At 40.2% G+C, this 141,234-nt stretch overlaps 10 protein-coding genes and 1 non-coding gene across 23 annotated transcripts in view; 7 read left to right on the top strand and 4 right to left on the bottom strand.

The window, feature by feature from the left end:
• The window catches only part of LOC147323686 (uncharacterized), a 9,516-nt gene extending 2,953 nt beyond the window's left edge, over positions 1–6,563 (top strand). For 3 of the 4 annotated variants that reach the window (XM_086304216.1, XM_086304215.1, XM_086304214.1), the window contains one exon: positions 1,478–6,563. In XM_086304216.1, coding sequence (XP_086160342.1) covers positions 1,478–2,299 — 822 coding nt within the window. In that variant the 3' untranslated portion in view covers positions 2,300–6,563. The remainder of the gene's footprint in view (positions 1–1,477) is intronic. The other variant, XM_086304217.1, reaches the window with a different exon arrangement.
• On the bottom strand, positions 4,197–9,521 carry tmem101 (transmembrane protein 101). Its single transcript, XM_086304222.1, has 4 exons — positions 9,330–9,521; positions 8,579–8,759; positions 7,526–7,672; positions 4,197–6,588 (listed from the first exon to the last, which is right to left on the bottom strand). Exons 1-4 carry the CDS (start codon positions 9,458–9,460, stop codon positions 6,280–6,282), a joined length of 768 nt encoding a protein of 255 aa, XP_086160348.1. The 5' UTR covers positions 9,461–9,521; the 3' UTR covers positions 4,197–6,279.
• A 2,592-nt stretch (positions 9,522–12,113) lies between these two features.
• On the top strand, positions 12,114–13,002 carry gngt2b (guanine nucleotide binding protein (G protein), gamma transducing activity polypeptide 2b). Its single transcript, XM_086304199.1, has 3 exons — positions 12,114–12,272; positions 12,437–12,525; positions 12,666–13,002. The coding sequence occupies exons 2-3, from the start codon at positions 12,442–12,444 to the stop codon at positions 12,792–12,794; spliced, it is 213 nt and encodes a 70-aa protein (XP_086160325.1). The 5' UTR covers positions 12,114–12,272; positions 12,437–12,441; the 3' UTR covers positions 12,795–13,002.
• A 148-nt stretch (positions 13,003–13,150) lies between these two features.
• On the top strand, positions 13,151–30,827 carry LOC147323682 (inactive all-trans-retinol 13,14-reductase). The gene is made up of 11 exons (XM_086304198.1): positions 13,151–16,768; positions 17,950–18,132; positions 18,440–18,681; positions 18,782–18,977; positions 20,316–20,513; positions 20,598–20,717; positions 20,829–20,967; positions 21,563–21,672; positions 22,164–22,330; positions 22,523–22,682; positions 30,428–30,827. Exons 1-11 carry the CDS (start codon positions 16,612–16,614, stop codon positions 30,595–30,597), a joined length of 1,842 nt encoding a protein of 613 aa, XP_086160324.1. The 5' UTR covers positions 13,151–16,611; the 3' UTR covers positions 30,598–30,827.
• LOC147323683 (uncharacterized) lies at positions 23,463–29,843 on the bottom strand. Of its 2 annotated transcripts, none has more exons than XR_015130771.1 (2): positions 23,877–29,843; positions 23,463–23,674 (listed from the first exon to the last, which is right to left on the bottom strand). XR_015130771.1 is itself a non-coding variant. In XM_086304197.1 (2 exons), exon 2 carries the CDS (start codon positions 28,548–28,550, stop codon positions 24,336–24,338), a length of 4,215 nt encoding a protein of 1,404 aa, XP_086160323.1. In that variant the 5' UTR covers positions 28,551–29,308; positions 29,511–29,843; the 3' UTR covers positions 23,463–24,335. The 2 variants fall into 2 exon arrangements, 1 of the variants encoding a protein (XP_086160323.1); XM_086304197.1 differs by having other exon boundaries at positions 23,463–29,308; positions 29,511–29,843.
• Positions 30,828–59,847: 29,020 nt separating the features above from the next.
• col1a1b (collagen, type I, alpha 1b) lies at positions 59,848–78,212 on the top strand. The gene is made up of 51 exons (XM_086304196.1): positions 59,848–60,062; positions 61,443–61,631; positions 62,204–62,220; positions 62,327–62,365; positions 63,137–63,220; positions 63,776–63,838; positions 63,932–63,976; positions 64,156–64,209; positions 64,504–64,557; positions 64,788–64,841; positions 65,065–65,118; positions 65,213–65,266; positions 65,376–65,420; positions 65,595–65,648; positions 65,811–65,855; positions 66,043–66,096; positions 67,238–67,336; positions 67,441–67,485; positions 67,571–67,669; positions 67,773–67,826; positions 67,925–68,032; positions 68,292–68,345; positions 68,494–68,592; positions 68,677–68,730; positions 68,817–68,915; positions 69,068–69,121; positions 69,250–69,303; positions 69,474–69,527; positions 69,634–69,687; positions 69,801–69,845; positions 69,952–70,050; positions 71,463–71,570; positions 71,832–71,939; positions 72,318–72,371; positions 72,490–72,543; positions 72,672–72,779; positions 73,002–73,055; positions 73,188–73,241; positions 73,339–73,500; positions 73,594–73,701; positions 74,376–74,483; positions 74,622–74,675; positions 74,755–74,862; positions 74,961–75,014; positions 75,135–75,242; positions 75,550–75,603; positions 75,710–75,817; positions 75,899–76,181; positions 76,282–76,472; positions 76,570–76,812; positions 76,919–78,212. The coding sequence occupies exons 1-51, from the start codon at positions 59,981–59,983 to the stop codon at positions 77,063–77,065; spliced, it is 4,326 nt and encodes a 1,441-aa protein (XP_086160322.1). The 5' UTR covers positions 59,848–59,980; the 3' UTR covers positions 77,066–78,212.
• Positions 78,213–80,672: 2,460 nt separating this feature from the next.
• On the bottom strand, positions 80,673–85,014 carry sgca (sarcoglycan, alpha). 3 transcript variants are annotated; one of them, XM_086304812.1, is made up of 11 exons: positions 84,962–85,014; positions 84,582–84,710; positions 84,339–84,487; positions 83,427–83,493; positions 83,128–83,326; positions 82,792–82,960; positions 82,405–82,613; positions 82,174–82,200; positions 81,799–81,972; positions 81,028–81,054; positions 80,673–80,939 (listed from the first exon to the last, which is right to left on the bottom strand). In XM_086304812.1, the coding sequence occupies exons 1-11, from the start codon at positions 84,996–84,998 to the stop codon at positions 80,933–80,935; spliced, it is 1,194 nt and encodes a 397-aa protein (XP_086160938.1). In that variant the 5' UTR covers positions 84,999–85,014; the 3' UTR covers positions 80,673–80,932. The 3 variants fall into 3 exon arrangements, with proteins under 3 accessions (XP_086160938.1, XP_086160939.1, XP_086160937.1); XM_086304813.1 differs by lacking the exon at positions 80,673–80,939 and having other exon boundaries at positions 81,024–81,054; XM_086304811.1 differs by lacking the exons at positions 80,673–80,939; positions 84,962–85,014 and having other exon boundaries at positions 81,024–81,054; positions 84,582–84,804.
• A 1,913-nt stretch (positions 85,015–86,927) lies between these two features.
• LOC147323679 (neurabin-2-like) lies at positions 86,928–110,300 on the top strand. Of its 4 annotated transcripts, none has more exons than XM_086304194.1 (11): positions 86,928–87,238; positions 88,031–89,577; positions 99,392–99,524; positions 101,370–101,490; positions 101,707–101,811; positions 103,960–104,092; positions 105,610–105,762; positions 105,878–105,931; positions 106,079–106,308; positions 106,393–106,489; positions 107,327–107,589. In XM_086304194.1, exons 2-11 carry the CDS (start codon positions 88,144–88,146, stop codon positions 107,438–107,440), a joined length of 2,574 nt encoding a protein of 857 aa, XP_086160320.1. In that variant the 5' UTR covers positions 86,928–87,238; positions 88,031–88,143; the 3' UTR covers positions 107,441–107,589. The 4 variants fall into 4 exon arrangements, with proteins under 4 accessions (XP_086160320.1, XP_086160318.1, XP_086160321.1 ...); XM_086304192.1 differs by lacking the exon at positions 86,928–87,238 and adding an exon at positions 87,572–87,783; XM_086304195.1 differs by lacking the exons at positions 86,928–87,238; positions 107,327–107,589 and adding exons at positions 87,581–87,783; positions 107,608–110,300.
• On the bottom strand, positions 109,090–113,985 carry LOC147323678 (histone-lysine N-methyltransferase PRDM9-like). 3 transcript variants are annotated; one of them, XM_086304191.1, is made up of 7 exons: positions 113,646–113,985; positions 113,235–113,403; positions 113,061–113,144; positions 111,980–112,257; positions 111,807–111,874; positions 111,482–111,672; positions 109,090–111,327 (listed from the first exon to the last, which is right to left on the bottom strand). In XM_086304191.1, exons 2-7 carry the CDS (start codon positions 113,329–113,331, stop codon positions 109,340–109,342), a joined length of 2,706 nt encoding a protein of 901 aa, XP_086160317.1. In that variant the 5' UTR covers positions 113,332–113,403; positions 113,646–113,985; the 3' UTR covers positions 109,090–109,339. The 3 variants fall into 3 exon arrangements, with proteins under 3 accessions (XP_086160317.1, XP_086160314.1, XP_086160315.1); XM_086304188.1 differs by having other exon boundaries at positions 113,235–113,350; positions 113,646–113,984; XM_086304189.1 differs by lacking the exon at positions 113,646–113,985 and having other exon boundaries at positions 113,235–113,632.
• A 29-nt stretch (positions 113,986–114,014) lies between these two features.
• Positions 114,015–114,085, top strand: trnag-ccc (transfer RNA glycine (anticodon CCC)). The gene has a single exon. It is a non-coding gene; the product is annotated as a tRNA-Gly (tRNA).
• A 1,132-nt stretch (positions 114,086–115,217) lies between these two features.
• Positions 115,218–121,269, top strand: fbxw10 (F-box and WD repeat domain containing 10). 2 transcript variants are annotated; one of them, XM_086304187.1, is made up of 12 exons: positions 115,218–115,845; positions 116,764–116,916; positions 117,076–117,206; positions 117,347–117,454; positions 117,555–117,661; positions 117,800–118,003; positions 118,148–118,269; positions 119,019–119,173; positions 119,284–119,426; positions 119,513–119,671; positions 119,780–120,021; positions 120,160–121,269. In XM_086304187.1, the coding sequence occupies exons 1-12, from the start codon at positions 115,290–115,292 to the stop codon at positions 120,564–120,566; spliced, it is 2,487 nt and encodes an 828-aa protein (XP_086160313.1). In that variant the 5' UTR covers positions 115,218–115,289; the 3' UTR covers positions 120,567–121,269. The 2 variants fall into 2 exon arrangements, with proteins under 2 accessions (XP_086160313.1, XP_086160312.1); XM_086304186.1 differs by having other exon boundaries at positions 119,780–120,078.
• Positions 121,270–141,234: the final 19,965 nt, after the last annotated feature.

The raw sequence follows: 141,234 nt of genomic DNA, 5'->3' as shown, positions 1-141,234 counted from the left end.
TGCCAGGTCATTGCTGGACTTTTTTACTGGTTGTTTTTTTTTTAAAGGAGATGACTGTCACACCATCTACTTATTATTTTTGCCTCCACTTGTCCATTTTCCTCATTTTGCACACCATGCCAAGTTTTAAAGAACTAATTGGTCTTTGGAAATCACCATGTTGGTGCAAAATACAATTTCATGTCTTTCAAACTGTGTAAATTTTAACATTTTTCATAGTCTCAACAAAAGAAAGGGGAGCAAATGTGTTTTTGTCACCAGGCTGCAAATACCAAAGTGCCAAAAGATATTGTTTAAAAAATGGTTCTTTGCTAAATTGTCGATGTGTAGACACAACACTCTTTCAACTTGAACTCCCTTGATGCATTTTTTTTAATGTTTAATAATTAATAAGTCAGTGTTAAGTGTCTTAACAAACAAACATACTTCCAAAAATGATAAAAGGACACGGATGCGTGAAAAAGCAGCCAATGCCCAAAGATAACCTTGACTTTAGCACATCCATCCATTTTTGCTGCTCATCTGGTTTCGGGGGCAGCAGTCTAAGCAGAGAAACTCAGACTTCCCTTACCTCACTTACCGCCTCCAGCTCTTCTGGTAGGACAACAAGACGTTCCCAAGCTAGCCAAGAGACAGCAAGTCCCAGCAAGACTAGGACTTGCTGGGACTCTCTCCAGCAAGTCCTAGTCTGCCCCAAGGCCTCCTCCCAGTAGGACGTTCCCAGAATACCTCACCTAGGAGGTGTCCAAGAGGCATCCTAGTCAGACCACCTCATCTGGCTATTTTCGATGTGGAGGAAAAGCAGCTCTGCTACGAAGCCCTCTCAAATAACAGAGCTCCTCACCCTATATCTAAGGGAGAGCCCAGCTACTCTTTGGAGGAAGCTCATTTCTGCCGCTTGTATCCAAAACCAGAGCTCACGACCATAGGTGAGGGTTGACCAGTAAGTCAACAGCTTCACTACTATATAATATTTAACTCTTCCCCCCCCTCATAAAGACAACATTTGACCTCTCGTGTTCCCTTCATGACGAGTTTTGATACATCAGTTCATATCAGTAAAGATGTGGTTTGATGACCTCACTAACTTTTCATATCCACACCCGGTTATTTTCTTATACAAGGATGCATGAAATATAAAACAAACCACCAGTTCAGAAACATGGGTTAACTCTAGAAGATTATTTAAAGGGAAGAGTTAAAATTTCTATTTCTCCAATCAATTCAAAAATAAAATATTTCAATTAAACAGAGACAAAAAAAAAAAAGTCTGCACAGCTTTGTTTGGGATTTTAGCTTGGCGGAAAAAAACCCTTAAATTTCCCTCTGGAACCGGTTTCCTGAGATGAGATGCAATATATATTTAAAAGTTGCTGTGAAAACACACCCGATAACTGACCACGTTTTAAGTTAAACCACAATTCAAACTCAGCTGATTTGAGTAACGTGTTGTTTCTAATTTCTTTTTCCATTTTAGTCTCTGTCATCCCTGCAGTTTCTGGAGAAGTTGGATTTGAGTTTTAACCGGCTGCGGTGGCTCCCTCAGGACTTCTCTCAGGGCCTATACTCCCTCCAGGAGCTCCGGCTGAGCAACAACCTGCTGCAGCACTTAGACTCCAAATCACTGGAAGACTGTGGCAGCTTGAGGAAACTGGACCTCAGTTACAACCACATCCGAGGACTGGACATCAAGGCTTTGAGCAGCCTGTCTCGACTGAGCTTCCTCAACATGGAGGGAAACAGGCTGAATGTTCTTAAAGATGGCCAGCTGAACAGGCAGCAAACCTTGGAGGTCCTGCTGCTCAACTACAACAACATCTCAAAGATTGAGGCCGAATCTCTGGCTCCCTTGCGAAGGCTCTCTCTGCTAGGTCTCAAGGGAAACCAGCTAGAGCACATAAGGTTCAAGACCTTCCTGAAGCTCCAGACAACCAGCACCTACCTTCAGATGTCCCTCAACCCCTGGATCTGTGACTGCGAGCTGCAGCGCATCTTCGGCAAGATCAACCATGTGCGACATCTGCACGTAGAGGACTACAAGGACATCATCTGTCACGCTCCCGCTCAGCTAGCCGGAAGTCTCCTGGCTTCGATGGACAGCCAGCTGTGTATAGCTGAGACTGCCTCAGTGCTCGTCATCACCATCACCGTGATGCTCGCTGTGATTGGTGCTCTGGTAAAAGCGGAGCGCAACCGTAAGAACAAACAAGCCTCAAGTAGAGCTGGGCGATATGAGATTTTTTCATATCACGATATGTTTTTTTCATTTCAGGCGATAACGATATCTATCACGATATAAGCCAAATAACTTGTAAGAATTTGTAAGATTTAAATGTGCTGTTGCTCACAAGTAAAATGTGAAATAATCAGCAGCTTGTTTTTATTTAAATATTTATTTCCCATAATAAGTTCAACAGGGTAGATGTACTTAAGGAACATGAGACTTTTTCAGATAAATAAAGGCAAATATTGCAAACTACACAAAAGGCAGCCGCTAAAGCGTTTAAGTTTCAAAATAGAACAAACGAAACAGACTAAATTGTCAATTCCACTTAGAAACAAAATATTAATTCTAAAAATAAATCTTAGTTTGTTTTACAGAAGAACAGACAAAACTGACTAACTTTTGTCAATATCAAATAAACTGAGAACTAAAAGGAAATTCTCAATCTCTCCTTGTTGTATAGCTGAGCTTTTCAAACAGTTTTAACAGTTACTTTAGTCTGACAAAAGCCGAATGACGAATTAGCGCTTCCAGTCAGAGACTGAGGCTACGTCCACACGTACACGGGTATTTTTGAAAACTGAGATTTTCCGTTTTCGTTTTAAAAAATAATCTCGTCCACACATAAAGGCAGAAATGAAGAAAAACGCTGCTATGAACATGCCAAAGCAGCAGGTGGCGCTAGATTCCTAACCGTGCAGAAATGTTGGCCAATCAGAAGTCTAGAAGCCTCTGTGGGAAAAAGTAAACAAAGCTGGGGCATAGAAGCAGAACCGAGTCCTATGTGTGGACGGACAGTAACTGTGTGTATATGTAAGCATTTAAACACTGCAGAGAGTAGAATTAACAGTAACAGTATTGTAGAAATTCATTTCACCGAAACAATAACGTGGCGCACAGTGTGACGCATGCACCAGTTTATTGTATTTCCAGACTTGCTTTCGGCACATTTACAGTGCACGCTACTCTGTTTTTTGTCAGACTTGAAATAGCCGAAATACCTTCACACTACGGAACTTCTATGGCTCTTCCGTTCGACAATCTCTCCGGCATTGGAACCATCATCTGTTTTCTCTTCGGTCACGCTCGGTTGATTTTTCTAGTCGGCACACTCATTTCCTCCATTACCCGCTGGCTCCATTACCCGCTGGCTGCTTCCCAAACAAACACACGTGCGGCTTGGCACTTGTGCTGTACTAACAAGTCACGCGACGTGACGCTGCGGCTGTGATTGGTTCAGCTCTGCGCTACTTAATTTGGATTGGCTGACCTTTTTTTTTTTAAGAGGACAAGAGCGGCGAGGTCTATCGCGATAGCTTAATTTCTCTATCGAGTAAAAGTTATATCGCGATACATATCGTTATCGTTCTATCGCCCAGCTCTAGCCTCAAGTGAAGCAGAGTCCCAGGGACAAGAAAAGTGATACTTTTTACTCATTTACAGGAACTCTAGGACTAATATGTGACCTGATTCTGGATGCTGAGCAGCAGACAAGTACAAATTATCACATTCTATTCTGTTTCAATGCTCTTTAAAGCTTTTTATACTTATGAAGCAGGCACTGTAGGAAAAAGGAGAGAAATCAAAGTGGAAATGGCTCATGTAGTAGCATAGTAAACAATCCAAATTTACCCATATGTTCTGGGTAACATGAACATTAAGTGTCATCTTGTATACTTGCCTAAATAACTTTTTAATGAGATGCAAACTTTGTCTTAATCTACAGATTACAGCAAAAGAGCGCGAGTAGGGCCTAGAGAAAAGCCTGAGCACTATTCCAGTGCGTGTAGGACTCATTCAACATCAGGCTACCTCCGAACATTTTTGAAATTCCCTTTACTGGTCTTACGACACAGCCACATCTCAACCCCTTTGAAAACTGGTTGGTCTCCAGTACCTGATCTATCCTTTTTGTCATTGACCTTTTTTAAATGAGCTAAAACATGTAACATGTTCCATATGGGATGTGACACTATGGTCATATTACACTGATTTTATTGTTGATGGAATATGAAATATTGTATGAAGAAATCTTTATTTTAGCAATGGTGGCCAAACCTATTGCAAAAGTTCATAGCAAACCACAAAACAAAACAAAACAGACTGACCAGTCTGGCAGGTTGGAAGTGATTCAGTGAGATTAGTAAAAACATAAAACCAACATATGACTAAAAAAAATTATTGAAGTCATTAATGGAATAAATGGAAGCTCAAAGGTGAATCTTCTTTAGCTAAGTATAAAAACACATTCAGGTGTTTTCTTTGTGTTGAACTACATGTTGGTTTAGACACTGACACAAGCCACACATTAAATATAAATCCTCCAAAAAGGCTTTATGCATATTTAATCACTCATCCTGGTAATTATGCCTCCTAAACACACTGCACAGTCTTGGACATGAAGGATCTGTTACATTCAGCCTTTCTTCCTTGTTAACTGAATGTTGAGCCAAATTGGGCACATCATAGAAAACAAACTGCAACTTTCAGTAAAATGAAGTGACTTGAATACCCATGTAACGAAACAGTTATTTCATATAAAATGTAAGCAGTTAAAAAGTATTACAGCTGTAGACATATAAAAGACGGACTGGGTCTAAAAAGTGAAGCCAATTGAGTTTGTAAATTTCGGAAGGAGAATAATGAGTACACTTATTTGTTAAGGCTTATGATTGACAACCCATTAAACAATGAGAGTGCTGTTTCATAGTCAGACCTGCTGCTTCTAATAACACAATGGTGAAGGTAAAAACGCGTATCTGGAAGCTTTAAAGCCAGCGGGAGACATCACATTGCCAAGCCCACCTTTTACACCATCTATGATGTCAGACAGGACTACCCATTGAAAGACTGCTTTAAACATGGTGTTTATTCCCAATAGGCCAGCATAGTCATTCCACTTCAAAAGCAATATCACATAAGACGTGCAACAAATTAAAGGAAAAACCTGAACCTTTGACCCTTCCCCTACAGTGAGGGGTGGGAGTTAATTAAACTTTTTATAGGAGTTCTAAATTGGCTGCAGGTGTGAGTGGCATACCCCGCCCCTCGCTCTCACCCAAAGTCAGCTATGACAGGATCCAGTTCCAACCTCTGGTTGGTGGTTAAGAAAGACAGCTGTATGTATGTACGTACAGGAGAGCTGATGTTTTAAGTTGGCGCTCTGCAAAAACCAAATCACAAAATTAGTGAATAATCTCTTAGGTTAAAGCTGTTTATTACAGAGACAGCTGGACTGAAGCTGTTCTGGCTCAGCATGTTGCTAAGCACAGATTGGCAATTAATCAAATTATACTTTCAGTTATCATTTTGGCCTTTTCTCGGATTGGTCTCACTGCTGTGTGGTATTTTGCACAGTACTGCTGGTTGTGGAAGAATTTATCTAAAATGATGCTTTTGTTGACAACTAAGATAAGAACCACCTAGGATAATGCATCTCAACTTTTCTTCAGGTCAAGAAGGACTTTGGAATTAAGTCAAATTTAAATTCTGTTACAAACATGGCTTCTAACAATTACAAAAACAAGGTAATGGACATAAAACTATTTGTTTGTGTTGTTCCTTTGCAGCCGTGCACTTTCATCCCTCTCTAAAACCCCAATCAAGCTGTTGCTTCATGATGGCTTTTTCCTTTAATTTGTCACCCAGCAATTTTTCCCTTTTTGAAAATCACGTATTTAAACCATCCACTGTAAATAGTGATTGAAATCATTAAGACCTCTTTTAAAAGTTCCCAGTAGGCTTGTTGTAATAACACTCCCTGTCAAGCTTCAGAGCATATCAGAAACAAAAATGTAAACATAAATCCAAATAAATTATTAACATTTAAAAAGCAAGGTTGTGTTTTTTCTTTTTCCTTGCAAAAGCAAAGTTACAAACTGGATAATCGACGCCGCTTACATCCAACCGTCTCAGCAGTGACTGTTTTTAATCCTGAGGCGTCATCGAGTGACGGCAGCTTTGAGTACAGAGTTGGGCCATGATGAAAAGGCCAACGACATCTTCCTCTGGTGCACACACCTTGGTCTGTAAAAGCTGTCTGAGTGTGTGACTGTTCAGCCATCAGTGGCTAGGATCAGTACAGCGGCGAAGATGCCCACATTATGACCTATCAGCTTCATCTGGTTCCAGAACTCCACCTTCCGAGTGTGGTGCCAGTAACCAATGTTACCATCGATGAGCAAGATAATAAGAGGAAGGATGGTGGCCAGGATCTGAGCGGCCAGGCGGATGTAGCAGCCGGAGAGGAAGGCCAGAGCCAGGATGCCAAACACCACCTCCAGCAGCATCAGAGTGACCTCTCCCCCAACGATGTGGTTCAGATAGACCTGCCTGTCCTCTTTGCTGTGCTGGAGGGAGTAAACCTAGTGGGGAGAAAATAGCACTGCAGTATTTGAACTAAAAACAAGGTCTGATCAATAAAATGTTACTCAGAAATTTATGGAATATTATTATTATTTCATATAAATGATTATCTGGTTTGTAGAAATTAATTACAAGTAGCTAATTTCATGTTATTTGATCACAGAAAGAATTCTGGTCAGACTCTGAATCTAATTTAATAAAACAGATCAATTCAAAAATGACCAGTACGCACAGTTTTGTATAAGCAGGACTAAAAAGATATACACTTAGTTTATAAAGACACTAGGGAAAATAAGGAACATCTTATATTTAAAACCTATTTAGTTCACAATGGCATTGAGTGAAAATAACAAAACCTCACACTTAACAATCTAGGTCTGGGTCGTTGTGGCAGCTGTCTAAGCCAAGATTCCCACACTTGCTTCTCCCAGCCAACTCCTTCAGCTCTCCTGGGAGGACACCAAGATTTCCCTAACAAGCTAAGAGACATTATCTCTCCAGTGTGTCTTAGGTCTGCCCTGGGGTCTCCTCCTAGTAGGACATGCCCAAAACACCTCACCTAGAAGATATCCTAGTCAAAAACCTGAACGACATCAACTCATCGCCTTAGAGACACTGATGTCTCCTCGTAGTGTCTCATGAACAAGTCAAGACACCTTTCAGAAAGAGCTCATTTCCACTGCTTGTATCCACAATCTTATTTCTTTAGTCACTACCCACAGCTCATGAACAGGTAAGGTAAGGAAAGGAAAGTAGATTGCTAAATAAACTGCTTTGCTTTCACACTCAGCCTCTCCCTCACTGAACACACTCCATGTGTCAATCTCCTGCTACACTCTCCCATACTTGTGAGCAAGACCTGGAGATTCCTAATCTCCCCAAAGTGGACTATAGCCCAACTAGCTCTAAAATCTATAGAAGTGAAATGTGTCTTACCATGCAAATGAGATAGACTCCCAGAAAAACTTGTCCAGTAGACTGCAGGGATCTGCTGCGAGGTTTCTGTCTGTATACTTCCCCTGCGCCGCTGGCCAGAATCAGAAAGCCTCCAATAATGGCCAGCGCTCTGGAGTACATTCGCACCTGTAGTGAAAAAGATTCAAGCTGTCACAATCTGAGGCAAGTTCCTACCACAGTTGCTCTGATAAAGCAATCTACTCTGACTTGTAGTGGTGGCCCAGATCCAATTTCACCGCCATGTGTGACACAGATCCACTTTTGATTAATAGCTCAAAGACTGATCCGGGCCATTGTTTGATTTAGTAGAAGTTTAACCTCCATCAGTGGTCAAAAAATGAAATTTATTACATTCAATGAGTATCAGACATAAACAAATATGTGCTCAAAAGTATTAGAGTTCATGTGTAGTGCAAAAAGACAACCCAAAAATAAACATCTCGAAGAACATATTACTGCATGTTCACACCATGCATGTTATATATTATCACTTCAGACTGGTGTCAGATATTACATTAAATAAAATCTGGCAGGCAATGGTGACGCAGAAGATCTGCTATGGCAAATACTATAGGGAGCAGCCAAAAGATTATTCAGAGGGTCCTCATAGGTTTTATTCATAGACAGGATTCTTCAGAAAGTGGGAGAACCAGCAGAATCCCGTCTCCAGTCTCTCCACAGAAAGAGACAATGATACAGTCATAACAAAAAAGAAAAATTTGGGTTTTCAAGTATTCTCTATCACAGACTAATTTATTCCTTTTCAAACCAAACTGTTCCATTTCACCAATCTTCTGAACTATTTTTATCCACTCAGTGTTTGTTAGAGATTGCTTATTTAAACACTTATTAGTTATTGCTGTTCTACTTTTAGTTAACAATATAAATATAACAAAAAGCTGTCTTTTTTTCTTTTTAGCTCAGGTAGCATATTCACTAAATAACACTAAAATCAAAGTTAATCTGTTTAGCTGACAATTTAACTTATATCTGTGAACAGAACTGACTTTTCTATCAAAGGACGTCACTCACCTTAAGCCATTCCCCATAATACACCTGCTCTCCAACGTATGATGCGTAAGTACTGATGGCAAGCTGTACGGCAGCAGCCAAAGCAAACCACCGTCTCTTCACCCCAAATGACATGAAGCTGGCACAGATCACCGCAGCGCCCATGTCCACATACAGGTACGGTATGTGGATATCTGGCTTCCTGTAGATTGTTGGGAATTAAAAGCGTGTCAGTGGGTCAGTTTTACCCCGCCTCAGAATAAAATTTTGTGTTACGTTATAGATTTACACTTATATTTATACATTTTCCGTGAAGCAGCTGTAATTACAGGATGGTTCAAAGGGGTGTGGTTGTCCACCATAGACTGAAAAATACACACCCAGTATCAACACTGAAACGACGACCAAGAAAGAAAATTACAGCCTACCCTATCTAAAATTACAGACGAGGCCAAATATAACACGGCTTCTTAATTTAAACCACTTCTTCAGCCCATCAACTTTCGGCATGGGAGTAATTTCTGCAATTCAACTCACATTAGCTAGCAAGCACATTCCCACATTTAAGATAAAAGAAAAAAGGTTGCTTCGTGTAACTTTATCCTTTAAACTCAACCTTTTCAGCCATAACAATTTTCAGCTAATACTTCTCCAATAACATGTTTTAATATTTAGACTATTTTTTCCCTCAAAGTTTGACTCTATCTTAAAGTAGCAGGTTGTTAGCGCGTCAGCTAACTTGAGCTAGCTCTCTCGTTCTTTCTTTATTTACCTTTTCGAGTCCGCTCGTTCAGCAAAGAGCATCAGCATGCTGAAGCAGTTCCAAAATCCAAACCGGGTCAAAATAAACGCCCCCACTTGGCTTAGAAACCTCAACATCTGCTTCCTACTGGGACCCGCCATCGTTGCTGCTGCACATCTAATCGCCAGCGATACAGTATCGGATACATCATTAACTTCCGGGTAACAATATGTTCACGTGTCGAACTAAAAGCATATTTTTCAGCTATTATTTTGAAAATATTTTTTTCCTGTCTTCCTATTGGCTGATGTGACAAACAGGTGGGTTGGGCCACCGGTGTGGCCCAATCACTGCACTGCCGGGACAAAAGCTATTCGACAGCTCCATCTGCAGGAAATGATTCGTAATTACAGAAAGGTTTAGAGGTCATGAGAGGAAATGATAGTTGACCTCCATTGCTCTAAATAGAAAAGGCTTGGATATCTTTCTCCAATTAAAAAAGATCGTCTTTTAATATTGATTCATTTTTAGTGAATTCATTAAGGCATTCATTAATTTTTCTTCAATAAAACAAGAAAGATTAGGCGACTTAACGTCAAGTCATCTAGTATCCCTTAACAATAACTATGCAAAAATATTTGTAAATATTTTCTTTTCTTTTCTTTTTATTGAAAACTGAATTTGTATACACCCCCAAAAAGCTTGTATTTAATAGATTAACGCTGTTGCTTAAAAGCATTAAGTTTTATGTTGTATAGTTGTATAGTTTACACATATTAACTTTTTATATTCAAAATATAAAAGCAAATATTTAGTGCGAGTCTTACTAAAATATTTATTTATATATAATACAGTAAATATTCTATATAACCTCTTTGGCTCTGATAAAAGCCTCAGTAATTTATATTGTCAATTTATCAGGCCCTGTTGCATCTTAAAGACTTCATAGTATCATATTATCCTAATAAAGCATTTGCTCTAATACTCTAATACTGCTCTAATACTGTAGGGTCAGTAGCTTACAATATAAAGTGCCAGGAGGTAACTGCTGTTGTAAATTGTGCTACATAAATAAACTGAATTGAATATTTTTTGTTTTTACTCTTGATTGTTTATTGTACTAAGGTAGCCAAAATCAAAAATTAAAATATCTTTAAACTTGATTCTGGTTTCATTCAATTACAATTTTTTTTTTTTAAACTTGATACTTAATTTCCAACTTATAATTCATGTATTTTTTGTGTAACTGTGGAATATAAATTGGCAGTTTGTTAAAACTCTTCCAATCCCATATAAATGCTATGAACACACCAGTGACGGTCCTGCTCATTAACAAGTGTTCATAACAAAAGAAATATTCAAAAAACAATAAAATAAATTGTCAAAGCCACCAGTGACAATAACAAATACCTGTAAATGACATTTAGCACAGCTGTTTTGCAGTAAAAATGAACTCAAGGTGGGGAAAAAGCCTCTTCACAATGAAAAGGAGTGTTTCTGCTCTGCTGCTAATCCACAGTGAGGTTAATCTTGAGTAAATGAGACTAACCCAGATTCTGATAATGGCTTAGTGTGAGTCCTACTGAAGGTTTAGTGGAGGCCAATTAGCTTTCCATGTCTGTCAGATGTCAGTTGGAGGTGATGGGAACAAAGCGGTGAAAATGTTAATGCTTCCAGATTGAGTGACGGCAGCTAAATGCTATCACTTTAAATGAAATGAATGGCTTTCAGTTAATGTTCAATGTGTTGTTTTAATAAATTAATAAAGTACTGCCAATACAAAGCTGAAAATAAACCCACATTTGAACAAAAATGCTTTACTCACCAAAACATATTCTACAGAAACAGCAAGATCAGAAACCCTTCCTTATTGTTTTATGATGATCAGCAATCTCACCCACCTTTGTATTTATTTTCACTTCTGTAACTTATTTCCAAAGTAAAACTATTGTCAGTACTTTAACTGAATTAACACTAATGATAACAGAAATATGCAAATATCCACACATTCTTCACTGAAGCAATGCAGATAAGTGAACAAAAAACATATTACTTTTTTCTTGTACTTTCTCTGAAGGACATTTCTAACAGCTATTTTTGTGCAAAGCTAACAAGTGATGCCACTAACTGTACTTCTGTCAAAAGCATGTCTTTGCTTTGCACTTGTGTGTACTGCGTATGTTTTTTTGCCCTTTTTTCTATACATCTCTCTTCTCTCTACATTTCTCTATGAATCATGCAGATAAGCACAGATGATAGATAAACCAATAAGAAGCCTTTTTATTCCTGCTATTTTGTTTTAAATCACTTTGATGTCAGAAAAGCATGCAGTGATGTAAACATAATCAATAACTTTCCTCAAACGAGTTAAAACTGAACTAATGAGTCTGTCATGAATATGTATTGAATAATGATTCTGTAATAACTTCACAGATTCCACCATGGTCTATTTTGCAAGATCGACCTTAAGTATATCTGCAATGAGTCTGTGGTACCACAACTCTGTGCACTGTATTGTTATTCCCAACTACCTGAAATCACAACTATCAGTTTAAACAAACAATAGTTTTGGGTAAAACCTCTTTGGGGGACAGACCACATGTATCTCAGAGCATATCCTCTGCAAAGGATCTGCTGTTCCCAACTCTATCATTTCTATGTCCATATCTCACTTTCTCCAGCATGGCGTCAACAAATTGAAAGGATCTGTGTTCCCTTGCCTTCCTCCTTCCTGTTTAGGGGTCACAGCTCCTGATTGTTTAATCTCATCATGAGGGATTGGTGACATCAGGCCCAATCCTGTGCCGACCTCATCCAAAAGCCAGCACCGGGGATCAGCTGGGATGAAGAGCAGTGGGGCAGCACAGATCAGTCAGTGAGCAGAAGCGATCGGACTACAGTGAGGCACACAGTTGATGAGCTCTTAGGGGCCAGCACATTTCTCTGACTGTTGGGGACCCCGCCATTCAACAGGTAACGACACTGTTTCTTTTTTTGAAATCTTTTTTTAAAATTGAGGATTTAAACATAACTTTGACCATTAGAAAAATCTAAAGACATTACGATAGTTAGTAAAGTACACTTTTTCAATCTGTTGTGACATTTAACATATTTTGATCTGTAATTTCTTCTCACAGCCAGGATGGCTCGGGATATGTCAGATAAGGAAATCTTGAAAATGGAGCTAGACCAGTTGAAGAAGGAAGTTAGCACACCTAGGACACCAGTAAGTGCCTCTTCTTTTAGTACAATTAGCTTTAACTTTATCCACCAAAGCCTTTTGTAAACATTTAATTAAGATTAATTTTAAATGACTTGTGCGACTTCCCTGATCTTCTTTGTTTTCATCTTTCCGATAATTAACAGGTGAATGCAAACTGTACAGACACAATTGCTTTTGTGGAGGGACTGGCCCCGAATGATCCGCTGATTAAGGGTGTTCCCGATGACAAGAACCCTTACAAGGGAGACAAGGGCGGCTGCATAATAACATAGCACATAGAAATCCAAGGAAAAGTCACACAGTTTTTTATGAGAGTTGGTTGCATTGCTGTGATATTCCTGTAGCCTTTGTGGATAAAATGTACAGTAGAAAGAAAACTGAAATCTGTAATGGATAATTCCATCACTGGATTTCTGTATGCACCTGTGGATATTCTTTGTCAATTTATAATTAAATCCAAATAGCTGTGCAAAGCTTCAACCTGACGTAGCTGTTCTTGTTATTGAAAAGACATAACACATGTGATTTTTTTGAGCTCCTACTGTACTTTAATCTCATTTTATCACACTGGTTAATATTAAATAGTGATAACTACTCACTGATTTGCGTCCAATATCCCTGACTGTAAGTCAACATCTCACCCATGTTACTGTACAGAAGGGGGTCAAAGTCCCAAGAGAGTCAGTACTACTAATCGGATTTCTTTGCTGAGGTAGAGTCAGTCACACGGGTCTGTTGACACGGAGCCGCTTCCTGTATCAAAGTCTTTAAGCTTATTCCACACTTCATCCTGACTTCCATTTTGAGCTCTCCATCCAATTAGTGACGCTTTCAGTGCTGGCATCAGGAAATACAATTAAAGAACTCAACATCTGAGTCATCAAAGAACTCAACATCTACCTGTCAAATAGCTTTTTAAAGAGGTTTAATTTTTTCAATATTGTAAGAATATTATAATAACACAAAAGATAGATGATGGGGCTGCTGGGTACAGATTACAAATCAGAGTATAGAGACAGAAACTAAAACAAAATACAAAAAATGAGCAAAAAAGGATTTTTGAAACATAACCTATAAATATATATAATTATCACATAATTTACCAGTAAATAGTAAACAAATTATTGCGTGATGACTTGTTTATATAAGTGTTATTATAAAGAATAAGTAAGATCAAAAGATCAAAAGAAGAATCACTTTTAAATGCACCAATTGTGAGTCTAATAAAGTTTTCGTTGTAATTTTAGTGTAATGTAAAATGGGAGAGTGAAAGCATTTTGAAAAGCCTCAACATTGCTGAACATCAAGTACACAGGTGTGGGGTAACCGGAGTTTTTCTGCCTATTATCAAACCAATCAGTCACTCCCTGCTTGGCTGGGTCTCAACTAATAATCAAAACTGTTTAGTATTTTCAGTCTACAAACAGAGAAATCAACAGGTCAGCACGAGTGGAACCAAATCCAAATAAAACTGATAAACACTTAGATAATGTATAAAATAGGGGCATAGCTTCTCAGTCTAAAATGTGAAACCTATGCAAAAGTGCCATAAACCCGTTTTCTTTCTAATGGCCAGTAGGGGGTAAATCTGGCACTTTAAGACAAGTAGACTTATTTTTTCAAGTCTAGTCAAGTCTGGTTAAACAGCCCTAGACTGCCATGCTCTCTGATCTCAGTTAATACTTTTCTGATGAGTTTATGGTCTGAATCTGTACTTACTAAAGACAATATGATATTTATTTGTAAATTTTTGTCACCTTTAATGTCCAGATGGACACTAAATCAGGGTGTACTCATGACTGTATAAGCGTCAGTTTTACTTTCACTTGCAATGTTCGAATTCAAAAAGCTAAAATCTCAGCAAATCAGCTACATTCATCTTGTATATGCTGCCTAGAAGGAAGAAAGAACAATTTTAAGAGGTGAAGTGTGTACGAATCAACTGCCCGGGGACCCTCAGTAGAGTCTTCATCAGAGTCTGCAGTCAGAAGAGACCAGCAGCCGGGCTTGGGGGCTTGTGGGCTGGAGTGCAAGCTTCTTAAGTACAGCAACCCTAATAGCTGCTGCGGTTTACTTGGACCCACTCTGTCCTATCGATCTTTTTGAGTTAATCAATCATTTCTTCTTCTTAAACAACAATGTGCCTTTAAGTCTCCATTCCTATAGGACTGCTGAAAGATGATTAATTTGAAATATGATTAATTTATTTTTATTAACTGGCTACATACCACAGGCTTTTGAGGTGGTGACAATAAAGCCATTACTTAAAAAGGCCTTACCTGATCCAGCTGTGTAAGCTAACTATAGAACAGTTTCTATCCTTCTTTGCATTTCAAAAATTCTTAAAAGAGTAGTTTTAAAACGGTAAGCGTATCATTTGCAAAGAAATGGTTGAAAAGCTTCAATCAGGATTTTGAGCACACCATAGCACAAAAACAGCACTAATACTTTTTACATTGTGCTTCCCTGAAGTAATATTATTAGAAAACACTGTACATATTTTCATTGGTATTTCAGATGTTAACTAGATTCACCTGCATTTCTAATGCTATAACAACTCTTAATGTCTTAAACCCACAAGAGTTACTCAGCCTGCTGAACTGTAAAGGCATAAAACATGACACATGCATATAAAGTCTAACGCAACTTGTTCATAGTGTATTATCTTAATTGCCTTATCAGATTACAGATATTCAGAATTGCTATAATGTATATGGGCTTCCTGTGAGTTGGTTGCAATAACAAAATAGCATGTTACCTTTAAATTACCACCTTTATGGGAATCTGAAATAAATTGAGACAACCAGATTGGCTTTATGAATTTGTAACCATTGTAAAGGGTTCAAATATGGACATGCTTTTTTTTGACCAAGAAAGGTTGTAAGCCTAGAATGTTCATTACAAGTTATCTGCTGTGGTCACAGGATGCTGTTCGAACACTGTTATAAAAAAAGATCACCATATACTGATGTACAGGTGCATCTGAAAGAATAAGGTAAGCTTGACAGAGCAAAATCTCACAAGTCTCCGTTACACATCTCACAAGTGTTACAGTGTTACACAAAACCATCAACATGTAGCGAATATTTACATCTGCATTTAATATTAAAAAAATCCACTTGAAGTTTAAGGCTACATTTCTGTCTGCCACAATTTCAAATTCCTTTCGACCATCGTAGCAACTTGTTGCTTCATTGTGGTTCACCCTATCTGTGGCTGCAGATTAAATCTGTAGCTCAAAGTCGAATGAACGAATGTGTAACTTGAGTGCAAAGTTCATGAGTGGATTACGTTAATAAAACTAGATCAGCTACAATCCATATATAGCTTCTTTTAAGAGAAATATAACATTGGTGCAGCAGGTCTAATTTCAGTGTTATTAGGCTCATTTTCTTCTATCGTGTAAGAAGTCTGACTCTTATATTCACCAGTAATGATTCTTAAAATGCTAAAATTTACTGAAGCAAGTTCCCTCAGATGCCCTGTTGTAAAAACATAAAATTGGACATGAAGTCCAAGAAGACTTCAATACAATATTATCTAAATTGTCTTATCAGATACAAGCAATTACAACTATCTCTATCTAGATTTGCCGTGAACGCTCTAGATTGACTAAATGCAGTTTATGCAATAAAATGGGTTATTGATTTGAAATTAATATCTTTAGTATTTATTCTTTAAAACAATTGGCATTCAGATTCCCCTACACAGTTTCAGTATCTTTAACATTTTAGGAATTTCTTCAAAAAAACAACAACAACAACAAAACAATTAGACCAGTTCCTAATTTTCCTTTGATGCTTTTGTCTTTGCCCTAAATGAGTGCTCAGCAAAAAATGCATTACACACCATCGTTATTGTAATCTGTTATCACAGGAAAAATGGGCCTTTCGCCACTTTACTGCTTGTCATAACACATATATCACTACATAGCAATCTCTTGCCCCCTTTTCCCCAGACCTTTGGCATTCAGCAGGATAAAAGGTGCCTCCTCAGGGAGGCGAGTGTTTAGATCACACCTGCAATTGCTGCCGTGAACAATCCTGCTGCAGATCGAGATCCAGAATCAGCAAATTGACAGTCTCTGAGATGTGGCTCTTGATTTTCTTAGTCTGCCTGCTCATATGTGCAGGTAGCACATACTGGTACCTGTTTGGGAAACCGAGCCCTTTCTCGCTCAACTCAGTGAGACCGCCTGCACCGCGGGAGTTTGATCAGAAGAAGCGCGACAAAGTCATCAAGCAAGGTAAAATGACTGCAGGTGAAAAGAGCTGCATGCAGCATCAGAATAAAGTTGTTCCTGGATAGTCAGAATTCCTGGATAATTAGCCCAGCCTAGAAAGGGAGGGGAACATAAACAACTTTTTATTTTTATTATATCACTTCAAGATATTATGGCCTAACTTTAAAAAAAAGTCAGTGAGTCATTCATACAGGAAGAACGAATTCAAATCTTTCTTCAAAAAGTTCATCTTAAGGGTGTGATTATTATATTATGCTCCTCTTTTTATAAAATGATTTTTAACAAATAAAGAGTTCTATATTATATCTATTTTGTACGAAAAGTTTTACATTTAGGCCAAATTATAAAAAGCAAAAATATTCAAAAGCTTAACTGTTAAAAATCAGTTAAACAAAAATTAAAACACATTCTGTTATTAATAAACCATATAATTAAAGAAGTACAATTGCCACATGGGGGCAGCACGTTTGTTAACACTGGTGCAAACTGTTGCCTCGCATTAAGAAGATTCCTGGCTTATGCTCTAGCTGGAGTGGGTTTCCTCCTACAGTCCAAAAACAAGCCCGTAAATGTAATTGGTGATTCTAAATTGTACATGGATGCTAGAAGGATATAGAATAAAGCACTGTATGAAAGCACACAGTATTTTAGTGAACTAAAATTCCAGTTTCTATGTTAAGCAAAGTTACTGTTACTTTAAAAACCTTTACTTTGCATTGAACAGAGGTTTCTGTGACACCAGTCTGATGAGGTAAAGATTTTACCTTTTATTTAATGCATTATCTATGCATTAAATAAATACATAGATAATGAATATAGATATCTGAAATGAATTTGCTATAGTCATTATAAGTGCTGATACTGTTATCTTAGTGATCTTAGAGATGAGAAAACTGTCACTAAATAAACCAACAGTTTTTCCATGTGTGTGTTTTATCTTAATTAGATTACAGCTATTGCTAATGGGAAAACACAGATACCAGCACCAGTTCAATGTTTATGACAAGAGAAGTGCACAACCTTCAGCCTGTATTATGTAACACAGGTTGCAAACGATGCATTTTGACGTCCCAGTTTCAGCACTTGGACACGATAAAATTTATAATGGACTTTTATGATAACGATGTGAACTGGAACAAAAATCTTTACTAGGTTAACACCACCATCTGTATGTTTCTGTGCAGGTTTCAGCGTTGACAAAGTGCCCAAGAACCTGGATGTCATCGTCATCGGCAGTGGTATTGGTGGTCTGACGGCTGGAGCCACACTGGCCAAAGCAGGAAAGAAAGTGCTGGTGCTGGAGCAACATGACCAGGCCGGAGGCTGCTGCCACACTTACATAGAGAAAGGCTTTGAGTTTGATGTCGGTGAGAAATCTTCTATGACTGACACATAAGTATCACTCTTTTTAAGGAACTGTTACATTTTCCAGAACAGTCATTTGGAGAATCATTAGAGATTCATGCTAACAGCTTGAATTACATAAAAAATAACTGACACAGAAAGAATAATGATACAACTAAAGCAATAGGCTGATGATAATTTGGTCTGTCTAGGGTGACAGCTGCTTTTTCAGAGAAAGAGCAAATAAAGGCATGCGCTCAGCCATCATAACCCTACAGTCCTAAAAATCATTCTTTTCTATCTAAAAATGTTCACTTCCTTCATCTTCAGGGCTTCACTACATTGGCCAGCTCCATGAGAACAGTCTGCTGCGTATCGCCTTTGACCAGATCTCAGAGGGCCAGCTGGAGTTTCACCAGCTCGATCAACATTTTGACACCATTCAAATCGGCCTGGGCAACGAAAAACGAGAGTACACCATCTACTGTGGGAAAACTGAGATGAAAGCTCACCTGATGAAGCAGTTTCCTGATGACACAGAAGCCATTGACAAGTTCTTTAAAATCATGAAGGTGCTGTTGTTACTTCATCACTTATTACACACATATTTCAGTCTCAACTGTCGGAAGCTTTAAAATAAAATGCTTACAAATTCCCCTGGTTTTTCAACAGATCTCAGCTAAGAAGACGCACTACCTGGCAACTCTCAAGCTTATCCCGCAGTGGGTGTCTTTATTCCTGCTGAAGTCAGGCATTGCAGACCTCATCTCTCCAGTTTTCCGCCTCTCTGGCACATGTGCAACAGATTTTGTGAACACCTTGACCAGCAACAAGGATCTCCATACCATCTTTTCTTACTTTTTCTATGGTATGAACTCAAAAAGTTATCGTCATAACAGAAAACATAAGATATAATATAGTTATTTATTTCTATTTTTGCCACTGAAAATAAAATGCTTTTGGATATCTAGAAGTCAAAATTTAAGGTTGTTATATCAAATCTTGAGTCAGATATCTCAAAATTTCAACTGAACTCCAACCTGAAAAAAAACTTTTGATTTTGAGTGGCACGGTGGTTAGCACTGTTGACGCACAGCAAGAAGGTCCTGAGTTCAATTCCAACATCAGGCCGGGGTCTTTCTGTGTGGAGTTTGCATGTTCTCCCCGTGTTTGCGTGGGTTCCCTCCGGGTACTCCGGCTTCCTCCCACCGTCCAAAGACATGCAGCTTGTGGGGATAGGTTAACTGGATAATCCAAATTGTCACTAGGTGTGAATGTGCGAATGAATGTGAGTGCGACTGGTTGTCTGTCCCTGTGTGTTGACCCTGCGACAGACTGGCGACCTGTCCAGGGTGTACCCTGCCTCTCGCCCTATGACAGCTGGGATAGGCTCCAGCGCCCCCCGCGACCCTGAAAAGGATAAGCGAATGGATGGATGGATGGATTTTGAGTTAAGTTGAAAATTGTTCCATATCATGAGACACACAACAAAAGAAGACAAACAAAAAGAGAGAGAGAGACACACATACATAAGCCTTGCTATGTTAAATCAATACCAACAGTAATGTCTTGCCACATCACAGAAGTGTAGATCCAATGTGTCCCGAAGATGGGTGGGAGCTTGGGTTTCCCATTAGTTTTTAGAAATCATATACTGTATATGTGGTACATATTTGGGGACAAGTTAAAAGAGAAAACCATCATAAGGTGTCTGGAATCAGGTGTTGGGACACCAGTTGTCAGAAGATCTTTTTTTTAATGGTCGAGAGCAGTTAAAAAAAACAAAAAAAATCTCTCATCGAGGCTCTAATGAGTAAAAGCGTCATAGCATATGATTTACATCAGTCCTCGAGGTGGACATGGTTACTCCGAACTTGTATTGATTTGCAGTGAGACTTCTAGGTAAGGGAAATAGAGGCTGTAATATTATCAGGGGCCCACAATAATAAGACTACAAACCCCGAGATAAATATAAAAAGTTACTGTGCGCAATATGTACTGTATAATAGGGGTATGCAATTCATCAACTTTTTAAAAATTCAGTTACAATTTTGTCTTCTAGCAATTAATCAAACAAGAAAATAACAAATATTGTGCCTCATTCTGTTTTGCAGTAATTCCCTTCCTTTCCTGCTGTCACCCCTGTAAAAAAAGGCCAATTTCATCCCTGCGGCAGATTTAGTTCACTTATTCTTTATGTATATAGGTGTGCCACCAAAGGACTCCAGTGTCCTGATGAATGCCCTCATGATTCATCACTACAAACGAGGAGCGTACTACCCTAAAGGCGGGGCCAGTGAGATTCCTTTCCACATCATTCGCACCATTCAGAAATATGGAGGAAACTGCCTGGTGAGAGCTCCCGTCTCCCAGATCCTGGTTAATGAAGAGGGAGCTGCTTATGGTGAGAGCAGAATCCACCTCATTTTTAAAATCAGTGTAAGGTTAAGTTATTGTCAAGTCAATAGTGTGTGTTTGTTTGAGATAGGTGTAAAGGTGAGGAAAGGTCAAGAGGAAGTGGAAATTCATGCGCCTGTGGTGGTTTCAAACTGTGGAATCTTCAATACGTTCCAGAAACTTCTACCCCCTGAGATACAAGCCAAACCAGGTGAGAAACTTTACTGAAACTGAGGTAAAGTTGGCCAGAGCGACAAATGCAGGTGAAGTGAAGACGATACAAGGTGATAAATAATGTCTAAGTAATGCTTCTATATTATAGATATTCAGCAACGACTGAACATGATGAAACATGGCAGAGGATCATTATTAGTCTTCTCTGGCTTTGATGGAACAAAGGAGGAACTGGACCTCGTTTCCACTAATTTCTGGCTGTTCAAAGACAATGATATGGACAAGTCGTGAGTATTGCAGAGCACCGATTGCAAAGAAGAGAAAGGCAGCATTAACCAACCACAAGGGGGCGCTGTTGTATCAGAATAAACAAGAAAATCTCTCCTGCTCAAGTCTCACACATTTTTATAGATACAATCTTATTTCAGAACAAAGAAAAAACACCATAGCTGAACATTATGCTAAATATTTTATTTAAATAAACACAGTATATGGCTTATGATGTTGTTTTTTTTTAAAGTTAAAGGTCCTTTCTTGTTCGCTACATAGGGCAGAAGATCAGTCATGTTCATCTCCTTTCGTCTGTGTTTTGTCCAGTCTCCGTGTGCTCTATTTTCCCTCTTTTTTACCTTTTCCCTTACCCACCCAACTGGCCATGCTTGAGCCTTGTTCTGCTGGAGATTTCTCCCTGTTAAAAGGGAGTTTTTCCTTCCCACTGTTGCCTAGTGCTTGCTCATAGGGAGTCACTTGATTGTTAGGACTTTCTACAGGTGAGGTGACTGTTGATGACCGGTACTTCCTAAATAAACCTTAATTTAATTGAAACGGAGTTAAGATTGCTCTTTATGGGATTTATGATTTGTATTTTTTATTTTATTTTAGGATGGAGGACTACTTTGGATTGAGCAGAGAGGAAGCACCTGATAACATCCCCATGATTTTCATCACAGTGCCATCTTCTAAAGACCCTGAAGCCAAGATAAGACATCCTGGTACATATTAATAACAATTACTCACTATTTCTACAGTTTCCAAAGGATATTTATGAGATCTAACAAAACATATTTTAAATGAGGATTAAAGTGCTCTATACTCTCAAGACTCTTTGCAAGATTTGAATGATTTTGAATAAATAACACTGTCCATCCCTCTGCCTGAAAGAAGCTGTTTTAGCGCCCTTCCCCCTTTCTTTAAGCCATCTTCTTCTGATAGGCTGGCTCGATGACTATATAAGGACATCCTCTCTGTTTGATACTATAGAAAGCCAGGAGAAGAAAAAAACTGTCAAAAACTGGGCATTGAGGGCAGTCTGAGGTCTCAGCTTTTTACATGAACATATGTTGACCTCAAAATTTTAAACGTCGAGCACGTCAAGTATTTAGCTTTAAAATAAAATATATTCTTTGGCATATTTTATACGATCTAACACAGAACTGAAAGTCCACACAAATTAAGAGTGGTGACTTGCTGTTCATTTCTACAGGAAAATCCTGCATGACAATACTCATCATGGTTAACTATGAATGGTTTGAGCAATGGAAAGACACTACTGTACGCAAAAGGGGTGATGAATACTACAATTACAAAATGCGATTTGCTAAGAACCTCTTTGACTGGGCCTGCACTGTGTTCCCTAAAATTAAAGACAAGGTAGGATCCGTCATGTTTAGATGTGATTCTGCTGTTTTTTCTGCTGTATGTTAAATTTAATAAAAAAATATACTTTTAAGGAATAAAGAAACAAATCAAAAGCTATTGGTAATGTATACAAACTATTAATGCTTGTTTGTTGACATCAAGTAGGAAGGGTTTTGTTAAATCTGCATGTGTTGTGTTTTTCAGTTGGTTTTCCAGGATGTGGCGACGCCACTGACAAACATGCACTACCTGGGTGCTCAGCATGGAGCCATGTACTCCGCTGAGCACAACCTGGAGCGTTTCCATGCTGAGGCCGTAGCCAAAAACAGATGCAACACCCCAGTCAAGAACCTGTACATCTCAGGTATGAAAATATGGATTTTATGCTAAAAATCATCTGCAAGAATTTAAATCGTATCAATTAGGTTTTAGGATAGAGTAAAGGAAGGGTATATACTGTAGATATATTCCCAATCATCAAATTATTTTGAATCAGCTAGAAATCAAACCAAGCGTTTTTGGTTTAATAGTTAGCTTTATGAGTATTGACAGGACTTTAATTTAAGACCACTTTTCAGTTTCACAAATAAATAATAAATTTCATAAATGAAAGGTAGAAACAGCAACACTGAGCTGTGAGCAACTGTGAGCAACTTTGTACACAAAAGTGACCCGTGGTCCTCAAGTTCCCCCCAAAAAATGCATACAGATTTACCGTACAGCAAAGTTTAACCAATCTTAAACTGTTGCTGCGATATAACAGAATGCAAGCTGTTTTCTAGATAACTGAATAATAAAACTTGATTTAAGCTGAAGGAAATACTAGTTTTATAGAGAATATAATGCTCTTAAGCTTATCTTTTTTTCAGGCTTAATGATGAGCTGTTCTTTGAAAAAGCATAATAACCGCACTTGGTTCCAAGATTATCTGGTTCTTGAAAACCATCATCTTATTTGAGGGACTGGGAAATTGGCTTTTGAGTATAGCGTTTACAGCTATCTGCAGAAGCTTGTAAAATTAGATAGGCTAATCCCTTTTAATCAATATAAGTCCCTTTTGGTGAACAATGTACAGTTTTCTTGGAACTGACATTTTTCATGCTGATGTCCTTGCCTTCTTGGTATTATGTATATGATAACTTTATGGGCTTTTATTGCTTTATTGTATTTTCATGCACTCAGCGCCTTTTCCTGTTTAAATGAAAGGTTCGAGAGGAAGTGGAAGGATAGTAATTGACTAATGTAACTCCCTCCAAGTTGAAAAACGAACACAAGGCGTTCTTGATTTACTGGCATTTATTGCACACGGGCGCCACCAACGATGCCACCAGAGATGCCGTAACGATGCCGTGAGAACTGTACAACAACATAAAATAATCAATTTCCGCCGTACATTGTTCTCATAGAGAATAAACAATAAGGTACATCATTAAACAACACAAATGCTTACAATTTACCTTCACAAAATGCTAACATATACACGTGGTTACCATAAACTCGCTCGCTCTATCACAAACAAACATCTTATTTTCTATCACAACATATACAAATTGCATACCTCATTGGCCGCATTAACTTGCAGGGGTTAAATGAAACGCTTCTTGTAGTGTCACTCTTTCCCATAGTCGAACGCTCCGTTGCATACGTCTACATGTTTCTACCACCACCAGAGAGAGACGAAAAGCATGCTGCGCTCTACCGAGTGTGGCGTGTAACTGAAAATATTGTCACCCCAAACAACAGACTAAACATTGGTTCCACCCCGGAAACATTCTGTAACCCTTGTAAATGTATTTCCAGCCAACAACATACATTACATCACACACATATATTAACAATAAAGTATTTCACTTATTCATTGTAACTTGAACCATAAAATTGTCTTAAATTGCATAACTGCTGCTGACGGCAGCCACACTCCCACCAAATCATTAATGATTTTTCAACTGAACCTCGTTGTAAAGGCAAGTGTATACAGTCCCTTAGTCACATAGATCACAGAGACAAGAATTCTGAACTATTCAGCTTCAAGTAGGGTAACTGTTTTGTGGATAGGTCTTTCAAGATACACTGGCTTGTTAACTCTTTTTCCTTGGTCATCCAATGTCGCATCACTGATTAGCAGCTCGAGTTTCCTAATGATTCCATCCTCACTAGGGTACACCTTGGTTACCTTGGCCAACTTCCACTCATTTCTGGGTAGACTATTGTCCATCAGCACCACAATGTCGTTGATCTTAGCATTTCTCCGTGCCTTGTACCATTTTCCTCTCTGCTGAAGATTCAGCAAGTATTCCCCTTTCCATCTGGTCCAGAATTCATTAGCCAGGTTCCTTAAATCCAATAGCCAAGACTCCCACCGTGGTTTGAGCTCTTCTGACAGTGGTTCATCCCATCCAACCTTGTCTTGACACATCTGTTGGAGTATTTGCTTTCCAACCAGAACAAATGGTGCCACAAAGCCGAGAGGGTCATAGATGGATGCCACAGTTGATAAGACTCCTCTTCTGGAAAGTGGGCGTTCATCCACAATCACTCTGAAATGGAACTGGTCTGCAACAATGCACCATTTGATTCCCAGAGCTCTCTCAATTTGGGACTCACCAAGAACCAAGTTGCGGTTTCGTACTGAATCTGCACGTTCACTCTCTGGAATGGATGCAAGTACCTCATGATCGTTAGAAATGAATTTGTGAATTCGCAGTTTGCCAGCACTGCAGAGTTGCCTTGCTTCCTTTACTAACTTAATGGCTTCATCCTTGGTTGCGACACTTGTGAGCCCATCGTCCACGTAAAAGTTTCGTTCAATGAACTGAATGGTCGTTTCACTGTAGTGACCATGTCCTTGGGCAGCAACATGTTTCAACCCAAAGTTTGCACAACCAGGGGAAGAGGCAGCTCCAAATAGATGCACTCGCATGCGATAGACTGATGGTTGAGCCTGGAAGTTTCCATCGTCCCACCAGAGAAATCTCAAGTAGTCCTGGTCCTCTGCTTTGACGTGAAACTGATGGAACATACGCTCGATATCGCACATTATGGCAACTTGTCCCTTGCGAAAGCGACAGAGAACACCTATCAGGCTGTTCGTTAATTCTGGTCCGGTAAGAAGGTGATCATTTAGTGACACGCCTTCAAATCTTGCTGAGCAGTCGAATACAACCCGTATTTTTCCTGGCTTGTGTGGGTGATACACCCCGTGATGAGGAATGTACCACACAGGACTGTTGTTAATTTCTCCTCTTGGGACCTTTTCTGCATCCCCATTTGTTATGATTTCACTCATAAAGGTCGTGTAGTCCTTTTGATATTGTTTGTTCCTTTCAAATCTTCCTTTCAAACATCGAAGCCTATGGACTGCACACGTCTTATTGTCTGGGAGATTTGGTCGATCTTTCTTGAAGGGGAGCGGCATTTCACAGTGACCATCCGCCTTGATTTTGATTCCTTCTTCCATGATGGTTAGGAAACGCAAGTCTTCCTGAGATAGATTAGCATCCTCTACTCTTCTCTCACTGAAGTCAGACTCAAGCATCCTCAGCACATCTGGCGGTGAAATGAACTCCTTGACTTGGGTTCGACATATATATTTCACTTCGTTTGTGAGCTTCTTAGATGTCTGGAGGTGAGGTTTCACTGACTTCATGACAATCTTGTGACTGCTTCCTATAGCATCACCATAGTCGACACATGGGCTAACACAACCGACTATGCTCCATCCAAGATCTGTCCTTTGAGCAAATGGCTCATTGTCTTTACCTGGGACGACCTCTCGGGGCAGCAAAGCCTGTGGACAGTTGTATCCTATGAGAAGCCCAACATCGCACTCAATCAATGGAGCGATCTCCTCTGCAAGATGCTCTAGGTGTGTCCAAGCTCTTGCCGTTCTTGGTGTAGGAATGTGACTTAGATTGGCAGGGATGAACTCTCTTGAATAGGTTACAGGGAGAGAAATCTTCTTTGATGAATAGAAACCTCTCACCTGCAGTCCAACTAACCTTTGACTCGGGATGATTGTATTTCTGGATGAAAGTGTGGAGAGTTTTAACTGCACAGCCTCCCCTTTCATTTCCAGAGCTTCTGCCTTATCTTGCATAATGAATGTGGTATCGCTTTGGTTGTCAAGTAGTGCATATACAAGAATTTCATTCTCTGGGTTACTTGATGTAGATAGCCAAACTGGGACAACCGTAGAGGAGTACATGCTGTCCATACCTTGCACTACTCTGTTTGACATGGCTTCATTTGATGGTTCAGGAGTATGTTTGCTCTCTGTTCCTTCCGTTGACTTAGCATATTTCGAGTTTTTTACACTCTCCCCATGCTCATCACTGCCTTTCTCTCTTCTGGTTGCTCTTTCACGGTCTTCATGTAAACATGTTGGGTGTTTTTCCTTACATGTCTCACAAAGACTCCTTCTTTTGCAGGTCCTTGAGAGATGTCCTGGTTGTAAACATCCAAAGCACAACTTCCTTGTCTGAATAAACTTAACGCGTTCCTCAACTGGTCTTTCCCTGAACTTCCAGCATGTCTGTATGCCATGATTGCATCTTTCACAAAAAGTGCATTTCTTACGTTCTGCATTCTCTTCAGAGTTGCTCGCAAGCACCTTTGCACCAATGTTTCGTGCCTTTGTTATCTTTACCTTTTCACCATCATTAAACTTCAGGGCATGAAGAGAAGTCACTGGGTTGCAAGCTATTTTTGCTTCCTTTGTGATGAATTCCACGAACTGACTGAAAGTAGGAAACACATTACAAGTTTCTTCTACCTCGGTCACCTTCCTGTTCCAACTGGCCACCAGCCAATCTGGCAGTTTTGTTAGAAGTTTTTGATTTTCATCACAGTCGTTCAATACTTCCAGACCCTTAATCTGGGACATTGCAGCCTGGCAGCCTCTAAGGAAGTCTGAAAAATCCCTCAGCTCAACACTGTCTTTGGGTCCGATTTTGGGCCATGCGGCAAGCTTATCCTTGAAAGCTTTAGCTATCACAAATGAACTTCCAAACCTTTCTTCCAGGATGTCCCATGCTGAGTTGTAAGCTGTATCCGTTCCTAATAGGAAGTAGCTTTCAATGGCCTTTTTTGCAGGTCCGCCAACATATTTACGAAGGTAATAGACTCTTTCCCCTACTGGAATGTTTTTCCTACCTATCAGGGTTTGAAATGACATCTTCCAATCGCTATACCTTAGTGGATCACCCATGAAGATAGATGGTTCAGGTGTTGGGAGACGGCTTACATTAATAGACTCTGCTATTGCTTCAGCGAGGACTGTGATACTATCTGCTTGGTGTATCACGGGATGCTCACGTGGACTCCTTACAACTCCTGGAGATCTATGTTGTTGAGCTGCGTGGTTATGAAGTAACTCTGTTATTTCCTCATCCGAGCTTATGTCTTGTTCATAAACTTGGAGTCGTGCCTTCGCCGCACTTAGCTCCTTAACAGTCTGTAAGCGCTCTATTTGTCTGCGTTTCTCTTCCAGTGCTTTCTTTCTTGCCACATTTTCTTCCTCTTGTAATGCAATCTTCTTTCGATTTTCTTCTTCAAGACTTTCAAGTTCTTGTTGCTCACATTCTATCTCTTGCAGGACCTTTAGTGCAGCTTGTGTAGCAGCTAGCTCTGCTACGGCCTCTTGTCTCTTAATGGAGGAAAGGCTTGACTTTTGTGACTTTATGCTGGAACTGCTTGCAGAGCTTAGACTTCTTTGAGAGCCCTTACTTGTGCCTTGAGAAGCTGAAGATGAAAACACTGAACTAGACTCAGGCCAGACTAAATCCTCTATCTGAACGTCTTCGTTATCTTTATTCTGAAGGTAAGTGGTTGCATTGTCCAAGATTATTTTGGATACCGCGTCACAGGTGTCTGCCCTACGACGGATCTCACTGTCTGGGGAAGCACATTTGCGCAAATCTTCATATGCGTGTTTCACATCTGCTGATGCACAACTTAACTTACACATCAAATCCTTCACAACCTCAACAGAGGGGGCTCCCTTTATCATTTTCTTAGCTTGCTTGGCGTTTGCTTTCCATTTATCATAAGTTGTAGTGAAACGATGCTGAAGTTTTTTTGACTTATCATCATGCAGTTGCTGAGCCTTTTCAGTAAGCTTTCGAGGTCTTTGACTTCTTCGTGGCTCTTCTTCACATGACTGCTGTACATTTGTGGCACTACTATCCTCAAGTAAGTCGCCGTTCTTAGTTTCATATTCAGTTGTTTGATCCATTCTGCGATGTTTACTTATTACTTGGCACAAAATAAATTCTAGCTATACCTTTAACAGACATGCGGTTTAACAACAGACCAGCTCAATTGCCTGAAATATTAATAGCTACAAGCTTAACCTTGTCTTTAGGTGAACTTGTCCAAAACATCAAGAATGGATAATACCTTCAAGATTTTACAACACCTTAAACCTTAATAAAATATCTGAATGAATACCATCTTGAGTCGTATAAATATGGTGAACTTTGTTCCTAAACCAACAACACATACGACGCAGCACTTAATTCTACAACACTTCTAGCATCCAAATAACACGAATAGGTAAAATGACTTCACCTATAAAAAATCTTATTAGACAGAACCATGAACTTAGGAGATATGCAGAGCACCAGATTACTTTCAGTTCTTACAGTGTTCCGTTAAACAGTCGTCAAAGTTGACCCACTTCTTAACATTTAACTTGTTTTAAATGCATCACTTAAAGGATCGTCCATGTAAACTTCAACTGTTTGCTGCTTAGGTTAACTGGCGTATGCATAGTCTTATCTGTCTGATGCTAGCGTGCGATGAATTTCTTCTTGCTCAGTGGATGACGACACCGCTACTCGTCTCCTCGCCTCATGCCGAGCAGACTGAGTTCTCACTGTAACTCCCTCCAAGTTGAAAAACGAACACAAGGCGTTCTTGATTTACTGGCATTTATTGCACACGGGCGCCACCAACGATGCCACCAGAGATGCCGTAACGATGCCGTGAGAACTGTACAACAACATAAAATAATCAATTTCCGCCGTACATTGTTCTCATAGAGAATAAACAATAAGGTACATCATTAAACAACACAAATGCTTACAATTTACCTTCACAAAATGCTAACATATACACGTGGTTACCATAAACTCGCTCGCTCTATCACAAACAAACATCTTATTTTCTATCACAACATATACAAATTGCATACCTCATTGGCCGCATTAACTTGCAGGGGTTAAATGAAACGCTTCTTGTAGTGTCACTCTTTCCCATAGTCGAACGCTCCGTTGCATACGTCTACATGTTTCTACCACCACCAGAGAGAGACGAAAAGCATGCTGCGCTCTACCGAGTGTGGCGTGTAACTGAAAATATTGTCACCCCAAACAACAGACTAAACATTGGTTCCACCCCGGAAACATTCTGTAACCCTTGTAAATGTATTTCCAGCCAACAACATACATTACATCACACACATATATTAACAATAAAGTATTTCACTTATTCATTGTAACTTGAACCATAAAATTGTCTTAAATTGCATAACTGCTGCTGACGGCAGCCACAACTAAGATAATGCTTTTAAATATGACAGTTTACTTTCGCTGTATCTGTTAGCAGCAAATAAGTCGCCTTTTGCTGGTGACTACAATGGTGCTATGAAAACATGATCATAAAAAAGTCCCAAAGCAGAGACGGATATATTATTGGGGGCGATCGTGGCTCAAGAGTTGGCAGTTCGTCTTGTAATCGGAAGGTTGCCGGTTTGACAGTCTCGGCCGTTGTGTCCTTGGGCAAGACACTTCACCCGTTGCCTACTGGTGGTGGTTAGAGGGCCCGGTGGCGCCAGTGTCCGGCAGCCTCGCCTCTGTCAGTGCGCCCCAGGGTGGCTGTGGCTACAATGTAGCTTGCCATCACCAGTGTGTGAATGTGTGTGTGAATGGGTGGATGACTGAATGTAGTGCGAAGCACTTTGGGGTCCTTACAGACTAAGTAAAGCGCTATACAAATACAGGCCATTTACCATTTATTTAAGAAGCTTCAGAAGAAAGAACACACCGATTTGAATCTGTCTTCCAAGTAACGTCTCATACAGAGGTATGCATGTGTGGCTGTGTCTTCCAGGCCAAGATGTGTTCAGCAATGGGATAGCTGGTGCTCTGCATGGTGGACTCCTCTGTGCCTGTGCTGTGTTGGACCGCATTATCTACATTGACTTGCTCCTCCTCAAGAAGAAGCTGAAGAGAAGGAAAGCCAGAGAACTGGCAAAGCTGGCTCAGAAGAAACTGCAGTGAAATTGCTCTCTTCTTCCCCTGCAGGACAAAAACGGAACTACACAAGTAGGGTATAACAGGACCCTGAAATATTGTGGGAAGCTCACGAGAACACAACACTTGTTTAAATTCTCAAATCCTAATTTTTTACATTAGAATTCACTTATTTGATGGACAGGATGTCTTGTTTTTATTAAGGGAAATAATCCACTTGCAATGAAGACTCAAATTTAAATAAATTTTTATTCTTTTGTTGTTGTTTTTTGTGTTTGAAATGATCATTATGACTGCGGCAGATACTAAAATAAAGTCTGTAGCCTGCTGGTTCACTCATAAAAATCACATTTTGCATCATATTTTGTCACACTAACGCATCCATTTCTCACCTTGTTTGGCTTTAAGGTTTTCATATATGCTAATCACAAATTATCTTAACAATATATTTAATAATCCATCAAGTACTTACAGATGTTTTCAGTTGTGGTTGTTGTGCTGTTAACAAATACTGAAAGCAATTTTAAGTAAACTGCAACGCTGTATTATTTAAATCAATATTTCTTAGGGGTTGGGATGGTTTTATGAGAAATGGGTATATATTCGTACTTTTTTGTGTGCACATAAAAAAAAGATGCAGGATTTTCACAAATTATCGTATCAATCTTTCAACAATAATTATTTTATAGTGTTGTGTCAAATAGGTTATTATTTTTGCTGTTTATTTAAAGATCTTTTACAGGTGAACTGAGATTATAAGGCCCCTGTGGGTTTAGTTCCCACCTATGTTGTTCTGACCTGACTTCCAAACCCTCGTTTTGTTTGTTTAACTGCTGAAATCAAACATATGAGGGGAAACCTCAGACTTCCTGCAGCAAGTGAACATTTCCTTAGTAAACGGTGGGCAGATTGGTTGACAAGCTGTGGTTTGTAGAGGACGACTGGGGGGATCCGAGGAGAAGAATGTCCCCTCTGTCCAGGCAGACGGTGGTATGCCAGCACCTCTTTCCTTCCCTGTCAGCCTCCAGTCCCTCTGCTCTACAAACCCTGGATAAGCTCCTACTGCAGTTAAAGTTACAGTAAAAAAGCTGCAAGCTTTACTATCTTTCATACAATGTTTTAGAATAAAAAGGGCCAAAATTAAATTCAAGGAATGAGGAGCTAATTATACTGACTGTGTGTTGCTGGAACTTCAGTACACCAAAACTTGTAATTACCATGGCATGATAAAGTGCACAACATCACCCGAAATAACTATTACTTTCCTACACTGAGTTCTGACTGACTCACAGACCAACTTGAATTCAGTTTTTCCCTTTTTTCAGTTCGGGAATCAAGTTAACTCATCCTTTTTTTTTAGTGACGTGGCTTCACGGGAGACAGCCTGTCGGATGGCTGGCCTGTCCATTAATTTGGACCAGGCTGAACTACTGGATGCAGCTCAAGGTTCCCAGAGAAAGACTCTTCCAACAGTGTACATTGTTGTTTTGAATGACAAAAACCACTGGACTGAAACATGTTTATGTCCCCTTCATTATTTTGTCCAACATGACCTAATTTACATGAACTTAAACTATACCACATGACCTGCAAAAGTAATTAAATGTCCATCAACCTATGCTATACTTTCTTTTCTTACTATTAATGCTAAACTGGCAGCCTTTGTAACGTTACACCTGCAAAACATAAGCTGTAGATCACAGAGGAAGGTTGTAGGTTCAGAATTTTCTGTGTGAAGTTGCATATTCTCCCTGTGTTAGTGCAGGTTTCTCTCGGGACCTCCAGGTTCTCCTGCAATGAAAATCTCAGTTAGTGCTGCCTACGCATGGTTAGATCTCTAACCCAACCTGAAACTAGAGTTGGTGTTCTCATCTTCTTTAATACCAATAAATGGTAAATGGCCTGTATTTATATAGCGCTTTACTAGTCCCTAAGGACCCCAAAGCGCTTTACATATCCAGTCATCCACCCATTCACACACTGGTGATGGCAAGCTACATTGTAGCCACAGCCACCCTGGGGCACACTGACAGAGGCGAGGCTGCCGGACACTGGCGCCACCGGGCCCTCTGACCACCACCAGTAGGCAACGGGTGAAGTGTCTTGCCCAAGGACACAACGACCGAGACTGTCCAAGCCAGGCTCGAACCGGCAACCTTCCGATTACAAGGCGAACTCCCAACTCTTGAGCCACGATCGCCCCGATACAGATTACTTTATTTGGACGTTTTACAGTTCACGCAATTCTAATAATTTACACCTACTTTCAACTTATCACAAGTAAAAGTTTGTTCGTATGTAAATCCAAAAAGTAAATAACAGAGAACAAAAACTAAAGGGGTTGTTTCCTCTCAGTTTTCACTAAAAATACAACCACATTCTGAAAAGAAAATTATGTGACCTAAAGTGGGCAGATCATAGGAGAAATTTTAGGTTTTCTTGACCAGCACAAGCACTACCTCAACCCCCTTTCTCTTTTTTCCTCTCACAGACGGCTCCCACATGTTTAGACATGCTCTTGCACCAGGAGAGGCCCAGAGGGTCAAATTTTAACAAAAGCAGTCCGTTCTTTCCACTGCTTTGACTACTCTGCAGATCTACACTGTTAAATGAGTGCGTCTGTGATTGACTGGCAGTCCAGCGACACAACCACCTTTAGAAAAAAAAGAAAAAGCATTTGCATAAAGCAGACAGCAAACTTGCAAACACTGTGCAGCAGGCTTGGCTCAGCGAGTAGTCATGTTACCAGGCTCTCGTTTCTGTGCTTCAGCCAGATTTTCTTCTTTTCCAGATGTTGGAGCTCCTCCCTGCTGGCCGGCCACAGCCTCCCACAGCTTGCACTCAGCCAGCAACCACAGCTGCTACCAATATGAGAACTCTGAGAAGAAAGTTTTAGGCGACACAGAGGAGAGGAAGACCCAGTCTGAAGTTTGCACTTAGGATCAGACTGGGTTTAAAGGCAAGAGCAGGTAAAAAAAAGAAAGAGCCAGCCGAGTTAGGGTCACTCCTACTTTACTAACCCATCATAGTTGATGTTCTTTAAAACCTTTGTAAGCTGCATTATATATACACCCTTTTTTTCCACCATCTAATATGTAAAGACAAAACATTTTTTGTCGTGTCTTTTTTCCTTGATTCCTTCAAATCAGTTGTTTTCCTGCTTTGCAAAGATCACAAACTTCTTCTGTGATTTCGATAAAAAGCTGATGTTTGGGGCCATCTCTCTGTTGAGCTAAATGGAAAATCCAAGGAAAATGGCAGCTTCCCAAAACTCTCTTTTGTCTGCATGAAAAGCCTTCCACAATCTGAAACTAGTTGTTATGTCTTTACACTTAGAGCTCACAATATCAGCTTAATCATTTTTAAAGTCTCAGTTTAAGGTACATACTATATCATTGGATAAATATCTGCCTCTTTATTTGATTAAAGCTACACTGGCTTCACTATCTAGCTACCAAGTGCTCTACAAGTAGGGTTCAACAATGGTGTTGAACCAAAGCAGTAAATCTCAGGGTAGCTGCTGAACAATGAGCTTTCCATGTTGGCTAATTACGAAAATGACTCCTTTCACACTCTCAGTTTTCCTTTTACTTGTACTAAAACATTGCCTATGTTTGCATTGAAATCAAGAAACTAACTACCAGACGGCACCAGACATGCATGCTGGCTGATAGGGTTAAAGTGCCAGCAGTTCCTCCAAGGCCACTTGAAGCTAGCTCCAAAAGTGAATCAATCCCTGTGGAATGCCACATTAAAATACCCTATTTTACCCCCATATCTCACTTTGACACAAGTGGATCTCACCAAATTTGGACACTTCTCAGACCAAAAAACAAACATTTAGGCTTTAAAATCTAGACTCCAGAAATGAATATGTGACATCATGATGACACGTCTTCCTTTTACATACAGGTTATGATAATATCAGGTAGGCAGTGCATGCTTCATGCACAATTTAATTCTGTGGATTTAAATTCAGCACAACACCTTTTTTTAAACTCACAAAAATTCTCCTTCCCAGCCTAACAGCAGAAATGAATGTGTCTTGGCAGGCCTATACTTTCCCTTTTCATCTGTTTGATGTATTTGATGTAAGACTGCTGCATGTTTGGAGCTTGGCTGGGAGAGTGAGCAAGAGAGAACAGGGAAGAGAGAGGACCAAGTGCCAGAGGGGCCCAAAGACAGGAGAACACTGGAGGCTAACTTTGTATATTCACATCTCTTTTTTTATGAAAGGGTAATTTTGGGTATTCATCCAGCGCACTTTTTAAAGTCAAGTGTCTATTCCTGTAATTATTACCTCTATATCGGTTAGATAGAAAACATCTGGACCGTCTTTATCCAGTCCTGAGTTTTGTGTCCATTTATTTAAAACTCAAACAGAATGAGTTGGCGCCACGTTGCTTAAAGAAAATTAAAGTAATAATTATCTGGCAGACTAAAAAGTCACCCTCAATTACACCATGTGTTGAGCTGTACTGATGATATGAATCTCTGTCTTGAATCTATTATTAGCAATTTCTAACAGCTGAGCAATGTAACATAGAAAAAAGATGTTATCCTTTTGCTTGAATGAAAGAATTTAACTCTTTGCTCTTTCACACCCATCTGCACTATGTGACTGCAGCTCCACCTTCCAGTGGCTGCTTCGGACACAATCCAGTCTCATATTTCACCGTTTGGTCGTCACTCCAAGCCCGTTCTCCACTAATGCTCATTTCCCTAATGCATCCGCATTCGTCATCTCATGTTTACACCATGAGGGAGCTTCTAAAGTTCAGGGGAGCTTATGCACTAGATGGGGCTCTTCTGTGGGTTTAATCCCAGTCAGCCCTCTTAGGCGATGACTCCTCAACACATGACTATTATAGACAGTCATTTTTTTTAATGTGGCGTTTTTCCCTTTGTGAATCAGGCATCCAAGTACAGAAAGTGTTAAATGCTGCGCAGGCTGAGCAACCCTCTGGTGCACACTGTGATTGCGGGGAAGTATAAATAAACTTAATTTAACTTTTTTTTCACATTTAAAATGAAAAGGAACAAAAATAGATTTGTTCTTGAGCTCACCTCAACAACATACCCTTTCCACATCCCTGCAAACGTGTTACACAGTTTGCTGAGACATGCTTAGCTCGTGATCTGCATGCACACCAAGTGTTTACTTTTGTACTTAACATAGAGGTGGGAAACATTTGGCCAGAAGGTGGCAGACTTAATACCTTCATAAACAGTTTAAACTGAATTTATTATTATATTATTTTTGCATGTGGTACAAAAACTTCTGGACTGTTATAATTAAATATGTCCTCTAATTAATTACATCTCCACTTCAATCTCCAGCTGAGGTGCTTAGTTTTAATCTCCTCTGTGGTGTAGATTTTGTTTTCCTACTGGGAGGGGGTGTTTTCTCTGGCTTCTACTCACTGGTCCCAGATCTAACTAAAAAGCCGTGCAAATTAATGACCCCAGAGGGGTCGTACCTACATGTTTTTACTTTGGCATTCAGGCACTGTGGAAAGGCAGGATTAGTTTAAACATCTAAAGGGGTTAAGGAGCATGTAGACAATTTTGGGGCTTCATAAAGGTTTTCTACCATCACCTTTTCCTCTTTCAGTATGAGATAAAGACTAAGGCAAAGCTGGAGGTTATTATTACAGACGAGATGCTCTGGCTCATGATTCACCCTCATTGAACTCATGTGTTTGGTCTTCCAGCGAGATGAGTGTGATTAAATTTCCCCACTGCAAACGCTGCACCACAGACAAAGACATCACTGGGACCACAATGAGCGACTCCACCTTTAGCCTTCTGGTCTATAGTTTTTCCTGCAAAGTAAATTGCCACTTCAGGACATTTTGTATCCTTCATGCCACTGAGTGCCTGTAGTTGTGCACGTATTTAAGATTTTCTGCATCATATTAGGTCATATTTGTCTTTCTTATCAGTTTTCCCCTGTCTTGGGCCATTCAGCCTACACATAGAATAAAACTATATAACAAAAACAAGATATAACGGGAGAAAAGGACTACAAGTAATGATTATTATGGATAATCTGTTACATCCTTAATTAACAATTCAACTAAACTAAGTGCTAAAACGCTTAGAGGTTTGTTTTTGTTTGGCCAAACCTCTAAAAGATTCACTTTTCTATGACAAAAGATTAAGGAAAATAGATAAAAATAGACTTGTAAACAAGAATAAAAGCTTAAGAAATCATTTGTTGCGCCTCTAGAGTTGGTAACAAAATAGAAAACTAAACAGATGAATAAAAAATTGATTAGCAACACAAGGATAGCTACAAGTGATATAAAGGAGTAGGTAGCCTACTTGTTATGGCTTGTAATGCCCCGAAGGTGCTGGAGACAAGGAGTGCAGGAATCACTTTCCCTCTGTTTGCATAGACACTCACTCACTTAACAGTGAAATATGTTTACCTTTGATCTACATCAGGTTGGACATGGGTTTAAGAATGGTAACATTAACAACAGAGAAACAAAAATGTGGTTAAAACTCCAGAAGAAGCGAGTGCATTATTTTAATGAGACCTGTTTTGTCAAAGTTTTCTTTAGGTTAGCCACACTATAGAGTAAAATTACTTGTTTGTTATGGTTAATTTAATCTTCAAAGGTACTAGTCATAACGTAGACTACTATACTGAAATACAATATGTTCCTATGATCCAGAAAATGTTGCATGCATAAGTAAGTACAGTATCAGCTGATGGCTGAGATGATGCTCCCCACATGTCCCACGGGCAAATTTCAAAGGGTATTCTTTACAAAACCAAGGAGATTATAATTGCCTTGAGGACTAGCTATCAGCAACATGTCCCACTGGCTATCTGGAGCTCTCAGGTGGAGACGGTCCTTGGGAGTTCATCTGACATTCATGCAAACCTCCAGTGATGACAACACAGTCGTCATCATGAAAGCTCAACAACGCCTTCACTCCCTCTGCAGGATGAAGAAGGTGGATCTCCCCATCCTAGTCCTGACCATATTTCACAGAGGCACCATAAATTGGAGAAGAAACAGAGAGCTGCTGAGAAAACTGCTGCCTCACATGCTGCCACATATTCAGGACATCTAGTCTTGAGGGCTGTAGATGCGGAGCAGTCAGGACTTCACTCACCGTTCACATAACTTTGTCACACTCAAGGAGACACAGAAGTTTCAGATCAAGTACCAATAAACTGCTAAATAGCTCTCTTCCTACAGTAACATGACTGCCTAACCAGAGAATGTGAACAGATTTTTTTTTTTTTAGCTTGCAGTAATATTTATAACAATTAAACACTGATTATACTTGTTGTTGTTTAGAACATTTTACCTGACACTGCACTACTGACCGGCTGATATGTGAAACCCTGTCCGTCTCAGGATGCACAGGCGTGCACTTAAATAGAATCACAGAGGTTGTGAATATATGCTAGTATGCTGCTTTTAATTGAGCTTTGAGATAAATTATATTTTAAAATGTGCTTTGCATAGAAGATAATGTAATAACTTCGATGAATGCATCAATACTGGTATATAGAATGTTTTTGTGCGACTAACCAAAAATCCTTGAGCCTGTTTTCATTTTTTTTTCCTTAAAGTTTTGTTTCCGAAGCTGAAGTTGCAGTTCAGAGCATAGTACAGCCAGCCCTGCAGCTGTAAGTGCTTCCAGATGCTTAAAGAATTGAACTCATGTGTGGGACAGAACAAAAAGATGTTTCCCTCATTTATCCAAGTTATCCCCTGTTGCCGTCCCCTTTCTTTTGCTTTTCTCAAATACATTTGTAGAACATAACATTTAGACATTAAAATGTAAAAAGAAGAAGCACTTTTCTAAAGCAATGACATCAGAAGAGATATCAAGAGAAAGGTTTTGAAATAAAAAAGAATCCTGGTTAGAAGTGGGAGGAGTGCTGCAGGGCTATAATCTTTTCTTACACTTTACTGCTGTTAACGACACAATAAAAACCTCTGCACGTGACCAGAACTGCACTGCATAAAAAATGACAGCCCTGCTTCGAAGTGCAAAGACAAACTGTAGGATTTCATGGTGTGGCGAACGTCTGCCTGCAAAAAAGTCCTATTGACAAGTCAAACAGAGTTGGGTGGGATCGAGGCTGGGTTTAATGTGTGGGAGAAGGTGGAGTCCGACACTAGGTCTGCACTGCTACCTCGTGAACTCTGATGATGCCCCAGGGTGGCTACTTTTTTTTTGACTGGGTGCTCCTCTTCCTCTCACTGAGTTCAAAGGGGAAGCGGGAGGGGGAGTGAAGAGAAATCAAGAACTTCAGCAATGCACAAGACAGGTAGAGACAGGACCGAAATGAAAGAGAGAGGGAGCGAGAGAGAGAGACTACAAAATGTGTTTGTCGAAGTCAAGAGTGAGGATATATATGGTGGAAAAAGACAAACAGATCAGGTGTAAATAATAAAGTCTTGAGCTACAATATGTGTTTACTGGTAGTTCATGCCTGTGCTTCTACAACTGCAAGTAGAGCGAAGAAACAGCAGAATATGATATTAAACTACATCAATCTTTCTATTGCAGATGATAGGGAAAGCAGATTGCATTCAGTAATGGTGTCTTGTAAAGCGGCTGAGCTCCAGGAAAACTGTGCAAAGGAGGAATGCAGACTGCTGAGTGTCTCGACATGTTGAGAGGGAGAGCAGCAGTGGACGGAGAGGAGTCCAGCGCTGGAGTTTTACACACTCCAGAATCTTATGTCTATGATCTCTACGGATGAAAAGCTTTTAAAAGTCTTAGCATGATATCTTCCTTGATATCACAGAAGCCAGCTCGTAATCTCAAGATTTTTATTTACATGACCCAGATTGTTATGGTGTCACACATTGTAATATAAAGAGTCCTAAAGGCTCAGCCTAAAACAGTAATTAAAATCTGAAGGCGCAGGAAGCTTTGGATAGATGTGGGTGGCCACCATCGTTATCAGGTTAAGTACAAGCATTAAACTTAATGAAAAGTTTTTCCCCTGATGTAATTCCACCACCTGAAGCTGACGCACCCACTTTTATTCTAACATTTAAGTTTCTTTTACCTTAGCACTAAGTGACATCACATTTTAATAAATGTCATCTGAGTATTATATCCTGTTAAACTACCATCAAATTCTTTCCTGGGTTAGACAATGTGCTTTAACTAAGACCATCTGTTTTAAATGAAGCCAGATCTTCGATGCATTGCAAAGATGATTCATTCTGTTCAGACTCTCCCTCACAAAAGGTTTCCTTTGCTCAGCGATCGTGCGCTAAGGAGCATATTTTAAAGCATAATTTGTTCTTCTCTTCACGCACCTTCTTTTCATATACCTTTTCTTTTTAAATGGTGTAGTACTGCATCAATAACAAAGCAGAACTAACACTAGAAACGCGGGCATCAGGGGGTAAAATAGGCACATAGTTATCCCCCATCACCATAAACTGATCAAATTCAGTTCTGCCCGAACTGCTCCTCCTTCCCTTCTTCACCCCCTCTGGTCGATTTTAAGATTTTAGTTTTTTGTTCCTCCTCTTTGCTCCTAAGCCAAGTATACTCCCTTTGTTGATGTGGCAGGCCTGGGAAATGAAGAGTTGATGCTTCATGTTAGGCAAAGACAAGCACCTCCTCTCCTTTTTTTTTCCACCCCTCTTTTGCTTGCAAACGTGGACAGAAAAGAAAAAAAAAATAGATCATTTGGTAAGCTACCACAATGACACAAAATGTCAGGTTTAGGAGACGGTTCGTGGTGGCCAACATATATGAGCTACGCACCAGCAAAGTCTGTGTCTGGTCTTCTTTATTTGAACATCTTTGGCTTTATCTAAAAGAAAAAAGGACACCAATTTGAGTTTAGCAGACAGAAACAGTCTTACAAATTTAACTCTCTGGGGCTATCAGTAAAAACTGATCCTTAAATGTTATCAGTATATGATCTGATTTCCATCTACAACACAAATCATTAGCCAGGAAAAAATGACAAGACTTTACTTCCAAAGCTGCCAGCATGTGAATTCATCCAGGGGAGCGACAGCTAATAAATGACAGAGCAAGGTGCTTTTCAAAGCCAGTGAACTAGTTTTCAGTGAGTTTCCGTGATGTGGGGAGAGGGAGAAAGAGGGAGAGCACAACCAGACATCTTACATTTCATTCCAAAGCACAGCTGAACACAAACCAGGGAGGGACATGACGCTAATCTAAATATGGGCAACCGACTGGAGCCAATCAGACTGTGTCCATCCGTTTTTTACCCACCCACTCCCGACTCACCCTCATCTCCCTGCACTCATTGTAGTTCAACACATGACGTGGAGACCTCAAACGCTGCTGCTTTTTCTTACCATCCCTAATCTTTTTGGCTCAGAGTCTCTCTTCTTGACTATACAGTAGTTCATGGTATTTCCTCCAAAAAAAGTCAGTGTCTGTATCACAGCTGAGAGGCTCTTCTATTGCACCAGACGCTTCAACCCAAATCTTTATGTAGCTTACCTTTCTGTATTAATTTTCATCATCAGAAATTAAAGCTACTGTTTATAGAATGAAAATAAATTAGAAATCAGTCATGAACTTGCTGCTACAGTAAATAATATGTCGATGTTTACTTTGAGCTGTGACGTGGAACCTTGACTCTCATCGGTCGAACTGGAGCTAAATTTTGCAACGTGTGCTTTTCTTTTGTTTACTCCTGTTAAATTTGAGTAATGCTCCCCTGATAAGATCGAATAGCAGCCAGCATCACGTTAAATTTGTCTTTCTTATTAACCAACAGTTGGTTTTAAAAACGTCATGTGTTTATACCCATTTGGGCACAGTCATTTTGAAAATGGTTAAAGCACATAACATATAGCACCTGGCTGCAAGGATGCAGTCCTGTCAGCATTTCATAAAGCTTAATTGCCCCCTCTCTGTGTTCTCCATGTGGTGTTGCAGCCCCAGCACTCGAAAGGCTTCAGACAGGCAGGGGGTAAGGGTTTACACATTCATGTTTGACTGAGAACACAACAAGCTGCTCCTGTTTAAGTGCATGTAAAACCTGCTGCCCCATCTTTGTTAGTTGTACCCTGCTACCTGCCATATGCTACCCATTAGCTGAGGGGAAGCAGGCTGCTTAATGGAGCCGTGCCACTGGGGAGTCTGATCTTGACCACGTTTAATCAGCTGAATAACCAGAAAAAGGCCCGTGGCAACAATCAGCACTTTAGCTCAGGTACTAAAGACCCCAAACACTATTCCGGGTTTAATCCAAATCAGTTTACATTTAGTCAGACACTCCTTCGAGGGCGATAAGCTTAATTCCATCTTAAATACTGAAATTTTTTTCCCACCAGTATCATTAAAATGTGCTAATCTCCAAGCTGCAGTGAAACTGTGGATCACAGCCCACCTCACCTGCTTCAGCCTTCTTTAGAGCCTGTCTGTTATGGGTCTTTTTATTCTTGTGTGCTTTTTAGAAAACATAATTTGGTGATTTCAATCAAAATGCTCAAGAAAAAAAAAGAATAATGAGCAAAAATTGGCTCCAACTGAGAAACCAAAAGATGCTACACATTTGTACGGTAGCAACCTGTCAGTCACAAGTTAAAGATAAGATAACATAAGATGACCTTTATTAGTCCCACAGGTGGGAAATTTGTTTTGTTACAGCAAAAGTGCAAAGTTATGTAGCAGAAATTAGAAAACACTGGAATGCAATAAAATAAAATAAAATAAAATAAAATAAAATACTATATACAATAGAATAAAATAAAATAGAATAATATATACAATAGAATAAAATAGAAATACAAATGCTATATACAACTAAGTAAGAAAATACAAAAGTACAACTTCGTCAGAAGAAGAATTACAAGAATTGCACATATAGCATATAGAATTGCAGCAGTCTTATTGCATGTGTGAGGGTTTGATCAGCTGCAAAAGTCTTTGTTGTGGAGTCTGACAGCAGTGGGGAGGAAAGACCTGCGAAATCTCTCCGTCCCACACCGTGGGTGCCGCAGTCTCCCACTGAAGGAGCTGCTCAGTGTGTCAGAGTCTCTTGCATGGGGTGGGAGATGTTGTCCAACAGGGATGACAGCTTAGCCGCCATTCTCCTGTCACTCACCACCTCCACTGGGTCCAGAGGGCATCCTAGAACAGAGCTGGCCCTTCGGATCACCCTGTTCAGTCTCTTCCTGTCCCCAGCAGAGATGCTGCCGCCCCAGCAGATCACACCATAGAAGATAGCTGAGGCCACCACAGAGTCATAGAAGGTCTTCAGGAGTGGGCCCTCCACTCCAAACGACCTGAGTCTCCGCAGCAGGTACAGCCTGCTCTGCCCTTTCCTGTAGAGGGCTTCTGAATTATGAGTCCAGTCCAGTTTGTTGTTCAGATGAACACCAAGGTACCTGTAGCTGTCCACAGCCTCAATGTCCATACCTTGGATGTTCAGTGGTTGCAGTGGAGGATGCTTGTGCCTGCGGAAGTCTACCACCAGCTCCTTGGTTTTACTGGCATTGATCTGGAGGTAGTTCTGCTGGCACCAGTCCACAAAGGGCACACCAAAATGGTTCATGTTTGCAAACCACAAGACGTCTGGAACAATGTCCTTTGGACAGACAAGACCAAACTAGAGATGACTGGCCATTATTCACGTCATTACTTTTAGGAAACTGTCAGCACGGTGGTGGAAAGGTAAAATTTTATGCTTGGTTGTCATCCACAGCATGTGGGCACCTTGAAGTCATCGAGTCGACCGTGAACTCCTCTTTATACAAAAGTATTGAAGAGTCAAATGTGAGACCATCTGTCCAACAACTAAATCTTGGCCCAAATTGCAACAGGACAATAATCCCAAGCACAGCAGCAAATCTATGAGAGAGTGGCTGAAATGGCTCACTTAAAGTCTGGCAAACCTCAGTGAACTGAAGCAAAGTAAAGAAGTGTGGGCAAAAATTCCTACACAATGATGTGCCAGACTGATAAAGTCATATAGAAAAGAATTACTTCAAGCTTCTTCTGCTAAAGGCAGTTCTATGCTACAGGGTGTTAACTTTTCAGGGGGACTAAAACAATTGATGATTAAACCTTAATTTACACATGAAACAACTGAATGTGGAACACACTTACCAAAACTTCCCAAGCCACTTTTCTAAGTAGGTGCATAGTAAAAAAATCAATGTAGACATTATATGAGAGCACATCTGCAAGAGCGATGAAAGGGGCCACAGATTTCTATATCAGTTTTCCACTAACAAAAACAAACCCCTACAGTGCAGCCATATTTAGTCTTCAGTAGGGGCCTTTGAGACCTTTAGTCACCTACTACACATTTTGCCAGGGCCTCAAAGTGGTTTAAGGCTCCTAATTAAAAAACAGAAGCACCTGAAGCTACTGTAAAACACGCAGGGGTACTGAAATACCTAAAAAAAAAGCCCTTGATCTTCTGCAGCCTCTCTTAAACACTGGCTTGCTACTGTGAGGGCCCTTGCTTGCTTGCTTTAATAAACACTTTAATAAAAGCTTTTTTCTTTCAAACAAGCCTGCTTTTTGATGTGTTTGAAAGCAGAGGTTCCCAAATTCGTTTTATAATAAAATATATTAAATGTGTATCCAAAAGCGATACAGAGGAAAAGATAACTTTGTCAAACTGTGAGCAGCACAAACTGAATATTTCACATCTGTCTTCAGCTAGGAGGATTTCCAGCTAGACACTTGTTTTAGTCTGCTATCGATCTGACAGTTGGCTTCTACACTGAGAATGTTCGCTCAGGTTGCAGCACCAGCATCCAAAAACATCTGGATTTGTCACTCTTGGACACAGTCGTGGCTCAGCCATTAAAACACATCTTTTATGACTGGAAAAGAAATTAGGCAGACGACACTGTAGAAGAGCAAAAGAACACTGTGTTTGGAAAAGTTTGAGGGGATTTCTGTACCTGTATTTGGACATATCTGCTGTTAGGTGGAACAAATTTGTGTTTAGCTGACGAATTATAGCACTGTGTCTGTTTTTTTTGCCATTTTCAAAGTCTGTCAGGTGGCTTCTAGTGTTGATCAATGAAAATCTCAAACAATAACAAATGTGAGGTATGAACTCACAGATTCAAACTTAAATCTTTGATGCCTTTCTTGCAGGCTAACACTGCTGTAGATAACCATTTTAGACACGTGACCACCAACCATGTGATGTTAACTCATGGTGATGACAATTCAAGTGAATAGAGCCTCAGTGACACAGGCCTAGAGACTGGTTTGCAACCAGAAATGTGTACTCCCAAAATGTCTCGAAAAGACCATTTTGTGATTGCTTTGGTTGCAAGCATATTATTGCATTTGTAGTTTGAATGGAAGACTTGTCTACAAGCACTGGCCAGCTCATCTCCAAGCTGCAGTGAAACTGTGAAAAGTGCATCACCAACTAGAAACATTACTTTGAAGGTGAACCTTTTTAATTTCCAGTTTGGCTTGCACTTGGCACTGCTAGTATTTAGCGAAAATACATGAAAAACTAAAAGTAAAACTGGGACAGTATGGTAGGAACCAAAGCAGGTTTTTGGTGAAGCACCTTCCTTGCAACTGAATCCCACTCATCGAAAAGTGTCCCCAAATGTCTACATTACCCTAACATTTAAGCAAGATGAGACAGAGGAGGAGACGGTAAAGCAAGTCTTTACCATTCCTTCCTTCAGTGCTCTTCATTTTTCTGTCTGCCTCTCCTCTTCCACCCATTTCTTCTTCTTCTCACTCTCTTGACTCATCCAGGCAGCAGACCAAGTATAATAGGAGACAGGAAAGAAAAGTCCACAGCAGCTGAGTGCGTGGGGCCAAGAACCAAGCCCAGTGGCCCTTTTTTTCTCTCCATACTATAACCCTCTAATTTCGCATTTATTTTAGGATGAAAGTTTATTGAGCTCAAGTCTGGCTGCAAAGCCAAAATCCTGGGAGTCACTGTGACACTCACTGCCCTCTCCACTCATCTATGGCTTTTTGATCAGAGGGCAGAATGATTTTGCTGCAACGTCTCTGAGGAAATGGTGTCAAAGTTAAATCTAGTGTGGGATAGAGGAATGTGGAAAATGACAGGTGAACAACTACATTAAAAGACTGGCTTTTTCCTTTTTTCCCCTGTGAAATCACATGATCTCCCACTGCACACTTCTTTGGAATCTGGGGCTCCAAAGAAGACACTTTTTTTGTTTTTATCTGGCATTATAATGGAAGCAGTTAAATGCAGAACTGCAGGGAGAACAGCCGTTTCAGTTAAAATTCCAGTTGGTACATGGGATTGTAAAGAACATAAACAATCAGTAGGAATTTCAGCAAACTCACCTTGTTCCAAAGCGATCCAGGTGTACATGCAACATAACTGTACATTCAGGTGAAGAGAATGAGTGGAAAAATTATAGTTTCGTGTTGTAATGATGGGGCTGACTGGTCCTTACTGTCATTGAACACCAATGATAGGAGGAAGTATTATTGGAGCCGTCGTTCACTGTAATTCACTCATTTTATATACTTCATACTTACAGCTGTTGTTAAAAAATGCATACATTCATGCACACTGTACAATAACACCTGGATGTATTTTACATTCATTCTCACAAATGAGGGATTGCTGTAGCAGCTGGTCAGGCACTTTTTCCTCAGTCACAATTATCTCAGCAGTGCACACCTTTGTAAAGACATTCATGATACCCAAAGGCTAGATGCTAATGACATAATGAGTTTTTTTTAGCACTTCCATTCGGATTCTGGTTTAGAGCCAATGATTTATATTGTAAATATATAGCAGCACTTTTAGGAATCACCCTCATTGGGTCAAAATATTTATTTGTCAAATATTTACTTATAAACCTATAAACCTATATACTGATCTGAATACTATCTGAATACAAATGCTTGCATATTACTATGCTAAAGTAAGATTGTGAACCTTACTAAAACTTAAATGCTGTGTCTGAAACTGAAACCACGTGTGTGGAGTTTACGTGTTGTCCATCTGGCTTTATATGCAGGTTAAACTGTGGCTCTTTCTCTAATTCTTTGCCTTTTGTCCCGTCGTTCTCTCGTCTGTTCTCTTTACCCTCAACTCCAACCAGTCACAGCAGATGGATGCCCCTCCCTCAGCCTGTTTCTACCAGAGACTTCTTCCTGTTAAATGGGAGTTTTTCCTCCCCATTGTCATCAAGTTGTTGCTCATAGGGGGTCATGTGGCTGTTACAGTTTCTTTCTAATATCATAGGCTCTTTACACTACAACATAAAGCACCTTGAGACAACTGTTGTTGTGACTAGGCGTTGTATTAACAAAACTCAACTGAATCTTTCCTCCTGCTCAACGGAGGCTGTTATAGTACGGAAAGTACAGATGGCAGCGATACCAAGTGCTGTCTTAAAGCCTAACAGTTCAATACACAACCAAAGTAGTACTCCTAACCAAAATTAGACTGGAGCTTCCTCTTGAGTGAGAATACATAATACAGACCACAGTGCAATATGTGGCTAGAAGACTCAAGATCAGGCTAATCACTCCAAACACTCCCTCACCCTGCAACCACTCTGCACCATTCAATGAACGCCTAAATGCCTGTTTTGTTATAGATCATTTACAGTGCAACCTTCCTACGCTACCACTTTCATTCTCCATACTTCCTCCGCAGTCAACATCTGAAAGCTGTTAGTCCTTTCAGGGTGACACAGAAGGCAGGCATAAATCTTAACTCCTCCTTCAGCACCAGCGCTGATTTCTGAACATGTGGCTGGCACCACCTTATCAAGCATGAAATTTCTTCTTCTGAGGTCTCTGTGATAAAATTTGAAAGGGGTAAACAATGTCGAGGAGGCAAAACACGAGTTTATAATGCCACAGTAACAGTGAGGATCAGGTTAATTTATAGTAAATCAGGCATTTTAGATGCAAACCGAGCAAGTGGGAACTCATTTGGATTTCCATAATATCCCAAATAGCTCCTCAGCCACTCTCTTGTCTATCTTGTGTGGTCATATTTTTTCTAGCTATATTAAGATATAACAATCTGAGGGAGCAGATTTAATATTTACATTCTATTTGTTTGCTTTTCTGTAAAAAATAAGATAAGACAAGACAGGCAAGCACGAGTTCCACAACTCAAATAATCACACATGCTCAAATAGGTCATGTAGAAAGGAAGAATGGCAAAAAGAAGAGAAACTGTGATTATTAGATGTGATCAGAGCTTGTTTACTTTACTGAAAAAAAACTGAAAGTCAACAAAACTTCACTATGCGTAAGAAAATGCACACTGGAGCAGTCACATCCTTATGTTCAATCGGTTTTTGTTTTTTTTTCTCGTTTTTTTTCTCTATGCACGTCTGCCAGTAACGACTGTGCTCATTTTGTTAAAGATCTCTTTACAGAGTGAGAACAATCACAATGGGAAGGAGAGAAGGCATTTAACGTGGCAACTTTACACATATCCTCTTCATGAAAAGAGGAGGTGAAAATAAGGCAGGGAGAAGCGTAAGGAGGGAGGAGAAGGAGACTGTGGCTATTTAAATGTCTCAAGTCGTATACACTGCCTCTGCTAAACTGCGGGTTAAGAGAAGTAATTTTTACCCGTGCTGAATGTTAGGGGAGGGAGGACAGACCACATTGCATTCTTCTGCATTGAGGTCACCTTCTTCTTCTCAACCATTCTGAAGTACTCAGCAAAGTTTGGGCTGGACTGCAGGCTTGTTACACTAGGGCACTGAGGGAGCTACTGCACATGCTCAAAACTGATATCAAATACTGGTGTTTCCTCTTTCCGAAACAGACAGCATTATCAGTCCCAAATCCTAAATCAGCAGCTCTGAAAAGCAAAGTTAATAGCTCCTGTAACTACACTGGATTCTATAACATACATGTTTATAATGCCCCAAATTGCCCCAAATTCTTAACTCCTAATGAGAAGATAGACTTACACAAATAAGGTTTTGTGGCTATACTGAATATCGAGAGAGCTTAAAGTTGAGCCCAAACCATAGTAGATTTTGGGGGGAAAGGATCCAGGATCAAATTTTAGTGATTAAATATACTTACATCAGTACTGTACATCATTTGATGCACTTTACATACATACATACTACACTAGGAGAAAATTTGCAACAATGTTTCTGATGATACAGAACAAAATAATACAATGTTTTATTGATGCTTGAGGCAGCTGCATTTATAAGTAAATGAAGGGCATCTTTCTTGCATGTCATGTGCCTGCCTGCTTCAAGTCCTCTACCATAATCCCTGTCCCCAAGAAACCTAGGATCACTGGACTAAATGACTACAGACCCGTGGCTCTGACATCTGTGGTCATGAAGTCATTTGAGCGCCTAGTTCTCTCCCATCTCAAGACCCTCACGGCCCCCCTCCTGGACCCCCTGCAGTTTGCATATAGAGCCAACAGGTCTGTAGACGACGCCATCAACATGGCCCTACACTTCATCCTGCAGCATCTGGACTCCCCAGGAACCTACGCCAGGATCCTGTTTGTGGACTTCAGCTCTGCCTTCAACACCATCCTTCCAGACCATCTCCGAGGCAAGCTTTCCCAGATGAATGTGCCTGATCCCATCTGCCGGTGGATCACTGACTTCCTGACGGACAGGAAGCAGCACGTGAGGCTGGGAAAGAATGTCTCGGACTCCCGGACCATCAGCACCGGCTCCCCTCAGGGCTGTGTTCTTTCTCCTCTGCTCTTCTCCCTGTACACCAACTGCTGCACCTCCACCCACCAGTCTGTCAAGCTAATCAAGTTCGCAGACGACACCACCGTCATTGGGCTCATCTCGGACGGGGACGAGTCTGCCTACAGGAGGGAGGTTGAACGTCTGGTGTCTTGGTGCAGCCACAACAACCTGGTGCTGAATGCCCAGAAGACAGTGGAGATTATTGTGGACTTCAGGAAGCACACAGCCCCACTCCCCCCCATCATCCTGACTGACACCCCCATCACCTCTGTGGACTCATTCCGCTTCCTGGGTACCACCATCACCCAGGACCTGAAGTGGGAGCCCACCATCACCTCCGTCATCAAGAAAGCCCAGCAGAGGATGTACTTCCTGAGGCAGCTGAAGAAATTCAACCTGCCAACACGGACGATGATGCAGTTCTACACTGCAATCATCGAGTCCATCCTCACCTCCTCCATCACCGTGTGGTACGCTGGAGCCACTATCAGGGACAAACAGAGACTGCAGCGTGTTGTGCGCTCTGCTGAGAAGGTGATTGGCTGCAGACTCCCATCTCTGCAGGACCTGTACACCTCCAGGACACTGCGGCGTGCAGCCCGGATCTCAGCTGACCCTTCTCACCCTGGACACAGTCTGTTTGACCTGCTCCCCTCAGGCAGGAGGCTCCGGTCCATTCGCACCAGAACCTCTCGCCACAAGAACAGTTTCTTCCCCTCTGCTGTTGGACACATGAACAATAACCACATGATTGTCCCCGCCAATAACACATGACCCTACGCTGTGTCACTGCATCATTTCATGTTTGGCACTGATCACCACCTGCACTCATGTATATATCTTTCTACGTAGCACTCACAATTCTTATTCTCATGTATATATCTCATGTATATCTCATGCACATATCTTTCTTTCTACATAGCACTTTAATTCTTATTGTCCGCACTGAAGCACCGCAGCAATTTCCTAACGTTGTAAACCTCAACATCTGGCAATAAACCCATTCTGATTCTGATTCTGATTCTGATTTATTAATGAGATACTGTGATGACAAACCTTATTTCAAAGAAAGTGGCTCATATTAAATGAAAGGCTTTGTCTTTGGTTGGTGGTTCAATCCCTCCAGTCTGCATGCCAAGTATCCTTGGGCAGGATACTAACTCCAACTTGCTCTCTGATGTGTGTGCATGTTAGATAGAAAACACTTACATATAAAAAAGCGCGGTGTGTATGGGTGAATCGGGGAAGTTGTGTAAAGCGCAATGAGTGCTTAGATAGAGTAGAAAAGGCCTGTATAAGAACCAGTCCATTTACCATTCTTACACCACACTGCATCATCTGTCTTTTTGTCAAGGTGGTGAAGCAAGTAAAGCTTTCAGATACAGACCTTTATGCTGATTCTTAATATTCAGAATTACACACTTCACAGGTTTGACCTCCAGTTCTTGGGGTTTTAGATGCTATTTTACTTCCAACTGATAAACAGTCTTTTCATGTAATGTTAAAGACTTTCACAGGCGCTCTTTATCTTAACTAGACTTTATTTTTGCTCAGTTTTGGTATCAATTATACTATTCAAACCTGCTGGTTTTATTTAAACACAGTATAATTTACTGTTAAAACTTTTACACTCAAGTGAGCTTCTGTTTTAATTGCTGCCTTCTTGGAAACCAAACTAATAACGGTGAAGCTGGATGTGTTTGATTTGAAAACAAAGCTTAACACAAGTTAAGCACAGAGAAATACATCAAGCAGCTCTTTGCAGGTGACTAGTTACATATTATTTGCTATAAAGCTAAATACTGTACTTTTGTGGTTAGGAAGCGATCAGCTAATTTGTCTTCTAGCTTACTTAGAATCCAAAACAATCCATCACAAGCCTTACTACTTAACTTAACAATGAGCTACAGGCACAAACATACCTGCTATCCTTGTAGTGCGGAAGGATTTCAGACATGCTGCTTTCAATCACAGGAAGCGGTGTGATTGGGTAGTAAACAATTGAAATTTGTAAATTTCGTGCTTTTAAATGAGCTTACTACATTGTCAGTTTGCCAATATGTTCAAAGGGGTACACGTTTTTTAGTTTAGTTTAGTTTTGGGTTTTTTTTTGTTACGGCACATCGTGTAAATAGACAGTTAAAAGAGCTATAAACCACGTTTGATGGGACTATACTGCTTCCGATGTTTAAGGTAGGCTATACTCCTTACCTGGTACGAAAGGAGAAAACGTCTTTGTCTTCAGGTTAAAAAATAAAATAAAATGGCAATGAAAAATAAAGAGCTCAATGGAAGTGTCTCAGAGTGGGACACTTAAGTGACTAACTGTACTCAAAGGCATTAGCATGAATATAAATGCAGTCAAGAGACGAGGTCCCCTACCTATAGGCCTACTTGCATTAACGCTGTGGTGGTGGTGGTGGTAAAAGAAAATGTATGAGTCAGCATAAGAAGCATAAGATTAACACTTAATATTGTAAAATACGTATAACAGTAACAAATTATTTTGGAAAATATACAAAAATGTGAGACCTTATGGTGAAGTGCATGGACATCATATATAGGCCTACTTCAGTCTACTGTCTGTGACTTCAAATTAAGGTTTTTGTGAGACAGTGATATGACTGGGATTCAACAATCATGTTTTGCAATGACACCTCAGTTTTTATTTTATGTTATTTACAGAAAGCTTAAGCATAGTATATTGCATGTTCAGTCCAAACTTGTAGCAGGGGATTAAATTGAATTGTGGATTAGATTACTATCAGCCTAAACTGATCCACTGCCAAACAATATCCACTGATGTTAAAACTCAAATCTAAGATTTTACCGGGGTATAACAGAGCAATATTGCAGCATGAGCTCCACAAAAAGAGGTCTAGCAATTCACATGACTCTGTAAGTATCTCTGAATTAATTTCTGAAGTAAAATCTAAGAACTGTCGCCAGGCAAACTAATGCACTTAACTTCTGCTTATCTGCATCAGGATAAATCTACAAATATAAGACTGCCAATGCTGTGATAACATTGCAGCTTGAATTTCACTATCTTGCAATAAAAACCTTTCTAACTAGAACAAGACAGCAAAATGTACTCGTTGGAAAATGATCTGTACACAACTTGACATTGCTCACAACAATACTCCTATAATGTAAACATAATATCAGGAATGTATCCTAATACTTTTATATAAGATGAGACATAATTAATGTGCCTAAAACATTCTTCGAATATCATCGTCTCAGCAGTGTAAAAACTTTAGAGTTGTTAAATTTCGCTTTGGTGGCTGAGGGGAGAGTATGACTCATAGACAGATGGGAATTTTCCCCTGCATAGTTACAGGGCTCCCTGTTTCCATTTCCAGTGTCTCTCAGTTTGAGGTTACCTACTGGGTATTCTACTCATTTTCTCTGCATCTGTTAGTTATATAGATAAAATCGAATCGACTGCTTCATATAACTACTAAACTCCCAATTAATGTCTCCTCCTTCTCCTCAATTTCTTCTCTTGGTTTTCTTTGTTTGTCTCTCCTGCTCGTCTTTTTCGTCTTCCACTCTTATACTCAGCCGTACCTCCTACTTTCCCCTCATTTTTCTCACACGCGAACATCTCTGCAGGCCACAGTATTTATGAGCCTTTGCAGAGGAGTGGAAGGCAGCTGGAGTAACGATGTTTCCAGACGGGATCTCTGAGCTCATTTTTCCCCAGTCATGCCTTTCAAACTCACTTTGCGACAGAGGCTGACTTCAAAACTCAAAGCAAGGTTCAGAGACGCTGTTTAAAAGTTAAATGTTAACACTTGGTGGTGCAGAGGAGAAATTAAAGTGCTCACAATGACTAAGCGACGTGCTGAAGATAGTTAAGAAAGCCAAAACAGCTCAAAATGCTGTAAAAATAAAAATGGAATTTAGCCATAAAGTAAGGCACAGATTGACGTGGAGATAAAGCTAAAAGCAAAAAAAGAAAGAAAACTACAGATAAAAGGGAAGGAATGGACTCTCTTATAACTAACTAACTTTCCCAGATGCTGGAAAAGACCAGTGTCAAACCACCCTGAAGAAATTGCAGGTCAACTGGAAAGACCATTCAGAGAGGAAGAAGACTTTAACTTCACCAGTGAAAGCTAGAATCCCTCAGATTTCAACAGTTTCATGAAGCAGTTTTAGCTGAGTTGTGTGTCACTTTTTCCTGTTTGTGTGTGTTTGTGTATGTGTCTGTCTCATCCAAAGCCCATCCCAACAATACTGAGCCGAGTCTCCTCTGCTTTGCAGCAGGCTCTCTCCCAGTTTGAGCTATTGTGGCTGGGAAATATGACACCCACATGCACAGGGGGACTCTTTAGTTTTTGTCTTGTGGCCTCTGATGTTGTGCTAACATAAAGATAACCAACATAAGCATTGTCAGATAAGGGGGGGGACTTTGAGGGTCTGTGATTTTTCTATGATTAAAAATAAAGACAACACATTTGTTGTGATGTTTGTGTAAATCCTTAAGTTGTTGGAACATGTTTTCAGGTGTAAAGTGACTGAACTTTTACTTGCAAATGACAAACTAACCACAAAAGTTAGTTAATGACATACAAAGAGCTCCCTTTCAGATAAGCTGTTCACTGCTCTTATTCTTCCCTGTTTTTAGAGGTGCCACGCTCGCCAGCAGTCTTGCACATTATCTGAAGTCAGGGAAGGATCCAGTCATATTTTCCATCCACTCGCTGAGTCTGACTGGATGTCTGCACCGGTGGGGGGAGTGGAGGGATGGGAGGAAAAAGGAGGAGGCAGGGCGAGAAGGAGGGAGGGATGGAGAGCTGAAGTTTGGATGGGGGCTGGGACACTGGAGAAAACCAGATGCAGAGATGAAAAGAAAACCAGACCCAGAAAAGGTCTTTACAGAAATGTGTGTTCTGTGAGGGAAACAAAGTCAAGAGATAAATGTTGTTCATGAAATCCTTGAAAACACCTAATGTAGAGGAAAACAACTATCTTTTATCAGAAAATGTTATTTTAAGATAGGCTGATTAAAAATGTAGCTATAGGTTTGTAAGGGTGGGTCCCACATCATTCTGTTCCACACCTCAAGAGGATGTGGCATGCCATGATGGGAGGAGCTCTTGAGATGGTGGATTTGTTAGGCAGCTGAACCTTTGAAAAAAGGAGACTTTGAATTATTTAAATAGTTAGCATCTATTTACTATTTAGTAAGTTGTTTTACTGTGATCACTTTTATATTTAACTATCAAGATAACACCAACTACATTTTAATGAGTGATCTTTGTACCAGTATATAAATGATGCGCGTAATACTGGCACTGGCTTGCTAACTTGGTTAGTAATGTAGTGTGGTATTAAAAGGGATGCTAACTTTGGCTACAAATAAGATTAAAACAACAGTTGCCTGCTTAAAGTGTCATTTTTACAAGCTAATGTTGCACAAGACAAAATGTGACCCACTTGTCATACTGAAGCAACAGTCATACATGCAGAAAGACTATTTGGCGACCCCATTACAACCATTGGTTGGTTGGCCCTTGCAACAGTAGGTCATTAGCGAAAAATACTCCTCGACTTGTTGCTGAAAGTTGCTTGTTATTGAGGTCACATATCAGATCAAATCTAGCAAGCAGACCTTACTAAATAAAGATTTTTTTTTGGCACAGACTTGTGTAGTGCTGAGAGTAGTGCTCAGTAGCAAGCACAAACCATCCTGAGGCTAAAAAGACAGAAAGCAGGCCTTTATGAGATGATTGCATCTCAAATTGGGCTCTGCTTGAAGTAACAGGCAGAAGTGGGATCAGACGCTCACCCTGTAATTGAGCATTTACCCATGATGCTGTGTGGAAATCCTTTTTTTTTTCAACTGATGCTGCTACTTTGAATAAACCTGCAGAGTCTGGGCCAGAGCTGGAAGGTTTATTTTCATGGAGGCGACTGCTGTAGTCACAGTAGTCATTTGCCCGTCTGTACACGTACACGGCAGACTTTAGCTCTCCTGAAACTGAACGCAGCTTACAGTTTAAAGAGTTGACTTGAGTGAGAATCTGCAATAATCCTTTGGCTAAGTTTCTCAGCCTATTTGATGGTCTGTAATGTAAAAGATGAAACCCAAACTGTTCCCCATGTATGCAGTTATTCCCAATGAACTGTAGCCCACTACTGCACATATTCAGTTTGTTGTTTTTTACTGTCATCCAAATGTTAACAGAGAATTATTATACCCTATATAATGGAGTCAATCTTCCAATTTGAAGAGGAATGTATACAATAAATGGCCACTAATTGGAGTAAACTGCCATCATGCAACAAAAAAAGAGGGAAAGTGAAATCTAAATCACTTGCCTAGAGTGGTAATACTCTTGTTAGCCCATAACATAGATTTCACTTCACAGCAAAAACACACATTTTTAGGATTTAAAAAAACCATTGCTTTATATCCAGTGCCATAAGAAATACATATGACCATACTAAAAGTGGTTAATGGGGATCCATATATCCCTATATACTGTATATATAAGAGAATGCAACATGATGCTTTTTGAATATGTTAAACACACTTCCAAAGCTTTCTGTTTTTGGAATATTTCTTTCATCTAATTCGAACCTGTTATATCAGCAGTGCTTTAACATTCTACATTGCAAATGTAAATATACTGCATCATCTTAAAAGTATCAGAAAATATTATTATCATTAATGTTAAGTAAATAAGCACATTTAAAGTTTGAAGATGCTCAAAGACAAACAGCATTACTGCTCGCCTTTGCACTTGACTACAGCCATTCAGAAATTTAAAGATATACTGTGCAGTGACTGATTTTAATTTACATTACTGTACAATTTTCCACATCATACCCTGTAATTTGTCTGAAGCAGGTGGGCCTAGAATGGGCTTCCACCTAAACAAAGCATGAAAATTCTTGTGCTTAAACCTGTAATTGAGAATAATTAACAAACGTCATAATCGCCTGGAACAAAGACTTAACACCAAGTAATAGTGGCCTTATTGCAAATTGGCAGTCAGGCAGCAAGTCAAAGGAGATATTATAGTTTTCAAAAAAACAAAAAAAACAAAGAGGAAAAACTTATAAATACCCCCTGGCACCTTAAAAAAGTCGAAGAAAGACCTTCAGGCACTAAGTGATAGAAAGCAGTGAGAGACAGAGTGAGAGATAGTCGGAGAAGGGGTTTGGCTTTGTTGAGTGTGGAACAGCAAAGGCTCTGAAGACGTACAAGTAGAAACACGTGGACAGCAAAGGCAATGCTACGTGTTGCTGGCTATAGCTCAGAGGCTTGCTGTGGAATGCACAGTTTAGTTGCATCGCAAGCTCTGTGACATCTTAATGCTGAATGGAACAAAAATACATCTCCAAAATACATCTCCTTTTAAATTAATTTTTTAGTCTGAGTTGCCGTGAGGCGTGTGAGTGCTCGGATAGCCCCCCAAAAATAAGTATAGGTCTTATTTCAAATCACAGCTGTTTGACCTAGGCCCTACGGATACGCCGCATAGCTTTTAACAAACACAATCTTTTTTTCCCCAAACACCCTCGGTTTCTGTTCACAAATGCCTGTCCTTGTGAGGCCTGTTAGTTTTCATTAAAGAAAACAGTTGCAGAATTCTAAATATTAAGATGCAAGACATAAAAACTTTGCAGCTGCAACTATGAAGACACCTTTTCCCACAATTTATTACATCTTGGGCTCATGAAGTTCAACAAGCTGCCAGTGACAAACGTGGAATTTCCTCCCTTGAGTCGACAAAGCACGGTGGCTGCAATTCAATTCTTTTTCACTCCCTCTGTTGTGATAAAAAAAGACCGTCTTACATGGGAGGATTTCAAGCTGTTACCTGTGTTGGCAGAAAAGAGAGTTTGTGTTGTTTCAGCTTCTCTTAACAGCAGTGTCATTTAATTATTTTTTTCTCAAACATCTTATCTTACAGTGAGAAAAAACATCTAGCTTCAAGCTGCACTGCTAGAATATTTGAAGGCAGCTAAAATGCCATAAAATCACTCTGAGCGCTTCCACCCAAACCACCAGTCTGGACTCTATATATTATAGATTGCAGCAACTTGAGTCCAAGGCAAACACTACCAGTTACCAGAAAATTACCAGTTCTATTTAAACACTGTCCTGTGAGCTTCAACTTCATTTCACTCATGGAAAGTCTCTTTGAAAGTGCTGCCTTAAAGATTTATCATAAATCTAACCTGATTCACATCACATTTCACATTCAGAAAATTTCAAATGATGACATTTTTCAGTTGTATTTTCTAGGTTAGAATCACAGAGGCAGCACACAGGCACAAAGCTTATCAAATGAATTTCCTCTCAGACTAACAGCAGGACTTCCCTATTTTCATTTACAACCCCTGGAAAGCATTCCCACACTAAAAGTCTTGAAGCTCCTTCAGTGCACATTCAAAATTGTCACTTGGAGCCATTTCTAATTCATGATTTATTTATATGCTGCACAAATTACTCTGTTGTCTCGTACAGTATTCTCATTTATGTCACAAATCAGTATCTTTGACCTCAGAAAGCCAGTGGATGTTGCACAAATGCATAACATAAGCTGTAACTTAGGAGAACAAACAACCTTCTGGGATTAAAAAAGAGAAAACTTTTAGGTTGGCTCTGAAAGTAAAATTGATCGCTGTATGTTTATTAGCAGGTGTTTGAGTGCATAACCTGATTTCAATACACAAGGAACAAATTCTATAAAAGATCTGTTTACTTGATACAAAATCACTAAACAACCCCCCCCCCCTCAATCATCCAGACGGCTGAATAAATATAAAAACAGTGAAGATTTATGCAACCTGACAATTTATCTAATGCTGTCTTCATGTAAATATGCACTTCTTCAGAGTAGCATTAAAAATATTGATTGCTTAAGTAATGCTTCTGTAAATATTCAAGATGATTTTTATTCTGTTTACAGTGTCGTCACTAGCTTGTATGAAACTACAATTTAAGTTTATTTTTGAGGCAGATACTATGAATTAGCCTAACTATGAATAGGAAAACATACAAAAACTTTTAAATTTCAGATGTAATAAATTACCATAGGAACAATTCTTTACAATAGCTGACATGGTGGTTTTGGGCCTTGTTTGTACTATTATGTTGTTTTTATGTTTTTCTTCTGTCTTTATTGCTCCAGGTAGAATGATAAATATTGTATAGTATATAGCCGTGGGACTTACCTTCACTGCAGTATGCATTGTACTTTTTATGTTGGTATGAGGTTTTTTAAAATTAAAAGATTTCCTTTAATTTTGGGGTGACAAAACTGAAAGAAAATTATTTTCCCCCAATGCAGAATCGACTATCTAACATGCTTTTTTCCTTTTTTGATCAGTTCCTGATGGAGTCTCATACATCATCATTGTATCGTCAATATTGTTTCTTATATCTTCACTCTTTCTACTTAATGGAGGACAAGATAGCTTGAATGTAAAAAAACAAAACTCAAAAAAGATGAAGCAGAAAGAGGCAGAGTAAATGAAAGGTCAGATTGGGCCACACTGTAGTTGCAGAAGCTGCAACGTGTCCACAGTTAAAGCAGACTGCTTTGTGGACTTGCCAGATTTTTTTTCGCGCTCTCTCTTTCCCTCCTTCTCCATCTCTAACATCATGGGATGTCCTATGTTTTTGGGGAATGGGAGCTTTTGAAACAGAAACATGGATGTTTTCAAACTGTGTCAATCTTTCTTATTGGTTGTTGCTAATGCCAACAAAACACCAAATCTGTAAGCAATGTTATTGGTGATTGAGGAAGAGTTAAGATAATTAGGGGAAACATAATGGGTTATAATATGTTAATATTTTGTGAAGGCATCAAACTTGCAGTTACTTATACTTGTAACTGGATTTAATAAATCTATGTAAAATACTTTATTTGAATATGAACACATATGTTCTGTACACACAGAACACTGGTGTAATCTGCAATGTCCTGCAGATGCTTGATACTCGAAAGTGTTTAGGCCCCAAGAATAAAGAAATGGACCATAAGACCATAAAATGAATTCTTTTCAGCTTAAGTTTGAATAAATTTACTTGAATTGAATACATTTACATATACATACACAAAATGTTTCTCTACAAACATGTAAGGAGTCCCAAAATATCCTGTTTAATCTTGTTACTCTTCGTGCGTAAATTACGCAAACTTCTCTTCGGCTGAATTCCTCAAACATTGCGTTGAACCCTTTACATATATAAAATAAATAAATAAAATAAAACTCCCGTCATGAAATAAAACTGTGAAAAAGAACTCAACTTCCTGCACATCTGAAAGCAAACAGCTGCTCAGCATATCGATGAACACGGGAAAGACAAAACGCCTCAACACGAGTGTCAATTAAGAAAATCCACGGAGCGTTAAGAAGATAAAACACGTCTGCGCGGTGGAGAGCCTGCGTGTAAATGATGCCTTTCCTCATCATCCACGTTTGAGCTGAAACGTGAACTTGTTTGACATGTTCTAAGACGGCCCATCTCTCTGATGAAGGAGGGCCTCTGACTTGAACATGTACAAGTTATCTGCTGCGCACAGGACCTCCCCAAAAGTTTAGGCATATAAAAGCCAAGTTAACTCATTTGTTTAGGCAGTAGGGAGTTTCTGCTAGGGTCTGGATTGGAGTTACACACAGACCGGACCCTACCGTGTATGAGTGGTGTCTGAGGAGATAGAGGATTCCCCTTTTCCGCAAAGAATCTACATGTCTAATATTTAGACATGTTCAGCTTTGTGGATATTCGGTTAGCGCTTTTGCTCAGCGCAACAGTGCTTTTGGCGAGAGGTCAAGGCGAGGATGATAGTAAGTATCACTTTCAAACATTGATTTGAGTTGTTTTTGGAGCGTTGGCACCCTCAGGATGTGGATAGCCAGCAAAGGATGCTGAGCAGTTTGCTGGTGCTGATCGTCCTCTGCGGGATACCCGACTCCAGTGGGCAGACATGGTGAAAGTTGTTACACAGTGAGGCGCTTTGGTGGTTTCTTTGGAGACTTGGAAGCGAGTAGGAATTTATAGACTGGATTTTTTCCATTATTGACTGCTCCTTTCACTGGCATGCAGATACATGCTCAGTGTGCGTCCTCCTGCTGGAGTGCAAACCTGAAGGGAGCAGCTGCATTGTGTCTGATGCGCAGTGACAGGACAATGGTTCCATGAGATCTGAAGCAAATTTAGATAGGCGAATGAGTCTGATAAAACAAATCGTTTATATCTGTTTTGTCTGGAAAGCAGTCTTCTCTAGTTTTATAAGTTTGCGTTCTAGCTGATAAGCATGCGTCAAAGCCTGTAAGACTTGATCTTTAATCAACAGTTCACCAAAAACGCATCAAGAGAGAGCAGACAGAATTAATTTTGGTAATCAAGTGTGAGAAATTACTGTTTCAGTTGAAAAGGCAAAACTTCATGTCTAATGTCTAAGAAGCACACCGAATTAAACGTTTTTTCAGGCTGTGTAAAACTGGACACGGTTACCTGAAAAAAAGCGAGAATGGAAAAATCGCTTAAGTCTGACGTCGACCGTTAAAAACGCCAGTCTAGACGTCAATTAATCACCAAAGCAGCCTGGGCGCGGAAGGTGGTTTTTTTGCAGGGTAACAGCGCCGCTTTGTGGCAAATACTGGAACTGTGCATTCATCCTCCCATTTCTCTGGCCCAACCTCATATCCACTGCCTGACATCTGCGTAGGCCCCACGAAAGTTTCCGTTCAGCGTTATAATCAAATGTTTCAGGAGGGAACATCTACATAGGACAGTTGGACAAGACCATTACTACCCCTTATCTCTCTGCAGCCAGAATTTCTATATTTGACAGGCTCAAATTATATGTAGTTCCTGTAGATGTGCCTGGATGTTAGACTTTATTACATGCTCCTTTCCTGATCACACATCAGTCACCAAACACACAGTTTTCTAAGGTCAATAACAGCCCACAGTTTTTATATAAAATATGCCAGCTTTGTGTTTGTGTTATTTAGAGTCTGGTCTACGTGGTACTAGCTCCCTTGATCTCTTATATGAATTTGATACAGTCTTTAAGCAAAAGCCCATCCACCATAATGTACACCTGTGCAGGTGTAGCAATTCCAAACTATCCAATCTAAACACAAATTAGTTGTACTAACTTCTAGAACTTATGTTCTCATCACATTATCGCCTAACTCATTGTGATTTTCTTGTCTCAGGAACATTTGGCAGCTGCACATTAGATGGACAGTTGTACAACGACAAGGATGTATGGAAACCAGAACCCTGCCAGATCTGCGTCTGCGACAGCGGAACCGTCATGTGCGACGAGGTGATCTGTGAGGACACATCCGACTGCGCCGATCCCATTATTCCAGACGGAGAGTGCTGCCCTATCTGCCCTGATGGTACTGCTCACCAATTCCGAGCTTTATTTAGCTTTTTGGCACCACCCACTTTCCCTTTTGCTCCATCTTTGACCAGCCATGGCTTTCTGCCCTCAAAAGGACTCAATGCCCTTGGCCTTCCTGCCTGCCTATCTGCCTGCTTGTTTAAGGATTTTTCATTCAGAACCGAATCATTTTGGATTACGTTTTGATCCCTAAATTTTTAAATGTGAATTCTTTTAACAATGGATTATCCCTGCTCTTTGGCAAAGTTTGGCAATGATTATATAATTTCCCATTCAGTCCACATATGCAGTGAAAGTAGAGGGTTCTGCTGAACTTATACCTACTTTCCTATTTTTTCCACTGCAAAACTTACTTAGCAGTAACGTTTTAGATTGGGTTGGAGTTGATAATTATGAGAAATCCAGCATTTCATGGATGATTCAGCCTTCACTCACAAGTAACTACAGACAACTTATTGCTTACAGTTACCCATCACTTTCGCCTTTTCCATTATCTTTAAATATGAATAAATGTGTCTCCTATGAACATTAAAGAGGTGCTGACATTTTTTTTCTGTTTGTTTCCAGGTCAAGATTATCCTGAGGTACCTTTCCCTTTTGATGATGATTATTTTTATTAGTCTTATTATTATTATATCTAATTATGTTGTATATGAATTAGCATAACTCCAGTTTTCTGTCTGTCCATAGCCAACTTCCGAAGGACCCATTGGCCCCAAGGGAGACCCGGTAGGTGCTGCATTATTTAAATTATTAAAAACATTCATACTATTGAAGACATCTTCTGTTTGTCTGTCAGTACAAGTGACAGATAAGTTTTTTACATACATATATATATATATATATATATATATATATATATATATATATATATATATATATATATATATATATATATATATATATATATATATATGGCCATTTGTCTGTTTAAAACTGACAAAGGGTCTGTTATCTCTTTCAGAAATATGGTTTTCTTCTGAAATCTGTTGAAACAAAGATGGTTGTTTTTTGCTGTTCTCACGAGACATAATAATATTTTATTCAGCTTTAGTTCCAAATCTTTTGAATCACCATAATTGGTGCATAACAGGTGGCTGGTTGTGTTTGTTTTTAGAAGGAGGATGTTTTGTTTCCTATATTCTTGTCTAGCTAAAAATGTCAAAATAGACACAATCACTATGCATCAGCTAAGTGAGCCCTCACAAACTGATTTGATGAACTGATTTTCTGATGAAGCTGCTTGTTACTGATGACCTTTGATAATTAGGTCAGAAGGTCAAAAGGTCATTGCAAACTTCACAAGTGATTAAAGACAAATTGGAGGAGGAGGAGAAACATTAGGGCCAACTTTGAAGCTTTTTTAAGTACTTAAAACTACATCTGCATCACTTCTTTATATTGTAAGATCCTTTATATTTGCTATTAAGCTTTGTGAAATTAAGAAAAATAATTGAAATAACTAGCCCTGAATATTGCTAATTAATCTTTTTCCCCCAGGGTCCTCCTGGTTATCCTGGCGGTAATGGAATCCCTGGCGATCCTGGCCCACCTGGCCCCCCTGGCCCCCCTGGCCTTGGCGGAGTAAGTATCATCGCATCAGAACATCCAAGACAGGGACTGAGTTTTGTTGATGACAAATGAGACCCATCTCATTTTCCATGTTACTTCTGCTATCTGGCATGGATTGTCTTCAGTTCTATACTGAACGCCAATTTAATAATCAAGGTGCTGAAGATTTCACTTCAAAGCTGGGACAGTTCCTCCATGTGTATTTCAGCACTGAGAGTACTGACAGCTCCCTTCTCCTCACATTAATGTCTCAAAGTGAAGAGTGCTCGAAGTTTATCTAGTGACCTGAACTGATACATAAAAGGATTCTTACTATTTTAAAATCTCCATGTTTGAATAGATCACATTGATTTCCATACAGAACATCCTATTCCTACCTTAGAAAACGAGTCTTTACACTATAGGGTGTGTGTTAGCAAGTGACTATGTAACATACAACAGTGACCTAACAGTAGGGGGGAAGATGGTGTGCTGTGCAAAGTTTTTCATGCTCTTCTATTGTCTTCCACTACAGTAACTGTACCTTGAGGTGTTTGGTGATTAACTCTTTGTGTGCTCCTCCCACAGAACTTCTCTCCTCAATATTCTGACCCCTCAAAATCTAGTGGCCCACCTGTTCCTGGCCCAATAGTAAGTAGGTTTTATCTCTCTCAAAATACCCTCATTTGATAATTATGTATAGGTGCAAGTATTTATTGGCTTCTTCTCTGCCTTCGTCAATAGGGTCCTATGGGTCCCCGTGGTCCTCCTGGATCTTCCGGCCCCCCTGTAAGTATTTCTCTATTAAATAAATGGTAGTCCAAGTATTCCATGCATTTGTAAAACCATGCAATTACAATAGGCCAGAGATTTCTTCCCTACATGTTTTCTTGCTTTAGATGTAAAACAGGAAAATGAATACTTTAAAGAAGCTATTACACTGAAATGTTTCTCTCGTTGTCCCTCAGGGTCCTCAGGGTTTCACTGGACCTCCTGGAGAGCCTGGTGAGCCCGGAGCTTCTGTGAGTATACATGACGTTCTACTAAACCTCTACCTTCCCTTGTTTTGTCTGTGCCTTTTTCCAGTTCGAGCTAGTGTAAAAGTTGGTTGTGAACCCCAGAAAGTCTTTAGACAGAATACTTCCTGTATTCATTCTACTTCCTGTTTTAATCACTGACCTACTGACACAAATCACTTTTTTCATGCCAACCAATTCCCTGTGCTGTACCTAGAGCAGCACAGAGCATATTCAGACACTTGCTTAAAATAGTCAGCAGTGTGTTTTGCTAATCCAGTAATTTATTGGTGTTTTTAGGGTCCAATGGGTTCTCGTGGTCCTGCTGGTCCCCCTGGAAAGAATGGAGATGATGTAAGTGATCTATTGAGAATTTTATTTCATGTCTATGCTTGTTTGCTGGGACACTTCATACAGAAATGTCATGCCTAGCTAACTGGGACACATAACTAATATTGGTTCACTTAAAATAGTGAATATGCTATTCTTTTAAATGTGTTGAGGTCTGTAATTGCTTTTGTTGATTGTTTGTTTGCACGAGCTTACTTCATATTCCTCATCGCGTCTCTGTGTGTTTACAACAGGGTGAGGCTGGCAAACCTGGACGCCCCGGTGAGCGCGGAGCTGCTGGACCTCAGGTGAGTGGTTCCCACTAGGGCAAAGGTCAGGAGATGGTAGGCCAAAAATGAAACCTAAACTGAGAAAAGCTGTTATTCAGCATGTATGTAGGGGCAAACAAGTTGTTGTGAAATATATTCATTTCCACATATTTATCCATTATGTTTAGTTTTCCAGGCCTCATTGTGCTACCTTCCAAATGCAGTCGAAGTTATTCACATCGTTCTTCTTTTTCTCATCTAGGGTGCTCGTGGATTCCCTGGCACCCCTGGACTTCCAGGCATCAAGGGACACAGAGTGAGTCTGAATAGTAATAAAAAGAAAAAAAAATCACTTTTAAACAGTTATGAGTGGTGATTGAGTTTAAAATGCTCGCTAATTTTCTTTGTAGGGCTTCAGCGGTCTAGATGGAGCCAAGGGAGACTCTGGACCTGCTGGCCCTAAGGTAAGATTTCACAATGATTGCATTTCATTGTGAAATGATATTAATCTGCATCTTTATAAAACCACAATTTAAAGCTGATCTCTTGTCTTTTTCCTGTATTTGTTTACAGGGAGAGCCTGGCGCTTCTGGTGAGAATGGTATCCCCGGTGCCATGGTATGTTTTTGCTCCCATTAATCAAGTTGTTGACATATGAATCATTTTAAGGATTAAACACTGTTTTGTAATAACAGTTCAGATTAGATGCAGCACTGCCATTTTTTCCAACGCATATCTTCAAAAACTAGGCCAAACCTTCTTGTGACCTTGGTTTGTTTTTGTCTTTTCTAGGGTGCTCGTGGTCTTCCCGGAGAGAGAGGCCGCCCTGGAGCTCCCGGCCCTGCTGTAAGCACTTTTCCTCTCCTTAGTCACTTATTAAAAGACCCATAATTACTACTGAAAAACAACACAAAAGCTGGGAGATTGTTGTGTTCTTCTCTCATGTTTCGTGTCTTACTATTGGTTGGATCTGAAAATATTTGATGTAATCTCTTCTCTCCTCTGCAGGGTGCTCGTGGTAATGATGGCAACACCGGTCCTGCTGGTCCTCCTGTAAGTACTGAATTTTGCATTGTTCATTTCAAATTCATTCGAGACTATAATTTAGATCTGTCCACAAAATGCTTTAGTAAGAGATTCATACCATAAACGAAGGGATTCTTCCTCAGCTTTCCAATCAATTTATTACAATGTTTGTGGCTCAGCATTGTGTCTTAATATGCTCTATATTAAATTTCAGGGACCTACTGGATCTGCTGGCCCCTCTGGATTCCCTGGCGGTGCTGGTGCTAAGGTAAGTCACCCAAAAGAGTTCAAGAGTACATATGATATCATAATAGCTTTCCTGATTGACCTTTATATTTATAACCATTAGATAATGTTGACAGTAAAGCTCTCTCAAGTCTAATCTCAAAATTTAGGTAGCCAAGGAAAGCTTTGGAGAACCATGACAATATTTTAGCTTATTATCCCCTTAATCCCTCACTAGGTGTCTCATCAACTCCCCAAGTATTAGTAGCTTATTAGTAGAACATTACAGGGACTCTGTGTGATTATGCCTTGTTTGGACTTAAAATGAGCAAACTTCCTGGTAAGAATTGTGTAGAAGCTACATACATCTAACTCAAGAAACACAGAATTTCCCAAAATGAGAAATTTGTGTCCAATGTCATGCATCTCTCCTTTCCCATGAGAAAGGTCTCGGCTTAACCCACTTCAATCTTTTCTTACACATCTGGTCTGTAAAGCTCTTTGAATGCCTAAAGCTTCTTGGCACTGGTCAGATTTCACCCTCAGGCCATTTGAATTACAATATACTCCAAGGTTAGCATGGATTGTAGCCTATTACCCAAGCAGTAAAATTGCTAATAGCGTATTTAGCCTAATACTGTATACTTCAGGTGAACAGTCTAACCACCAGATGGCATCAGTAGGCTTCTAATGGCGCCTCTCCTTCCTGATGCCATTACCGAAGGAGCTATTTTAAATATCCTGTAACTTTCACCTACTATGATGTCACAAATTCCTGATTTATTTTAGGAATAAAGAGGAGGAGAATAAAAAAACAGTCATGATGACAGAACAATCATGCAGTTTGAAGTTTCTTTCTAGATAAATCACTTTAGGATTATTGTGGGGACAGTTATGTCTCTAAAAACACACATTATTTGTGCTCAAATTCCTTCATAAATAATATTGTTAGGTGCATGTGTTACGCTCAAAATACATTTTATTTTCCACTTGTATAGCTAAGAGCAATACACCATAGCTTTGATAGAAAATTGCCTGTCTTTTGAGTGATATTTAGTGTGTATATAATATTTAATCTTTAAATTATGTTTCTGATGTTCAGTGTGGTCTCCTTCTCCTTTATCAGAGCACAGACATAATATTGGCGGTGCAGATTTATGAAATATTTTTGTCTTTGTGCACAGGGAGAGACTGGTGCTCCAGGAGGCCGTGGATCTGAGGGACCCCAGGGAGCACGTGGTGAGCCTGGTAACCCCGGACCTGCTGGACCCGCTGGACCTGCTGTGAGTAGATGCTCAACTTACACATACCATCATGTCTATCTCAGATGTTATAATAAAAAAACACTGAACAATTTCAACATTTTATATTATTCCTCTTTTAACAGGGTGCTCCTGGATCTGATGGTTCCGCTGGCTCTAAGGGTGCTCCTGTAAGTATCATTTACAATGATTACATTTATTCCATTTCAGTCCTGCACATGAAGTGTGCTTACACCCCACATTTTCCATCTGTAGGGTGCTGCTGGTATTGCTGGTGCTCCTGGCTTCCCCGGTAGTCGTGGTCCTGCTGGAGCTCAGGGAGCTGTTGGTTCTCCTGGCCCTAAGGGTAACAATGTGCGTTGGCAATTGATTTAGTGTTTTTTAATGTTTTTGTCAGTATTTTATAGATCCTAGATTACCTGATAGCTAAATAAAATGTGTATGCTTCTGCCAACAGGGTGACCCTGGTCCCTCTGGTCCTAAGGGAGAGCCTGGTGCCAAGGGAGAGCCTGTAAGTTTCAAAATACAATGATCCTGAACAGTTTCCACTGCATCTTGCCAAGATAATAAATTCATGCTTGGTTTAATGAAATTTCCTTTCTTTTGCAGGGACCCGCTGGAGTTCAGGGACTTGCTGGCCCCTCTGGTGAGGAGGGAAAGAGAGGAGCTCGTGGAGAGCCTGGTGGTGCTGGACCCCGTGGACCCCCTGGAGAGCGTGTATGTTTGTCCCTCTTTATCTTCGACCATGTGAAATTGTGTGCCTTATGGAAAACAGCATTAAAATAGCCAACACTCTCACCATCACTCATTATGTTTTAATTGAAAATGTCCATGTTGAAACCCTTTGATTTCTTTTTCTACAAAGTGTTCTGAAATTGCAGTGTGCTAAATTCCCACGGGGATTCATCTTAGTAGTTGGAGCCCAGCACCTACTTCCCTTTTAATGACTTGGTCGGTGTCTCTGTTCTTCCATTAGGGTGCCCCTGGTGCTCGTGGTTTCCCTGGTGCTGATGGAGGTGCTGGTGGCAAGGTGAGTTAGTCAACTAAAATCACTTAGCCACCTTACTCCAACTTATTCAAACCTATCAGAATAGCTAAACAAGCCATTACTGATCATTTAAGTCATAAATTGTATCCAGTATCACAGCTTCTAGATCTTTTATTAACTTATATTACAGGGTGCCCCAGGTGAGCGTGGTTCCCCTGGCCCAATGGGAGCTCAGGGAGTCACTGGTGAGTCTGGAAGCCCTGGTGCTCCTGGTGCCCCTGGACTGAAGGTTAGCACGACGATGTACTTCTTCAAATGCAACATTTCTGTGATGTTTTGGTCATGAATTTTACACATTAACTGTTCTCCTCAGGGTATGACTGGTAGCCCTGGAAGCCCTGGACCTGATGGCAAAGCTGGACCTGCTGTAAGTATTGAGCATCAAATAAACATATGTTATATGTTACATCACTCTTAGAACTTCGTTTTTTGTTTTGTTTTTTTTATATCTAGGGTTCTCCTGGACAAGATGGTCGCTCTGGACCTCCTGGCCCCGGTGGATCCAGAGGACAGCCTGGAGTTATGGGATTCCCCGGACCCAAGGGAGCTTCTGTGAGTTTACAGAGCTTTTCTGCTCATTGTCTTTCCAGATGTCATGGATGTGATTTTTCTTTTTAGCCCATAGAAATTAGTTTAAATAGAAATAATAGAGCAGAATTTCCCCATGTGGCAGATATAAATATGCACTTATTTCTTTTTACTAGGGTGATGGTGGTAAACCTGGTGAGAGAGGTGCAACTGGACCTGCTGGCGCTGTTGTAAGTAATTATACTTTTCCCACTTAAACAGTCACTTAAAACAAGTTCCACCATTAAAGACTGTATATATTAATATAATAGTGGAAACAGAGTGTAACAGTCGAGCATTTGGCTGTTTTTAATCACAGGGTGCTCCAGGCAAAGACGGTGATGTTGGTGCTCCTGGACCTTCTGGCCCCGGTGTATGTATCTTATCTGCATTATTAAACAGAAATTATGTTTGCATAGCATTTGAGTAGTTTGATGTATCAGAGGACAGAAGCCATAGTTGTATCTTTTATGTGGCTGACATGGATGCTTATGGTGAATCAGAGTTTGCATTGTATCATTTTGTTCTCGTCTTTTTGTTTAGGGACCTGCTGGAGAGAAAGGAGAGCAGGGACCCGCTGGACCTCCTGGATTCCAGGTGGGCTTTAGACATTATTCCAACAGCCACAGCACTCTCATATCTATTGTTGTGTTATAACGTCAGTTGATAACCCTAAAACATTGTACCTTTCATCCCTGTGCAGGGACTTCCTGGACCCCAAGGTTCTACTGGTGAGACTGGCAAGCCTGGTGAGCAGGTATGTAGTCAGTTACAAAGGACACACTAGAACCAGCTTTCCCCCCTTCTGTCTTCATGTTGACACAGTAAGTCAGACGTCATAACCCTCTCCCTTCTCCTTCTTTTATTCAGGGTGCTCCTGGTGAGGCAGGACCTTCTGGCCCATTTGGACCAAGAGTGAGTATCCCCTCTGTTGCAGAAGCAAAACATTTTCAGCTCCTGTGGTAGACATCAACTTACTGGCAAAACATTTTGTGGCTGATGAGTTCCTTCTTTCCTTCAGGGTGACAGAGGATTCCCTGGTGAGCGTGGTGGAATTGGCATTGCTGGCCCAACCGGACCCCGTGGTGCTCCTGGACCCGCTGGTAACGATGGACCTAAGGTAGGTCAGAAAAACGTCTAAACGATGAAGAAACTTTACTGATTTGGCATTTGAGATTCCTTTTTTTTTCTTGCTGTGTGTCAAATCCAGTCCATTTTTTGAAATGGCACAGAAATAAAATTGAAAAATCTACCTGATGTCAAGTTGTAAACCACCAAAAACTAAACACATATTTACTCAGGTATGTTTCTACTCCCAGCTTTTCTCAGAAAACAAGGAGAGCAAACTATTCAGTATTTCTGCCCTTTGTTTTTAAGTTCTTCTTTTATAGTATAAACCAGCCTGCCTGGACATTTAAACGACACATTCATTAAAAATCAGATGTTCAGAGTGGATATGGCACCAAGAATAATCATATTTATATAAAGACTTAAAAGTAGCAAGCAAGTTATTTATGTTGCAAAGGAACTGTCAGGTTTTCAGTTCAGAAATGTTTGTCACAGTCCTATTTATTTGCATTTTAAAGATAGAGGACACATTTTTCAACCCAGACCTCACCTGGATCGCATATAAAAATGATCAAGTGTTTGTAGCTGCTGTGCAACACTATTAAACCATCACAAAACTCATATGTTAAAAACACACTCCTGTATATCGTAGATTAGTTTGCAGGTCTGTTTTTATCACTACATATTTGATTGGTAGATCCTTATGCAGGGTTCCTGTTGCAGCCCCAATCTTCTCCTGGGATTAAACTAGGGATCTTTTGCCTGTTAGGTAAAGGTGTAACCCGCCACACTATAAAGCCAATAGATTTTACCTCCTCTGTACTTGTAAAAAGGTAATTTTAGCATTTTGTATGTATATTCTTTCATTTCAAGAATAAACAATAATATATTTAGAGCATATAGAGCAAGCTTTCTGCTTCAACATGTTGTCATTAGTCTATGGCTTCACATGCTTAAGGTTTAAAGAAACTGCTAAACATAAATGTGTACAAGCAAAACAGTAGCAGTAAAGGTGTTTTTTTCATCCACAGGTGACTTTGTGGACAATTTATATTTGCTTTTATGACAGAAACAACCTGAGCTTCAGATTCAACAGAGAGCAATATCAGAGATCCAGAAAAACACATTAACACCCATCACCTGGTGGTAATCAGCCTGTAATGTCACGCCTGTAAAGATAATTCTTCACTTTAGTTTTGCAGGTTTGAGTGCAAAACTAATTAACCCATGAGTTAGAGAAACTAGAAAATGCTGCAAAACAACAAATGTCTCAAGACTAAAATCACTGGGCATTGGTGCAAATAACTAAAATAAGATTTAGGACCAGCAAAATTCTCCTTTTCTTAAACTCATTGTGCTTATCATAACAGAAACAAATCTACCAACATGGTTCATTTGTTGAGCTCCAGTGACCTGTATTAGCTGGATAACAATGTGAGTCTTCCTGTTTTTGTGTGTACCCAGGGAGAGCCTGGTGCTGCCGGTGCCCCCGGTGGTTTGGGATCCCCCGGTATGCAGGGAATGCCTGGTGAACGTGGAGCCGCTGGTCTCCCCGGTGCCAGAGGAGAGAATGTGAGTATCACACCAATCCCATTTGTATAAAGAAAAAGGCGTGCACAGTTCGATTTTCTCATCATTAAATTTTTTTAAGCTCAGTGAAGATAAAATATCTTATGTATTATACCTGTTATATCATGTGAAATCTTATATCATGTTTTCCCAATATTTAATAAAGATTTAATTACTCTAGAAATGTTGTAATGATTCAAATAACTGTAGCTGTGTAATTTTTATATCAACACAAGTAACTTTTTGTAACCTTTCTCTTTTTAGGGTGAGGCTGGTGGCAAGGGAGCTGATGGTGCCCCTGGCAAAGATGGCCCACGTGGTCTGACCGGTCCTATTGGAGTCCCCGGACCTCCCGGTGCTCAGGGTGAGAAGGTGAGATTGGACAAAAAATTGGTTTTGGCCTTCAAATATTAGCTGTTCGAGTTTAATAATTTTACAGGACCTTTTCTTCATTCAATTTTCATGTCTGGAGTGAAATTTGTTTGTAGTCTTACAACATTTTTACCCACACTTACAGTATGCATAAGTCAATGTCATAATTATATGAAACATGATGAATAGCATGCCACATTAATGCAATATTAAAAGATAATAAGACCAACCATGAGTTAAATAGAAATTCAGTGCTTTACTTAATTTTGGCTTTAATGTGGATTATCTGCAAGTGTCATTGATCATAACAAACGTGATTGGGATTAGCAACCAATGTGCCTACTGACCTCCTTTTTTCTCCTTCACCTCTGGTTTTAGGGTGAGCCTGGTGCTGTTGGAGTTGCTGGACCTAGTGGTCCTCGTGGTTCCCCTGTAAGTTCTTTTCTAAACTCAAAATCAGATTAAAACCTGGGGAAAAACAATCAAAATATTTATAACTCTGATATGCACATTATTATGACTGAATGACCTTTCTTTATTACTTCAACAGGGTGACCGTGGTGAGCACGGACCTCCTGGAGCTGCCGGATTTGCTGGACCTCCTGTAAGCCCCTTTTTTTTCACTAATTTAGATGCTTAAAAAAAAAGTCACATTTGTTGACTTTGGATAACATTTGAGACGCAAAAAAAGCCATGCATTGATGCATTTCTTCTTTTCATCTCCAACCTCAGGGTGCTGATGGTCAGCCTGGTGCTAAGGGCGAGAGTGGTGACAGTGGACCCAAGGGAGATGCTGGTCCTCCTGGACCTACCGGACCTGCTGGAGCTGCTGGTCCTCAGGTAGATTGACCTTCATTGTGATTTGTAGTATACATCTGGTGAATATATAGTAAATGGAATAGAATAAATGGAATAAAATGTTCTGGGGGGTTTTGCACCGTAGATTCATTATTGTGTTCATAAGAAATTGCATATACTGTTTACATAAACATTCATATTTTTCCTATTTTAATTAGCATTGTTGGTATTAGATGCCTCACTTGCAAATATTTCCGTCAACAGGGACCTGCTGGAGCTCCTGGACCCAAAGGTGCTCGTGGTAGTGTTGGTTCCCCTGTAAGTATTCATTCATATTTTTCTTTTGACACTCTGACTTACAAACTCAATGAGATTATTTGTAGTTACAGTTGCTTATGTGTTTTAAAGCTTCATTGATCACGTATTTGGTTTGGTTGTGTGTCTTGCTAGGGTGCTACTGGTTTCCCTGGACCTGCTGGAAGAGTTGGACCCCCTGGCCCTGCTGTGAGTTTCTGATCATTTTTAGTGCGATCTATCTATGTTATATTGGAACAGCAATCAGTGATTTTTATGTTACCATAACATTGTATGTTGTTTCCAGGGAGCTGCTGGAGCCCCTGGACCCGGAGGACCTACTGGCAAAGATGGAGCAAGGGGAGCTCGTGGTGAGACTGGCCCTGCTGGCCGCCCTGGTGAGGCTGGTGCTGCTGGACCCCCAGGACCTAGTGGCGAGAAAGGATCTGCTGGTTCTGATGGAGCCCCTGTAAGTCACTGTTACCCTTTTGGTCCATAATAGATATTCTATGTGTTTTTTGAAAGTCTAAAACATAACTAACCATTATTTCCTTATGTGCAGGGTGCCCCTGGTATCCCTGGACCCCAAGGTATTGCTGGACAGCGTGGTATTGTAGGTCTCCCTGGACAGCGTGGAGAGCGTGGTTTCGGTGGTCTGCCTGGACCATCTGTGAGTTTGTGTCTGAAATCCTTTATGTCTACTTATATAGGGGGTTCTGTGTAGGGGACAATACAGTGAGCTCAACCAGAAGATGAAAAAAAAAACTTAGACTACTTGGTTCATTTTCTTGAGTCTGTTAATTACATCACTTAAAACATGACAGATCAAAGTAACAGCATGCATTTGTTGTGATAAACACACATTATATATAATACACTTATCCAATTCAATTATTAGGTCAAATATATTTTGGAGTCTATATTGTCATGCTCTGCCCTTTTGACCTGTAACCTTCAGCATTTGTTTGGACACAACTTTTTGTAATGCATTGTCGAATACTGAGGCTAAAGGAATAATAACTAGTACTGCAAAGAGCAAACTCACTATGAAATATATAATTAGTAGCAAAGAAATTTGGACACATACAATGTTAAATAAACCATCCTTGTGTAAGGACATGGCAATATTACAATATTCCTTGGGAAATATTCCACAGTTTTCCTTTTGTCCATCTGACATCACACAGACTAAAGGTGAAAGACCAGCTAATATCTGATTTGATCACATTGGACATTTGGGTTCTCATATGCGTCTCTCTCTCTGGGTGGTGCTTAGAAAGGTTCAGCTCTGCAAAGAGCATCCACAGGAATCTAGAGGACTGACTTCTTATGCACTTTCTTTAGGGTGAGCCTGGAAAGCAGGGACCATCTGGACCTGTCGGTGAGCGCGGACCCCCTGGACCTGCTGGACCCCCTGGACTGTCTGGTCCAACTGGAGAGGCTGGCCGTGAGGTAAGAAGTCCCTTTTTTCTGTACTTTAACCATTAATTGGGCTAATCGGGCTACTCAGGTAGTACAATTAAAAATGCACTCACAATTCCCACAAATTCAGTTTCGCTGGCGAACATCTTTACTGCTTTACTTCCACAGGGATCTCCTGGTCATGATGGTGCACCTGGTCGTGATGGTCCTTCTGGCCCTAAGGTAACCCTATTTAACTTGGCTAATTTGATAATATTGACATGCATGAAACTATCTTCTCACTGGAAATGTGCACTCATAGGGAGACCGTGGTGAGACTGGCTTGGGTGGTCCCCCTGGACCTCCTGGTGCTCCTGGAGCTCCTGGAGGAGTTGGCCCCTCTGGCAAAACTGGTGACCGTGGAGAGAGTGTAAGTCCACTTTGTAGCTACCTTGAGCACATTTAAACAAAATGAACACACTTGTGATTTTTTCTGAATTCATATGTTCATATCTTTCTTTCCTTTAGGGTCCCTCTGGTCCTGCTGGTCCCTCTGGCCCTGCTGGTGCTCGTGGTCCTTCTGTACGTTTTTCATTGTATAATATGTATTATTAATATGAAACGTAAATTTTACATATTCAAGAAGACTGATTACTGTCTAATGATGAGATGGCATCTGGATCTTCTTTTTCTTTTATTCAGGGTCCAGCTGGTGCTAAGGGAGACAGAGGAGAGGCTGGTGAAGCTGGAGAGAGAGGCCACAAGGGACACAGAGGATTCACTGGTGCATCTGGTCTGCCCGGACCTTCTGTGAGTAACAGTTACCACATTAGCACTTTGGAAGAAATAAAAACTTTGTGCTGATAGCTGCATTTATCCTGTTACCCACAGCTGGATTTGCATTTAAGATTCAGGTGGATATTTACTGGAGTTTATTAAGGTCTTATAAACAGTTGCTAGTTACATCCATCATCAAGTTTTATAAAATACAACATTAATCAGTCTCACTTTTTAAAATTGACTTATGGACTTATTAAACTTGATTTTATCACATTTTCTATATTCTACTATATTTTGTTATACCATAGTTCATGTTAGCATCCTCATCTGTCTCTAGGGACCCCCTGGAGAGAGAGGCCCTGCTGGTGCTTCTGGACCCGCTGGACCTAGAGTAAGTACTACTGTTAACAGACACAAAACTTTCTTTATTTAAAGTTTTCCTTCAAATTTGTCAATCAGTTCAAGGCAAAAGGTGATCATTTGGTTTTCCTCCACAGGGACCTTCTGGATCAAACGGTGCCTCTGGTAAGGATGGTGTGAACGGTTTGCCTGGACCCATTGGACCTCCTGGACCTCGTGGTCGCAATGGAGAGATGGGACCTGCTGTAAGTTGAGCAATTATCATTACTTTATCCATATTCTTACACCTTCAGACAAGTTAAGCAACCCCTGGTGTCTCAAAACAGGGACCTCCTGGACCTCCCGGACCTGCTGGACCTCCTGGACCTCCCGGCAGTGGAATTGAGTTCATCAGCCAGCCTGTTCAGGAGAAGGCCCCTGATCCCCTGCGTGGTGGCCACTACCGCGCTGATGATCCTAATGTCATGCGCGATCGTGACATGGAGGTTGACACCACCCTTAAGACCCTGACACAGAAGGTTGAGAAGATCCGCAGCCCAGACGGTACCCAGAAGAGCCCAGCCCGCATGTGCCGTGATCTGAGGATGTGCCACCCTGAGTGGAAGAGCGGTGAGCGCAGATCAATTCTCTGACACAGCCTTTAGATAAAGTATAACACGAGGGTGAGCTCAGCGTGAGACTTTCTTTTTTTGATGTCCCTGTATTACAGGCATGTACTGGATTGATCCCAACCAGGGCTCTCCTCTGGATGCCGTCAAGGTCCACTGCAACATGGAGACTGGTGAGACTTGTGTCTACCCCAGCGAGTCCACCATCCCCATGAAGAACTGGTACCTCAGCAAGAACATCAGAGAGAAGAAGCACGTCTGGTTCAGCGAGTCCATGACCGGTGGATTCCAGGTGAGAAAACAGAGCAAATGAACAAACCTGGACAGTATTCATGCTTTACTATTAGGCCTGTGACACTATGCGTGCTTCTATTCTCTCCGTCACGCAGTTCCAGTATGGCAGCGATGGAGCTGATCTCGAGGATGTCAACATCCAGATGACTTTCATGCGCCTGATGTCTAACCAGGCCTCTCAGAACGTTACATACCACTGCAAGAACAGCATCGCCTACATGGATTCTGCCACCGGCAACCTGAAGAAGGCTCTGCTTCTCCAGGGATCCAACGACGTCGAGATCAGAGCGGAGGGCAACAGCCGCTTCACATACAGTGTCAGCGAGGATGGCTGCACGGTGAGTTTGCTCTCTCTTTGCCCCAGGGCTAAACTTACACAGGATCCAAGTATAAGAAAAGAGAAACTAATCTCTTACAATGTCTCCTTTCTGTTTCTCTCTACAGTCACACACTGGCACATGGGGCAAGACAGTCATTGACTACAAGACATCAAAAACATCCCGCCTGCCCATCATTGACATTGCTCCTATGGATGTTGGTGCACCTGATCAGGAATTTGGCGTCCAAGTTGGCCCTGTTTGCTTCTTGTAAAAATGAAAGAAATATGGACATGACATTGTTGTTTTTTTTTCTAGCAGTCATCTCTAAATCCTCTTTCTATGCATTCATTTGGCTGCCATTGGTCCACATGCTTAAAACCACTCTACTGAAGACAGTGTTTGTGTCTTTCCAATCATGAGAAGTTTTTTTTGGGACTGCTACTTCAAACGAAACCAACTACGAGGACACTTTAAAAAGAATCTTTTGTTTTCACTGGCAACAAGAAAATAATATATGCTTGTGTAAAATTTCCCCCCGGAGATTAAGACAAACAAAAAAAACAACAACCCAGATCTGCACATGCAATGAAACACAGGTGACTTTTGCCATTTTCTACCACTGCAGAAGGACATTGAAAACAACAAATGATATGTACCATTTTTCTGGTGTTAAATAAATTGTAAAAAGTGTGAAGTGTCTTCTTGTTCTAAATTAATGAGAAAAACACCTGAACGCTGAGCAGACAAAGCAAACACCAGCAAAAGAGCAAGACTAAAAAGCTCACCTTCATTGCAAAATCTAGATGGCTACCTCATAACAAGACATCACCCCCACTTTTTGCTATGTCACACACCACAAGTCTATTGGGGGAACACTAAAACCATTCAAAGGTGCTATTACCGATTCAATGAGGTCCAGCTAGTGGTGTTTGATGGTGAAACTCACACTGTCGTACTGGAATCATTGCCACTTAATGCCTGCAGAACCTTTGGTGCTACTAAATTGACTCCTTGTCTTGTTGTCTATGCAGTGCAATTGTTTTCTTCTTAAGTGTTGGTTTGATAACAGAGGTCCTCTGAAAAAGTGATCACTGCAATTGTATTGCATGCAAATATGTCTGGTTCAATATCATTTTCCCTGCCCATGTGTCAGTGTTGATCTTTCTGTCTGTTTGCCCCTGTGGAAAACTCCTCTTTACTAAAAAAACAAAAACCAAACAGCACACATCTCCCACCCTGTTGTTTATGTTGTTTGTTGATGTCTTTCTTGCGAAGGGTTTCTTAAAAAAGAATTTGAAGCAGACCCACTTTCATGGTTTAAAAGAGAGATTCTGTACTTATTTTGTACATGTATAATAAATCAAGATGTTTTTAATTATTTTGGGTGCTGAAATAAAGCATGTGAAGTGGTCTACTCAGTGGCAGAGTTTTCACTGTCCTGTTTTGCAACTGTTGTGAAACTGAGGTTTTAGAGAAGATAGCTCACGCTGAAGCTGTTTTTTGGGATTTTTTTAGAGAGCTAGGTCTCTGGCCGAGAGATACAGAAGCAATTTTGTCCATGTGTTTAGAAATCAACTGTTCCACAACAGTTGCACTGACTACTTTTTGTTAAGCAGCAGTGAAAACAAGGCCAATATACCAAACTCTAGCTTTTTTTTGTGCCTAAAAAAGTTATTGGCTCCTTAGCTAAATTTCTTAAGAAACCAAACCTAAAATACTGCAAAATGCAGTTTGAATTATCAGTGAAGCAGCCGTAGTTGTTTCCTTGTCACACTGAAAAACAAGGAGCTAACTTTGCAGAAATGAATGCTTGTCTCAGAAGAGAAAACGCCCATACCAAATGAAGATACACCACCAGCGACTCCTTCTGGATGTCTAATGCAACAACGGCTGCTTCCTGCAGGCAAAGCACAGAAGCAAACTGGAATGAAAATTACTGCTGCAGTGCACTGCAAAGCTGCTATTATTTGCAGGCTTCATAGGCTTTCATCCTGCAAAACCAGATAAAAGCTGCAACCCTTTAAGAAGAGGGTGAACCTCTTTTTGATCCAGCCATAAGTGATGAATGATCTGTAAACTGTTGAACTGATCTCCTCTTCATAGTTTGCTTTGTCACTAGACAATTTACTGGCAAAACTGATTAGTGGTTCATACTGTCACAGCCCAACTCACCGAATGTGACGAGGTGATGATGATGAGGATGATGAGGTGACTTAGAAAACAGATATTTATAGATAAAAACAACATCACTCGTGTAAAGCCGGTCAGGATAAGAAGCAAACAAAAGAAAGAAAACAAAACAAAATCATGCTGTGAATCAGAACATCACAGCTTACTTGCATAGCAGAGACAACCCACATGTATCTCTCTGCTCACGGCCACTTTGTTAGGGTTCAACTGCTCATTAACACAAATATCTAATCACCCAATCACTTGGCAGAAACTCACCGCATTTAGGACATGGTGAAATAAATCCCCTTCAACTCAAGCAGATTAGGTAAGAAAGGCTATTTCAGTGACTTTGAATGTGGCATGGTTGTTGGTGCCAGACTGGCTGGTTGGAGTATTTCAGAAACTGCTTATATGCTGGGATTTTCCCAGCTTTCCCAGGGTTTACAGAGAATGTTTAAAAAAGAGAAAGTGGTGAATGGCTGGACTGATTTTTGGTGATAGGAAGGCAACAATAGCTCAAATACTTGTTACAATCACGTTCAAAGAGCATATTTGAACAAGAAATATGTTGAACCTTGAGGCAGATGGGCTACAGCAGCAGAAGACCACACCAGGTGCCAATCTTGTCAGGTAAGAACAGGAAAGTGAAGCTACAATTAAAATGGAATCACCAGAATAGGTCAGTAGAAGAGTGGAAATATATCGCCTGGAATGAGCTCCATATCCAACTAATCACTGTTTAGATGCCAGAGCCCATCTGAGTATTGTTGGTGACCATGCTGATCCCGTTATGACCCCAGTGTCTTCCAGCAGGATATCACACACCATGTCACAGTTGCTCTGATCTCCTCAAACTGATTTCTTGAACATGACTTCATTGGTACTCAAACGGCCTCCACAGTTACCTGAACGTAATCCAAGAGAGCACCTTTGGGATGTAGACATTCACATCCTGGAAGTAAAGCCAACAAATCTGCAGCAACTGTGTGATGCTATCATGTTAACATGGATCCAAATCTCTGAGGAATATTTCCAGCACCTTGTTGAACCTATGCCATTAAGAATTGAGGCAGTTCTGAAGGCAAAAGGGACACCAAACCAGTATTATGAAGGTGTAACTAATAAAATGTCCAGTGAGTGTATACAAAACTATAGTAAGAAATAAGAATAAAAAAATATCCTGGTTTTTTTTTGTATATACAGCATACACACAGATCCAAATTAAACATACATTTGAGCTCATCTTTATCCTTTCTAGCTCCCTTAATGCTACAGCTGCTGATTCTCTAAAGCAAAGTGTAAACAAAGCATTTCTACTTTGAGCTCATAAAGCAGAGCATGCGTGCTGCAGGTGCTGAATGCCAACTTTCAAACCCTACCTCTGCCTGACATCTACTGCATGTACAACCTGTGTTTAAAAGCATATCTAAACTGAAGCTGTCCCTTCTTATTTTTTATTGTATTACCACTAAAGAAGGATAAGATGAATATAAAGAATGGATATTGAGCATCTTTCAGGTCAGTCATAGAACATGCCAGAGTAAGAACATGATTTTTTGCTGGAATATAATAATACGTGAATGAATAATAATTCATATAATATACATTTTTAGCAGCCTGGGTTAACCAAATCAAATGGATTTCTTCCAAAGTTTGTCCAACTAGTCATCACATACCCTTTAAGAAATTAATAAATATAAACAAAATATTTTATGAACCAAAGAAATATTGAATCCACAAAACATGCTTCAGTGTTTATAAAATGACCCATGTATTAGTTTACAACGTGCGACAATAATTAGTTTGATATACACAACATCTGAGCTATTAGTATACTATTCATTTACTTTAATGGAACCCAAACAGGAAGAAATTATAATATCCAAATGCAAATATAATCCACAAACTGTGTCTCAGAGAGGTTATTAATAATACTCCATGTGTTATATCTTATCCATCGCTGCTCTCACTTCCTGTAAACACACACAAAAAAATATTCTTAGAATAATCAGCAACACCGAGCAGAATCAATGCGGAGGAGAATCCTGTGAATGGGCTTACCTGGGCAGTGTGTCACTGTATGGATCTCTACCAAGAGAGTAAGAAAATAAATACAATTAAAAACTACTTTATTTATTATGATTTATTACAACTGTTGGAGAATAACTCATGCAACACAGCAGTAATAGTGACACTAACTTCACCAACAGCAGATGGCAGGTGTGATGAGATGTTAGTACTTATTCTTTATATGCTATACTCTCATAAACAAAATACTTCAGATTGTAAACTGCTGGTCATACAAACATATTTGAGTATGTAGATTTTCATTTGGTAATTTGTGACGGCTGTTTGGTTACAATTTCTATTGAAATGGTGTTGATTCATGGACACAAGAATGACTTTTGATGTAACTTATTATAAGCTTCCTTTGTTTTACAATACTGAGCAAAAGACTTGAGTCACCCCTCATATACATACAGTATGTATTGCTTCTGAGGAGGAAGATGTTTTTGTAAATATTTAAAGTGATCTTTTTGGAAATCTAGCAAAGAACTTACACATGACCTGAAAGAAACAGCAGGTTTGGGGATGCGTTTCAACAAGTGGTGTTTGCAAAATTGAAAGAACTGAGAAAATAGAAAAGTGCTGTCAAATTTCCACCCTGCGATACTATTTGGAAAATGACAGGAGAAGCATACCTGATCAGAACAACCCAGTGCATCATCAGAGCAACATTAGAGTGGTGTTACATTAGGTTCTTATTGTGTACCTAATAGACTGGCAGCTCAGTGCACATAACTGATAGGAATTAATGGGTGTGGTGCTTACTGTTGGGCCATGATGAGTGGGATGCTGTCAGACTGCAGCGGGGAGGCCCTGTCTCCAGTCCGGCTGTTAAACATGGGCAGTGTGGAGAGGGGTGGAGGCACCCCTCTGTTTCCAGCCATGGTCCTCAGCTCGTCAGTGTTCTCATGGATGGTGTAGTGGTGGTACAGCTGAATTCTGCAGCACACATCACATACAGATTTTTTTTTCTGCAAACTTGGAAATATTTTTGCTGCACTATATTTCAGATTCATTCTGTGAAATATCACTTATAATGCTGTCTTAGCTGACTGGTAGTAAAAAGTTAACCATCAGATCATGTTTTAAATTGAAAGACAACAATCAGGTTTCAAAATCTGTTATAAACAAAGTACTTACTGGTTTGTTCTTGCATTCCTTTTGCCACTATAGAAAAAGAGTAAAATATCCGTTTAATATTGGATCAATCAAAAGTCTAAATATGTTTAAATAGATTCCCATCCTTGGTGGAATTTATCCCACTTGGATGACTACATAAAATCCCAGTAGAGGGAAGAGGGAAAAATATAGTTTGGCATCCAAAGCCTTTATATATTTATTCAGAGATTAGATTTAAAATTAGATACATACATTCCTTCCCTTCTGCCAAACATGATGTAAGCCAGCAGCAGAAACAGGATGATGGCGAGGATCAGGGGCACAATCACTGTCACGATGTAGTCTGGGAAATAGTCTCTGTTTGGGGGAGACTCCAGAGGTTTGAAGTCCTCTCCAGCCTCCAAAATCCCTGAACCCATAGTGGGAGCAGGTGGCTTCGGCTTCATCTTTGTCAGATCAAACTGCAGGAGGAGGAAGAGCATTAAAATGAAGCACAGAGCAGCAGATGAGATAAACAGCTTTATGCTGTTTGCTTCTGCTTAGTAGTTAATGAGACAAAATGAAATAATCAATTGAGGCTTTGATCATATATATTTATATATATGTTCCTTCTTGGGTGTGCATCTTTTCTGGCCTCACCAGCTCCGTCTTGCACCAGGTGATACAGTTGCTTGGATTTATGCAGAAGTGGCATTCTCCAGGGACTTTGATTTTGGCCTCTTCCTTGCACTGCTTTTTGTTCTCCGGTGTCAGCACCCTCAGGAGACATTTGGAGAAATGCTCCTCTGACCCTACCTTCACATACACACTGTCACAAATCAAATTTGACTAAATATGCATTTTTTTCCAAAGCAAGTTCTGTTACAGCAGCAAACACGGTGCTAATAAAATACAACAAACTTAAGTAGTAGTACTAAAAAAAACATAATTTTAAATAAACCCAGTATGTATAAGAATGTACAGATCTAAGTTTACCCTTCAAAGTGCCCTGCAAGAGGGAGTGGAACTCTGCCACCACGATCGAGGGCGTTGGTGATGTTGATCATTTCCAGGGTCTCTGTGTCCCACAGCTTCTGCAAATCCTGCTTTATCTCATCCTGAACAGTAGAGGGCAGCACTTTTTCAATCTCTCTCAGCTTGATGAAGACTTCGACTTGATAGGGCAGAATCTTGTCTGTAAATACACCGGCGAGTTTCGACATTTGACACACCCTCATTCATTATAACTATTATTTTGGGACTTAAACGTAATGGGACGGATTCATCGCAAATACCTGGAACGACTTTGATTATGAGAAGGTGTCTGACTGTGTCATAGCTCCGCTGGTTGGTGGCATAAATCTGTCGGAATGAAATGTAATATTATTAAGATTATGACAGTTCATATGCATTCCAGGAGCACTTTTTGCAAAACTTGAATGTCCGCTTTTCCATTTGCTGTCAATTTCCCTTTAGCTGCTGTCTGCTCATTAGTGTATGAAAAACGTTTTTGCTTACAGTAACAAAAAGTATCTGTTTCAAAACCAATTCGTTATTATATATCTAGAGATATATTAATAATTTAAGACTTACACTAAAACGAAAATAAAGAAAATAAAGCGGTGAAGATTAGTTTAATATCTTACATTTTCTGCTGTATAGCTGCTTAATACTTTATGTTCACTGTTCTGTAAAAAGAAAAGCGAAAAAAAAACAAAAACAGGATGAACTGTTTAAACAAAAGCAAAAAATTAATGCACTTAAAAAATGGCGTGTAGTTTGTTACAATGGGAAAAGTTTTGAATCAGAATACAGCTGTGTTCTGTGTTTACACCAAAAATTTAGCATGTTTTCTAACTGAAATAAATTCTGTTTGGTTGAAACTAAAGTGTTACTTCTGACATTTGTATCTCTTCTTCTTCAAAGACAGCTTACTTCCTGAATTTTTAACGTTGGTTCAAAATAGCAGCTGAAGAGAAGAGGCCCAAGGCTTTTGTCTCTGGGGATTTGACAACAAATCCTGACAGCTGTTTTTGATAGCCGCATATTTTTCATATTTGTCTCCACTGTAGCTGCGCTGGAATGTTATCTTTGTTTGGCCTACCATCACGACAGAAGAATGTGCAAAAGTAAGGCCAGAGGTGAATGTTAGATGTGCAGCATGGAAGAATATTGTGCCAATGTTGGTGTAAATGATGATTTCACACCTCAATTATACTTTTTCCTGGAGACATTGGTGTGCCATACAAGAAGCCGTTGTCATAGGGGTTCCTTTGGGTGAAGCGCAACCACTCTGGGAGGTCTGGGAAATTCTGTTTGTTGCACTTAAATATTATGGGGTCGTTGTACAATATGCCTGATTTGCAAAACACAAAAAGAGCAGAGAAAAACAGCATTAACACATGTGGATGTCTTATCCTTTTAACTGAATTTAGATCATTCTGTCTCACCGTAGACTTTGCCCAAAGGTTCAAAGTCGTTCTGGAAAGTCTCTCTAAACAGTTCATGTGTAAAAAACTTCCCCACAGGAATGGTAACTTTGATGTCAGAACTGGCCTCAAACAAACTGGCAGAACACACTGTGTGGAAGTGTAAAAAACACACCAGACAGTTTATAAGAAGGGTCAAAAAAGGCAAACAAAACCTTAAATCTGACATTAAAAAATGACAACACACACATCCTGATGCTAGAATCCTACGCACAGTCCTTAAAAGCTGATATCAAGGGCGAGTGTTTTTACTAAATAACACAGAGTTGATAATTAATGTTGAGGAAGGTCAGCGAAAGTTGTTCTTTGATGAAGCTAAATAATTTTACGAGTGAACTTGCCTGTTAAAAAGAAGACCCAGCTCCCACAGCCTGCCATCTTGTTTTGGGTTTTGATTGACAGAACCAAGTGGAGAGGGGCTTGGTCACTGCAAAGGACATGTCAAAACTATTTTTGTCTCACTTACCTAATAACATCCGGAAGGGTGACTGTGAGTCTGTGAACAGTAGGCCTTCGAGGGATATTTATGTCCTTTTTGTTGATATACAGTCATATAAGTCATATACAGTCATTCATTTTTGCTCAGTACGTTCGCACATGTATCCATTTGCCTTTAGTAGTTAATATTTGCCTTATATTTCTCCACTAATATATTTAGGTCTCAAACACTGTTGTTGCAATAGTGCAATAGGCTAATGAAGCTTAGAGTGATTTTGCTACCTAATGTTTTAACACTTTAGGTATATTTATCAAAGTTTATTTTGTTTCTTTAATTTCAAAAAGTGTGTGATTAGATTTTCAATTCATATGAGGGCGATATGATTAATAAAAAAAATACCATTATTACCTTTCATTTTTTCTAGAAAATTTACACATTATTTTCTTACCGAGAAAATATATATAAATAAACTGAGTTTAATGCAAATTTAACTCAGCTCAGCTCGTTTTGGAATTTGAACCTTCTGATCAACCAGCATGTTACTGTGTGGAGTTTGGATGTTCATGCCTCTCCCTGTGGTTGCTCTGTCATAGACTAGCATCATATCCAGAGTGTACACCCCCTTTCACCCTCTATCAATTAGGATTGGTTTTACACCATGGGGCCAGTGGGCAGTTACATTTCCCAAGGGGGTCACATGAGAAACTGGGTGTGTTGTGGAGGTCCCTCACCAATGTGATAAAGAGGTAAAATTAATATAATTGACTTCAGCTTATTGGTGCTGCCCTCTAAACAGTCCCAGTTTCTCATGTGGCCCTTTGGGAAAATTAATTGCCCCCCTCTGCTCTAGACACCGCAAATGGAGAGAAAATTGATGAATTGATGTAATAAGGAGAGAGGACACTGGTATATAACTGAGTAACTTTAAAGCCACTTAATTGTGAATTCCTTTTTTTGAAGACCGTGTAAAACCTTTTAAAAAATATTTAAAAATGTTAGAAGAACGTAAAGGAAGGATTTTATGCTTAAAATGTTTACATAATGTCTTGAAGAGATTCCAACTGAAGCTGAACTAGGACATGGCTGTACTTTTGTGTAAAATACTATTTTTTTTTAAACCAAAAGTTGGTCAGTATATGCCTTACTTAACCAGGTAAAGCCCATGTTTTAGCATTCTTTTGCATGGGCATTTGCCTACACAGACCCTACGTGGAAGAGTATGCAATAAAAACAAACGAACAAAACAACAACAAAAGAGCACCCAGCTCATCATGGATCACGGATGGGGCTGTGCATAGGTTGCATTGCCAGGTATCCTGTGATTTCACAGATCTGTTGTTTGTGACACTGCCCCCTGGTGACAGTAAACAGCTACAATATGCAGGCGACGGTCTGCAAACGAACGGTCTGTGTGACACCAGTGACTGTTCTACAGTCATAATGTGACACTCATGCAAAAGCACGAAAAAGACATGAGTCATTAAGAACACGTTGTATTTGTAGGGTGGTAAAAGGCAAAGTCTCTCATGGGAAATAGGGGTTGGGTTAAAAATGAATCAAAAGTTAAAAGTACAAAAGTACACAACTAAAAGCTTTTTAACACATTGGACAGAATTAAATATATTTTAAATATATTTTAATTTTATGTACTGAGTTTATTTGTGTCAATGTTTCTTCAGCTGGTCATTACTTTGCAAAACCCCAGTAACACAGTCAGATGAGAACACTGGCTAGGTGGCACTACCGCCTTGTTTAACATCGCCTCAGCCTTTTTTCAGTGACTAATATTCACCATGACAGTTAACCCATGTAAACAAGTACATTACACTCTTCTTGCCTATGTATTGAGGCAGCTGCATGAATGGGTCGGCCTTGCAGATAAAACAAAACAAACCCCAAACGACTTTTGAAACCGAGACTACGTGGGCAAGTTCAAAGCCTTCAAAAAAAAAAAAAAAGAAAAAAAAAGAAAAAGGAAATGCTTTGTCTACGCTCGGTAATAACGTTTAAAATATCTATCGGCGCAGATGTAGAATGCAGGAAGCAGCAATGTGTCCTGCAAATAACGGATGTGTTATTGGCCACGGAGATTTGACGTGAGTGAGGTGTCACTGGGTCCTATCGCTGGTTGAACGAAAAAGACCGCGACTTCAGTTTTATTATTTTTCGTAACGAAACGGTAAGTATCCATATTTTATACTTTACAGATACATTTATTTAGTGTAAAAAGCTGCCTCTGGACTGCTTTATTAGGGATTTCCTTTTAGTGGAGGGGGAGGGGTTTAAAAAATACGGAAAAAAAAAACATTCGGGGCGTCCGTCTTTTTTGTATAGTGTGCCACCACAGCCTCATTAGGTTAAAAAGAAATCATAATTTTTTTTAAATATATTTTTTAAAATTATATGTTATGTTTTTTTCTTCCTCTTCCTTAGAGTAGCATTGCGTATCGCTTCTTCCTCGGAATGACTGCTTTTTTGTAGCGGGAATGAAAACCACACCACTCACTGTAACATAGTAGCTACAATTAATGCACCTCCGCCAAATATTGTAAATGAAGATCGTATTCGTTTAATGGTCAAAGAATTAGGAGCAGACGGGCACTATGACCCATGCATTCCCCCCTCCATGCAGCAGCAGCAGTCTGCCGCTACCAGAGGACCAGAAATCTGCAGCTCACAGAATGAAGAGATCAAAATGATGCTGCCTCTAAAAAGGGATTAAACGTAAGCAATCTGTCGTCAGCTGCGGTAAATCCGCGGCTCATTACTCTTCTGTTTTTCTGTGCAAACATTTTCAGTAACTAATGCAATTATCTGAGAAGGTCAGGCTCGCATTGTTGTAACTGCAAACGAGCTATTGACAGATGCATCGCGCTCACTTTCTCCGCTGCACTAGACGAGAATTGCAGCGGATGCAGGCAGGCCTTTAATGCGATCTGTTGTTTTTGTTTCTCTCCATCTGCCGGTCTAGTCTGGGCGCCACCTCGCTGGGATCGGCTGCTGGTGGATAATACAGATTTGCCACCGGGAGTTGAGAAAGGAGACATGCCGTCGTTGAGCATCAGTTGCGACGCTTGACTGACCATGATGAAGACCGAATCCACATCCAAGAGCACCGGCTCTGGCTCCACGCTCAGGAGCCCATCCCCGCACAGGAACGCGTACGAGGCGGGGATGCAGGCCCTGAAGCCCGTTAAAGACAATGCTGCAAATGGGGACATGCAGGAGGGCCCCCGAGGGCGCAGGTACGGCTCTAATGTGCACCGTATCAAGAACATGTTCCAGCAGATGCAGACCACATCCCCGGCCGACGCAGAGGGTGAGGACAACGCCAGGATCGCCGACAAATCGGTGCGCCTTTCCCTGCCCAGAGCCGGTAGCCTGAACGAGAACGTGGATCACAGCGCGCTGCTGAAGCTCGGATCCACCGTGTCCGAGCGCGTCAGCAAGTTCGACACAAAACCGGAGAATGGGCACCAGCGGGCCTCCTCGCCCAGCTACTCCAAGCTACAGGAGACCCGCCGCATCTTTGAGGAGAAGCAGCAGCAGGAGAAACTGCAGCAGGAGAAGCTGCAACAGGAGAAACTGCAGCAGGAGAAGCTGCAGCAGGAAAAACTGCAGCAGGAGAAGCTGGCTACAACCAGGGTGTTATTGAAGGCAGATAAGGCCTCGAGCTTTCAGGATGGCAGGTTGGATATGGTGGCCCGTTTTAATGGCAGCACAGAGTCCCTGGACAGCCTGGACACTAGTGAAGCAGTGTCCCCTACAGTCAGCCAGCTCAGTGCTGTGTTTGAACGGGCAGCCGAGCTCCGGAACAACCTCCACCGTCTCTCCTCTACACCACCACTCCCTTCCAGAGGGGTCAGCACCAAGGTAGGCGTGTTGAATTCCAAGATAATCACAAAGAGGGTCAGTGCCTTTGCATCAGGCAACCAAGGGGATGAGATAAGCATTCAGAAGGGACAGGAGACACCTCCAAGGGGCTCCAGAGGAAGGGTGACTCCTCCATCTGAAAGCGTTAATGGTGGCCAGTGTGCCCCAACTACTGAACTTTACAGTAATGTAGGAGAGCCGAATGAACAGAGAGAAAAGACCGTTTCAGATGCAGGTGTCGAGGCCAAAGTTGATGTTAAACCTGAGGAACACTCTGGGACCAGCGAGCCCAGCAGCACAATACTGCAAGGTGACATCCACATGTCGGTGCAGAATGGAGAAACTGCCTCAGAGAAGCGAAGCTCTCCAAAAAGTGCCGACATGGTCAGGCAGGATGGGGACAAAAATACAGAGGAGGAGGAAGACAGGACTCTCAGAGAAGAACAGTCGGGCCGGGACTCTGTGGATATCAGTACCTACAGTGCGGTGGGGGAGGACTTTGAAGGAAGCCAGAAGGATGAGGAGGAAGACGAGGGCGATGACCGCTATGAGCCAGAGTCCAGCTGTGTGGAGATTTCAGGGCTGCCTGTGGAAGAGGATCCACCCCCTTCAAGAAAGATTCGCTTCAGCACAGAGTCCATCCAGGTGAGGAAATGTGAAGTGTAAAAACACCCTGAATTAACAGAAAGAACTGTAGCTAGAACACGGAGGTGTTTGCTGTCACATTGTACCCCCGAACCTTGTTTATTAATCAGGCTTGTGTGCTGATTTCTGAATTGTAACTATGTTGTGGTGTGGGATTTTCTTTTCATCCTGTGTCTTTAGAGGCTTGTTGAACTTGACCTTAAAGCTTATCTGCTGTGTTACAGTCATAGCCAGTGCCGCTGTCAGCTTTTTTAATGAACTCGCTCAGCCTCTGCCAGTGTCACACCAGTGCTGACATTTTGATTTTAGCCTGTTTCAACACAGGGCTTTGCACACTACTAACACCCTCCTCCCCAGCAGCCAGTTGCTAATGGATGGGCCTGCATTCCTACTGTGCAGCTGACACGGGCCCCAAAAGTGCCTCAACTGAAATGCAGCAGGAGCTGCATTTCAGTTGCCTTTTTTTGGGGGGGGGGGTAAAACAGACCTGGCAGGCCTGGATAATTATCCCCATTTTTAGAGAAGTGGATATTGTACTGTGGAAAATGAAAGGTCATCGGATGCTGTATTTGTGATTGTGTGTGAGATAAAGACAGAGGAAGTGAGAAAAAAAGAGCACTGTAATCTCTTCTTGGACCGGTGCAATGAGAGAATAGGACAGACGAGAAGGAGGAGGAGGACGAGTTGATTTGAAGTGTCTCTCGTTGTCTGGGGGCGGTGTAATGATCCGGAGAGGAGCATCAGACTCTCTCCAGTTCAGTGTTGCTGCTTTGCTCTGCCTTGAGGTCCAAGGCATACAGCAACTCTGCAAGCTAAAGTGGGCCCTGACACTTTGTGTCACACACATTACTTCTCACAGAAAGGCTCTCCTGTACCATTTCATAGCTTGTCAAGTCCAAATTTTCTCTTATCGCTGCACATTGTCCAGAACCATCCAGTTTCTGCAACCTGACATTTGAATATTATAGTTTAAAAACCAACCTGACATAGATACTAACAACATATACATCAAATATTGGAATTAATGAAAGACTGCTAAGGACTGCACATATATGTGTTGGATCAATGCAGATATTTCTAAGCTAAATAAGCTAAAGAAAACAAACTGAGAAAATAAGCTTTTGGGATTATAATGACAAATATTGACAATATAAAATTAAAAAGTGTACAATTAAAGGCCACCAGTGGTGCTCTGGAAGCTTTGTTTTTGCACCTGCTTTCTACCTTCACAAGCTCATACGAGTGACATTATTAAATATATCCAGTGGTTTCAAACCATTTCATCGAGAAACAGTTGTTCGTGGTAATGAACCCAAAACTGTAGCAATCTGTCAGATAACGGAAGAGAAGATTACTGAAGAATATAAACAACACAAGTTATGGAATATACTTGAAAAAAAAAATCAGCTCTGCAGATGTTTGTCAGGCCTCAAGGATGCACACAATGCACTGTGATCCAGTGAGAAAGACTCAGTGAAGCATAATTCTGTGTGTAATGCAGTGTTTTATGCACATTCCAAAAATTTGGAGAACGTCTTTTCATGTACGGTAACTGACACAAGTGTGAAATCTGATTGTCTACAAATTACTAGTTATTCTGTTAAAGGTGAAATTAGGCCTAACATTTTAATGGTAGAAAACAAGCTTTCGTTTATAATGTTAGAGCCCTGATCTGGTTTGTTAATCTTCCAGCACTAAAGATTCTTTTCCAAGGACATATCCACCCACCTTGGAATGGTCAGAGTCAGACACACTGATTAGACTGGCTGATTTGAAACAGTGCACATTCAAAAAGAAGAACCAATCAAAAACAATGCTCAAACTTTGAGAGGAATGGAGCCTGTCTGGAGAGACAGTGCTTTATTAGCTATGTTATCCTAGATGGCATTGCACTGGATTTGCTGACTGGCTTTTTCTGGACATATGTCAAAAGAAGGAATTAATGCACTGAGAATAAAGTGCAAAGCAGTAAAGAATAATGATATATTCTACATGTGGAGTAAGCCTTCTTGTGTAAAGAATATAACCCTTAGTAATAATGGACAATTTGATTGGTAACTGTAATTTCATTACATATTGTAACCAATCACAGTAACATTAATTGAGACATTAAATTACATAGTTACTCCCGAACAGCAATTATACCAATAGTGATGTGTGATTATGTGTCACTATTAAGCTCTAATATATTGAGCAAATGCCTAGAAATCAGCTTTGTCCCATAAATCACATACAAGTCATTTGTGGGCTTGCTGTGCCTGTCATGCAAGTGCAATAGAGAAGAAAACACACTTTCAACATTATTTTATCCTCATGAGATCAAGCGTGGTTACCAGGAGGAGGCATTATCTACGGTGTGATAAAAGCTGTAAGTCACGACTTTGATAAAGAGGAGAATTTCGTTGTGACCCTGCAGCGGTCAGTGAAGAAAAAAAACCTCCTACTGAGTCCTTTCACACTGTATCAGTGTGGCCTTTGTTATGGAGATTGATGCAGGGGTGGATGAGAGTAAGGGGGATGCGAGGTCAAATGGGAGGGGCGTTATTATGCAGCTCAAATGTCATGCGAGTGCATAACAGCCAGCTCTTAAGTCACACTGTCACTTAGTTTCACTGCCAAACAGGAAGTGCTCATTTTTAGCGCATATTTCTCGTCTGAGCAACAGTGCAGCTTTTGGTCACAATTAAGTCTTGTTGTGGTGACAGCGGTTGGACGTCTGCATGCATGCCTTTCTCTGTCTCCGATTCATACTGATTGTTCCCCTCCATCTGTCTGTCTTTCTGTCCGTGTCCTCTCAAAGTGGCAAAAATAGCAGATCTGCTTCGGGTAGAGTTCACACTGCATTCTTTGTTTGCTCCTCCTCACACTCTTTCTCCTGCTCCTTCTTTTCTCCCTTTCGCTCTTTGTCACCAGTCTGCTGCTGCTAGTAAAAATAGCAGCATTGTTATCATCACAGACCTGCCTCGCTTTTCAGGACCGCCTCTTTTGTCGAACACAGGAAGCTGCTTCTCATGTCTTATTTATTTCTTTAGCTTGTTTGTTTTGACTCAATTCTATATTACTCGGTGTATTTAGCCTGACCACTTAGCCCCCTAGCTTGTTGTGATTTTTAATTATTTATCCCACTGTGCAGGGGGAGCTTTTTGCCCCTCAAAAAAGAGAGAGATAATCTCCACTAGATTTGGGCTGTGTCTCCTCCAATCCAGGAATAAGCAGATTTATTTGCCACCTTGCTTACCCCTCACCTCACCTACTCCTAAACATTTTGTCCTTCTGCACCACCAACCTGGACTCTTTCTTCTAGGTCTCTGCCTACGCTCCTCAGTCTCACCAGCCTGCTCAGAGAACACCTATGATTTTCTTTCACACTGTGTTATTAACACAAACGATGACTGTACTTATAAGGTAATAAACAGAGGGTGTTGAATTTTGACAAACATAGAAGGAGGTGTTGCTGCTTTAAAGTGTCTGCCACAAAACACAAAATACAGACTACCCTAAATGCACCACAGAGATATCCAATAAGGGAACTGCCCATGAAGAGGTAACCATATGTTAAGGTATCCTCAAACTGTCTATCACTTTGACTCAGCAGGCCTGCAGTATTTCATACAGTGCATTACTCACAGCCAGGAGGAGTGGAAGACCAGACAGATTATCAGCAAGGTCAGACTGCCCCACTTCTCGGCCCTGCACTGGTTGGTGGTGGGCTGCAAGCATTTATGTGATGTGCCCACTCGTTCAGGTTACTGCGACAAGCCACATTACGCAACGTCTCGCTCATGATGTCTGAAACTGTTTTGTCTTGTCCCGCCTGCCATCATCTTGTCCAAAAAATGACAGGCGTTGGTTACAGTGACATGTGAGGTGCCAACCGTGCTGTATGGATGGCTGAACATGTATATTTGTCTTTCTCAGGCTTTATTGGTCCTGTAGTTAGGATGATTGTTATTTTATGTTTTTATTAATACCAGAAAATATAGAATGGAAGAATGGAAACGGTTTTCCTCCTTGAGTAATGGTGCTGCTAGTTAATATGCTTTTAAAAGAGGTTTTTTTTCACAATTCCTTGACTGGTTAAGTGAGAAAAGGAAGGCTGGAAAAAAGACATGCTGTGGAAGAGAGCCAGCGATTAATAACAAGTAATAATTAAATGCAGAGAGATCTATTAATACACAGTGAGTGAAAAAGGCGACTGAAGAACAAATACTCAATGCATCATGGGAATCCCCCAGCAGCCTACACCTATCGCAGCATAACTAAGGGAGGATTCAGTGTCACCTGATCTGGCTAAACTATATGCTTTAGCAAAAAGGGAAAAAAACCCAAACTAAGTCTGTATGTAAAAAAGAGCCATAGGGATACAAAAGAAAATGTCATAACAAATGTAATCAGTATGATATGGTAACATAATAAAACATATACCCAACATAAACACAACATAATAAAATATATATAGTTACAGAGTTTAGTTGTTGTATCCTTCTGTATAGTGTAATGCCATTCAGCCCTCTGTGCTGACCTTGTTTTCATATTGCCGTGCCTCTCTCCAGCGTTAGCGCTAAGCCTAAACATGACTGCTGACCAAAAATTGTTCTGCCAAAATTGATGGGCTTTGGTGCCATGCAAACATTACTATGACGAGCTGACCATATCCATTTTATTGTCAAGAGAAGACTGGTCAAACGTGATCGCTGCCAGAGCCACATCCTTATTTTTTGTCTGCATGGTGCACATCTGGCATGTGGATTAACCCCCAATTTTAGTAGGATTTAGAAGCAATTACCTGCCACTTGTTTAACCTATGTTAGTTTAGATAGTGGCGTCATTAATCTTTAGGAGGAAAAGTGTAACATACGCTTAATTTTGACAGCTTTATTAAGCATGGATTAATTACTGCGCACATATTCGTATACAGGGAAAATTGAGGCATTCATATATCAGTGCATGGTAATGAACTTTTGCATTTAGCTAGAAATTGAGAAAACTGTACGTCGCACATGCAAAGCCTAGTATGAGCAAAAAAATGCTGGAAAGCTTTTTTTTTTGTTTTTTTTGCTGAATGCAACGAGAGTGGAAACACTCTTTTAGGAAAAACCAGTGGCACCACCTACACACATCCTATTCGCTCCATCCAAAATTAGAACAGTTTTTGGAGTCAAGAGGGAAAGAAACAGCAGTTGACGTGCTGCTGTGGGCAGTGGGGGTGGTGGGGTGTGGGTTACGGGCTTGCTAGTTAACACAACAGCGTTATCCAATCACACTGTAGCCAGAGGGGCATCAAGATGCAACCACACTGGAGCAGAGCAGAGGCATGGCGTGGCAGCTGTATCATTTTGCCATTTCGGTGTCACGACAACAGCGTTGTAAAATGGTTGTCGTCACTTACTGGCTGCTTTTTAATACCCTTTACAATCCCAAATAGGTGCTCTGTATAGACACAAACACAATCTCTAAGCTGGTGAGTGGCTGTAGTTTTCTGCCCATGGAGCTTTTGTAGGACATCCGAGGCGGCTGGTAGCAGAGGGAGGGAGGAAGGGAGTTTCCTGGCCATCTGTTAGCTCCTCTGACCTACTATCTGCCACAACTGGAACAGCGTCCTTCTCTACCACACCCCCCCTCCCACCACACTGCCTTTAATCCCAATGTTTGTCTTCCCAAGATAGCCACCTCACTGTTCGTAGAGTTCATCTACAACTGCGTGCTTAGGTAAAGCGAGGTCAGAGGTTGTATCGTGGAGAATCTCAATTAGTCTGTCTGTAAGGAGGGAGATAGACTTCCTGCTGGAAGCGAGAGGTAATTCTGTCAGTCAAGGATGATACTGTAGCTTGACTTATAGCATGGCCAGTTTCTCCAATAGCTGCAACGCACAGCACAACTACAGTGGTGATCATTTATTACAATTGCAGTAAAATAGAGTCGCTCAGTCTTCTGTCTTTGATGTTTTGCAGTATCATGGGTGTAAATTGAGGGCTTCACAGACCATCAGCTGTGACCTATTGATCTTTAAACTCAAGGGGTGATGCAGTGCCACGTGAAAGTGTCACACTGGTGCTCAGAGGTCTCTGTTGTTGTTTTACACTCTGTTACTTGCAAATAGTGTATTTTTTTGGCCGCTTAATCCACATTCTGTTAATCCGTCTAAATACAAAGGTAACCTAAATCAGAAGTCATCTGACTTAAGTTCTTCTCCCATGCTAACTATTGTGAGTTTAAATCTGATGGGATTCACAGAGTAAAGTGTAACAGCAGTGTATCTAATGGTTTTAGAACTGCTGAACCTAATTAGTCTTTACTCCATTCCTTTTTTGATTGAGTGTTTTATTTACAAAATAGTGTAAAATACAGCAATTTGTCTACTTTGGAAGTTGGACCCACTAAATAATGAGCATTTATGGATATTTATAGGTTTTGTGGTCAGTTAAATGAAAAGCCCAGGACAATGGGAACTATGCTTATTTGCTTTTTTGTCTTTTCTTTTCTGAGTGTTACATGAGAAGATTGGTAGATTGATACCGTTCATGCCTGCAGGGTCAGTATGAAGCCACAGCCAAGAGTTGGTTAGCTTAGCATAAATGTAAATGGTAGAAAAGAGAAAGAAAAAACTATCTGGGGTACCGTCTGCAGCTGCTCAAGAAGCAGTTTTTAAAAATATTCATGTGTTACTACTTTATTATGGGGCCATAATTGTGGTTTCTAGTTTTTGTGTTCAAGTAAGCAAACCTGCTGCTGGTCATAACTTTATATTCAGTACCCAGATGTCACAATGTTTTTCCAAAAATACTAAAACAAGTGGCAACCTCCATGAAAAATGCAACTACTGTGGAACTGAGTAATCATAAGATGGCCGGTTCAGGCTCACTGTAAAACTGAGTCAATCCCAATAAAGTGCAATGTTAAAATGGCTAGTTTCAGCTATAAAAGTAACATCTTTACAGCCTGGTACCAAAACAAGTCCCTCACAACAAATATTGTCACTTCCACCTTAAAAAACAAAAAAACAAAACAAAACAAAAATCACAATTACTGTATCCATCTTTTATAGACAGTATTTGTACTGAACTAATTCTTCCCTGAGAAACTAATAGAATAATTGACACTAACTGAACTCTAAAGCAAATTGTAATTTTTATGCCATAATTAGCCCCCCCCCCCCCCAAAAAAAAAAAAAAAAAAAAATCAAAAGAAAAAATCATCCATGTCATTGCTTGCGTGATCTGACAGTGATGGGGAGAGATTTAACTCAAGGCGATTACATTTTAAACTCTATTGTTATGGGTAAGGACAGCCCAAAAGTAGGAGCAGAAGCTTGTACAGTGCTCAATGATGTAAGAGAATACAATGATACTGAATAAATTTAAGAGAGGAGGGGCTGGTTACATTTCAAAGGAGCTGTCAGAAAACTGACAGGCTCTTTACTGTGGGGTTGCCACGGAGACGGGGCCCCATACTGTAGGACTGAAGAGCAGCACGGAAGCTACGAGATGCTACTTCTGTAACACAGATGGACAAGCTAAACAGGCCGGCGACATGCAAGAGTTGCATTGAATAAAGCAAACCAAGGCTTGAGGAAACAGTGTGAAAGTGTTGCAGAAGAGGGAACAAAGATTGTGGAGAGAAAAGTTGATAAAATAAATCAAAGAATGTGTAAAAGGAGAAGGTCCAGCACTGAATTAGTGTAGCCAGCGGAGCATGCAAGGTGGTGCATACATAATCACCCTGGAAGACTGAAAGTGAGGCTTTTAAAGATTGGGCTCTCTCTTTCTCCCTGTGTGTGTGTGTTTGTGTCTATGTGAGGCCTGTGAGCAGCAGCTGCAGAAGGCCTCCATTAGCATGCTGGGGGTGGTTATGTAAACTGTCATGCTGTTAGACCAGAGTGAATGTGGGAAGTTGAGCCCTGAAAACAGAGGCCCCTGTCTTCATAAGAGCAACTTCAGTGGTTGTGATTGATTTTTATTTATTTATTTTCTCATTAGTCTGTTTGATACAGATGACTGCTGTGAAACAATACAGCTCGGACTAAATGCTGTGGCTGTCTCAGTTGAAAATGTCAATACATTTGAATTGCATTATGTCCGCATTAACAATGTTGGTGAGTTATTATCGAACCATGAAGCCATCTTGTCTGTCTCAGCTACTTACGCATCCAAAACCTCTAAGTAGTGATCTTAAGCTTTTTTCAATCCATTAAATTGCTGTCCTCAATGGAATGATGGAAATCAGTGAAGGTGATTTAGAAAGAGTCATTTCTCTGAATAGATCATATTAATTTTAACTTGTGTTAGCTTAAGCTGGATTTTCTAAAGAAATCAAACAGAAATATTATATATAAGCTTACTGACCACTGTGTGTGTGTCTAACTTTAGCTCAGTGCCATGTGGACATGGTTTAGAGCTCCAAATAAGTATCAGAGTGAGAAAGAAAGGTGATTTAAGTGGCTATGAACGTGGCATAGTAGTCAGCTGGTGGTGGTGGAACATAAAACTGTTAGAAAGGAATTTGAGCACCGGTGCAAGAAATGTGGGGGAGAAAAAAAATAATACTCAGATTAGAGTCAGTTTCCTGTGAGTAATGGTCCTGTTTCCTCCAGTACTTCCTCTCTTGCCTTTCTGTGACTCTGTAAGTCATCTTCCACAAAGCACGTGTAACTGATATTAACTGAACCGTTCAGTAGTTTGAATTTAAGTATCTGTAGTCACGTCATTCTGCAATCTGCCCACTCTTTTACCTGTTAATACACAAATGCAATAAAAAGTAAAAAAAAAACCCCAAAATGAATCACTGCTCCTCAGGGTGCACAGGAAGTGATTCTGGTGACAGCAGCAGTTACTATATTTGGAGTATGTGCAGGAAGAGTGATAAGACACAATGGCTCCAAGGAAAAGAAAGACTTGTCTAGAAAGAAAGGATATCTATCTATCTCTCTATATCACAGAGGCCAGTTATAAGGAGGTTTATTAGGCAACAATGACAGTGGCGTGAAGCGTGGATATGGCTGTGCGATAAAACCAAAATCTCATATCCCGATATAAGACATTTATCGTCCTGACAAGGATATAAATCACAAAAATGTAATATTTTCTGTAAATTCTGTGAATCTCAGGCATCTCGACTTGCGTGAAGTTTTTCCAGTTGGGCGTCCTTTACCTGTGTTTTAACCATGCATGAAACTATACATTTTTAGACATAAGTTCTTTCAAAGTTTGAGCCTAATGTTTATTTTTAGCACCTGACGGCTCTTTTTTGCTTCTCATCCGTAAACTCTCTGCATACTCTTTCCCGTGATTCAGTTTATTTTGAAAAGTCTCAACAGGATCTTGAGCTTTATTGTGAAAGGCTTACGTGGAAAACAAACAAGCGGACTGCAGTTTTGTTGCTAACGACAACACGTAAAAACTGGCACTTGTCCGTCCATAGTGTGGTTATTTTAAATATAAGAGAAAGATAGAACTTTAAGAAATTTATATAGCTACTACAGTGACCATCAAAACGATGAAAAAATATTGCTGTAAACAAACGATAGCATAATAGGAAAGATAGACGTTTTTATATCGTCATTCGATATATATCGTTATATCGAACAGGCCTAAGCGTGGATCTAATTTTTGCCAAGAAAACAAATAATTTGCCATAATTTTGAACATTTTCTTTTCAAAACAAAAAATCCCAAAACAACTGTGACTCACAAATGTCCCGTTTCAACAACAAACAAATTCTGAACAGGAATAGATGCTAGCAAAAATCTGCTCCGCCTTGCAGAGACTTGATGTAAGTGTGATTCTCAGTCTGATCTTGTCCCTGTCTCATCCTACAGGTGTTTGCCACCTATTCCAACGAGGACTATGACAGACGCAATGAAGATGTGGATCCAATGGCAGCGTCTGCTGAGTATGAGCTGGAGAAAAGAGTGGAGAGGCTGGACCTATTCCCTGTGGAGCTGGAGAAAGGTATCAGAACTAAACCCTGTTTTTTTTCTAACCAGTCGAGTATTTATACAAATTCTTTCTGTAAAATCTGCACTTTACTTCGGGCATATAAATAATTCTAAGCATTTACTGTACTTTGACTTGCCTGAGGCTTCTTTGCACCTTGCTAAGAAAGAGAATACAAAAAACCCACAAATGTAAGGTTCTGTATTTGAATGATCAAGCTCCCATTTGGCTCCCATCTCCGAAGCAATTAAAAAAAGTCCTGCTTTAAAAGACCTGCAGGGTTCACCAGCTGCCTTCTGCTCTCCCCAATGACTTACAGATTTGCAGTATCCATGTAACATCATAGTGCATTTCTATGTGTGTAGAAGACTTGTGTATAGGGCAGATTACGTGGGTTACCATATGTAGCAGTGTTCTTTATAGGTGTTGCGGTGTGCACGCTCTACATTAATTAGATCATGATAGAATAGAAGCTGAAATAAAAAAGAAACAGTGCTTGAAAAAAAGAATACGCTAAATCAGCACATAACGCCTCTGGGAGGAATCTAGGTGTTATATTGATTATCATCTAACTTTGACGTCACAGACGTCAACAAAACTAATGTTTTATTTTTTCAAGATCACATGAAGGTCAGAGCTTTTTTTTTTTTTTGTCCTCAAGGTACAAAGAAACTTATGCACTAAAACTCAGTTGTAGTTTGCACAGAATGCTGATGTCAGGTTGAAAATCCCCAAATTCAACAGACGAAAAAGCTTATGATGCGTCATCGTGACATAGATTGGGCTTTCTTTAGAAATCTTAAATCCCAACTATGTGGTAACACAAACAAACAAACAACAACTAATCTTTTTAACCTCTCACATATCAAGAAACTACAGTTACAGTTTTTAGTGTACCTTCCTTGTTGTTCCTGCATTCATTCTGACTTTCAGTTACATATTTCTACTCTTGAACTCTATTAGAGTGCATTTGCGTGACTCATCGTTACCATTATCTATCTCATATTAGCCCTTGGTGCATCCCCTCAGTCAATCCTCAGTCTCAAACGAGCCATTCTGGTTTCCTATCCCCTCACTTTGCACAAACAGAAGGTTTGAACAGAAGGCACCTGTAATATGTGTTCGCTTTTTTCTGACTTATAATCCAACACTTTAAGCTGATATTTATTTTTTACAATATTGGTTTATTATATATTATGGTAAGCAAGTCATTTTAAGGTACCCTGTGGAGCGTGCTGGTAAACTTTGCTGGTAACCATACATGGTTTCTATATGATTAAAGCTGCCGCAAATGTTGGGGGAAGCAAATGTATAGCCTTGAGGACACGAGTTGTGTTAAACTTAATTTAAACTTTACTTAAAATTAAGCGAATATAATTAATAAAAAACTACAGTGCACCTTTGAGTGGGTTTAAATTATAGAGGATAGCAAACAAAGGTTCACTAACTAATTTATTAGCGCACAGCTGAAGAATTATTAAAATTTAGCCTCTTCTACAACCACTGAAAGCAGCTATATTTCTTTTTGCTATGCCATAATAACACATTCATAGACTGTACATTAAAACATGGACATAGCCACACTGACTTCAAGCGCTGGGTCATGAATTCCTGTTTTAAAAGATCGATTTGAGCATTGTGACTGTTGCTATCCCGTCGTTCTGAAGTCAGAAGTGAAGAGAGGTGGAATGTTATGTTGTTAGCTAATGTTAGCTATCTTGTGGCCATTCAGACAACTGCAGGTTCTGTTACTTTTGTGTTGGCTGCATTTTCAGTCCCAAAGGTTGCCTCTTCAACAACAAGTCTGTTACAGACAGATTACAATACCAGTTTGGTAACAGCAAGCCTGATTTCTTTCAGACGGTGACGGCCTGGGCATCAGTATTATTGGGATGGGTGCAGGGGCTGACATGGGCCTGGAGAAACTGGGCATCTTTGTGAAGACTGTCACAGAAGGAGGAGCAGCACACAGGGATGGCAGGTATGTTTCTTCGTACTTTAAATATTCCTGATATGATTAAAAAAATGTACTGCAGAACTGAAACATCGCAGGTCAGAAATTAAGGGAAGTTGAACAGGCCTTTGTTTTGTAAATCAAATGTCACCTTGAGGTTATCTTAGTAGTTGTAGTGTTAGTTCCAGGAGTGGATTCCTTATTGTTCCTCTAAATTCTAAGCCTTTAAACTGTCTGCTTCAGGATCCAGGTGAACGATCTGATTGTGGAGGTGGATGGGACCAGTTTGGTGGGAGTCACCCAAAGCTTTGCCGCCTCTGTACTCAGGAACACCTCAGGAACCGTTAAGTAAGTCTCTCTGACTAACCAATTTGCTTTGAATCACTTTTACATCACAAAACAAACCTTTTTTCTTTTTTGTAGACAAGTAGAAGTTGAAGTAGAAATGCTAGTTTGCTATCAATTTCAGTTTTACTGATATATCTCGACAATTTTATGGATTTTGTTAAGACTTTCACAAAAGGATCCATTATAGTGTCTTCGGGTGTCCCCTGAATCTTCCCTTTTAGCACCATTTTAAGTAAAAAAAAAAAACTGGTGCAGTCAAACTATGATGCACAACTTTTTGCATCAGCCTACTCTGGTTTATTGTCTATTCTAGTACAAATGGGACCATCATTTACAAAATAGGACAGCATACTTTATTGAATACAACTTAGAACTGCAGCATATATGTACCAGAAATGTTATATTGAGGTCATAAAAGGAAGTGCAATGTGCTATCTTTTTCTAGTGGCAGCTAATGGAGTTGCCCCCTACTGGCCATTATAAAGAAAGCAGGGGCAGGGTATTTCCTTATTGGCTTTTTTTGACTCATTTGCAATGTACTTGACCTGGAAGTTGGAGACACATACTTGGTACTGAGTTGAATGCATTCTGGTAATAAAGTTGCTCCCTAGCAAGATAGATCCATTCATGCATCACTATCAAAACAGTGCATTGCATGTTTTTTTGCCCCTTAAAACCACAGATGAGGAATATTCACAGAGTACTGGGTTATTTAATGAGTCACAAATACATATCAGCAGTAGTACAGTTTTACTGCGGTTTACGTGCATTACCACCACCTTGAATCATTAGGTCGGCGTTCTTAAATTTCCAAGTTGGAAGTGTGAAAATTCTGACTAGGAACTCAGATATTCCAACTGCAAATGTAACGCACTGAAAGCTCCTAAACATCAGACTGTTGTCAGTAAATTGACTTTCTAATGTTAGTATTTAAAGTACTTCCATACTTTTAAAGTAATATAGATTTAAAGTACATTAAACTACTTTAATTTGTGGTCTTTGTTAAATGGTCTTGTATTTTTGTAGCTACTATTTTGTGGTTTTCTAAATGCCTTAGCAGTGACCAGGATATGTGTTTTCATTGCTAGTTGCCCTGACATTAAGCATTCTTCCTGAAGGAGATGATTTCCTTTTGATATTTACCCACAGCACATTTTTTCACACAAAGCTTACTTCTACCACATCCTGCCCATTCACTTCACCAGACTTTAGATTTATATCGCCAGTCTCCCAGGGTCGTGATTATACCCTTTAGTATTGAAAAGCTCCTTTTAGAGACATTCGGTATAAAGTCCAAAGGTTCCACATCAGAGCCACTGAAAACAGTTATCAGGAACCAAAACACTTTGTATCAAAAGTATAATTTCAAAATGCCAAGGGTCTATTTGTAGCCTTTGCGCTTTGGATTTTTGGTATGGCTCACTGTTCCCGTGTGCTTCTTTTGTCATCCATGCTCATTCATAATTCAGGGTTTAGTGGTCTGCGCTGTTGGGATAATTGCTAGTGTTGTGTGACTTGTGAAGATCAGAGACCTCCATAGATAGCTCATACATTATAGATCTGCTGCAGTGATGGCGAAGGGCAATAGAGCTCCGACCTATTCATAAAACAAACGTCACGCAGACAAATAGATTGGGACAGGAAGTGTGTTTATGAGCATTTAATTACCTCTCAGTGCTGCAGAAATTGAAAGGCTACAGTGGCTGGCTTAACAACCATCTGTGGCTTTGTCATGATTCGCTGTCCTTTACCCAGTTTACCATTTGTGAGCGTCAATCAAGAGAAAATATAGTGTCTGTAATGATCTGTACAATGTGCTAAAAGAGAGGACGAATTGAGGGTTTGATTCGTGCACCCAAGAGGGTAACTATGTAGAGAAGATCTTTGTTAGAGTGTAAACAGGAAGCCATTTTCTGTTATCAGAGAGCCAGCGCATTCCAGCTACATTAATACATTATGCTATACTAACTGAAGAATGAAAACATTCACTGCCTAAAGAGCCGGTGTTTGTGCTCCTCAGTGTTCAGAACAAAGAAGAGGCCAACATGTATTATTTAGCATATACATACAGCATCATAGCATATATATATGGTTTTGTCATAGTTTTCTGTTCCTGGCTGAGGTGGAATAATATATGCCTAAATGCAGGTTTGTGATTGGACGAGAGAAGCCGGGTGAACAGAGCGAAGTGGCCCAGCTCATCCAGCAGACCTTGGAGCAAGAGCGCTGGCAGAGGGAAATGATGGAGCAGCGCTACAACCAGTACATGGATGAACAAGAGGTTAGAGGGCAATAAGATTACTGAGGTTACTAATGAAGCGTCTAAAGACAAAACACGTTGATTATCATCTCTGTAAGTCTGTGAGGAAGGGGGCACATTTCTTCCCACAGATAATCCCTCAGTTGATGTTTTCATGATGGTGGTGAAGACTGTTATCTAACACATGATTCCCCAATCCCCTCTTAGTTAAAATCAGGTGAAAGCATATGATTCACATCCTTTTTATACTCATCAGTCCATTCAGTGATCCTTCCTGCGCTCTAGGTGGTGGACTTTGTAAGCGAGCATGCCCATCAGGGTAGTAGTGTTATATCACCGGATAAAGGCGATCACTCAGAACAACTTTGAATTGATTTGTAGGGATTCCTTCCTCTTAAGTGGCCAAGTGAACCAAAACCATGCCAGGAAACTGTCTCCCCCCCACAGCGTAACAAAGCTACCACATCCCATCACTGTAGGGATCAAAGCATAAAAACTTTGCTTGCGCCTGGTTTATCATTCTTTAACTGTGATGGAGCAACATCTGCACATGCACAGTAGAGAAGTGAGGGTGAAGTGCTTACTAATCCAGCTTCACCCCTCCCCTCTGCACAAATACAAAAAAAATGGGACATCAGATATTATTTAACCACTGCAGATGACGCACAGTCCCACACAAGCTGAGCTAACAGAGCAAAGACATCAGTAAACAGCCTCACAGTTAAGCACAAAGTGCTACCTTAAAATCCTCACATAGCCCTCTAGGATATTGGTTTCCCTGTAGGATTAAAAAATATGTGATTATTTTTATGAACAGTGAAAAAGAAAAAGCCACACTGTGATATCCAGTGTATTATAAACATGATCAGAAAATATGCTCCGCTCAGGGTTGTGACTAAGCAGAGGGACTTTTTTGTGCCCTTTAGTTTGTCAATGATGCCTCAGATTGTTTCGCTTTTCATTCACATACACGGAACAGGCTCAGGAACTGTCTATGGTTTCATTAGAATAACAGAGAGGAAGTTCCTCCATTCATGGACAGTAAGAAGATTAGGTGTGGAGTTGCGTAATGAAAAGTACAGGCGCCTGCTTGAGTTGTGCACCATCTAGTGTCTATTTGGCGTCACAGCACAAGAGGACGACACCATCAAGACACTCATCAACACTCTACCTTCTTGTTTCCTTTAGCATTATGTCCAAAAATTAATTAAACAAATTTAAAGAAATATATTTGGTTTTCTCCAGGAATTGCATAAATTGAAAACCCTCCTGGAAACCAATATGTGCAAAAACTATATTTTAGCATTGGAAACATTGACAGATTCAAATTTTGTTTTCTCTGTGTAAATCGTATCACTTGAAAGAGTTTGTTTACCTGCAAAGGAGAAGGACAACAAACTTTAATCTCACTCACTCTCCAGCTATACATGCACTTTCATCTATATATATAAAATATAAGTCATAAGCTCTCCTTTTTTTTTTTCTTTTCTTGATTTTTGCCTATGAACGGGGTCCTAACCTTGACCATATCCCTGCAGGGTGGGGAATACGGCACAGATGAGGAAGAGGATGATGATGAGGAAGCTAGTCCACCGTATCCCACTGCGATCGAGGTGTTTGACTTGGCGGAGAACGAGGACATGTCGCCTCTGGAGACAGACCCTGAGAAGCTGGCCCATAAATACAAAGAGGTGAGCCATGAATGTCGTAATTACAACATTTCTTCTTTAATCAAAACTTTTTTCACTAATGCACCTTATATTTAGAGATGTGTTTAGAATAGTAACACTGGGATTTTTTTTATAGCTCCAAATAAAACACGCTGTCACCCAGGCTGAGATCCAGCAACTGAAAAGAAAGGTAATTTAAAGTGAATATTATCATGATATTTTATGTAATGGTTCTATTAAGAATAAGCAAAAGAGCATTTCTTATCTTTAGAGTCAGAGGAGTGTGTCCGTTTACATCATCATGTGATTGAAATGAATGAATCACGCTTTCTTCCAGCTGCACCACGCAGAGCAGGAGAAGCAGCGCTGGCGTATGGACAAGGCCCAGCTGGAGCAAACCCTGCAGGAGAACAAGGAGCGAATGGAGAAGCTGGAGGGCTATTGGATGGAGGCTCAGAGCCTGTGCCAGGCAGTGGATGAGCACCTGAAGGAGACGCAGGCCCAGTATCAGGCCCTGGAGCGCAAATACAGCAAAGCCAAACGTCTGATCAAGGAGTATCAACAAAAGTAAGACCGTTTAACTACATGTACAAAAGCCCGAGAGAGTTGTGAGATCAGAGTGCCAATGCTGTTATCCTCTTCCTTTAACAGGGAGATTGAGTATCTGAAGAAGGAGACCCAGCGCTGTGCACAAGTTGGGGCTGAGGCCAACCTTCTGAAAGAGGAGTCAGGGCAACTCCAAGAACAGGTATACGAGGTGCCTCAAGGCAGTGTGTGCACATTTAATCTTTACATCTAGCAATTAATATAATATTCCCACAACAACTGTGTGCTGGTAGGTTTGCAGAGCATTTTGTAAAGTGTTCAAGAGTAAACACCACTTTGCTTGATCCAGACCAAATCTGATCTTGAAACTTCTATTAATCAGAATTGCTTGTGGTTTCAAGATTTTCTTGAAACCACAAAAATGTCTTGGGGAACTTGGAGAAAGTGTGATGAAGTTGAAAGAGTTTATGTATGTTATCATTGAGCTGCTGTGTGGTTGCATTACTAGGAAAGTGCATGTCAGGTTACGGTGTAGGATTTCAAAAAGGTTTGAAGCAGAAGTATAATGCAACGGAAAACCTTGTTGCTGATTTAGAGGTTAAGGTTGATTTTATTGCATTAAAAACCCAACATCCCATACAGAGCTTCTCTTCGGTCTAGTTTATCCTCCTGCCTCCCTCCAGCAATTTAAAACTTGCACTAGATTCATTCATAAGCAAGACCTCCTTCTGATTTTCCAATATTGAAATGTTGATATTTGCTTGTAAAAATGGCTGTAAAAAAACTGTTTTCTACTATTAAGGGAGGAGTCTTTGTACCTTTTATAGTGCTGTCATTTAGCTTTTAATGCTGTCGTTATTTTGCTTAGGATTAAAACCGTTGATGGAAAGAAGCTTTTGCTAAAGTTTATCTGTAGTTCCTATTTTTTCCCTGCTTGTTAGTAGAAAACAGAATACATGAGTGTAAATGAGAGGGAGATGGGTGTAACAATGAAGCAGCAAGCCATAGAGATATTGTTCCTGTGTGCCTCTTGACAAAGCATGCTGAACATGGAGCTGCCAAGCAGGAGGATAAAAAGAAGACCATAGAGGAGGTTCATGGATGTAGTGAAGGAGGACATTCAGAGGGTTGGTGTGACAAAGCAGGAAGCTAAGGATAGGATGCTATGGAAGAAGATGATCTGCTGTGGAGATCAATGGACCAACTGAAAGCAGAAATGCACAGCAGAACACATCATCTCCAAAAAATACAAAAACAGTACGAGTCACATTCCAGCAGCGCTTCATTGTTTTAAGTGCATTTTCCTCTCTTCTCTTTTAGGTGGCTGATCTGGAGTGCCGAGTGGAGGAGCTGAAATCTGAACCATTATAAAAGCCTTTTCTAATAAATATAGAACTTCACCCGACAAAGGAGTGTTTTAAGTACTTGCAACGAACTGCAGGGTATCTCGTGTGTCCAACTTGAGCTTAATTTGTGGTCGCATACTGTATGTGCCCTCAGGCTTTGTATTTCACCCACTTAACCCTTTTAACCATGTTTTTCTGTTGGCATTTATGGGAAGAAGAGCAGTTTTATCATCACAAACGGACTCCGTAGATGTACTGTTCCTTTTTCATTCCTTTTTCATTCAGTATTTTCTCCCTTAATTTGTGATTCTTGTGAAAGCCCAGGCTGTTGCTTTTCAATTGCCAAAACAAAACAAAAATCCTTTCTTTCTTTCGCTTAGTTTTGTGACATTTTTTTCTGAGTTTGTACAGATGTGATACTGTGTGGTTTAACAATCAGTTTGGTTTGTAAAAAATTTTAATGTGCATAACATTTAACATAATATAAACTAATGAGAGTCGAGGGTCGTATATTTTGCGTGGCAAAGATGTGTAAATTGGATGGAGACCGCACTGAAGACGACAACACATGGTGCTTCACTGGATTGGAGTAATAAACGGGAACAAGTCTGACGTGTCTTTGAAACTGTACAGTATCCCAACCTTCGTAGGGGTCTCGTCACATAACCTTTAGAACCAACTGCTGCCTACCTTTCAGACGTGTTTGTGTATTTTTTACACATTAGGACTCGCGAACAAGCGACTAATCCTCTGGTTTCAACCCCTCACTTCTATCAAAAAGAAAAAAAAAATAGAAAAAAGGAAAAAAATGGACCACGGAAACAAGCCTCCACAACTGCTGTGCCACAAACAATGGATATCTCTTCCCTCCCCTTCAAATGGATGTTGTCATGGACTTGTAGAACTGGAATTAGTTAGGACTACTGATGTAAGAAACATTACTGGACTGGGAAGTTAAAGAAGCCGTTACCAGCAGCAAAGTTTTAGATTTAAGGAGCTCCTCTCTAACCAGCAGCTGCACTTGACACCGCTGTGTGTAGCACATGGAAAACACTGCCAGGTTTCTACCTGTTTCAGTTTACGCACAGTTTAAATGAAACTGAGTTTTACTTGTGTCAACTGTCATACCAGTATGTTTGTATAGTTCAGGTCAGACTGAAATATTTTAATTTTACTTAATATTTATAATATAGTCAAGTTGGAAATATGAGCTAACAAAGGACAAATAGTGACAAAAGCAATGCAAAAATTAATGTCCAATAAACAAAGTTATACTGTGTCATGTAAAAAAAACAAGAAAAGACAAAAAAAGTAGTAGATCTGACTACAAAAACAAATTTAAGACTACTTAATTGAAGAAAAAAAACAGGCATGGTTATGAGTATTTTCATAATATTAAGGCTTGTACAGTGCACATGCTTTGCATTGTATGTTTTGTGGAATAAATGGTCAACAGTGATGGTTACGTTGGTTGTTTATTTTTTAGTGCAGTTTGACACTCAAAGACAAGTATTTGTTGGTGTTTTTCCTTTTTTAACTAAAAAAAAAAAAAAATAACTAAATGCTTTACAAGAAAAATAAAAGAATGTTATGTACAGGACATTCAATAAGTCATCAAGTACACAAGCGGGAAAGTGCAATTTAGTTCACATTTAAGCTCCTGTATTTCATTTTAATTTAAAGTCTTCAAAAAAAATGCGATTAGACTAAATGTGCATCTTCTGATGGTGCCTCCTGAGATGATAGTTTCGGGAAAAGCTCTTCCCGCACTGAGTGCATTTGAACATTCTCTGTCCCAAGTGAAGCATCTGGTGAGCTTTGAGACTCTGCGGTCGGCTGAAGCTTTTGCTGCATTCGGGGCAGCTGTACGGTCTCACCCCCGTGTGCTTTCTCTCGTGTCTCTTCAGATCTCCCGACTGCCGAAAGCTCTCCCCGCAGTGGGTGCACAGGTAGGGCTTCTCCCCGGTGTGAGTCCTGAGATGTACGTTGAGCTGACCGACGTACGAGAAGCTTTTGCTGCAGTGAGGGCAGCTGTACGGCTTCTCGCCCGTGTGGATGCGCTGGTGCTGTTTCAGACCGTAGTGGTTTGTGAAGCCCTTTCCGCAGTCGTTACACAAGTACAAAACCTTCACTTGCCTGAAGCATGTGTGAGATTTGAAAGCTTTGGCAGTCATACAGTTCATGCCACAGTGAGGACACGTATATTCTTTTTCCCCCTCTTGTTCCTCCAGCTGATCCGTTAGGCTGTCCGACTCGCAGTGTGAAAGATACTCGACGGGATGGTGCCTTTTAATGTGTTTAATAAGATAGCTCTTCATGGTGAAAGAGAACTGACAGAAGGAGCATGGGAAGAGCTCAGACGTGCAGTGATACTTCATACAAGCGTTACTCTTCTGATGCTGTTTAAGGTTACTAGGTGTAGTGAAGACCTTACCGCAGCGATCGCAGCTGTAAGATTTGGCCTCTACATGTACCATCTGCTCGTGCCTTTTCAGGAAACCAGACTTATTAAAGGTTGCTCCACACTGGCCACATCTGTGCTGCCTCAAAGTGCATTTATGTGCTTTGAGGTCATCTGGGTTTCCATATGTTTGTTTACAGCGATTGCAGCTGAACCATTTGTATTTTTTTAACTTCCCATTTCGGACAGAAGCCGCCTCTGGTTCAGCGGAGCTCCTCGCAGGCTGAGCAGGACTGGTAGCTCTTCGTTTAGGCGCAATGAGCTTAGTTATGGCAGAAACTCTGAATCTAGCTCCAAATCTCTGAGGCCTCTGAGAGGGAGGATTCTGGACCGATTCAACGCTTTCACCGTCAGGCATTACATCGTCTTCGTTATTTTCAGCTGTGCTCTCATCAGAGTGATGTTCATTTATGTGCTGCTGAAGGTCATCCACTGAGGAAAACGCCAGTGAACATTCGCCACAGCTGAAGGGCAATATGTCGGAGTCCTCTGGATCCTCATTTGTTTTTGTTTTACTCTGTTTCTGGTGACGCTGCAGGTGTCTGGTCAGGTCATTGTACTGACCGAAGCATTTCTGACAAACAGCGCAGACGTACGGACGTATCCTCTCATGGACAGTCACCTTATGCTTTTTGAGGGATGATTCCTTTGTGAAACTCTTACCACAATCTAAACAGTTTGACTGGAGTGTTTCTGACTCACCTGCACAAGACTCAGGAGCCTCAGTTGTATCCATAGCTTCTTGTTGGTTCTCATTTTCATTCATTTTTTCAGATACAACTGAATCTCCTGCCTTTAAAAGTTCTGACTCTGGCGTTACACTCTCTTTGTTGCTGAGGACTTGCTTCTGATTGGAAGCTTTTCCTACAGCCTGCTTCCTATGAACTAACTGATGTCTGATTAAGCCAGATGCCTGGCTAAAGCTTCGCCTGCAACATGGGCAGCAATAGGGGCGTTTGTTGGAGTGAACACAAAGCTTGTGCCTCCTAAGATGAGGTATTTGCTTGAATGTCTTTCCGCAATCGTCACATGTTTTAGATTCAAGAGGATCAACAGACAGTACCACCAGTGATCCTGCAGCACTGGAGGCATTATTTTCTCCATCAGCTACTTCAGCACTTTCAGGCTGCGTGTGAAAGTATTCTGTGTGTCGCTGGAGGAAGGCTTTGGTGGTGAAAGACAACTGACAGTGGGCGCACAGGAAGATCTGAGTTGTACCGGATACAGTACTCTCTGCATTTTAGGAGAAAAAGGCGAAAACATCAACAAAAAAACAAACAAACTATAAATCAAATTTTTAAATAACACAGTCAGGAAAATTTTACATGACTATGGCTCTTACAACGATCACTTTTATGGACTATTGAGACTAGCAAAGTCAGGGTACCTGTTGCATTCAACTTCAAATACCACATCTGGGCCCAAGGATCACTAAAGTGGGCATGAAGTTTGCTGCTGGGCCACACCAAGAGCTCATCTCCAGTATTTATGGTGCGACAGCAGTGAAAGAGGATGCTACCTTTGTACTGGACTGCCAACAGATTTGCCTCATCTCTATGACGGGCATGGTTGACATACCTGTGTCAGGAGGGAGGAAAAAAAAAACATTTTCTAATAATGTACAAGCTGTACAAACTGTGATTTATTTCATAGAATATAATTAAAAATTAATTTTGTAATTCAACAGGAAACAACAGAAAAGAATTCAATACCTCATCCAGTTTGAGTATGATTCTTTGGCAGCATCAATGTAGTCATAGTCATCCTTATCTTTGTAAATCTGCAGTAAATTGGAATATTGTCACAAAATACACACAAAGAACAAAATATGCATCAAGAGGTTTAAACTTGTTTTATTGTTTGGGTTTAATACATCCCAGCTCACCTCCCATGAGAAGTCACTTGCCATGGCAATCTCCCTTGTTGTCACTTCCCCCTCAAATGGTCCAAAATGCATTCCAGGAGACACTGCAGGCCCATAATTTAGGACCCCAATCCCTGCACTGGGAATACTAGATCTGCCTATCATCAGGCCAAAAGGCAGAGTCAGGAGGGCCCTCTGCATGACGCCCATGTTTGTTGGAAAATCGAGAATAAAAGATGGGCCATTAATGTTGTCAGGATCACTCTGGTCCTGGAAGAGAGTCAGGCACTCCTCGCAATCTATAAAAATGTAAAAACAAGGGAAAAAAAACGGAAAAAAGCTCATCTGGGGTAATTTTTACTGGACATACCACAGTGACAAATTATCAGTCAAATATTGTCATTATTATTATTAAATATTAGTAAATCTTTGAATGAATGTGTATACACTGCAAATATTTGTGTAGGTTAGGTCCTCATGGGGAAGACCACTGCTAAGTCATCCATCTAACACATTCTACAGTTCAGCTCTAGTTTACAAATGACAAAAATGTGTGGCTCAGAAAGACATGTACTGATCTACAGGTGTGTCCCTATTAAAATCTAAAGAAGATATAACCAGACAGAGAGGTAGGGTTAATGGGATAGAAAACTGAAATGTGTAAGTTTAAAGACTACTGAATAAGACCATAGCAAAACACTTTGACTTTCATTTAAGCGTATTATATTTACTTAGCAATGGTCCTGGAGTTGTGGTCAGAAGTTTTGACACACTTATCACGGGCCTGAATGTCAAGTTAATTTTTGACTTTTAACATTTCTTTGAATTATTCGATTTCCAGGGTGAAATGATTGTACAGCATACATCTTTAAAAAACAAGAATTGGGCGCACAAGTTTATTTTGGATTTTCTCTAATCCACAAAGGGTTAAAAGTATACATACAGGTTCAAATAAATCCCTACCCCCATTTGGTTAAATGCCCTGTAACATGCTCGGCCAGTCTCTTTTGGCAGCGATGGACAGGCTTGTGACATATTTCTGGCTGGATATTAGTTGTACCTAAACTGCAATAGCAAAAGAGTAAACATGGGGTTTGCTTACAAAAGCCATCGTCACCATCTGGGTTTTCTCCCTGCCCCACAGCGTCCAGTAACTTCTGTATTGGCGTGTCTGCTGGCTCTAAAACTGGCATCACAAGAGGAACAAAGAAACTATTTTAAAGGCTATATTACAGCACTGAATGTCAACGTTATTTGTAATGTCATTATAGTGTACCTGCAGGGGGGTTGTTTTCAATGGGAATGCACTCCTCAGTTACAACCACCTCCTCGGTTGTCTCAACCCACTCCACGCTGCTGCTTCTGTCCGTCATGAGTAAAAACTGTGGATAGCTGGTGGGAATGATCAGTCTTTACGGCAGTTGCTTACACAGGATGCATGCACACTGTCAAAAACATAGTAACATGAAGCTACAGCTAGCATTAGCTAACATTATCTCAGCACGTTAAACCTCTTTAGCCTTTAACATTACAGCTATAATACTAACACAGACAAAAAAAAAGGACCAGTGGCAAAGGTACTACTCCGATAGCTAATAACGAAAATGTGGCTATCACAGCACAAAACATGACAAATGGCATTAATGCATGTGTAGTTAATAATATATAAAGAATAGAACTTTTGTACCAAGCTGACGTTCAACGGCTATATTTCTGGAGTTGTTTCGTAACTACCGTCCAAAACACGAAAGATTAAGCTGTTAGCGCATGACGCTTCACTAGAAACCACAACTAAAGTATCCGAACCCTAAGATACGGTCCCCCGGAAGAAAATAGAGCACACTTTCAGAATAAGAGTAAACGTTTCCTTCTTTTTAAATAAAAGTGGCAACGTTTTTCAAATATGTGCTGTTCTTCTACTATCGCTTCCTTTTATCGTTTTCACATATCAGTAATATATAAGGCGAGCATCCATAAACAAAAGTACACATAATGGTCCAAAACTCGACCAAGCTTCACGCCGATAAATTGCTTTCTATCAGCCCAGCTAACAACGGCGCCGCTGGTGTAGTGGTATCATGCAAGATTCCCATTCTTGCGACCCGGGTTCGATTCCCGGGCGGCGCACGAGTATTTTTGTTTTCCTCTGAAAGAGACTGCAAAGCTCACCTTAAGATTAACCATTTCATGCCCTTAACATTTGACATTAACATTTGATCCTGAGCCATATTATGGAAGTTTGAATTATAGAGGCAGCTAGGTGATCTCAGGTGACCGAACCTGGTGCGAAAGGGCACGAGTGTGTATATAGTGTGTATACTGTAGACTATATTAAGAGTGAAAATACATTTTTTAATTTTAGGTTCCCTCCTCCTTTTCTGTGGTATACCCCTCTGGGTTCTCTACATTTTTTTACACTACCTTTATTAATCTTTGAAGATGTATTTGACACTGTGAAAAACATTATCACAAGAGTTCAATACACTTGGACACTTTTTTGATTATGCTTATTTATTTCTGAATGTGTTTGTTTGGAAACAAACAAACAAACAAACAAACAAACAAACAAACAAACAAACAGATGCAGGCAGCCTTTCACACGCAAATTAAAACCACCTTAACTTAATCACCTTATCCTAATCGCATGTATGTCTTTGGATGGTGAGAAACTCCACACAAAACCACCCAGCCACCGTCACTGTACCACCCTTGATTTAATTTGAGCTAATTTTCTTTATAAAGACACTTCATTTTATTATTAAACTAAAATATTTGCATTTTACAGAGTTTTATTTCATTTCTTATTTTTTTTACTTTGATTTCACATTATGTTTTCCTGTTGTTTTTTATATTCAAATTTAATTGAGCTTCTTTTCATGTTTAATCAAGCCATTTCCTTTGTCATATTACAATTCATTTTACTGAATAGTTATAATTTGTTTAACCAATTTTTGTTTTGAATGCTGTAAAACGGTAATTTGCCAACGTCTGGGATAAGAAAAGTACATTTTATCCTATTATTTTACCTTATGTTTGTGAAAGGAAAACAACCAACACAGCAGGAACAGCAATAAGAATAAGAATAAGAATAAGAATAAGAATAAGAATAAGAATAAGAATCCAACACCTCTGTAAATCAGTCCAGGACACACTAAGCATTTAAATCTTAAAGGCCCTTGGATTTAGTGACCTTATGTACCTAATAAACTGTCTCGCCTACAATCCCGCGCGAGCATCCATTCAGCTGCCGACACGCTGAACTTGTTGCATGGCAACCAGTTGAATTGTCACTGCATGTTTGTGTTCGTTGTGATGTTTAAAGACGAAAAAAATGTTGCCTGGCGCGGACGTGGTGAATGTAAAGGAAACTACTGAAAGCGTCGACATGAAGTCTGTTAATGCCTCGAAGTCTTTCAGCACCAAAAAAGCGGAGGGATGCGTCAGTATGTGCGGTATATGTCCGACCTGCGTCTTTGCCTCCAGTCCTCCGGGTTCCAGTCGGTGTCTGTGGAAGGTGTCGGATGAGTTCAAGAGGAGGTTCGCGCTGACGCTCCTTTTACGCTGCAGGAGCGTCCAAGTCCTCGAGAACATCCAAGGTGTGCTGCGTGGCGCGACGTCGTGGACGCTGCACACCTACGCTAGGTCAAGAAGCCCCATCACACCTCAGGAACACCCCTTACGCTTTTCCCACCAAGGTCATGATGGAAAACCCCTGGGAGTGAACGTGAAGGAAATCTGGAAGTGGTTCAGCAGCAGTCCGGACTGGGTCAAGTCAAGCTACGTTTGCCGTATTTTTTCACTGTGTGACTCCGAACTTTTACGGATGGTCGCCAACTTAACCAACGTGCTCCTGATCAGACAGAAAAGTGGATTCCTGGAGTTTAATGGTAAGATCTCAGGAGTGGGAAAGGACTTGGTTTCCACTGCACTGCAATTCCCGCTACGGACCACTAGAGGCCACCAACGACACATATACAGTTATAGAATATACACACACAATTATAGTAAAAGCAAATTCTTGTTCTATAAGCTTTGCGTTACAAGGGTTGTCTTCTCCCATAATGACTCCAGTGTTAGTCTCCATATAGTTATCATTTAGCTCAGGGTTACCTTACTTAACAGAAGTCTAATCACATCACTGCCATTTGGAGCCATTTAATAAACATTCCTCTACAAATATGCCATCTGGGCCAATTGGTGGGTTGGTCCAGCTAAGGTGAAGCACTGTGGAAACAAAAGAAGGCTGAGAGGGTATGTACATGTAGAGAGGAGGGTTTTATTGGACAAAGATGTTGAATATGGAGCTGCTAGGCAGAGGAAAAGAGGAAGACCACAGAGGAGATTCATATTTGTAGTGAAGGAGGACATGGAGAGAGAGAGTTGAGATGATTTGCAGAAAAAGAAGATGATTTGATAATGCTTGAGGAAATTAAACCCATTTGCAATTTTGAGTTGAACTGTTACTAGTATCGTATTACAATAGGCACCCCCCTGAGCCATCTTCTTGGATCATATACTGATTTTATTTAATTCTGTTTTTATTGATGATTTAGATTTAGTTATTACATTTTATATGGATTTCAGATTATTGATATATTTACTTTATTAAACTGTAATTTCTATAGTATTAGATTTTACCTATTTATTTATTTTATTGTATTCAGATTAGCCCAATCCTGAAAAACTGTGTTTTATTTTATTGTGATATAACTAATTATTTTATTATGTTATATTTAATTTTGGGACACACCAACAAATTAATTTCCTAGTTTTTGGGATCTATAAGGTATGTCTTATCTTTTCAGTAAGTAACCACAATAACAATCATGACAATCAGGAGGAGTCTGAGGACCCTGCTCTAATGGTAGTGCCGGGATCCTCCAAGTCTGTGTCTGGGGTCAGCCGACACAGAGACTTCATAAGCTGCCTACCTGTTGATCTGTCCAAGAGGATATTAGGCAAGTCTTTGCATACTACTGTACTACTGCAGCCTGAATTTGTGAAGTGTGCTGATATGTCCTTAAAGTAAAAATTTCAATGTCACTTATGTCTGCATTTACTAAATATACAGTAAATGTTAAATTGAAAAGGTGCAATGCCGTATGTGTGTTTTGTAGGAATGTTAGGTGAGCATACTTTGATTCATTGCACGGCAGTTTGTCAATACTGGGAGCTACTTGCGAAGGAAACCATGGAGGAAATGAAATTCAGAAGAAATTTTCAGGGCCAAATTATTCCCATGATAGAGGTTGAGATTTTTTTTTTCACATTAAATTATATAAATATTTATAGTGGTTTTAATTAATGAAAATACTTAAAAAAAATCAGACTTCTTTAGAATAATTTTAAAAAATCTGATCAGTGCTAATCTTTTTTTTTCTGTTACAGGGGTCCAGCAGTGTTAATTTTGTGAGTCCTACTTATGCAAACATTGTTGAAATCCCTGTACCAGTAAAGGATGACAAGGAAGAAGATATTTATTCTACTGTCCACAAGGTTTCACAGAGTCGTACCATCTACACAGTAAACATCAGCTTTTGGAATCAGCCGGAATATTCAACACAGTGATTGTGTGTTTATTCGATTGGTTCTGCAGCTCAAGCCATTTAACTCCGCTTATGCAAACATCAGAACCACAGCAGTGCAAATGGAAGAGCGAAATGTTTACTGCGGTGCATATTTTACCAAAGTGCTGCTGGACAAGTGAGTGTTGATTTCCCTGTATTTTATTTTATTATATTTTTCATAGTGCCCAAATAAACTCTGAAAACAGGAATGAGAAAACGTTTCTACTGGTACAGCTGATGTGATTCAGAGGTGTGCACTTATGTGTTTTTGCAGCGAAGATCCTTATCGGGTGTTGGACTATAGAGGAGGACTGCTGCTGGCCACCGGCTCAAAGGACCGTTTGGTGCGTCTGTTTTATGTGTCATCAGAAACAGAAGACGTGTCGGTGCTGAAAGGACACGTTGGAAGCATTCGGGCAGTGCTGCTCTGTGAGGACAGAGATCTGCTGATAACCGCGAGCTTTGACACAAGTATCAGGTGAAAAATCATCTAATTTATGAGTAGAATTCTGTGAGTAGGTAATAATTGATTATGCAGAAGATGCTGACGACAATGCATTTGCATGAATGAATCTGATTTAATTGATTGTGTTTTGAAGTTTTCCTGTCATCACACTTTCAGGTGTTGGAACTTGAAGACAGACCGGTGTGACATGGCGCTGTACGGTCACACTGGCACCGTCAACTGTCTGGATGCTGATGCTGATAAACTTGTCTCAGGAGCTAAAGACTGTGCAGTTAAAGGTAAGCGGCCACTGATCGGTATACACCATCTTTACATGAGCTCACATTTACATGAGTAAATATAACCACACGTTGTCTTTAATAGAAAAAACAAAAAACACACTTATCACATATTTTCATTTTCCTGTTGAGAAATTGTCTTTTCTAAGAAGCAATTCATATGTCTTATCTTAATCAGTGAGTTTCTTTTAGGTATTTTGGATAAACCCAAATGCAAACCAACCATTTAAGACATACCTGCACTCATATTTGTGGAGAAAAGATTATATGTCATCTAAAATACTGTCAGTGTTTCTTTTAATTATACCCATCTTCAACTGGACAATAATGCAGCATCTAAGCTGCTAGCCAACGCTGGCATGTCACTCTCATTCTCGCTCTCCTTTACGAGTTTCCAGTGAATTTCAGTCCATTTTAAATTTTTATTTATAACATATCAAACCTTCCACGGCTGGGCTGCTGTGTACATAGCAGAGCTACTGAGACCTTAAAACAGCAGTGGATCAGCTGATCAGGGTCTGTGAGCTGCGGTTTCTTTTAAAGAACTGCTGAAAACAGTTTTTATAGGTTAGCTTTTCCTGAATCTTTCTCCCATTATTTTTATCGTTTACATCTGTCCTGTGAATGGAAATGTGTGTATTGAAATCAGTGTAATGTATGTATATTGTCATGTTTTTACCCTCAGAAAAAAAACTTCCTGTTAACATTTTCATATGTAAGCAAGCTGAAATGAACCATTGCTTTGCCAGTGTGGTGTCTGCAGACCGGGAAGCCTTTTAATGGTTTTAATTTCAAGCACCCCAGTCCTGTCCTATGTGTAAAGGTCAGCAAAACTACTATCTACAGCAGCTGTAAACAGGGCCTTGTTAAAATATGGGACATGGAAAATGCAGCACTCCTCCGGGTGAGAAACATTTGTGGAAAATCAAATACAGAACACTTCGTGTTGTCTGAAGCTGATGAAACATTTCCGTTTTTCCATATGTTGTTCATGAATGTCCCATCTTCCACAAGACAATTGATGCCCACAGGAGTGCAGTGAAGTGCCTGTTCCTTGACGACTGGCACCTTCTATCTGGAGACTGCACTGGCAATGTCATGGTGTGGAGCATCAACCATAATGTTGAGGAGTGTCTTATAACATTCAGCCACCAAAAGTAAGCATGTAACCTCTGAAGCTGCCATGTAGAACAATTTAAATGGGATCTTACTAGGAATACAGGATCTTCTGATTGTTCTGCAGGGAGGTAAAATCTCTTACGCTGCTCTACCTTCGTGTTATTACTGGCTGTGTGGACGGAAAGATTCGCATATTTAATTTCCTCACTGGTGATTGTTTAAGAGAGATCACAGCAGAGACCGGAACAGGTCGTCTCCTGTCCCTGCACTTCCTTGACCAAAGGTGAGTCGGATGACTCGCATGAGCTTGATTATTTTTTTCTTATTACACAATTTTTCTTAGTGCGATCTCTAGCTTGATTTTATACTTTGTCTCACTAATGTTCCTTAGTATATTAGTGAACACGATATACAGCGTGAAGCTCTTCCAGTTTGCCAAAGTGTTCTGGGATTATGCCAGTTCCTCACGGGGAGACCACTGTGATGTGATGCCACAGGATAGTTTGGTTTCTGAGAAATCTGCAGCTTCTCTCAGAAAGTTTCCTCTTTCCGCTCCTGCGGGAGATCACGTGGCACAGTTGCCTTCAACCACCCAAAAGATTCACAGCCATGACTGTATGAAGCCAGAGAGAGGTGAGCGGCTTCACCGGACCCGCATCCTGTCCTCCCCCATTAAATGCCAAATACAACGTAAGCATGCTCAAGGTGGAAGAAAAAATATACTTTAAAATTAGTTGATTTGTGTTGTAAGTGGATTTTTTTTCTTCACAGCCAGAGTGTGCAGTGAGATTGCTAAACAGTCAGTGAAGCTTAGCGAGAAGGCTGCAACTGAACGGATAAAGAAGAGAGGCCTTCATCATCCTCTGACACGGGACTGCATCCACCTCCGGGTTAACACTATCCTGAGGTCTCAGTGCACGGAAGAAGTCAGCATCAACATGGAGAGCAAGGCTAGACTGAGAGATTTGTGGGGTCCTCACACAGCTAAGGCTTCTCTGCACTCATCTCCAAAACAGAGCATGCACATGTGCTCACTGCAGGAAACGCATGATGGTCATCCCAGCAGGGCCAAGACCTGTGTCCCAGTTGTGAAACGAACTATCACTGAACATATGACAAACAAACCACAAGGCAGACAGGTTTCCACTGCCCCTAGGGACACAAAAAGAACCCTATAGTCTTTACACACTCAGGCCAATCAAAAGGTGGCCATAGACTTATCAATACATCTTCATAAGATTACAAATAAATCCAAAATGTTACATAAAAACTAGTCCCAGTTTATCCAGGATTAACTCTTTAAGTGGAAAGGATTCGGACTGCTCAGTGACACTGGTGGAAGCAAAGAGGGAGGTCACACAAAGCACTGACCAAAAACTGTCCAAGAGGCATACATTACAAAATGTGCATCAATAAATGTTGAGCACTGCACAATGCATGCTTTGCAGATTTGTTTATCCAATGAACCTTACCTTGAAATATGTTGTTTCATTAAAATTCCACTAGAGGTCAGTATTGTATCATGTGATAGGTGGTTGAACAGTGACAAAGGCGTATGGTTCTGCAGTATGCTTGAGTTTTTTGTAACAATTACATTTATCATCACTTTAACTTTCTTAAATAATTACATTTTGTTTCCTTTAGAAAATTTTCAGTTTTTGCATACTTTTTATGAAGGTTGAGTTAATGAGAAGAGGGATTATTTCTAAGTTTAATTTGGTTTTGTACTTAGACTGTGTCAAAAATGTAGACGTTTTAATAGTAGTTTAGTTTTTACAAGGAATAGAAACCAGTGAAACTATGAAATTCTCAGATTCCAGCAGCTTATTATACTTTCACCTGTCACTCACATCACCACTGGCCATTTTAGTTTATCTGTCTCAAAAAGAATAAATAAATAAAATTAAGCAACATATCTTTGTAGTCTTTTGAAGCACTACAGAAGCTACAGAGGTAAACCAGCTGAGTGAGCTGGGTTTGTCCTTATCCAGAGAGACCTTTCACCCTGCCACCTGCCCTCTAGGCCATGGTGCCTCGAGGGCATCATTGGAAGTCACGAGGGCTGAAGATCAGAGAGAGAAGGCCCTCTGGTTTAAGAGCAGCGGCACAACAGCTGGGCACCTTTGAATAACAAAGGGGTTATGAGGAGAACGGTCTTAGTAACACTTTGGGGAATCTCTTCTTTCATGAGCGCACTGCAGATAATTTGATTTGGTCTGCAGAGAACTGGGGAGAATGGCGCTCCCTTCGTTTTTCCTGCTGCGCTTAACCGAACCCCCACAAGCTGAGTTTAGGTTCATCAGGCAGCACAACCCCCCTTTTGTTTCATCAGGTACGGAGCCTCTTGTTGAGGAGTGTCAGAGCTGTAGGGGTGGATAACAAGCATAAAATCAAAACAAAGTTAGAAAAGAGAAAAGTCTTCATGTAGGAATGCTCCCAGACCTTTGAGCTAGCCCTAGAGTTTGCTTGGGGAGAGGAGGGCACAGGTTTATTTATGCACGAGGAGAAGAGGGAAAGAAATGACATGTAAGACGCTCAAAGTTAAAAGAAAAAAAAAAGGTTGGAAGGGTTGGAAGTGGGGGAGAAGGCAACAAAAGGCAATTCAGTGTGCCCCAGCTGACATCAGTCTACATGGATCTGCATCTCCAAAGGTGCATATTTGCATCATAGTTCATTTGTCAAATAAATTTTTCAAATGTTGTCATGCTGTGTCAGCGGCAGGTTTGAGCTTCCAACTTCATCTTGAATAGTACCATCTTTGCAGGCCAAGTCGGTCATGGTACAGAATGTGATTAAGAAAATAACAATCTGCTTTACTTTTGTATTTGCATGTAACTCAGACGGGTGGCTGCCTTGCCCCGGAGCCAGTCAGATATCGCTGCGTTACTAAGTCTAGCAATATGGTCATCAGATGCAAAAGCTCAATGAATATGCAAATCACGTCATTCTCATGGGGAACTGAGTCATGATGAAAATGGTTTCCAAGTGACATACAACCATGTACTGCTGAATCTAAAGAAAAAAAAAGGAAGAAAAGAAAAGTTGTTGGAGAATGAAATTTGGGGTTAAACAAGGATCTTTATGAATAAGTTCAAGTTCCAACAGAGTAGTGACATCAACACATGGGAGCCTTGATCTCAGGACAGCTTTAAATGCCAGGCCACACGGCCAGCACTCTTTCCAACCGTCCCCTGTTAGCATCCAACAAAGCCAGGCTGGAAACAAGATCCATATGCCTTTCTGACCTCATTTGCAGATAGAGATCATAAGCGAAAGGGAATACAGCCACAGTGAAGGGAGGCAATTAACAGGAACACCATTACTGAGATATGGGACTGATTAACAGCCGCATCCAGCCAAGCCAAATAGATAAGAGGGAATCTGATTGCTCATTGACTGCTTCTCTGCGGTGCCTCCTCAGTAAGCAGGTTCTTGTTTTCTGGATGTTGGAACATGCGGATATCAAGGCCCCCTTGATTGAGCCAAAAGAGAGTAGGGTGAAACCGCTGTGACCGCACATCAGGAAGATGATCAAAGAGGCTACTGCTGGCTTCTGGCTTCTCATATACAAGGCTAAACCCCAACAGATGATTGTGCAAAGTTGTTACTCACAGAGGGCTCAGTGCTAACACATGTCGTAGTGCAGTGATATGAGCGACACCTCATGTACCGGTCACTCCATTTAAACGGTCATTATACAGTTGGACTGTAAAAGACGCAGATACTTTTTTCCCCACTCCTCGCTCTAAATTTTTTGTGTGTCTAATTAAGTTGAAACGTTTTTGTTTCCCATTTATGAATTGACTGATTGTCCTCCGAGACCATCTGCTGTTATAACGTGACATCTGGAATGTATTGTGATAATTGCAAAGAGATTATTTTACCTCTGCAAGTTCTACTTTATACTAAAGACAAATGCAAAACAAACAGAAACAGCTTTAATTAAACACACTACTGCTTTAACAGCAGAGGCTATAGCATGTATTACGTTTACTAGTATTTTAAGGTACCACTGATTTATGGCGCTCGTCCTCTGGGGGGCCAACTGTCTCCATTTATAGAAATCTTCAAGCCTGTGTGTGTCAGCCAGTCAATTTGTGTGTTTTTAACTGACTCTCAGTCTCTGGTAAGGTGGTTTGTGTTAACTTAAGGAACTGATGAGAGACATCTTTAAATTACTGCAAGCTTCATGTGTATATTAGTGTAAATAGCCTCTGCAACCACTGAATAGGATTCCCAGCCCACTTCTATGTGGGCTTACATTGCATGTCAGTGCGATTGCGTTTCAGTACACGGTTATTAAACCAAAGTGAAAGGTGTCTTGAATTGACCTGCGATCTCAATGGCCCTCAGTCTTCACAGAGCTGTTCCAGACACTTGTAGGCGACAGTGTTAAGTGTCATAATTTCACTATTTTCTCAGACATAAATGCAGAGACGTAAAAGTCAAAGGTCAACTGCATAAAACTTCTCTATTTAGAGGTCAGTAGACGCAATATTGTCTGGGGAGAGGGGGTGGAGTGGCACCTTGGAACAAGAAATCAATTCACAGAGGAAGAGTTTAGGAAAAATGGCATCTGGGTCTACTTCCTGCCACAAGACGAATAGAAAATTAATTGTAACACAGACTACAAAGGTCTTCATGCACCACAGAAGAAGAATAATACACTTAAGTGAGCCCAGAGCTGCAGTGGAGGATTAGAGGTCTTGTGCTGGATGCAGTTCTGCTTCAGTGAGTACGTGAGTGGTGGCTGGTTGCAATACCAACTGTTTCTATTTACAGCTCAAATTTTTTAAACCAGCGGTCTCCAACCTTTTTTGCGCCACGGACCAGTTTATGCCCGACAATATTTTCACGGACCGGCCTTTAAGGTGTCTCGGATAAATACAACAAAATAAAACTAGTACCGAAAAAAGAAGATTTATTCATAACACATGTGAAAAGACCCAGGAAAACCGAGTTAACAATAAAAATGACAACAAAATAACGCCGAAAACCGATAAAAACCCAGAAAACCATACATTTTCACACCTGAGCCTCAACTCTCACGGCTTGGTACCAAACGACTCACGGACCGGTACCGGTCCGAGGCCCGGGGGTTGGGGACCGCTGTTTTAAACCACACTGACAGCGGCAGAAAGTTTGGGATGGCTGATGGACATCTATATCAGTGCTTCATCTTCATAGTTCAACTTCAAAGCCTGACAAACAATTAGCCACTTGGTCATGTCAAGTGCAGATGTTTTCTCTCCAACAGAGACAGGGCTCTCACTGTTACGGTACCTGATAAGAAAAGGCCCCCAGCAGTGTAGTGAGAGCACACTTTTAGGGGAGCCTTTATTGGTGGATTTTGATTCTGAAATGGAAAATCTGATGGATGGGGCTCTTCTATAGGAGGTTGTTTCACAGCAACACGTTTCTAACTCACGTTAGCAGCAAGATAAATTGCCACAATACTGAAGCAGTTCAGGAAACCTGTAAAATAATCCCTGATGATTGGTCCTGCAGTTAAATACACTTCCTATAACCCAGCAAAAAACAGTCACAACAAATACCATTTTCCAGACACGATAACTCGACTGTTGTTTGTACAGTAAATACTCTCTGGGCTTCTCACTCTCTCCTCGTTTGACCCTGGCCTAGGAAGAGCCATTTTTGGAGCTGAGGAGAAGCAACGGGTGTTCTAGTTTAGACACTTCACAGCTCAGCGGGTGCCTTAGCATGTTGATACAAGTGTTGGAAAATGACACGCAGGGCAGTTGATTCATGCATTTGTGTTTTTTACTAAGTTGTCATGCGTGGGATTATTTTTTAACCCTTTAGAGCCGATCGGAGCGGGAACGCTCTGTTATGCGTAACTATTTTTAAATCCCGGTAGCACTGCAACCACGTAAGCTAGCGCAAAAATTTTTTTTGCATATGAAACCGGAGGAGTTGTACTTACATATTGTGCCATCAGCTTGTCCTAGGTCACGGTTTCCTTCCACATAAAGCTTTGCAAAAACTGCATGAAAAGCGCTTGCAGGTGTTGTGCCAAAAAGTGATTGTCTGCCAAAAACTGATTTCCAGTGTTTCTGTGTATTTTTTATGTGTAATATCTTTACGTATGTTCGTAAATAGACTTCGGTGAACAGGGGATACAAAGGGGTTACATAAAGAATTAAAAAATTATCTGTTTTTTAAGTATCTTTACAACTTGTACTTACATTATAACCAATCCGGTCCTTTATCCCCACTTAAAATATTTTTACAGAACTATTGTAATATTTGCTGCCATTTCTGCTGTCCTGTTGGGCAACTTACTCTTACAAAATACATTTTTAATGTTAATGAGATTTTTTTTACTGCATAAATAAAGGTTATATAAAAGTCGCTGCCAAAAACTGATTGCGGCTTGTATCTTGCTACACGAATGTTGTTTGTGGCTCAAGATGACTTTATGTCATCCATAAGGGATGCATTTGACATATGTTTAACATATTATAGCCCAACAAGTTACTTATAGCACTTTAAATATGAGCAATCGCTTTTTGGCAAATACCGGAAATCAGTTTTTGGCAGACAATCACTTTTTGGCACAACACAGGAACAAAAACATAATATTCCAGAAACACGCTTTGCCGGTCCGATCAGCTGTTCAAAACACTTCCTACGTTGGAATAGACATCAGCGCGAACTTTTGCATTTCCGCCATTACCTGGCCGAAACCGGAAGTGACGTCAGTTTCGCGGAAATGTAGTCTTTTTTGCGATCAGGGCCTCAGGGCCTATACTGCTCTTTTTAAAAGTTATCTTTGACTTTATGACTTTCTGTGTCGTTTCTGGGATGCTTAGGACTCATATTGCACTGCTGGAAATAGTTTATTTTGATGCATATGCTGCTTTTTTGCAAATTTGCAGTATAATATTTATTTTCGTTTTTCCTACAGTGTATAAAAATTGGTGTATTTCAAAAATAAAACTATGAAGACACTCAAAATAAATTTCCTGTGGTGGGAAACTATTTTGTGCAACTTTTTTGTATTTACAGTTTTGAGGGATAAGCCTCTTAAATTTCTCTAACTACAAATATATGTTAAAAAATCAAAAACGATTTTCAATTTTTTTGTAGTTTATTGCACTTTTTTGCAATTTATGTAATTACTATGCACTTAATGAATACATATTATTAAAATCTGGGCTATAATGGTTGTATTGATGTATAGCAACTTGAAATGCTCCCAAAAATGGCTCCACAGCATGTAAAAATATAATATAAGCTCTGGCGGACTTGGTTCTATGGTAGGTCTTAAAGGGTTAAAAGACCTGGGGATAAAACTGACCCATATTAGCAGCAGATGTTTTGGGTCATCGAGTGTGTATTATGTGTTTTTCCCAGAGGTTCGTGGTGAGAGGCATACCATGGCCACCAGAGGGGTAGTTGTTTGATAAAAGAAGAGCTTTTGCAACTTGATGGCAGGTGAGCTTTTGACTTGAAAGGAGCGAGTTAAACTCTTAGACCAGTCAGGATAATCTTGAGGGGTAGAGGTGAAAGACTAAAAAGGCTGTTTTATCAACAACTGTCACGCTGCATGCTAACACTGGTGTTTGAAACACACTGCAGACCCCAAGTCAAAACATCAAGCATAATTTTGTTTGAGAAAATGAGTGTAGGTTTGACTTATGTTTGCTGGCAGAGTCATTGCACCCATAAGACAAACACCAAGCCTTTGTGTAGATGGCACTGTGCCAGAAATAGACATATTGGGATTTTTTCCTTATCACTTCTTGCTAAAAGATAATGAGAAGGTTAATCCTAGTTCCATGTCCATGTAATGGCAAACCGCTTGAAAAAACTGCTGCTTATTTGCTTTGCTTGAAAATGCTTACTTGCAATACTGTATAAATACATGCATGAGAGTTCTTCCTAAGAATTTTTTTTCATTAAATCCGCAAGTATTCTTTTGCCATTTTTCCTTTCTCTCTACCCGGTGCAATATGTATTTTTGCCTCGACTTTTCTCTCAGATGACTAATGATGATTTCCAAAAGTATTCACTCACCCATCCAGATAATTCAGTTCAGGTATTCCAATCGCCTCCATGGCCTCAGGTGTATAAAATGAACTAGGTATGTAGACTTCTACAAACACTTGTGAAAGACTGGGTTGTGGTGGCAGCAGATGGTGAAGTGCATAGTGTGTAGAGGCCGCCTACTTTTTGATGAGTAAGTAGATACAGAACTTCAGGCTTCATGTGGCTTTCAGATTAGCTCATGAACAGAGTATAAAGAGCTTCATGGAATGGGTTTCCATGGCTGAGCAGCTGTATCCAAGCCTTATATCACCAAGTGCAATGTGTGTTGGATCCAGTGGTGTAAAGCACGCTGCCACTGGAGATGTGTTTTCTGGAGTGGTGGATCATGCTTTTGGCTATCTGATAGATGACCGTTTATCTGGCAGTTGTCGGATACTTGGAAAGTTTGGTGGAGGGTGGGTTATGGTGTGGGGTTGTTTTTCAGGAGTTGGCCCCCTGAGTTCCACTGAAAGGAACTCTTAGTGCTTCAGCATACTCAGACACTTTGGATAATTTAATGCTTCTGGTTTGTGGGAATAGTTTGGGGATGGCCCATTCCTTTTCCAAGATGATTGTGCACCACTACACAAAGCAAGGTTCATAAAGACGTGGATGAGCGAGTTTGGTGTTGAAGAACTTGACTGACCTGCACAGAGTCCTGACCTCAACCTGATAAAACACCTTTGGGAAGAATTAGAACAGAGACTGCAAGCCAGGCTTTCCCATATTAAACCCTATTTGTTTGTGTTTATTTGTGTGTTGTTCATTATTGTGTAGTATTCATTGATGAGTGAATAGTTTTGACAGCATCGTGTATTTTCTCCCTTTAGCCACTAATGTATCTATCTGTAGGCTCACTTTTTTACCGTGTCTGGTTAGACAGTATACAATGACAGTGAAAAGCCAAAGGTGTGTGTGTGTATATATATATATATATATATATGTATATATATATGTATATATATATATAGACCCCAGGTGCAGGCTGTGTAAAGATGCCCCCGAGACAATCCAGCACATAACAGCAGGGTGCAAGATGCTAGCAGGCAAGGCATACATGGAACGCCATAACCAAGTGGCCGGCATAGTGTACAGGAACATCTGTGCCGAGTATAACCTGGAAGTCCCGAGGTCAAAATGGGAGATGCCCCCAAGGGTGGTGGAGAATGACCGAGCTAAGATCCTGTGGGACTTCCAGATACAGACGGACAAAATGGTGGTGGCTAACCAACCGGACATAGTGGTGGTAGACAAACAGAAGAAGACGGCCGTAGTGATCGATGTAGCGGTTCCGAATGACAGCAATATCAGGAAGAAGGAACACGAGAAGCTGGAGAAATACCAAGGGCTCAGAGAAGAGCTCGAGAGGATGTGGAGGGTGAAGGTAACGGTGGTCCCCGTGGTAATCGGAGCACTAGGTGCGGTGACTCCCAAGCTAGGCAAGTGGCTCCAGCAGATCCCGGGAATAACATCGGAGATCTCTGTCCAGAAGAGCGCAGTCCTGGGAACAGCTAAGATACTGCGCAGGACCCTCAAGCTCCCAGGCCTCTGGTAGAGGACCCGAGCTTGAAGGATAAACCGCCCGCAGGGGCGTGCTGGGTGTTATATATATATATATATATATATATATATATATATATAGTAAAAACATGTTTAAAAAGAAAAATGCCAAAAGAAAAGAGAGAAAGCAGAGTGGCAGGGAACTCAGGTGATACAGCTGGCTTCAGTGGAGTCGGTCTGAACATAAATGACAGGAATACAAAAGCCAGAATAAATGAATTAGCAAGACCGAAAGACCAAAACTGGAAGATATTCTATGAGTCTTACGGTTCTACATTTAACTGAAACTCACTATAAAATTCAGCAAAGCTAAAGAGGGCTTATAAATCAAAATACCATATATATATGTCTTCAGACAGAAGGTTATAACCCTAAGTATTTTAAGACTTCTTCTAAGACTTCTAAGACTTTATATACTTATTAAAACTATTAATAAATCCAGGCCACCTCATTTCTTTTGAGCCAAAGATGTCTCAGTGCCCTGTTGAAATAACTCAACCAATCTATCATTTCCAAATTTTTCCATATTAAAATGAACCTTTTTTTTGGTGCCAGCAGTGAGTGAGATGCTGCTAAGCATTAAGACAGGTCTCTTGTCTCTTGTCATATTTCGATTCATCGAATGCCGCAGCCTCTCGCCCTGCCCTCCCCCAGTCTACAGCTGTTAAAACACCCCACATTATTCCCATAATTGTTTCAGTGTGTGGGCCGTTATTTTAACGTGCCAAGCTGGATGAGTCGGGAATCGAAAACCGTTGTCCCATGTGAGGCAAGTGGTTTTTTGACTACTGACATTCCTTAGTGTATAAAACAAAATACAGCTTCATATAGACAGACGCAAAGTAAAACGCATTACAAGTCACCCAGAAACATTCATGCCTGGGTCTGCCATGTTTAACATTTCTGTAATATTTTTTCCTTCCAATTGCAGCAAGACTAACTGTGACACATCTGTTTGGCGAAGACTCACATGTCTGATTTGCATTTTTTAAAGTCTGGAATTGATATGGAGGAGTAAAAATGAAGTGAACACAGATAACATTTCTCAGAAATAATGGCGACTTTATGGACTGATATGAATTAACAAGTTCTCCAAGATACACATGTGTTTCTCAAGTATTTCCTTTTGGTTATAATAAGAGGTTTTTTAGTGACTCACAATTTAAAGTTTCAAATTTTTCCAACATTTGGCAGAAGTAAGGAGCCAAAGGAGTTTCTTGTCCAGTTTTGAGTTCTTTTTCTCCTTCATTTGTGTTCACTACGTAACTTTATTGCTAATTAATCATTTTTTCTTACCCCTTTTAAAAGGTGTTTATGTTTCTTAACCACTAAATAAGATTTAGCGATTTAACCAGAAATTTCTTGGCCATTGCTTTCAAATCCGTCTGCCAGTAATTTTTCTTCATTGGAGCACAATGGCTTTATGGTCTTGGCCGCTTTCTCACTACGTTGGTGTTTTATGTAACCTCCCCTCTGTAGACGTTTAATAATTACAATCCCCCTTTTCTTTCAACATCTGTTAACAGCTGCAAGAAAATTAATTTGAAGCCAAAGCTGGAGACAAAAAAAGAGATAAAACATGACTACAGAATCACAAGAAGCCTCTCGTGAGCAGCACAAGCCTGAAGGTTTATAGTTCTCACTCAGAAAATCTCTATAAGGTGAGATAAAGAATGTAACTGATCCTTATGCAGCTGCAGCTTTTAACAGTTACGAGTGTGTAAAAGGTGCTCTGTGGAGGCGTTCGAGTTAGTGTGGTGTTTTTCGTCAACGATAAAAGCATGAAGTAAGAATGACATAGCCGGGGTTGTCTTTCCTACACAAGCTGTGCACAAAAGCTCACATTTTGCAGGGGATAATGAGTGTCTGTTGGCTTGGACTGCCATCTAGTTACAACTCCTCTCAGGGACTGTGAAAAATGGTAAATGGTAAATGGCCTGTATTTGTATAGCGCTTTTCTAGTCCCTAAGGACCCCAAAGCTAAATTTCATGTTTAGTGGTTGCAATGGAACACAAGCTGGTTTATGATATGGCCCTGTTATGCTCACCCAATATCTAAACAACATGTTGAAGGTTGCACAGAGTTATAGAGAGAGCAGAAATTAAGGTTACACAAGGAACGAAGGATATCAGAAGCAATCTTTTGGCCGATGACATAAAAGCAGAGTCCATGACAATTTTAGTAAGCTGTTTCCAAAGACCAAGCCACTGCATGTGTACACAAAGGAAACCTGATACCTGATGTGATAAGTTGGAAATGTCAGACCACACTTTTCTTCTTGCAAGTGTCTACGTTTGTATTCACAGTGTACTGATGTGGCTACATCAAAAGACGTCTTTACTGCAAGTCTGAAGCCGAGGCTTAGTCTGTTGAATGCAGTTCATGTGTTTTGAATAAACTGGCTTTACTTAAACCTCTCTGCCAGAGAGGCAGAGAAAATGAGCTGCCAGGGTCAATGCATTCCACAGTGATTTTACAGTATGCAAATGTTTGGAATCCAAGGAAAAAAAAATCACATCCAGAGATTTATTTCACACTTGCAACAATAAACACTTGAGTCCAAACTGCCAAAATTCCAAAGATACATAATTTTGAGCTTAAATTTCATTTTCGATATAATTCCAAATAAAAAATTATATATTTGAGATAAAGAAACAAAGCAGAAAAACATAAGAAAATATTGCCATTCCAGTGGTTTGACTTGGAAACGTCAGCTCTACTTTCATAGTTTCGAGATTGTGATGGTCCATTGATGGTTGGACTTTGTGGCTTTTCCCCCCACGCTTGAATTTACCAATAAATGGGGAAATAATTGTTGTATTATCTCGCTAACAATGACTTTAAGATAATGTGGGAGAAAGCAGCTATAAACAGCAACAGTAGGGAAAAAATTGTCATACAAAACAGGTCTGCATGTCTATTTAGCGCAAAATTTGATATAATAGAATATATAAAAAAAACTCTGTAAACTGTACATGAAATCTGGAAAGTGCTGTTTAAATGTGAGGCTCATTCTGCTTAGACTGAACTTAAAGCTCAGCTAAATGTTATGGAGCTGGCAGTCTGGCTACAAATGTTATGCTTGCCCCTATAGATCTCTTGAGAAATTCTTACAGTTTAATATTCTCTATACGTGCATGTTTCGCACACTTTGTTATGACTTATTGTTTAGTAACCACTGATATTCTTGCAAAAGAGATTTTTAATGTATAACTAATAGGTTAAATAAACCAAAAATAATATGAAATGGCATCAGTGTTTGTTTGCACACTGTAATTACACAATGTGGCCATCAGAAAACAAATGGAGATGATTTTTGCATCATAATTAAGTGATTATTTTGAGATGAATTGGTTGAAATATTGCTGCGGTGACAACCTAATGATCACTTGCTTGCAAAAAGACAATACATTCTTCAAAACAGAGAGCACACACAGCCTCTTTTGTTCAGGACGTGAGATGCTGAAGCAGAATATTTCATGAATATTTACACTTAGAAGCTGTATCTAAAATTTGGAAAAGTTTTGCCATCCACAAACAAATCTCTGAGTACTTTTTGAGTCCTTACATAAGAAATTATGTTATAGTGGGGTTTGCATTTTAAGAGACACAACAAACACTGCTGCAGTGCAAGTCAAACAAAATACATTTCTGCATAACTACTACGTCACATCTGATTAATATTAAACATTTCACCAGTAGGCCAGCACACGCACAAATGTACACACACTCACAGTACACAGTACATGGCACAGCATCGCTGATGGTCCTGCTTTTTATTAATCTGAAACGAAACCCAACCTCAAAGGGCAACAATGGGACGTGGTGGAGACTAATGTTTTGAAAAAGGGGTGAGTCACACTAAAATCCATCGGAACTGCTTTCCATGGCTAATTAAAATAAACCAGTGGCCTGCAATCATGGAGCCAGTTGGCATAGGCCGTATAAACACCCTGCTGCCTTAAAAAGGGAACCCGTGATTCTTAGGGCCAAAACAGTGGAAGACTTCCAAGACGGGTTAGACTGAAAGTGCTGGGCTGGACGATGACTCAAAAGCCACATCTGGGATCACTGTGTCGTGAAAAACACTGGAGATGTTAAGATATCCACACAAACAGGCGCCCTGTAATATTTCTCCAAACATGCATGTGAATATTCCATATTTGACTGGCTTCCTCTCAGTGAAGTGTTTACCTCTGGTAATGTCTCCTCACAAGTGGCATGAAGACGTGACAGCGGATCTTGGCGTCGCGCTTGATCCATCCCAAATGGGCGAGCCGTCAACGTGACAGTAGGTGAAAACAAATATGCTTCAAATCTCATGTGAAGTAAAGCTTTCCCACATGGAAAGAAAGAGATTCCAGGAAGGACTGGGATGGGGTGAACCATCAAACCTGAGATTCGGGTAGTGATACTGGCAGAGAACTGACTCCTCCTATCTTCTCATTTCACCACTGGATTGTGCATGTGTTGAGTGTGCCATGGACTTAATTGTGCAAAGTCTGGCTTTTATGGAAATGCACATAAATTACTGCTGACCATATGTCTGTTCACAGTTTATGCATTTGCAGTAAATCAGCATGCATACCTGCAAATATTCCTACAAAAACAGAATATACACTGACAGAAAAAAAAAAATATCCAAGGACACTCCCAGACAGACACGGTATTGGCTTCGTCTCAATCTTTCCGGCTCAATTTGCTGATTTTGGTTATAGTTTTATTGAACTAACTCTGTATGCCTGGCTCGCACTCTCTTCATTCTTTGCAACAATAACACGACTGTGCCAGGAGGTTCCTGTACTCACTGTTCAGGCTTTTACCACTTTCAGCGGGAACAGTGCCAGGCCCTGAAGACTTTTCATGTACATTGATGCGATTTTTGAGGTTTTCATTTATTTTGAAAAGGAAGAGTCCCACATCCACTTCATGTTTCATTCTTAAATGGTACTCTTTACTGAAAGCTCAAATGCAAGATGAGACGTTAGTTTTGAAGAGAAGTGTTTATCAGATTGGCCTTCCAGACATGCCATCACTTCCATATGGCTCCAACAGCAATAAAAATTATATATTTTTTAATTATTTCTTATCAGTCTTAATTTATTTTTACCATTACCCACCGACATCTCATCATCCATGTGGTTTGAGCACACAGGCAAAGAATAACACGTATCAAACCACACTGAGCAATATACAAGACCAGCGTGAAGGACAAGAATCACTTATCATTCCCATTCTGCTGTGTAAACAATCTGCTGTAGGTCAGTGGCTACAGCACTTGTGCTGTTACAGCACATATAAACACACCTTGGATGATGAAAAAGGTGCTAACAGGGCCCAGAGCGTGAAAGGACAGCACAGTTTTCTTTTGCAGAGGGCAGATAATGATTTGTACCACAACACGAAGGAAGACTAAACAACAATCAATTGGTCTCGATCCATTCAAAAACAAGGATAAGCAATATGTTGCACACATGGAATAGACTGGCACTGGCATGGCATTTTTCTCATCTTACTGACCACTCAAAGTGCTTTAGACTACCAGCCACATTAAGCACTTTGCCTCACAGTTCAGAAACAACAATTAACCTGACATTGATGTCTTTGGATTGTAGGTAGAACCACCCGCAGACACAGAGAGAACACACAAATTCTACACAGAAAGCCCCCAGCTGGGGTTCAAACCAGAAGCATTCTTGCCATTAAGTGACTGCTCTACCACTGCACCACCTATAGAAGCATGTCATCATGTAATTCATATCCATCCATCTATTCCTTCATTTTTGTTGGGGTAGAAGTCTAAGCAAAGCTGCCTAGACATCCTCACTGGCGTCTCCAGCTCTTCTTGGGGGGAGGATCTCCAAATCCCCCGAGAAACATAAACTTTCCAGCATGTCGCAGCTCTAGCCAGTCTGGTTGGACAAACCTGAAACATCTTACCGAGGAATCATTCAGGAGGCAGATTTGACACATGCCTGAGCAACCTGGGTTAACTAGGCTCCTTTCAATGTGCATGAGCAGCGACTCTAGTGTGAGCCCCTCCTGAATAACTGAGCTGAGTTACACTTTCTGCATCAAAGAGTGCACAAGGATCTGCTTGGGTCATTACGTTATAACTGTGAAAGAGGACTCAAGGCAGTATAAAAAGTATACTAAACAGTATACCTTTTTTGTAAGTCCAAAAATACATATATAAGTTGGGCATTTACCCAAAGGACTGGATATATTGTAACACATGATAAAACCCAATCGGTAGAAAGTGGTAAATTGACAGTTACTGAAACTTTTGTTAAGTGTTTTTCTTTTATTTTTAACAAACAGTGAAATGTTAATTAATAATAGTTGCTAATTGGTTAATATAAAGCTGACTCTTCAAATGTATTTTAAATATTGTTTAGTGCAGATAATAAAATTATTTGAATGGCTTTTCTAAAGTTGTTTAAGAGAGCAGTTATAGTAGTTATATAGCATAAATATCATGGTGTCACTCCCCAGGTGTTGACCTGTCTGTGAGTATATCCGAGGGCGGCACTAACCACTCTCTTACAGGAGTCGTTGTGGTCCAGAGAGGACCCAGGCAGGGACACCAGTTTCTCATCTCCAGTCGATGGCAGGTTGTTTTTCTACTCATGTGATGGCATAAAATCTGCTTTCCTTTGTTTTGTGCTGTCTGCTTACTTATTTGTCTCCTTGCTCCTTGCGGCAATTCTGTGGGAACAACTCTGGTATTGTCTCAGTTGGAGACTTTTCTGTCTTCAAGCCTGTGAAAAGCTGGAAGATTGAACCAGTGTTGGAAAAAGGGAAATACTTACCTGAATTATAGTTAAGAGGGGGATTTACCTGAGTAAAATCATGCTGTTTGGAAAGCTCAACTTAAACCTAAACTTCTGTTGCACTTATTGGAAACATTCATTAAATCCCTTTAAACCATTTGATCTCTATCCTGCATTTGAATCTCTTTAGTGTTGACAACAAATCACAGTGAGCCATGAATCTGGAGATCACGGTGTGTCCTGCTTCATTCACGTAACTGCTAAAAAGATTGCAATTTAGGTCAAAATACATAGAGTTAGGAGTGAAATATGTCTCACTGGGATAAGCGGTCTACACTCTGGAAACGGTTGGCAGTAACTATTTACAAAAAAAAAAAAAAAAAGTACTAGTGATAATTAGTTAACATTATTAATAATAACCATTTTTATCTGTAGAACTTCAATGTACCTGTTTATTATAATTTTATACAAATTAGGGGGTATTACATATATTTTTTCTTTACAGATGTTTTGTAGAGTTTGGTCCATGGTTTTGACCAAATTAAAAGAATAAATAAATAAATAACTGAAAATAACAAACATAGGTCAACAGGTTCATATTTTTCAAAGGAAATCTGAATCTGCATACAATAAACCTCTTTTGCACATTGATTTTTTTTAAAGTACCGACTTTCCAGCCTGCTCAGCTTCTTCAGAGATAGCCAGCGAACAAACAAAATCACAATCACTTTCCGAGGCAACAACCCCTCTGGGTGAAGCTAACAGCAAAGCCAACCATAAAATCGACTGTATAAAAGGAAATTATATCTGCAGACCCACAAAGTGGAGAACGGCCACATGATAAAGCACCAAATGAAAAATCCAGATAGGTGCCATGGCAACATGGCCCTTTGAGCAACATGCAGTGGAAATTGAGAGGTTGAGAGTGAATGCTAATTAAATGATTTTCTAATGTACATCCTTACAATGACAATACAGATGACATGCTTCCTCTGCTGACTTTGTTAGCATCACTGTGAACAGTGAATTGACAAGTGCATGTCTCGGGAATAACAATGAAATGTAGGAGAAGGAATGACTGAATTGGAACAGAGATGGGAGACCCAGCTGTTCATCAGACTGAAGTGGGAGCAGCAGAAACTGAACCTGATGGTGTGTAGAGGAGAAAGAACTGGCATGTTTAATACCACATGTAAAACCAACACAGGTACGCAGTGTTGATCTGTTTGTCAATATGAGTCACAAGGCAATATTTACCTATCATCTTATATGCCAGGCTGCATAAATATGTTTTGTATGTAAATATTTAATTGAGCCTTTGAAGTGCAAACAGAACTTTGGAGAAAATCCATTAGAGAGATGTTGTCAATACTCTTTCATGTGTCAGAGTTTGATCTATCACTCACTTATCAGCAACCACCAGCTGACATGTAAAATTTAAAAGATCTCTTAAAATGGGAATTTTTCGGAAACTCACTCTTGTTTGGTAAACCTGAAAAAAATCAGTGTGATTTTTTTATAAATATTTCTCCATTTTTGGGAAAAGGTAATGTTTTCACATCTGCCTCTTTGTTTGTAAAAGAGGAAATGTGAAAATGTGCGGGCTGAAAGTCCTTGGCTTAAAGCATCAGAGAGTTAGATTAAGCGATGTTCCAGATCCACTTTAATTATTTGGCTGCATTTGTGTCCCAGGGTAAAAATCAGACATCTTGGATTCCTAAACAACATGGCATAATGTAACAAAATCTGCCACGATGAAATATCAGAAAACACGCAAACCTTTGAATGGTCTAAAGCTGTAAAACTACTCCATGTTAGAACAGGGTTACACAATACAGCGTGCCAGTGAGGTTCTTGATTAATGGTTAACTAACCATCTAAATACAAACTGACAGATTTTGATCCGTTACACATCTGGCTTGCTTATTTAAATATTATATCTTCTGGAATTTCTGATAACTTTTATGATTCACTTTGACTCCACTGTGCCATGCAAAGAAATGTTTCAGCAACTAACCCCAGCTGCAAAGGAAGCTTATAGGGAAAAAGGGAATCTTGCTATAATTATATCACTTTTTGTTACAGCTGGAAGCAGATGAAAGCTTCCTTTTGTTTTCAGTCTTTGTGATAAAAAACTTTGACATGCATGGAAACTGATCTCAGGTAACTCAGGAATTGAATAACTAAATGGCTTAAAAATCCATTTTGGTAATGCTTTCTATTAAGCCCCCTGTAATAAATGTTAGTTAGTAAGTAATTAGCCACTTATAAAGTTATTACCAAAGACTAATAAGCCTAAACAAGCATTTAACTAAATTAGTTATTTACATTTACCAATGTTGTTGTTTTTTGTTTATTTGCTTTTAAAAAAACTGGATTTGAATTGAAAAATGTAAAGATTTAATGTATTTTTAACAATGGATAGGTAAGTCAGAAAATAATATAATAACACAATTATACTAATAAGCATCTTATAATTGCTTATAAGTAATATATTGCGTATTACCTAATAATTATTACAGCAGTTTTACTGTGATTTTGTGAATGTTTTCATCAACCCTAGAAAATCTGGCCAAACTAACTAATACACAAGTGTAATCTTTTGAATGACATCCCAGCCTTGAGCCTGTGCGTTTGAAGGAAATTGTAACTCTTCTTTGGGTTCCTATGCCTGAAGGAGCCATTGAATGGGTCTGTGTGTACTCCTGAAGTCTTGAAACTGGATTCTTACCAACGGCTGAGGGTGTATTTGCTGTTGTGTACCCCCACAAAGGGTTTATCCCTCCACTTATCATTCCTCAGCCATCAGCAGCCCCACAGTGAAGTGACACTAGAGCCCTACGCCTAATACAGTACACACATGGTGATGACAACAACAGTCTGATGAATAGGTTTGCCGGTCATGGAGATTAATGGACAACATTAAGACAGAATTTCATATTGGGTATCTCTGCTTTGATTGCTTTCTGAGCTGCACTATAAATAACACAATATATTATACATGTATACATACAAGTCGGTGAACCAAAGCTAAACGCACAAAGAACTTTTAAGTGACATTCAAGAGGTCAGCATGCATTTCTTGGGGTATCTCTCGGTCGCTGTCTCACTCAGTAAAAGTCAATGAGTGTGGAGCCTTTCAGGCTTCTCACACAGTGGCAAAGATCCAGAAGAACTGCTGTGACCATAAACTACTTGGGCCCAACTAAAAAGATAGATAACCCTGTCTTTTTATAGCATGGAGAATATATACTATAGCATGGAGTTAGAGCCAAGTAGATGTGCAGAGTGCAGTGAAGGAATCTATCTTGTTTGTGTCACTCAGATCATTCAGAGACAAAGTGAGGACAAACAGGCTGGAGCAGGAGAGAGGACGAAAGTGTTTCAACAGGACTGTGCTTGTGCATGAGTGAAAGGTGCTGAGCAGGTTTTTAACACTTGTAATATTTCAATTTGTGACCATATGGGGCAACTTCCAGGTGTGCCTATAAAAGTGCCTGTAAAACACAAAATATGCTTTTGTGAAATTTGGCATGCCCAAAAGGAAAAGATCAAAAACTGCTTCATGAATAATGCTGAACAGATTTGCTTACTAGTTATTGCCAATGATACTCGTCATTGGGAATAAGCAAGGGAGGTTTTGAATTTGATTTATATGATTTTATGTTGAAAGTCGGGTCCATTTCACACATCTGAATTCGTGCCATCTCCTCATGGAACGGCACCAGCCAGCGCCACATGCCACATGGGTCTTCTAATGCAGCGTCACAGCGTATCAAGCCATTTCCAGCACTGTGGGCTTAAGGATTTTTAAAATTTTTTTATTTTTAAGATTGGTGAGCTGTTGTGACGCCGTCCCATATAAATTACACAAACGCGCAAGAACAAAAGGGTCACGCTGAGGTTGGTCTTCAGTCATTTTTTTCATATTTCAAAAGGTCACCATTAAGAAAACATAATTCATTATGAAAACTTAATGAGAAAGGCAATGACAAATTGAACTGTTTGCTCTGATTTATCTAGAGCTGAAACTGCTGAAGGGCAAACTGTCGGCACAGGGTGACCAACGTGGGGTGGGGTCACGGGGTGAAAGATCCTAGCACCATACACGACCTAATGACCTTTTACTAATGCCTCATAAGCAAGACATGCACACGCACACACACACACACACACACACACACACACACACACACACACACACACACACACACACACACACACACACACACACACACATCACAACTTACCATTGCAACTATATGCCCAACCATTACCCAATCATTAAAGGTTATAGTTAAATAGCTCAAAATCGAATAATGAAGTTTTGGGAGAGAAGACCAGGTAAGTCAACCAGGTACAAATTTTAAAGAAACTGTGGCAATGTGCTGGGTTTTTTAAGACGGTCCTTTTATTATTATTTTTTGTAATTCTCACCTTTCTTCCAAACCGAAATTCAAATTGACGATCGTCTTCGTGGGGGCAACATGCCAACTTTGGTTACAGTGGACAAGGAAGGCTGGCAGACATGATCACATTCATGCTTGATGAGTTTGTAAATGTGTAGCTTTTTCCTGTGGTTTGGTTTCTTTCACATAGAGAAAAATACAAGCCAACTCCAAATGAACCATAATGCATCACTACAAACCACGTGAGAATGTTTAGTCTGCTTATTGTATATTGTAAAGTATATACAGGAAGAAGGTGTAGTGTTCAGGACTATTGGAGAATTTGCATTTATTTCAGGGCTAGTTGCAAACTCATATTTTTTTTCAAAATGCTCCCAGTTATCTAAGAGTCCAAATAAGCAAAAACTCTAATATTTAGCTGTAAGTCCAACTGAGTGGCTGTATAAAGACAAAGAAAGATTATTGTGAACTGTAAACCACTCAAAGCTAGTTTAGTAGTCCAAGAACACATGTATGATGCTGAAAATGAGCAATATAGCCTTTTAATTATATGATAAAACCAAAAGTAAAGTGACAAAGGGTGTAGTAGATGAGTGTATCTAACTTTACATATCATTGACTCGCCTTAAAAAACATAGTATCCTGACAAATCTGCCCATAAGATTTTACAGCAGGTATACTGTATGCACAGTGTAAGCCAAACAACTCAGCGAGACAAAAGAATATGCTTGGCACTGAGACTTCTCCCATCACAGCACGACTCCCCTGATGTGCCAGTGACACATGAGATGAATGGCACTGCCGGCTGACCAGTGCCGAGTGTCAAATGACAAATGAGAGAAATGTCCACCAATCAGAAGGAAGACACCCCTATCATGCATGGGGCGTTGGGGGAGTGAGTAATTTGTTACAGGTTTGAATGTATCACAAGAACTGATGTGAATATAAGCGGAGTCAAAGCAGAGACATCGAGGTTTATAAGGACTTCAGTGAGCTTATTGTGTATGTTCAACATGTCATGAGAAGAAACTGAAACCATCCTCTCATATTA

This window comes from Aulonocara sp. 'chitande type north' Nkhata Bay, linkage group LG8, assembly GCF_057382095.1.
Source record: "Aulonocara sp. 'chitande type north' Nkhata Bay isolate Kocher_YH1m ecotype deep benthic linkage group LG8, A_spYH_male_GT1.1, whole genome shotgun sequence".
Taxonomy (NCBI): Eukaryota; Metazoa; Chordata; class Actinopteri; order Cichliformes; family Cichlidae; genus Aulonocara; species Aulonocara sp. 'chitande type north' Nkhata Bay.
This window is presented reverse-complemented; position numbering and strand designations above follow the sequence as displayed.

Bases quoted from the DNA above. Each gene is read 5' to 3' on its own strand.
- tmem101 (XM_086304222.1), bottom strand. From the start codon at position 9,460: ATGGCGGGTCCCAGTAGGAAGCAGATGTTGAGGTTTCTAAGCCAAGTG. The intron at 8,760-9,329 runs GTAAATAAAGAA...AACAATCTACAG, and splicing joins GAACGAGCGGACTCGAAAAG to GAAGCCAGATATCCACATAC. The intron at 6,589-7,525 runs GTAAGACACATT...TCTCCCCACTAG, and splicing joins GAGTCTATCTCATTTGCATG to GTTTACTCCCTCCAGCACAG.
- gngt2b (XM_086304199.1), top strand. From the start codon at position 12,442: ATGGCTCGGGATATGTCAGATAAGGAAATCTTGAAAATGGAGCTAGAC. The intron at 12,526-12,665 runs GTAAGTGCCTCT...GATAATTAACAG, and splicing joins TTAGCACACCTAGGACACCA to GTGAATGCAAACTGTACAGA.
- LOC147323682 (XM_086304198.1), top strand. From the start codon at position 16,612: ATGTGGCTCTTGATTTTCTTAGTCTGCCTGCTCATATGTGCAGGTAGC. The intron at 18,133-18,439 runs GTGAGAAATCTT...CTTCATCTTCAG, and splicing joins AGGCTTTGAGTTTGATGTCG to GGCTTCACTACATTGGCCAG. The intron at 18,978-20,315 runs GTATGAACTCAA...TTATGTATATAG, and splicing joins CTTTTCTTACTTTTTCTATG to GTGTGCCACCAAAGGACTCC.
- LOC147323683 (XM_086304197.1), bottom strand. From the start codon at position 28,550: ATGGATCAAACAACTGAATATGAAACTAAGAACGGCGACTTACTTGAG.
- col1a1b (XM_086304196.1), top strand. From the start codon at position 59,981: ATGTTCAGCTTTGTGGATATTCGGTTAGCGCTTTTGCTCAGCGCAACA. The intron at 64,210-64,503 runs GTGAGTATACAT...TGGTGTTTTTAG, and splicing joins CTGGTGAGCCCGGAGCTTCT to GGTCCAATGGGTTCTCGTGG. The intron at 66,097-67,237 runs GTAAGTCACCCA...CTTTGTGCACAG, and splicing joins CTGGCGGTGCTGGTGCTAAG to GGAGAGACTGGTGCTCCAGG.
- sgca (XM_086304811.1), bottom strand. From the start codon at position 84,789: ATGTCAGATTTAAGGTTTTGTTTGCCTTTTTTGACCCTTCTTATAAAC. The intron at 82,614-82,791 runs GTGAGGCCAGAA...CTCCTCCTGCAG, and splicing joins CCTGGTGCAAGACGGAGCTG to TTTGATCTGACAAAGATGAA. The intron at 82,201-82,404 runs GTATGTATCTAA...CTTTTTCTATAG, and splicing joins TTTGGCAGAAGGGAAGGAAT to TGGCAAAAGGAATGCAAGAA.
- LOC147323679 (XM_086304194.1), top strand. From the start codon at position 88,144: ATGATGAAGACCGAATCCACATCCAAGAGCACCGGCTCTGGCTCCACG. The intron at 89,578-99,391 runs GTGAGGAAATGT...CTCATCCTACAG, and splicing joins TCAGCACAGAGTCCATCCAG to GTGTTTGCCACCTATTCCAA. The intron at 99,525-101,369 runs GTATCAGAACTA...GATTTCTTTCAG, and splicing joins CCCTGTGGAGCTGGAGAAAG to ACGGTGACGGCCTGGGCATC.
- LOC147323678 (XM_086304191.1), bottom strand. From the start codon at position 113,331: ATGACGGACAGAAGCAGCAGCGTGGAGTGGGTTGAGACAACCGAGGAG. The intron at 112,258-113,060 runs GTAAGCAAACCC...ACATTTTTATAG, and splicing joins AGATGGTGACGATGGCTTTT to ATTGCGAGGAGTGCCTGACT. The intron at 111,875-111,979 runs GTGAGCTGGGAT...AATTTACTGCAG, and splicing joins CAAGTGACTTCTCATGGGAG to ATTTACAAAGATAAGGATGA.
- fbxw10 (XM_086304186.1), top strand. From the start codon at position 115,290: ATGTTGCCTGGCGCGGACGTGGTGAATGTAAAGGAAACTACTGAAAGC. The intron at 116,917-117,075 runs GCAAGTCTTTGC...TGTGTTTTGTAG, and splicing joins TCTGTCCAAGAGGATATTAG to GAATGTTAGGTGAGCATACT. The intron at 118,004-118,147 runs GTGAAAAATCAT...TCACACTTTCAG, and splicing joins AGCTTTGACACAAGTATCAG to GTGTTGGAACTTGAAGACAG.